Raw genomic sequence first — 144,179 nt, 5'->3', positions numbered from 1 at the left:
GGCAGATTTCGGCTCCTTAGAGTTCTTTCTCATTTGGGGATCTCATGTGCCCTCTGATGAGGTGGGCTCACTGACTGTCTGCGCTGGTGGCATCTGGCAGCACCTTGTCACGTGCACCTAGGTAAGAACCTGGCTGCACCTGATGCTTAGCCAAACGGGGAACCCACAGTTCTGTGTATCAGGTGATGTTTAATCTCTGGAGGTTAATGAACGTGAGGGAGCGATACTGTCTGGGACTCTCCACATATTGCGTCTGAGTCACTGAAGGAAAAGAATGTGGGGTCTGTTTGCTGGGACTGGACACCTCCATAATCACATGCTCCATGAAATGCAGGCAGGAGATCTCGCTTTCTACCTCTGGGATGGGAGTGTGCAGTTTCAGAATGAGACTAGCCCACACAACTGACTCTTTATTTGGGAAAGAGAAATGAAATCAGATGCAGCAATTTAATATCCACTAAGATGATATGTTAATCACAAACACTCTTCTGGTTTTTAGAAATGTGAATGTTATTTACACTAGGTTAAAAAACCTGAATATCCAACAGCATGACACCGACTAAAGAAATACTGGCGCACTCTGGAACCTTGCACACCACTTATTGGCATGGGAACAATGGGAACACGCCTATGCAAAGATGTGCATGGAAATTAGAAGAATGCAACACTGTAGAACAGATGTGACTAGGTGCATGATCAAGAGCACACTAGACCAAGCCTGCCTCTGCACACACAAGACTGCGCCTGAGTCTGCACCACGTGACGGGACCATTGTGGAGCAAGCCGGGGAGATTTTGATGTAGGCAGCAGAGGCGTCACTTAGGGACCAGACTTCCGTGGGAAACCACCATCTCCTTCCAACCCAGATGCACTTCGTGGGAAACGCGAGCAGATGAAGGTCATGTAGGAGACGAAAGAACTCGCTCCCCAAGCCCATAGGCCTTTGTCCTCCACCCATGGACCGAAGCATCCTGTTAGATGAGGGCGCCCGCAGCCAGGGCCGGCAGAGAACCTGCCACGGAGCAGGTGTCTGTAAAGAACTGCTGACTGTCACTGTCCCTACTTGGGGCCACTGGGGGATCTGATGCATCTCACTACCCTTTGTAAAGGAATTATTGAAAATGTCAGCCCTCTAACAAGGCATAGGTTGATTAGTTACAGGATTTAACATTTCTATTTTAAAAGGCAGCATTGAAGAATGTCTTTACAAAGGCTGTACAAAACCTGCCACTTTCTTTGTCACACAGATCGACTCATGTGCAATGCAGCCATTTGAAGAAACACTGGCATTTACCAGATGTAAACTTATTAGCAGACGACAACTAGAAATAATGTGCTGGATGTGCCCGTTTATTTATATGAATATAACCATCTCTCTAGATGCATCAAAAGATACACAACATGAGACAAAATTTATTTATACAAGCTTATGATCAGGTGGTCAGGACAGGGAAAGAAGAGGAAAAAACTTTAAATCATGGACCTTTATTCTTAGACACCTTTATCCTACATACACAAGGGACATGCATGGTTGAAATAACGGAAACAAGGTGGATAAAAGTGAAAGTAACTTAAACTGCTTTACCCAGGAATGTCCAATTCAGGTGCTGCAGAGAAGAGCATGAGAACCGGGTGTCTTCAGGACACATGTGCATCTGGGAGCAGACTGGGCGTTCATCAGCAGGGAGGAGCAAGGCCTGGGTCGGGCGACACTGGGGCTGCTGTCCCAGAGGCTGGCAGTGTAGCCCTGAACCCCCAAGACTTCACTGAGTCTCCCCTCAACCACCTAAACCAGAATAAACTGATGTAGCAGGACTCCTCAAACACTGTGCAGGGTCTCCATGTCCTCGATGGCCCCTGATGAGCCACAGTACCCTCAGGTCCTGGTGAAGGAGCTGGTGCTGCCTCCTGCCTTTCCCCACAGGGGGTCCTGCAGCTCATCCCACACAGCCTCAGATTCCCTCTACAGAACCTGCCCACAGATGTCTTCCGAGACCGGCAATACTGGGAGGCCTGTGGCCCAGACCCAGGAGGAACCAGCTGAGAGGCTCCGTGGAGGTATCGCTGATGGTGTAACCAGAATGAAAATGCCCACTTCTGTTCTGCTCCCTGAGAACAACTGTCAAGCCAGCATGAGTTTCCAGTTGGAGCTTTTCCTTTTCTCCCCATGTTTGTCGCTGTTTTAATGGACATTGCCTGGCTATTAAATCCCCGATGAACTCACTTTGAAAATTATCTATTGCACTGGGCACCCTTTCAGGAATCACTGAGTGTTAATTTTCTCAGTCTGAGTGATAATTTATGAGTCAAACAAGGACAGATCTGAAGCCAGAGGCTGCTCCTGTTGGGAAATCCCTGAGGATGGTGTTCCGGGGAAGCCTCCAGCCTTGGGAGTCCCGTGAAACTGAGCCAGCCCAGGTCATGAAGGGAGCTGGTGCCAGACACTGACTGGGGACCTGCTGGCCTCTGGGCAGATCGCTCTGTCCCTGCACTTGGCCTGCCAGGTATCCCTGTGCAGTCATACCAAGTCCTGTGCTCAGAAGGGCCTCAGAGCAGTTTAAGGTTCTGCTGCCGCCCCTGGAAGCTCATGATTTTGAACAACAACAAAAAAAAACCCACGTTTTCCACTCGGCCCCACACATTATGTGGCCTGCGCAGCTGTCAGGCTGTGGCCACAGTGCTGGCATCTCTCACACAATGAAGGCCGCTGGAGTCCTGGCTGACTTGTTTTGACTCTTTTGTGAGGCCCACACCTAAGCTAAACACTCACGTGCCCCCAAGCTGACTCCCCACACTCTAAAGCATGAATCTGCCCCTTCAGCTGGGAGAGGGTCCTCGTGTCATCTGGGTTTTTGGAGAGAAGGTCAAGGGAGCCTGGGTTCTAGTTCTTCAGTAATCAAGAGTAAGGGTCTTACCTGTTCACAGGTCCCTGTGGCTGCTTTACAGAAAGCAGGAAGTGGCCACTTCAGCCACACGGCTGCATTTCCAGCTCAGTCTAGGCAGAGATGCACCCTGCCTTGCACCTCTGCAGATCCTGAGGGGAGTCCTTAACTGAGCCAGGGCGAGTCCTGGGGGCACTCTGCCCCTGTGGACACTGCCCCTGGGCAGGCCCTGAATCTCCTCTGCTCCCACACTCTAGAGTTCAACAGGTCTCAGGGGCTCTGCCTGAGGACTGCCCTTCAACCAGGTATTCGTAATTGCCCCAAGACCCAGGCTTGCTGAGTCACTCAGTTACTTGAATGCCTTTTTCACAAAGGGATGACTGTGCTGCTCCTTCTTCCTTCCTTTTTGTTTGCGAGGCCACAGGGAAATCTGGATCCTCTGGTGAAAAAGCAAATCCAGTTTCTTCTTCTTCTTCTTCTTCTTCTTCTTCTTCTTCTTCTTCTTCTTCTTCTTCTTCTTCTTCTTCTTCTTCTTCTTCTTCTGCTGCTGCTGCTGCTGCTGCTGCTGCTGCTGCTGCTGCTGCTGCCGGTTCTTGTAAATGTCCTCACTTGGTTTCTGGGCAGCAACTTCCTTGACTTGCCTGGGGAGCGGATCTGAGCTGCATTTACCAGGCCATGCCCAGGGGAAGTGATCAGTGTGGGACCGTGAAGCTGGATTTCCCCAGGAGCTCCCTCCAAGCTTCTGGGATGATGATAAGACTCGGGATGAACCAAGGATCTCGAACCATGGGACAATGTGAAGTCTAGACCCAGTGGAGGAAGAGAAAGGCTACGGGAAGGGCAGGCTTCACGTTACTGAGCATCCGCTACCTGCCACACACTTTCACATGGCCTTATTCTGTGTGTTTCTCACAGCGCCCTTGAGAAATAGAGACTACGATCACATCTTTTACATAAAAGAAAACCACCATCCAGGGAGGCGAAGTCCCTTGCTCACAGACTGTCATGTGGGAAGCTCTCTGGATGCAATGATGTCCTCCAGTTGCAGTACCAGGCAAGCTGTCCCAGAGTTCATGGAGCGGAAAGGCTCGAGAAGCAACTGAGGATGCTCGAATCACAGGTTTATAAAATCCATTCGCAAAACACAGCAAGAAGCTGAGGGAAGGAGATGGGAGGGCCGTATGACCTGATTCCTGTGCTGTCAACATTCATCGGTTCTCTTCTTTCTCTGCTAGTCAACCTCACACACTCAGGTGTGGCCACGAGGACCAGAGCCGAGGTCTGGGCAAGAATGCTCACAGCTGAAGGGCTTATGACACACACCGGCTCAACGGGACAGACATGGGACAAGTGTGCCTGATCATGGTGGAGTTGCCAAGAAGCAGCTGTTGCACTGCCATGGGTTCTACGTGTTTCTTGGGCAGAGGACGCATGGGACCAGAATGGGCACCAGAAATGGTGGAGAACAAAGGCCCCATGGTTCTGCATGTTTAGGTGTCTCTTGTATAAAGGCACATTGTGAATTGAACATTTAGTGCCCAGGAGCCTCATGCATATTAAGTATCCTTGGCCCTTGTGTCTCTTCCTTCCCACATGTAACATACCTGTCCTCTGTAACTATCTATTCTGAACGTATCTAAAAACCATGTCTTGCCTGTGTTATACAAACCACATGCATACTCACGTTCTCTGATGTAGCTGAATGTTTCCTAAGGCCAGGGCACATTTCAGGGTCACACAGAGTGGAGAGAGGGACCAAAATAGCCTTGCTCTGTTTGACTCCCAGCCGAGATGTCTGCTGGGCAGCACTGCCTCTGTAGGCTCTAATGGGGGAAGGGAGCTCAGGGGAGCCTCTGGGGCTGGGCAGGCTACCAGAGGGTGTGGACATTTGGGTGGACCCTGATGGATGACTTGGGTTTCCTTGGGAGGAAGTGTCAGGAAGGGCATCTGGGGCTGAGAGCACTGTGTGAGCAACAGAAGGAAGGAAACTGTGGCTGGCTGGGAAGGGATGGTATGGGGGACAGGGTGAGACTTCTGGCCCTGGGTGCTCAGATGAAGACCTGGGGTTGCCTAGTGGCTGGAAACACACACCAGCTGTGGCAACTTGACCTCTGGGATGTGAGTGTGAAGGCAGCTGCTGAGAACGGCTGTGGATTTGGAGATGTGGCTACAGGGAATGGGCAATGGATTCATCTGGGAATTCTGCAGGCAGTGGCCCATAGAGGAAACAGCCTGGAAATGAGACTGCAGATACGTGCTAAAGAGGCTGGAGGAACAGTGACCCCAGTACAAGTTTATGGATCTTATCCACAATCTAAAGAAATGGAGGCCAAATGGCTTTTGAAATTCTAAGATACATGCAGAGGAAGAGTAATGCTTCATGGGAGAGCCAGACTCTTACTGGCAGTGACGCTACACGGTAGAGCTCTGTTCCTCCTGCCCATGTCTGTGGTTGGGGCTGGGGTAGTGCACAAACATGACGCTGATGAGGCCCAAGCATTGTTGGAAAAGAATTCAGCAGCTGCCACAAGAATCTTGAATCCGTGGGTGAAGACCTTGACTTTCTCTGGGACCAATGTGGTCAAGAACAAAGTAAAATCATGACAACAAACACCGTTCAGTTTTCCAAATATAAGCTATTTTAATACTCTACATTTACCCTCAAAGACTGACATAACTTAGAATAACTTTTATAACAGCAAGGATGAGAACTAAAGCTTAAATTGTAAATACAATTTTATTTATAAAAACAAAGTTAGCTTCAAATATTTTATGAACTAGTAGAATTTTAACCTTTTGTCACATTTCCCAGCAAAGTAAATAATTCTTTTTTTCACTTCTAGTCTGTCAGAAGAAAAGTCTTAGCTGAAATGGCCAGAAACTCTGAGGCACACTCTGGAGGCTGCTTCCGGGGCACCTCGGCACGGCCGCTTTTCCATCCCGGCCCTCACTTGATGCGGTCCAGCAGGGTTGAAATTGCTTGAAATGCTTGTTCCCAGTGCAGTAAAGAAATAGTACTTGAATGTAAATTTAATTTCCTCGGCAAGGTCATTTTTTTTTTTTTAATTTCTGCAGAAAGTGTACACTCGCCAGCAGTTTTGCCACAACAGTATACTGAGCAAAGGAGACAGGGTCATTTATAACCTGACGCATCCACCCTACTGCTGTGTCCAGTTTCCAGTGGCTGGAACGGGACCTCACATTCTGTATTTGTCCCGATTGGCTAGCAACTTAGAACTTTTTTAAAGAGGAAAAGGCAGAGGAGAACAAAGGAAGGAGGAAGTAACTTGTGAAATGCTGAAAAAAGTAAAAACACCTTCGAATAAAGAAGAGGAACAGGCAATGACCTAAAGCTTGCTTGGACTAGTATAAGCATGCCAGGGCAAATATTTAGGCTAAATTGTGGGAGCTAAGAACATAAAGTACATTGATTTCTTTATTAGGGCTAGCAGATATTTAAGAATGTTAGCACAGGTCTTTGAATAAATTTTGCTACTAAGAGAAGTTACTATTTATTTCTAATGAGATGGGAAGGAAAGTCTTTGAAGAGGAAACTCTACTTTTTACAGAAGTGGGAACTTAGACTTACAGTTTGCACATTGACAAACTTGTTTTCCTTCCATACACGAGGGGTTTATGATCCTCTGTTGCAACTGATTTGTCTTATGTAACTTCAAGAGTTACTCGTCAACCTACTTACTATTCTGGACTTTTCGGGAAATGGCAATTTGCCTTCCTATTTAGTGGAAGGGATACTGAGACTGCACTTTTTCTTACCCCAAGAAGTGCACAGTGTCATTGCAATGTCAACATCAGAGAGATCTCAGCCACTGTGAAATAATTAGATCGTCCACTCAAAATTCTTAGTTACATCTTTTTAATATTTTCTTCACACTTCTTAAAAGCAGCTTAACAAGAATTGCATTAGTCAGGGTTTTCCAGAGAAACAGAAAAGAGAGGAGGAGATGTCCAGAATTTTCTCATGTGATTACAGAGGCTAGAATCCAAGGAAGAGTGGCTTGAGTCCAGGGGCAGAATTCCTTCTTCCCCTGGGAGGTCAGTATTTCTTCCTTTAAGGCCTTCAACTGATTGGATGAGACCCACCCACATTATGGAGCATAATCTGCTTTACTAAAAGTATACTGGCTTAAATGCTAATTTCATCTGAAAAATACCACAGAATAATGTTGACCAAGTACTGGGAGAGGCCTTTTCCTTCATCTTTTGGTAAATTGCAATCCCTGGGTATATTCACATTTGAAACTCAAATGTGGGCATTGGCTACTGCAGGCCTTTCCCAGCTCAATGGAGTGCAGACAGGGGAGGCACAGGAGTGACTCCACAGTGTGAAGAGAAGACTGATGAGGACCCAAGTGGCACCTCAGGTAGGGTCTGCACTGTCTGGACTATGGTCAGGCCCCTGCCTAAGCCAGCCCTGCTCTCCAATGTCCCCAAGGAATCCCTGAAACTAGCATCTCATGGAGGAGATAGACGATGCAGGAGGTCCCCTGTGCCCAGAACAAATGGTACAACAAGGCCCCTCTGTTCCCCAAACTGGTCTCAGCAAACTTTCCCCACAGCTTGGATCTGGGCAGGTCACAGGGCCCAAACCTCACGACCAGCAGTGCTGGACCAGGGGGCTAGAAGGGCAGGTGGAGCTCTCTGATGACATTGTGGAGAGGAGGGGTGCCAGGCAAAGGGTGTCCAGGCAGGGGGTGTCCAGGATACTGTCCTGAGAGCCTCTCCAGGGACAGGTGCCCTTAGGGGCAGAGAAAAAGGCAACCGGGGAGACCAGAGGAGTCTGATGCAGATAAGGAGGGGCTCTGTCCAGTGATGTTTCTCCACAATGAGCTCTCCCGAGGACAAGCAGCCTGCTTTATAGGCGAACCCCATTGCACAGTGAGAAGACGAAGACTTCAGAACTCAGTTCCCTAGAACCTCTTCTCTCCCTGCATAGTCCGGCCCTATTGATCCCTTCTGGTCTTGAAGGTCTTTAATGGAAACAAACCGCAAGGCCAAGGCCAGACCTGCCTGCCCTTCATGCCCATCTCCAAGCAGCAGTTGAGTGTGGACTCTGCCTCCCCTGTCCCCCAAACAGTGAGTCCCCACCAGCTCCTCCAGGGACACAGTGCCAGCTCTGCAGCCCTCCCATCCCTCTGTCCATTCTTCTGCAGGCGGGATGGGCACTGTGGCTGGAGGAAGGCTCCTGATCCACTGCTTTGGGGGAATCTCTGATTTAGCACTCCACAGGGAACCCAACAGAGATCCAAAGCTGAGTACTGATTCAGAGAAAGAACATTTCTGCTAAGCTTAGGGCCTCAGGGAGGACAGATAATTATCTAAAGTTGACAGAACAATCAATTTTCTGGGTCTGAAGTTTACAAACAAAATCCCTCTCCTTTGAAGGCAGATTAGTCATGGAAACACCTTCTACATTGCCTGCCTAAATGGTTTGTCTCTGCAATCAATCTCTCTATTCTTTAAAACAGAATTAGGATAATTTGCATAATTGTTTCTTGTCTCAGAGAAATCTTACGGGGAGGCTGTCTCCAGATAACCAGCAGCCTGGGCTCCAGGCCGACGCCAAACCCACAGGCAGCCTTGCGGTAAGGCTCCAGGCTCTAGAGCCAAAGGCTCTAGGTCAGAGGCTCCACCTGGGACCCCTGCGCCCTCCCTGCCAGGGCGGCAGAGGGAGCCACATCCCTGAAAGCCTCTGGCTTAGGGACCTCAGAATTCCCACCTCTGATAAGGTAATGAAATGAGCCAAAGTTGGTAAAAATCTGTGAACAAACTGGCCTACAGTGGCTAAAACCAGAGGGACAAAAATAATGTGATAAACCCCCAAAACCAGCCATCCTGGGAAGTTTCAAGGGGCTGCTGCGCTCCTGACTCCTCCCCCACCTCCTGGAGCTGCCCAGGTGAGCAGACAGAGTTTTGAGAGCTGGTACTGAGACTCTGTGCCTGGAGACAGACACTGGGCAGGAACCCTCAACTTTCCTGTCCGTTTTGCGCAGTGAGTCAGAAACAGATGCTGGGGAGCAGCCAGCAAGCAGAGGGCTGCCTGTCTCAGAGGCAGGAGCATCCACCTCAGAGGATGCCAGGTGGGGAGATCCTGGACTGTGCCACCCCCAGGGAGGGCACAGGCACAGCAGGCCTCTCAGCAGGAGCTCGGGGGTGGAGTAGAGACCAAGGATTCCATAAGACTCCCCACTGCTCCCCATTCCCTAAGGCGCAGCAAAACATCTCTGCTTCCATGAGGACAGTCCAGACGTCCCCAGCTTCCCCTAGAGCAGACAGAAGGCCTGAGGCCCTGGGAAACCCATGTGCCCACTGGAAGTGGGGAGTAAAAAGACAGAAGGGACTCGTCTGGAAACAAAACCAGTCAAGAACCAGACTCACCACTGCTTCAGAAAATATGGGGAAATGTGAGCGTGAATTTCATAAAGCACAGTCAGCAAGCCACGAGGAGGGCCAGCGTCTGATGGACAGGGAGACTGCAGACCCCAGGAAGCAGCAGGAGAACAAGGATTCCCTCTATGATTTCCCACGGCTGATGCTCCTGACCTGGTTTCCCTTCACTGGTGCACCTCCTGTGTTCCACACTGGATACTATCCTGCCAATCCACGCCCCCCGCTGGCCTTCAGTGAGGTGGAACTCACCACAGTCTGGCCTCTTTCTCCACTTCTCTTGCTACTGTCCATTTGCAAAGATCTCAGATGGCTGCACCATGTGTTCTGACCAGAGAAAGACTGCAACCACCTTTGCAAAGCTTATGACAGCGAGGGAGGTCACACATGACTGACTCCACCTTACCTCTAGCCTCACAGGCGGGCTGTCCTGCTCATACTTGGGCACAGGCTAAACTAATCCAGGGAGAAATTAAGTTATAGAACAATACTAGTCCCTCTCTAAAACTAAAGCCCTCCTTCCTTGGGGATCAAAAACGAATGAAAGGCCACGTGATTAGGATTTCGGGAGGAGCCTGAACTCTGCTAAAATGTAGACATAGTTTCTGAAATTCCTTATTGTTCAGAAGTCATATGGCTAGAAGTCACACAATTTGTACCTTCTCCAATTGCTTCTGTAGATAACAACACTATTGTAGAGCCTGAGATTGGTTTTTTCAGCTGTTTTCCAGATTGCATTCTGCCAACCGACTGACCCTACCCAGACCCATGGCTCATGACTCAACTGGTCCTATGCACTCCCACCTCCCCATCCAGAGGCAGACTCCGTGAGAGGATCGTTTTGTACACCCTATGATTGCATCCCTAACCAATCAACTGCACCCACTCCCTGGTCCTCTGCCCACCAAACAATCCTTGAAAAACCCAAACCTCCCAGTCTTCTGGGAGACTGATTTGAGTAGCAGCTCCTTCTCCCACGTGGCTAGCTGCATCAATTAAACTGTTTCTTTAGTGCAGTACCACAGTCTCGGTGAATTGGTTTTGTCTGTACAGTGGGTGGGAAGAACCCATCGGGCAACTGCAAGACAGTTCAGCGTGCTTGCTCATCGTACTGGAAATAAAACCTATTTGTAGGGTCAAAGGGGCAAAGTTGTCCCATGTTATTCCCTTTTGGGGAGTTATCTGTTGGGTGTTTCTAGCCTGCTGCAAACTAGGATAAAGCAGAGGTCCTCGTGCCTCTCCTCCAGGACCCCATACAAACACCTTGTCCTCCATGAAGAACCTGGGACCTGCAGCCCTCCTCTCCTGTGACCTTCCCAGTCACTTCATCCTCATCTCGGGGTGCTGCCAGCTGAATGTGCTGTGTTCACTGGCTGCACCAATACCCCCATGCACACACACTCCTGCAGATGAGAGCTGCCAAGGCAGAGAGTGAACTTTTCTGATTTGATGTTCCCTGTAGATTTGTGCCTTGACATGCCACACAAATACAGTGTGCAGACACCAGTAAAAACAGAGAAAAGGTGGGGACATAAAGGCCCAGATGTAAGAGTGGGCGAGGGTGCCCTCTGGTTCATTTCACTCTGCAGTCGACTCCCAAGGTGAACCTAGTGAATTCTGCCTCAGAAGCCCTGGTTTCCTTGTCTCTGACACTGAATCCACAGTAGCCATGATCCACATTTAGTGGATCACCAGTATTTTGAGGAATGTTAGTATCACTCTACAAAAAATATTTTAAAAATTGTTTTCTATAATCAGGAAATTTCAGGAAACCCTGAGTAAAAGTGATTGATTATTGCAAAACTTCTCTGAAGCCTTCACAAACAAATGTGCGCTCATCTCCAAGGCGAAAGTAAAGTAGGGAACCTGCCCCAAATTTATGAGTCAGTTCAGCACTTTTCTGTGATCAAATCGGTGTTCTGTCAAGTGCAATGTGGAAAAGGTAATACCGAGGGTCATTTAACTGACATGTCCAGCGCAGTGCGGAAAAGGGAACATTCCAGGGTCATTTACTCGGCAGCCTCCAAAGGCTGGCACAGTGTATCTTACTTCTCTTCTGCGTTTCTAGCACTTTCATTAGGTCTGAGACCTGGAAAAGGCCTAGGAGATCTTATTAACAGTGACGTAGGAATAGGAGTAATTCATTATGTTACAGTAATAGTTGGGTTTTGCATGTTCTAAGCTGGGCTCAGGCAAAGGCCAATAGAAAGGGGCAAATAAGGAGTATTTCCTGGTCTTAAGATGCGGGCAGCATGGAGCAGCCAGCTGAGAGTCAAAGGTGGCCAGGGAGTATTTGCCCCCAGATGCCTGCACTGGGAATGGAGAGGTCAGTGTCCTGTCCATCGCATGCCCAAGCATGAGGAAATGGGGCATAAAGCTGGTCATCCCCACCAAAACCAGGGGAGACTTAATGGTCCTGAGGCTAAGTTTTGAGAAGGTCAGCAAATGGCAGACGTGGTAGGATTTCCCCCACAGGCTTCAGCTGGATGCACTCCTATATTCCTGAGGGCATTCCATAGTAAACTGTTGTAAAGGAGCAGACACGGAGATGCAGAGCCTAGTGTGGTGGGATGGGTGATGGGGCGAGGTGTCCCCAACCTGAAAAAGGAAGGCCAGACTGATTCCCCAGGTCTGCCGTGCTTGGGAGATGCGGCCCCTCAGCCCCTTGCTTGAGCTCCTTTTGATGAGGTCAGCTGCCTCTCAAGAACAGGCTTTGGCAGCCTGAAAAACAGCCCAGCACAGCCCTCAGACCACCCTCAGCCTTTCCCCAGACACTGGGCTGCAGTAGCTGAGAAAAATGCAGAAGACCGTTCATTAAACCTACAAAGTGAACTGTCTGACCCGGCTGCAAGAAGGCGATTTCACAGGGTGCTGTTTTGGGGAGGTAAGGGACTTACCTGAGCTGTCAGCGGGAAAAAAATGCATCTCACTGAAGTTGAAATGGCACAATCAGAAGCACTGAGGTCCAGTGCTGGCCAGCCCATGCCATGGACGACATAAGGACTGTTGGAGAAGAGGAGACATGAACAGTATGCAGCTTCCCGCCCATGCCATGGACGACATAAGGACAGTCGGAGAAGAGGAGACGTGAACAGTATGCAGCTTCCCGCCCATGCCATGGACGACATAAGGACTGTCGGAGAAGAGGAGACGTGAACAGTATGCAGCTTCCCGCCCATGCCATGGACGACATAAGGACTGTCGGAGAAGAGGAGACGTGAACAGTATGCAGCTTCCCGCCCATGCCTTGGACGACATAAGGACTGTTGGAGAAGAGGAGACGTGAACAGTATGCAGCTTCCCGCACACACTGCACCCAGGACTGTTAGAGAAGAGGAGGAGACGTGAGCAGTGTGCAGCTTCCTGCGCTGCCACGCACACTGCACGCATTGATTGGGTCCCTCGGTACTCAGGCAGCCTCCAAGGCAGGCTTTGCCATTCCTGTTCCCATTTCACAGTTGAAGAAGTGAGGTTCAGAGCTGTGAAGTAAAGGGGCTAGGGTTCAAGCTGGGCTGCCAAATGCTGAGATGCAGCCCCTGAGGACTTCATAAAAGTCACCCACTGTGGGAAGAGCTGCCACGGGGCATCATCTGTAGCATCTGGAAGGAACGCCAGTAATCCCACCGTCCCACAGTCATTTCCCCGAGATCTTAGGTCTCAAATGCCTTTGAAAATTCATTTTACATGGCTTTCTCCTCTGTTATATTTCGATCCCCAGGGCATGGTGTATGTGCTAGTTGCCATTTCTAGCCTCAGCCTACTTTATGTAGGCACTGAGCAAATGCTGAATGAATCATTACACATGTTCACTGAGCTTTTTGTGAGAACTCTGACTGTTTGAAGTATTTACTACTCACTCTGGGAACTTGAAACAAAAAGTGACTAAATGACAGAGGCTGGGCCTGAGAGCACAGGTTGCATCGTGCTGGGGGAGGTCCCCTGTGCAGGGCACCATCCCTCACCCACTCACTCACTCATTCTTCCATTCACTGGACTCTGTCAACCGGGGGTTCCCACATGCCAGGCCCCATGCAAGGTGCTGGGTACACAGCAGTGAATGCTGACAATGGTCATGATAATAGTGCTTACCATGTGCGATGCTCTAAGACTAACACACTTCACATCTAGGCACTCTCAAACACACAGCTGTGCTCATTCAATCCCCTTCACAGCCCCAAAGGCAGGCACCATGTTACCCATCTGACTGATGGCAGCAACTTGCTCAAGGTCACACACTAATGAATGCCTAATGAGCTGGGGTTTCCTTCCTCGCAGGGCTCACACTCCTACAGGGAAAAGAAACAAAAAGTATGAGAAATAAAAACTGGAAATGAAGAAAATAAAACCGGGTGGGAGGACAGGCAATTGCAGAAAGGGAGGTGGGGGGTGACAGGCAAACCAGGAACTGAGTCATGGAAATGACCCTGTAGTCCTGCGGGACAGTGCACCTGAGCCCAGGCTGGAGGGCAAGGAGCTGGGTGTATCAAAGCAGTGAGTGGTCAGGCCCACAGACATGAGAAGCAGGGATGGGAGAACTTGAGACAGGAGACCAGCAAGGGAAAGACAGGCCCACACAGGCAAGGCCCACACAGGAAGGCCCACATGTGGCTGGTGTCTCTGCCATGAACTACCTTCTGCCAGGCTTCCTTGACCACCCCACAAGGCTCCCTGAGGCCAGGGCCACATCCAGAAACTTCACAGAGAGCTACACCCTTCACACTGCTGTTTTAACTTAACAAGCTATAGTTTGAAAGGGAACTCAGCAAAGCACTCGTGTAATTTCATTAACTTTCTCATCTTCTCAGCTGGGCATCTGCAGTTAATAATGTGCATTTGAGGAAAGAAAAATAAAAGGCATCAAAGGCCAAGTTAGAGACAGGGCAGGGACGGGAGCTCTAGGCCAGTGGGTCGTGTTTTTCTGACGTGTGCTCCAGCTGCTGTCAGCTGACTCTAGCCAGTCCCCAGGCCCCGACTCAGGTGCCACCTGGTTGAGGACCTCCGGGGAGTCCTGCTGTGAATGAAAACCCACTGTGATAGGGGCATGCATCCCCTTTGCCACCCCCTCCTCACACACCTGCTTTGGGTTGGGGGTGTGACAGTCTCCTGCTGAGCCACAGCACTGCCCCATTTTGGGTGGGACAAGTTCCTTTCCATCTTGGAAGAATAGTCCACTCACCAAGGTGTTTGGCAGCTACATATAAACAGAACTTTCAATGAAAGGTTGGAATGCTCATCCTGTCCCACTCCATGTGTGATAGCGTCTGGAACCCTTTCCAGCAGGTCTATTCAACATCAATACAGCAATCTGGGCACAAGTCTCAGCCCTGCCCTCACCGGGGGCTGTGGGCACAACTGGGATGCTCAGAGGTGGGAAGGCAGGTGTCATCTCACAGGTGCAGATGTCGAGGCTCTGAGGACACTGTGACCACCCAGCCCACACACGATGGCTGAGGGAAGATGCTGGCCATTTGTGGCCCACCCAGTTTTCCACCGCTCTCTATTTTCCCTACATCTCCCCTTCCTCTGCTCCTCTGCAGAGCATGGAGCCCCTTCCACACGTACAAGAGGTGCTGAGTGGGACCGTGGCTGAGAGAAGGCTGCCAGGCTGTGCCCTGTGGTGTGGTGGGCCTGGAGTGCGGGGAGGACTGCAGCATCTGCAGGTAGGGCACCTGCCGTGAGCAGGTCCTCTCCCATCTGACCCTCCTGCCCCCACATCTAGTTCTTCTCTTGCTGCCAGGTTCTACTCATTGGTAAGGTCTGCCCCTTGCTGGAAGCCCTTCCTCCACTCCTGTCGTCCTCAGAAGGGTGACCCTAGAACTCCTGAGGGTGGCATTCAAGAACTTCCCAGCACCACAGATGCTCAAACTGTTTCTTCTCAGGGTCAAAACCACAATGCTGAAATATCATCTCACCCCAGTTGTGATGGCGTTCATCAAAAAGACAAAAAATAACCAAGGGAACTCTTGACACTGTTGGTGGGAATGTAAACCAGTACAGCTACTGTGGAAAGCAGTGTGGAGGTTCCTCACAGAACTACAAACAGACCTGAGGTAGGAGGTGGGACTCAACTCCAGAGGTGGGGCTCGAACACCGGACCAGATTGAGGACTAGCTAAAACAGGGCTGGGGCGGAAGCAGCTTTCAATCAGACACACCCACCAGTGCCATGGAAGTTTATCGTTGCCATGGCGACACCGGGAGTTACCGCTCCTTTCCATGGCAATGACTCAATGACCCAAAAGTTACTATGCCTTTCTTAGAAATTTCTGCATAAACCGTCTTTAATCCGTGTGAAATTAAAAGTGGATTAAACATGACTGCAAAACTGCCCCGAGCTGCTCTTCTCTTCTTACAGGGCAGAGAGGGTAGCCCTGCTCTGCAGGAACAGTCTCAGAGCTGTAACATTGCTTCTTTATTACTAAAGCTGTTTTTGGCTGGGCACAGTGGCTCACGCCTGTAATCCCAGCACTTTGGGAGGCTGAGGTGGGCGGATCACGAGGTCGGAAATTCAAAACCAGCCTGGCCAAAATGTTGAAACCCCGTCTCTACTAAAAATACAAAAATTAGGTGGGCATGGTGGTGCGTGCCTGTAATCCCAGCTACTTGGGAGGCTGAGGCAGGAGAATCACTTCAACCCAGGAGGCAGAGGTTGCAGTGAGCCGAGATCGCTCCACTGCACTCCAGCCTGGGTGACAGAGCAAGACTCCGTCTCTAAATAAATAAAGCTGTTTTCTTCTTCCTTTGGCTTGCCCATGAATTCTTTCCTGGGCAAAGGCAAGAACCCTTGCAGACTAAACTCCACCTTGGGGCTCACCTGCCCCACATCACAACTACCATAAGATCCAGCAATCCCACTCCTGGACATTTATCCAAGGGAAAGGAATCGGTATATCAAACCAATATCTGCAACCCCATGTTTATTGACAATAGTCAAGACATGGAATCAACCTAGGTGTCCAACAGCAGATGACTGGATAAAAAACGTGGTATATACACACAGTGGAATACTAGTCATCTGTAAAAAAAGTGAAGTCCTGTCATTCATGGCAAAACAGATGGAAGTGGAGGACATTATGGTAAGTGAAATAAGCCAGGAACAGAAAGTTAAATACTGAATGTTCTCACTCACATGTGGAAACTTTAAAAAATGTTGCTCTCATAGAAGTAAAAAGTAGAATAGAGGATATTAGAGGCTGGGAAGGGGAGGGAGAGGGGACGGATAGGGAGAGATTTTTTAAAGGATATGGAATTACAGCTGGATGGGAAAAATAAGTCCTATGTTTCTTTGGCACTGTAGGGTGACTATAGTTGACTATAATTCATAGTTTCAAATAGCTAGGAGGAGAAATTATCGTGTTTGAGACGATGGATGTGTTCGCCACCCTGATCTAATCCTTGATTCATTCTATGTACTGCAGCATCCCTGTGAACCCCACGAATATGTGCCATATTGTGTCAATTAAAAAAATAATAAAAAGTAATTGAGAACCCTAATAAGTATTGTTTATCTATTAACATTTACCATGTTAAAGATGAAAATGGAGAACAATTTAAAATCTTAAGTGTACTAGTCTCTACAGGGACAGGACTAATAGGATAGATGTGTATATGAAAGGGAGTTTATTAAGTAGTACTGACTCACATGATCACAAGGTGAAGTCCCACAGTAGGCTGCAAGCTGAGGAACAAGGAAGCCAGTCTGAGTCCCAAAACCTCAAAAGAAGGGAAGCCGACAGTGCAGCCTTCAGTCTGTGGCCGAAGGCCCCAGAGCCCTTGGCAAACCACTGGTGTAAATCCAAGAGTCCAAAAGCTGAAGAACTTGGAGTCCGGTATTCAAGGGCAGGAGGCATCCAGCATGGGAGAAAGATGAAGGCCGGAAGACTCAGCCAGTCTAGTCCTTCCGCATTTCTCTGCCTGCTTTTATCCCAGCCACACTGGCAACTGATGAGATGGTGCCCACCCAGAATGAGGGTGGGTCTGCCTCTCCCAGGTCCACTGACTCAAATGTGAATCTCCCTTGGCAACACTCTCACGGACACACCCAGGAACAATACTCTGCATCCTCCAATCCAATCAAGTTGACAATATTAACCATCACATTAAGTAACCAATTAGTGAAAACTCATAATGAATCCATTATGCTAATGAACATCAAGGATTATGTTATGTTCATAACATAACATGTTATGAAAATAACTATATTTTCTTTAGAAACTGGTGACAGGAGTAGCATTGTTCAGATGTGTGAATGCTCCTGCTGCCTGGCTCCTGGGAAACAAGTTTCCCATGTGGAATTCTGTACTCAGTCTGCAGTGACATCACACGTCAGTTGCCTCTGCACACTTGTGAGAGAATGGGAGTGGAAAAGGCACTCAACACTTCGGCCATGCGAGGAAACCTGTTTGAACTCAGAGTCCCCTAAGAGGGGAGCCAGCATCACTTAAAAATCTTTAAGTACTCTCAATAGAAATCTTTAGTTCACAAGATGTTTTACAAATACCTTATCCTAGTCTCCATATCATTTGTGGAAGGGAAAGTTTAGATTTTATTATTATTATTTAAAAATTTATTATAGATATATTTATTATTAAATTTTAGTCAATTTTATTAATCTTTTGATCATGTGATTTTTCTATGTATTTTGCAAAGTCCACGAAATGTATTCAAAATATATTTTCTTATATTTTCATCTAAAGAGTCTTGCTATATTTATAAAGTTTCTCAGTCCACCTGAAAATAACCTTTGTGTACGTCTTGAGGTATAGATCTAAAGGTATCTTTTTTCCAAATGAAGAGCCAATTGCCCAAACGATTGGGCACTTTATTTATTTTCTAATAGACTAAGTTTCGACACAGAAGAGGGTCTTCTTTGGTGCTCTGTACTCTTTTCCATTGGTCTATTTTTCTCTTCTACCAAGATATCATGTGGCTGTAATTGCAATGGATTTATGTGGTGTGCTTGTATCTGGTGTAATGTATCCTAGACTTACTTTTTCTCCTTTAAAATAATCTTGGTTATTATTGTCCCGAATTGTTTTTGGAGTCAGCCAGTCAAGTTTGAAAAAACATGTAAACAGATGCATGTGAACGTGTCCCCATGGGTGTGTGCTTGGTGGGAACTGCGTCAAATTCATCACCTCACTTGGGGAGACTTGATCGCTTTACCATGCAGGTCTCACCACACCTCCCTATTTATAGACATATTTAAAAATATTCTTCACTGATATCTTTATTTTTTCATAAAGTTATTACCCTTGTCTTAGTTGATGTATTCCTAGGTAACTGATAACTTTTGTTGATGTCAAATGAAATTGTTTGCTTTTTATAATTATGAATTGGGTACTGCTGATAGTTTTGTTTACTAGTCTTGTGTCCAGTTGAACTCTCTTATTTGTTATGACCTTTTAAAATGTAGATTTTTATAGGGTCAATAAAGAATGATGGTTTCCTTTTATTCCTGACCCATTTTTCCACATTTAGTTCATTTTCTTGCATTATTGCACAAGCCGGTAACTCTACCAGAGGTTGCATAGAAAGGGTAGAAGGGCATATCTTTGCCTTGCTCCTACCTCCCAAAGGGAGTTTCTGAAGCTTCACTGTCACATGTGATGGCTGCTTTTTCTAGTCTATGATTTAGATGCTGCTCTTGCATCAACTTAGCTGTGGATTTTTTTTTTAAATGAAGTCTCACTCTGTTGCCCAGCCTGGAGTGCAGTCGTGCAATCTTAGCTACTGCAGGCCTAAGTGCTCTCTATAAACCCCAAGTGCAGCAGGTGGGAGGAGACTCTGGCTATGCACAGAGTTTGCTGGTGGGAGGACAGAGCCAGGAACTCTGTGTGTGTCAGTAAAATGTTGGGGTGACAGTCACCTGGGGGGAAAGCCATCACAGAGGCACTGACATAAGCTGTGTGCATTGGGCAGTCTCTCCACCTCCATGGGCCTCAGTGTCCTCTCAGGTGTGAGGGTCAGTGGTCCCCGTGGCCTACTGCCACATTCATTGAAATGCTACATGTCCAGAATATGCTATTTATTGAGGGGATAAAGGGAAAGAAATATACTTTGCGCATATTTCATACGGAAGACAATAGTGATAATGCTTCAGTTAGTGTGTTGGAGATGCCAGGTTGATTGTAAATGAAATTGTGCTGGGATCTCAGCTCTGCACCATAATTGCACTAAGCTTTTTGAATAGAAATCACTTTATCAAAGTTGTGATTTAGTGAGGAGAGATTGCTAATGTTTTTTGCAATGGAGTCTGTTGCTTTATCACATCATAGATTTTGTTACAAATGCATGCCGGGTGACCTATCAAGTCATAAGGCTGCAGTAACTCACCTGGCTGGTGTAGAGGAGTGTAATTCTAACACGGCCATCCCTGTGGTAAGGGGAAAGGAAAACACTGAAAGGTTGCTTCTCTGTGAACAGAGTGGCTGTTTCCAGGTTGCTGACCCCAAGGACGTGGGTTCCAGCGGACACAGTGAGCCAGGCTGTGGGGTTACACAGCATGTACCATGATGATGGGGGTTTCTTCCTCTTAGGACTCAACGGGCCCAAGGCCCTCTGGAAGCACACTCTGGAAGCTGTCCTTCTGCTCTGTTGAGGGGTAAAGAGTTGGTGAATCACCCCCAACCCCTCTAGTCCTTACTCAATTTCCATCTAACACTGCAGATGGGGCCTCATTATACAGATGCAGAAACAGAGACCCTGAGAGAGGTCTGGCCAGGCTGAGGCCCACAGTGAGTTCGTGATAAGGTAGGACCACAGCCTGGGTCTCAGGCTCACGGTGCTCTCTGTGACCCCACTAGGTCAATCCTCTGTAACCTGCTTTAAGGGAAACAGGGTGGGGACACACTCCCCGCAGCTCAGTCTGACCCTGTGGATCTGTGGCCTGAGGGTAGGACACATGCACCAGAAGAGGTGATTCAGAGCCTGTGGTCCACTCTCAGCCTGTGTCCCCCACCCCACAGGCAGGGCCACTGCTTCCAGATTAAAGGAAAGGTGAGTTACTTAGCACTCATTAACTCACGAAGTCAAAGGTAATCAAGACCAGATTGAACTTCCATCCAATCGACTTAAACACTCTCATGTTTAAAAATCCATATAGGAAAAATAATGCAAGAACATAATTTTTTAAAAAGAATGTGGAAAAGTGGTGTAAAACTGCTAATTGCTCTTAATGTGAGCTGCAACTTTGGCCTCACTGTGGCTACTCCGTGACGGATGCTGAATGGTGATGGGGCTCCTTGGAGCTTGCTGAGGGTTCCCGCCTGTATCTACTTTCCCTCCAGTCACATCATTTTAAGAAGGGAAACTGCCCCCCCTTCCCTGCCTCCCTGCTTCCTTTGTGGTCCTTGGGAAAAAGAAATTCCATGAAGAAACTAGTCTGTGCTGCTGGGGTAAGGACAGTGTTTTCCCTGGAGGAGGCCACACTGGAGGGACCACAGAAGCACTGTGGGCAGCTCACACCCTGCTCCATTGTCCAGGTAATGGCCACAGGGTGAGCTTGGTTTTTCAAAATCTACTGAGCGCTTTTCTGTAAGTACATGATATTTCAATGAAGCATTATGAAATTATATTATCAGAAGCCAAATTTGGTTTGTTTCCATTGGGTTTTCAAGGTCTATTTTATTCCTATCCTTTCCTTTTTCTTTACATTTTCTCCTCTTCTTTAACTAAAAAAACCTCTATAAGTTTGAAAGACTCTCAGTTCCCAAGACACGTACGATCTCAGTGGCAGCAACTGTCAAAAGACAGCACTATAACAAGTTTAATTTAAAGAACTTCATTGGCTTTTGTTCATGATTCTAGAATCAAGCAGCCCTCAGAACCAGAACAGGTTCAAAGAACCCTGGCCAGCAGCGTGGTCAGGCAGCCTCCAGGGCAGAAACTGGAAGTGCTACGTGGAGCCTGATAGGCTTGTTAGAACCTGCTGGCCGCCGCCAATGCCTCAAGCTCAGCCATCCTGCACATGAGGACCCTGCCAGGTTTATCAGTTTCCCTTAGCATGAATGACTCCATATTGGTTTGGTCTGTTGGGCCCCAGTACAGGAGCTGAGTCCAACTCAGCAGCCTGATAAAAAGGCTATTTAACACAACACAGAAGAAATGGGGGGATGGAGTATTTATCTCAAAGGACATCTTATGCAACTCATCTGAGAAGTCCTGGACTTGCTTTATTGCATCTTAGTTAAAAAGACATCTGTAGAAAAAGACAGAGGACGAAAAAGGAAGATAAGATTGGTGATGTGGGCATGTTAAAGACCACAAGGGCATTTGAGGTCATGTAGTCCCAACAGGTCCCTCCCCAGTCTCCCTGCTCAGCTCACAAGAGCCCCATCCTCCTCTCAGCACCTCTGCTTCCCTCACTCCTTTTTGCTTCAACCCGAGGTCCAGGACTGTCCCACACTTGCATTGAGCTTCAAGCTGGCCTCAGGGAGGAGGGTGTTTGGGGTGTTCACACTGACCTCCCCCAGCCACGAACAGCTTCTTAAGCCACTCCCAGCATTAGGCACCCACTGTGTCCTGGGAGCTGGTCAAGCCAAACCTCAGTGGTCCCTTTGCCCCTCTCTTCAAATGTTCAGCCTTCCTGGGACAGTGGCCACAGGCAGACCCTGGTGCACTGCAGAGCCTAGTCTGCGCTTCCTGTTGCTCTGGGCAGTTTGATTTCTGCATCTCCCACTTTCCTAGACTGCAAAAGGGGTCTGAGCTTTGCCTGAAAACTTTCAGTTATTTCTTTTCTGAGTTTTATTTTTGGAGGCCTCTGTCCCTGGACAGTGCTGATATGAGACTGAGAAGCAGAAGGAAGAGAGCCTGTGAAGCAAGTCACCCACCTTGCACACACTCCTGCCCTAGCTCACTCCTGGCCCTGCTCCTTCTCCAGCTTGCTGCTGACTCCACTCCGTCAGATGCTCTGGCTTGCTGCTGACTCCACTCCATCAGGTTCCCCTCAGCTTCCCTGCATGGCCTTTGCCAGAACAGCTGCAGCTCAGCAACTTCTTGGGCATCAGTGCCCTCACTTATAATGCTGCTGACTCCTTATCCCAGTGTAGCCTCAGGGGAGCTGTGCTGTTCCTGGTTGCAGTCTTGCAGCAGTGTGCCATTCTCTCGAGTGACAGGCAGCTCTTGCTCTGTACTCAGCAACTGGAACTAAGTTCAGACCTAACTTCAGGCCCAAGTGCTGCTCCTTCTGAGTTCTGTGAATGTGTAACATGAAATGTCCCTCACCTTCGGGTTCTTCATTCTTTGAGTATGTATGAGATAAATGTGTGAAATATTTCCTGAGTCATGGTTACAATATGAACTTAATAAATGAATTTGTTTAGTCATTGAAATATGTGGGCCACTTGCTTTACTCCAGGGACAGTGTCAGCTGCCAGAGATGCAGCAGGAGTAGGGGAGGCACCGTTCCTGGTGTGGCTTCATTGTGGGAGAGGGGGCGGTGGCGACCACTAAGTGTGCAGGCAGGCAGAGCACAGTCCTCAAACCCAGGGGGTGAACCAGGGAGTTGTGGCCCTGAGAAATAAGGCCAAGGCAGACCTTGTTCAGAAGAAGCCCATTCAGAGGGTGTGTCATTCAAGATATGCCCCAAAGGCTGGGAAGGAAGTAACCCCCATAATGCAGGGAAAGAACATTGCAGGTGAGACCCCGGTGGGAGAGCTGTGGGTTGAGGAGGAGAAGGCGGGCAGGGCAGCCGCCGCAGAGAGGCACAGAGATGGGGAGATGCCAGGCTAGGCAGGTCCTTGTAGACCAGGAGAGTCCTAAGCATAAGGGAAGCAGAGAGTAGGGCAAGCTGGAAGCAGGCGCTTGGCAGGCTGGGCAGAGCTCCAGGACAGAAGGGAAGGCTGGCCTTGGGTCCTTCTGCCAGGGTGCACACAAGACATGAGGAGGCTTGTATCTGACCAGTGGTAAGATGAGCGAAGGCCCTGAATAGTTTCAGGACATATTTTACTTATAAATAACAGGACTTTATGATAGAGCTCAGGAGAGGGAAGAAGCAAGAGTGGCTTCCAGACTGCAAACTTGAGCAATTAGATTGTTATGGATATAATTTATCTTAAATGGGGAAGATTCGGGGGAGGGTGGAGTGTCGGGGGGAGGGTGCATTTTGACCTTATGGGGTGAAGTGGTCTGCCACGGCAAGGGGGGTGCATTGTGGTGGTGGAGGGTGCAGTGTGTTGCGGGGTGCATTGTGGCAGATGGGTGTGCTGTGGGAAGAGAGAGTGCATTTTGGTGGGAGGAGAGTGCAGTGTGTTCAGGAAAGGTGCATTGTGATGTGTGTGGGGTGCTTGGTGGGGATGTGGGGTGCATTGCTGAAGAAGGCACATTATGGGGAAAGGATGCAGTGTTGTGAGGGAAAAACAGGTTTTGGGGGTAGGGCATGGTGTGGTGTGGTGGCGATGTGTTTGGATCTGGGCTAGCTGAGTGTGGAGCCCAGCTGGAGGGAAGGGCTGGGGATACGAATGTAGGGGCCACAGCTGGGAGGGTCTTCAAAGCCTGGGGAGGCAGGAAGCAGGCAGCCATCCAGGGGGAAGGTGTGAGAAGGGAAAGCATGGCCAGGACTGCCTTGTGGGAACTCCGGCCTGCTGAGGTCTGCAGGGGAAGATGCGTCAACCACAGAGACTGAGAAGCAGCAAAGCAGCAGGAAGGCCAGTGGGGTCAGGGCGTGGGGCCCGCGAGCCTAGGATGGAAGCTTTTGGGAGGAGCTTTGGCTGTGGCTGAAACCCCTAGATCCAGGGGCGAAATGTGAGGAATTCCTTCGTTGGCACAGAGGAGGTGGTCACCTCCCCAGAGCAGCCTGGGCAGATGACTGAACCCAGTGGTGGGGGAAGGCAGCCCCAGGACTGCTTTGGAAAGCCTTTCTGTGAAGGGGAGAGGAAAACAGGACAATTGGAAAGAGATGCAGAATCCAGTGAAACTTTTGTTTTAGAGGGTGTGGCTGCAGCAAGTCTGCACAGGGGGCACAAAGCGAGAGGTCAGGTCGGCCTTAGATGGGGTGAGACCCCCACATCCCAACACCAGGCAAGCTTGTTGGGAGGCTGGGAAAGATGCAGGTGTGTCTGGATTTTGTGATGGGAGCTGGGGCTCCTCTGACAGTATGTGCATCTCCACAGGAATGCAGCCTGTCCACCGCACACACATCCAACACCACCTCCGCGGTCACCACTAGCTGGGTGCAGGACTGACTTAGGCCTCACTGATTCTGAAACTTCCATTGCAAAATTACCACGGAGACAGTCAAAGAAATCCAACCCAACCAACTTCATCTTACTTCTAACCTCCAAGCTGTCCTTGTTCATTCCTGGGTGTAGGCTGAATTACCTTTGGGGAGAACTTAGTTTATAGTTTATAGGACCCGAAGGGTAGAGGAGGTGAGGAAGTCAGGCTGCCCCAGAGCCTCCGCAGGAACCAGCCCTGCGTGCCTGGATTTTAGACCCTTCAGATGCTGGCCTCCAGGGCCGTAGGATAATACGTGTGTGCTGTTTCAGCCATTCAGTGTGTGGTCATTCTTACAGCAGCCAGAGGGAGCTGATATGGTGAGATGCGGTGGTATGGAGGGAGGAGCACTGCCATGTCAGATACATCTAGTTTCAATAATGGAGTGAAAGGAGCCTGGGAACACAGGGCCTGGTGAGCCGCTTTTCAGTGTTTCCATGTGTGTGAAATTGCCTAGACACAGATTAAAGCTTGCTCTCGTCTTCTTGCTCACAGGAACTGCGGAGCGCACATGGGAAACCACGTTGATGTGATACATGCTGTCACATCCACTCTGTGACTTCTTCCCCACCCGATTCACAGCAGCGGGACCTCAGGCGGTGCTCCAGCCACTGCTGCACCGGGGACACTCACTCTCCCAGGCTCTGGCTGTGCCGCTGCTCCTGGAACTCACCCGGCCACAGGTGAAGGCTCACCTCCAGGGAACCTTCCAGAGCTTGTGCTGGCCCTGGGCTCCTTCCCACAGCAGAGGAAGCTGGACTGGACCCATGTGGCTTATTCCATGAGATCGACAAGTGTGGCCTGTGGTGGGGAGGAGATCGGGAAGGTGGAGGACAGCAGAAAATACCAGAAGGGAGAGGCTGGAAGAGGAGGCATGGGGAGGAGGGCACCACTGTCCCCTCCAGGTCCTCTTCCTGAGAACAAGGTGGGCAGAAGGAGGGATGGGTAAGGGGAGAGGAGAAGGGAGAATGAGACATAGAAGGAGGAGCATGCCAGAAAGTGTTGGGAAAGACGGGAAGGGCTGGCAGTGACGCAAACCCTGCAGCCTCAGGCCAGGTGCCCAGGAGGATGCCACACACTACAGGCCCATGCGTCCTCTGAAGGGAGAGCTCACAGCAGCTTTGCTTCTAGAACTGGACTCCTCCTCTCAGCTGACACCAAGGGCTCTGCAGGCTTACCTGTGGCCAGCTGTGCCCTGCCTTCGGCCCTGCCTGAACCCAGATCCCCTCCTGAGCCCTGCTGACATCCCAGCGGGGACAGGGAGAGGTCTCCTCCTCAGAGTTGGGTGTTTGTGAAGGTGAAGGTAAACCTTATTTGAGAGTTATTAACCTTGGCTGAGCAACTTTTAAAGGCTTTGCTACAGGGACCTAGGCAAAGAGCAGGAGGAAATCCAGGATCCAAAGAGCCTTCTTGGGGAAACAGCCATCCAGTGGGAAGCCAGTGCCAGCCTGTCCTTTTCCCCTTAAGTTGCCTCTGGCCTCTGCAGGTCTGATGCAGAAACAGGAGGGAGCTGGCCCTGTGCTGGGGGGGTCTCTCTGGAAGTTTTTTTCCTTTCATTTTCCTAGAGGGGGTTTCTTACTGTTGAAAATCTAGAGAGCGAATAAGAAGTTTCCCACAGGCCTCTGAGGAAGGAGAGAGAGGAGATCATGGCTATGTAGCCTCAGGAAGGCCTGGTGGGGTATTTGGCTCTTCCCTGGGGCCACCAGAGATAGCAAGTGTTGGTCCTTGCAGCCAGGGCACCAGCACAAGATGGAGCAGGGCTGGGAACAGAGGTCAACAACCCTTGGGATGTGGGGCCTGCGGCAGGCTGAGGGGGATGCTGAGAGACCAGCCTTCCCGGCAGTGCAGGCCCCTTGGCCAGGAACAGCTCGTGTGTCCTGATGGACATGGCAGGCGGGGCCTGCCTGCCCTCCTGCACCTCTGCCCTCCCCCATCCCCTGTAACTGCCCAGCCCTGAGAGGAGACAGAGCTCCCTCTCCGAGGTCAAAGCCTCATGTGCACCCACCCCTGAAGGACAGGATGTCTTGAGGAGCAGAAACCCTCTCCAGGCCTAGCACAGTGAACACTGTGCTAGGTGTTCACGCCAGCCCCCCACCCACCAAGGTCTTCCTCACTAGGTGACAAGGGAGGGACGCAGGGTGTAGAAAACTCAAGACGTCAGCCTTTCCAGTTCCAGCCCGGCCCGGAAAGCGTCAAAGGCATTGAACATTCCACACCGAGCTGTTCAGGGGGCACCACAGGGCGCTTAGATGAGAGGGGTCCTTGAGCTTCTGACTCCCCCATGCCACCCTCCCTGCCCTGCACGGTCCCACTCCCCACGCAGGCCACACACTTCTGTCCTGTCTCAGCGGGAGCGGTAGCCTGTGTTCACCTTGTCCAGTGTGTCTTCATTCTTGACCCCCATGACCATTCCCGATGGCCTCACACTCCTTCCCTGCCCCTCACCAGCAGGAATGTGTGGGAACATCCATTCCCAGGACCCTGTCCCACCCAACAGCCCACTCCTGCGGCTGCCACGCTCATCCCAGGCCTGGAGAGGGTTTCTGCTCCTCAAGACATCCTGTCCTTCAGGGGTGGGTGCACACGAGGCTTTGACCTCGGAGAGGGAGCTCTGTCTCCTCTCAAGGCTGGGCAGTTACAGGGGATGGGGGAGGGCAGAGGTGCAGGAGGGCAGGCAGGCTGCTGGAGAAGCCCAGAGGGCAGCACCTTGGCTGCCCTTCAGAAACCTGTTTGCTAAGCCCCAGGCTCCTGCCCCAGACCTTTTAATGCAGATCTCCAGGGAACAGAGGAGAAAGGGTCAGAAGCTCTCATCTCAGTGCACACAACCTGGTGTTGCTTATCCTCAGAGGGCCCTGGAAGGGAGAAAGGGAGAATGGGCTGCTGAGTTGTCTGGGTGAAGGAGACTGGAGGGCAGGGGTTCCCCTAGAGAGGGACAGGTCGGGGCTCGGGGGAGGAGAAGCAGGTCGGCTGGAGCAAGAATTGGTGTCATCCATCTTCTCCCACAGGCTTGCTTGGGGACATGTGCTCCCCGAGCAGCACAGTCTGCAGTCACGCCCAGGAGGATCAGTTGGTGCCCGGCGGATGGCACATTGTCAGCAAACACTCGGAAGATGGCTGGGTGAGAAGTGAATGGATGAAGCCGTACCCCTGCTGCCCATCGAGGGTCCTGGGGTGCCCCGCCTGCCTGCTTTGCACTGTGCTAGGTGTTCACACCAGCCCCTCACCCACCAAGTCACTCCTGTCTCTTGCCGGTGTCTCAGAGGATGTGGGGTGAGATCCACCATCCACATGTGCCATGCACTGGCTCTGCTGGAATAAAGACTATCCGGCGGGGTTGAGGAGGGCAGGTAAGAGGCCCAGGTTCCGGCTCTGCCTGCCAGCTGTGTGTCATGGGCAGGTCGGATCATTCTTCTAAAGCTCAATTTCCACTTCTGTAGAATGTAGAGCAGCCCTTCCTGGGGCTCTTGTGAGGTCTGAGTTTTTCATCACTCATGGAGCATCTCCTAGAATTCTCTGGCACACAGTAGGAGCTTAATAACTGTTACTACCCTCATTCACAGATCTCAAAAGAAGCCTTGATTGCTTTTGCTCTTTTTTCCTGTTCCCAAATGTGCTACCTGCTTCTGTGCAGAGACCTTTGGGGATGGGAAAGGGGGTGAAGGGGGAGTACATGGTCTACTGCTCCACCAAGCTCTCAGACACACCTGTTCCCATGTTGGACTGCTGAGCCAGGGATGGCTGCCTGGCCAGGGAGGTGCCCATCAGCACATCAGGACGGACTGGAATGGAGCTGGGACAGCCCTATGGACACAACCTTCTACAGATGACAGCTGAGGCTCGGAGGAGTGAGGCGGCCTCAGTCACTTCAGCAAGGCCATCCCTCCCCACTCCAGCCCTGGATTCCATTGTTCCCTCTGTTTTCTGGATAAGAAAATAGACTCAGGGTCCCACACAAGTGAAGTCAAGCTCTTCCCACCTCCAAAGCCAGCCTGACCTCCTGTTGCCTGGGAGCCAAAGGCAGCCTGTGTGCTCGCCCCCCAGGCATCACTCATCCTTGCCTGTAAAAAATAAAATAGCGGCACAGAAGCACTCCTATAAACTCACTGCCAGTGGGAAAAAAAGCTTCAGAATGCAGTAAAGCTATCTGGCTTTCATGCCAGATGAATCTGAGAATCAGGAAAACTGGGGTCAAAAACCACTTAATGGGAGACCAAGTTCCATGGAGCTCTTAGGAGACAGGGAGGAGGCCAGCCCAGGATTCCAGGCATCATCTGATTGCTGCCAAGCACGACTCCCAGACCTCAGATACCAGGCCACCCACAGGCCCCACAGAGTCTTGACGTCCTCCTGCGGACACCCTCTGAAGGAGGCACCCCTCTTCCCCCAGGGTCCTGACGTCCTCCTGCGGACACCCTCTGAAGGAGGCACCCCTCTTCCCCCAGGGTCCTGACGTCCTCCTGCGGACACCCTCTGAATGAGGCACCCCTCTTCCCCCAGGGGTGGAGTTGCTTGGACAGCTCACATGCTGAGGCTGCATAGTGGTGCTGGAGACTGGATGGAATTACAAAACATCGAGTTGCCTTTGAGAAACTCTAGGATCTGCAGCCCCAGCACCCCCACCTAGATAGTATTTTTCACCCTGAGCTTTTGTCTGTTTTGCATCCTCGCCACTTTCCTGCCTGTCTTCTCCCTCTTGTTGGGGATCATGTTAGACCTGTCCACCCATCCACCTCACTGCACATGCCAGGCTCGGTTACTTGCCAACAGCATGCAAACTGCAGGGACACATTGAAGATGCACAACATTTGCTCACTGTCTTCAGGGAGATTGAAGTCTAGAGATGAAGCTAGACAAATGCCTCTGCTGCTTAAATCAGTCATGTCCAACTACAACTGAGGACAAAATCAGAGGGCTGCTCATCTAATAACACAGGAATTCAGAGGAGTGGGAACTCACCGAATGGTCAGGCCCATCCTCCTGTACTCAGGCTTGATGTGTGAGTAAGATTGTAATATGTGGAACGGAGGGGAAGGGTGTGCTCGACAAGAGGAAAAGCAGTGCAGAGGCTCAGAGGTTGGAGAGAGGAAACCAGAAAGAGGAGTGAGGGCCAGAATTGGGGCTGGGGAGAAATGCAGCTTGACTCTTATAGTAAGCGTGTGCTTAGCTGTGCTCTGTGCAGGATAGTGTCCGAACAGAGCAGGGAGGCATGAATGCCCTTAGATCAAGGGCAGAGGGAAAGGGCCTTGCAGGGAGCCTGGTGTCTGCAGGCAAGCAGGACAGGGATTGGGAGTGGCTGACGTCTGGAACCACTGAGCTGCATAGGATGGACTAAGTTCAGCACCTGGACACATGCCACTTCAGATCTGTAAACACTCAATTGTAATCCAGGCCTTTACCATTGTCCTCCATATTTCCACCCAGCTTTCTTTTCCAATTATTTGAGAGCCAGGCCACCTGGGTTCTGGTGCTGCTGGATTCAGGCCCTGCCCTCAGGCTCATGGCAAGCAGGAGGAGAAAGAGAAAAGTAGACAAAGAAGATGGAGAGAAACCACTAAGTCAACACCCACATACACTCCAAACTCACGTGTCTTTTAACGTGGCACTGGGTGTTCCTGCAGTGGAATTCCACATGTGTTGTGGCCACAGCATCTTGTCTCTGAAAAAACTTCACAACCACCATTGTGATTTACCCCACATGGCCCTGCTCAGGGGTAACTGTCCATCTTCCCTAAAGGAGGAGGGGCTTCCTGATGCTCACACATGGAGCATGTGTGGCTGAAGCCACAGCAATGCCTGTGAATATGGGCCCACACAGCAGCCCTGCTCGAGTTGGCCCCTGGCCCATCAGAATGCTGTGACCTGCAAGCCCTGCCATCCTACCACCCACCCCTCTGCTGGGCCTTGCTGGACTGCCGTGGGAGTGTGACTGTCCAGCCCTCACTACCGTGAAGCCCACGAGTTAGACCATGGGGCCAGCCAAGTTGTGCTGGGATCCTTCCTGGTGCATGCCAATATTTGGGGCCACTTGAGTCCCAAGGAGAATTGTGGAGTACTAGGGCAGGAAGCATACGGACCTACACCCTCCTTCCCAGACTCCATCACCCATCACTTCACCTGAGCCTGCATGAGCAACCCCGCCAGGCATGAGAAGCACACAGCATGTTCTGCCCATGGGGAGGCCCCCCAAGGGAAACAGGCCAGGCTGGGGGGCCTCGGGGCTTTACAAACATTTCAAAGGCAGAAAAGGAGGACTTTTCCTCAGCCAAGAGCACCCCAAGGCAGGATTTGAGCCGAAACGAGGATTCAAGACACATGACTCCTTGCTAGAGGGATGCAATTTTTAGGGTGAAAGCTCCCTCCAATGAAAAAACTATGCCCAGGAGGTCAGCTCAGGTCAACATCTCCAGTGCCAAACTCAAACGGATAGTTGATGTCTGGTGATAAAGAGTGAAAACTTAAAGGAAAGGAAAGGCTGGATCAGTGCCTTCAACATTTACATTCGCATGCCAGGAACTGTCTGCCAAGTGCAGAGTTCATCATTCAGAGATACAAAAAATTGACAAGAGCCACGGAAAAGAGGGGTATTCTATAATATTACATAATACACGGTGGACTTGTAAATTGCCGTATCACATAGGCCAGTGCTTCATGCATAGACTTGCTGCAATGCTCTCTTTCCATTTACCCCAGGGTTTATCTCTACACTGAGTCTCTCCTGGAAGTTTACATGCACAGAAATCCTCCCAGCATCCCAAAGCTGTTGTCTGCAGCTTCTGCCATTGGTGGAGTAATTTCAGATGGTGCCTTGGGTATCTAACGCCATGTGACACATTTCCACAGACTTCCCAGCTGTAAACTCCTTGTGATCATCATCTCGCAGTTTCTGGGAGGCAGAAATCCGGGCTCACCTGCGTTCTTTTCCTCAGGAGGTCTCATGAGCCTTCAGGTTGGACGTTTCACCTCAAAATTTGACTGAGAAAGAGATCCACTTCCAAGCTCATGTGGTCCTTGGAGGGTTGGCATTTCATGGGCTGTTGAATTGGCCACAGGTCCTGCCCACACTTAGGGGAGAAGGTGACATGAGAACGTGGATGCCAGAGGGTGGCATCACCAGGGGTTGGCGGGCAGGCTGCAGTAGGTGGTCTCTAGATGACCCCAGTGACCCCTGCTTGCTGGTATTCACAGCCCAGTGCAATTTCCTTTTCTTGAGTAACTTGCTGTGGCGTTAGGATCTCTCAGGGTTGACGGCATGCCGCTTCTGTGACAGATGTGATTGAATCACATGAGATTATAATATCCTTGTTAATAACAGACATTCGCCCTTGCCAGCTTGTATGATGCTAGCTGCCTCATCATGAGCAGCTGCCTGTGTGGCCAGGACCTGAGGGTGCCCTGCAGCCACAGCCAGCAGGAAGCCAACGGGCTCAGCACAATAACCCACAGAGAACTGAGTCCTGCCAACACCACGTAAGGGAGGAACAACCCCGCCCCAGCCAAGATCTCAGGTGTGGATTAGCCAGGGTTCTCCAGAGAAAGAGAATCACTAGGATATATATGTGGAGATAAGAAAGGAATTTATTATGGAAATTGTGATTACAGAGGCCAAGGAATCAGCCTCATGGCCGGTCCTCCACAAGCTGGAGCCCCAGGAAACCCCATGGTGTAGTTCGATCAGCATCCAGTGGCCTGAGAGCCAGGAGCCCCTGTGTTGGAGGGTGGGAGTAGATGCATGTCTCAACTCAGAGAGCAGATCCACCCTTCCCAGCCTTCTGTTCTGTTTTGTGGGTGATGCCAGCCCACATCGGCGAGGGCAATTCTTTTTACTCAGTGTGATTCTTAATTTTGGGTGTCACCTTGACTGGATTAGGATATACCTAGAGCACCGGGAAAGCATTATTCCTGGATGTGTGCAAGGCTGTTTCCAGAGGGGACCGGTGTGTGAGTCAGTAGACTGAGTGGGGAAGACACCCTGGCTGTGGGCAGGCACTGTCCAATCAGCTGGAGAGGATCCTAAAGAAGAAGGCAGAGGAAAGGTTATTATCCTACTCTCTCTCCTGGGGCTAGGACACCATTCTCCTGCCGTTGAACATTGGAACTCCAAGCTCTCTGGCCTGTGGATTCCAGGACTCCCACTAGAACCATGCCCAAAGTCCCCACCACCCTGTCAGGTTCCCAGACATTAAGCCTGGAACTGAGATTTACATATGGGCTTCCCTGGTTGTGAGGCCTGAAGACCTGGACTGAGACATGCTATGGGCTTCTCTAGGTCTCCAGATTGCACACAGATTATGGTGGGACATTGCAGCCTTCATAATCACGTGATCCATTTCCCCTAATAAATCTCTTTTCACATATCTCTGTCTGTATCTAGATATTGATATCCTATTGGTTCTGTCTTTCTGGAAAACCCTGGCGAATACAGTGTCTATTGATGCAACTGCTAATCTCTTCCAGAAACACTCTCACAGACTTACCCAGAAAAAATGCTTTACTAGCTATCTGGATGTCCCTTAATCCAGTCAAGTAGAGGGCCATAATCAGAGGACTCACCCCAGCTGTGCCCAGATTCCTGACCCACAGAAACTGAGATAAATGTGTGATGTTTTAAGATGCTAAATTTTGTGGTGATGCTCACAGCGGTAGAGGGATAATGCAGACTGCCTTCTCTAAGAACCTGCCCCTCAACTCTCTGTGAGTCTTCTTTCTTCAACATTTCTCCAAACTTTCCTTCTGTACAGGGTTGACTGAGAAGTCTTTCAAGGGATAACAGCGCCTTGGAAGGGGTAAAACTGCATAAATTCTACTTCACTAATACACCAACAGTCCACTGTATGCTTCACACAGAAGGAATGTGATGCCCTGGGCAGGAGGGCATTTGGTATTTAAGTGCAATGACCCCTAGCAATAGCCAGAGTTGTTACCAGTTGTCTCAACCTAAATAATTTCTAGTGCATATCCAAGCTTTTACAGAACTTTTGCATAACAAACAAGTATGGTTTCTGTCTGTAAATGTAAATTTTGCCCAGAATGTACTGCTGGAATCCTCATTGCCTTTACTTTTAGAAGCAAAGGACACACAAGGTCTTTCCTGTCTCACTCGCCCTCATTTAGATAAAATGACAGATATGACTTCTGGATCAGACCCTGGTATGACTTGCGACTTGTTCCTCACCTTTGAAGATTCTGACTCTTCTGCAGATTAGAGAGTTTCCCATCACTCTTTCTGGTGTGTCACTGTAAGATCCAAAGGAAGAAAGGACACCTCCCATGGGTCATCTCTAGTTTAGGGACAGGGTGTTTCTGAAGTATGTGTTAATAAACATATTTATAATAACACATATTGGCTGACTGTCTCAGGTATAAAATCCTGAGACCCAGGGTATCCACATGCCCAAATGTGGCTCCTGCAGTGTCCCCGCTGTAACTGGGCTCTCTAGGACCACACATCACTCTGAGAGCACCTGTGCCAGCCCTGCCTTCCCTGACCTTGTCCCCCAAAGCTCTACACCTGGGGAGCAGGATCTTTCATGTTATCCCTGAAGGGATATGAAACATCACTCCCACTCCCTCGTGTGGCTGTGGTGGTGGAAATGAATGATGCTTCGGAACTGTGCTCTGTCGTAAGCGTCACACTGCTCCCTTCAAAATGCACTTTTACAGGCATCGTTTTACTCAAACATCAGAACAATCTCATGGGAGACAGGCAAGAAATTATTTATTCCCATTGTAAAGATGATGAACGTGAGACTCAAAACAGATCGTGTGACTTGCCTTAGTCACACAACAGTTTGGGGCAGTTTTTCTTATGTCCGTTGAGTTCAGCACTTTCAGTTATCCCCTCACAGTTTTCCAGGGTCTAACGGGGATGATTCCTGCAGAGAGAGGTCAGTGTGGACCCACAGTGTGTGCTGTATGTCGCCCTCATCTGGCCTCTGCCATTGGATTCTGCATCCTGGAGTCCTGAGGCTGTGCCCAGCCTGCTGCAGAGACCAAGTCCCCAGATCCATGGTGCCACTGGTCTCAGCTTGCTGTAGACAGTTCTTGGCTATGTCTGAGGTCTAGGGTAGTTGTTAAATATGCAAACATTTGCTTCTGAAAGTTGCACAGATGAGATAATAAATGTATTGTCACTCTTCATGAGCATCAGTGAACATTGCTTACCTCACTTGGATCTGTGAGATTTCACAATCTGTTACTTTGCGGCAAAACTGGTATAAATTTAATCCTTGCATTTCTCTTCCTGCCTCAAACACGGGCCAGTAGACCTTCTTCCCGAAGTCATCCATGCCTGGAAATGAGCTTGCTCACATCCTGCAGAGCAAAAGTCACCTTGTGTCCAGCATCAGAATGCACCAGCCTTGCCTTCAGAGCCACTGATGTTTACTTCCTGAGCCCTGCCTGGCTAAGGGCTTGTTTCTGTGGGGCCAGTCTCTTCTCCCTGACTCAGGGAACACTTCTCACCATGGCTTGTTTCAAACTGCACAGTTCTAGGTGTCCAAGAGCTGAGGGACCTTTGAGGCTCAGCTTCTGGGCTCTACAATATAGATAAAAATACCCAGTTCATGAGATTGTCTTGAAGGTAAAATAGGTATGCAGTGTGACAAGGTGTCACAAAAAGGTGAGAGTTGTACGGATTTATTTTGTCTCCAATGTACCCAGGTCATCCTCCAAACTGAAAGCGTGTCATTGACCCACCAACAAACCCTGCCATGTGCCACAACCTCATGATTCTTTCCTCTCACTAGAGGAGTGCGTGGAGTGACTTTTTTTTCCAGCTGGTGATCCTTTTTGTATTAGTCATTCATTAATTCCGCAGAGTTTAATGAGTGGCTGCTTGTGCCCGCCTCTTACTATTCCAACTCCCTCTCTCATTAATTCACATGAATGAATTCTCTCATTCGACCAAAATATGCATTCAAGGAACATTCACAAACAGCACCCATTGGCTGTGAAATAATGCCAAGTGGCTCACGTGGACTGAAGCCCATGTGCTCGGTCCATGAATGACCTTCCAACCTGCCAGGCTCAGCCTAGTTTCCGGCCTCTACGTGCAGCCTCCTCAACACAGCAAAGCCCCTTGATCCCTATCTACAGAAAGTGTCAGCCCTTCTACCAGAAGTCCTGTAGTACTTCAACAGCTACAGCCACACACTCAGGGACTTGACGGTAAGGATCCTTATTACCGGCCCAACTCTGACCTGGTGCCCAGAATCTGATAGTGTGGTTTCTGAAGCCAAGCCCCACCCTGGGCTTTAATCCTTAGAACTATATTTATGTCCTGGGTCCTGCTTTAGTGAATGCCCTAGTACCCCGAGGCTCTCCTAAGTCCAAAGCACTGCCTAGGTATTACCAGCCCATCCTGAGAATGAGCCCTCAGTCCTAGGCTGAATGGGGCTCTGCTCCATGTGAAGATACTTCTGTGGGGCTCTGCTGCCTGGGCTCCCAAATTCCACCCACTCTGTGTGTCAGAGAAACTTTTGCTTCTTTACTTTGGACCCAGCCTTTCTTGACTCTCTACCTCGTCCACCATTGTCATGTGTATTTAGACGTCCTTCTTGGCCAACCAAATGGAGTTATCCACCAGTATCAACAGCGAGATCAATTAAGGTGCAATCCCACCTGTATGGGAGGGTCTAGGTGCAATCACTCACCTGGTCTCCTATGCAGTTGTGATGAATTCTGGAGATAAGACCTAGCAAATTGGATAAACAGAGTCTACCTTCCTCACCCAGTGTTGAGCAGATTCCTGGGGTCGCTGTCCACTCTCCCATGGTCCCAAGAGCTCTCACATGCCCCAGCTTTGTCTTGACCTTTGGGGCATTCTGTCCTTTCCTTCAGTAAGTAGTTGAGACAGAGAGGCTGTGGACAGGGCCGGCAGGGATCTGGACTGGGCTGTGTTGCCTCTGTCTGGCACTTGCTCCACTGAACTTCTTCACAGCCACACATGCGACCTTAGAGGGACCATCAGGGTCAGTGCTTATCCCTGCAGGAAAACCAGGCTTGGAAAATAAATAAAGGACCATGGGCTTGTTTGATGGACCAAGGCAATAAAGGGGCTGATGTTTGACAAAACAGTAAGGACACCATGCAGTTAGCATCCCAAACACTGCAAGTTATCCAGAAAGGGAAGAAAGCCTTGGCATAATTAATTAGTACCTAGAATACAATTTCACATGAGAATAAGCAGAAGACACATGAAGTAATAAAGGCATTGCAAAATCCAGATCTTAAGATGAGTCTTGATATTTTTTTGAAAGTCAAGCATTTTCAGCAATGCCTGAAAATCATGTTGTTTAACAAAGTGAGAAAAAGAGTTTTGGGGTAGGGAACTGTGGGGTGCACACACCCTGAGACGGTAAATATCTGGTGTCAAGCCCCGGGCTTCCAACAAGACAAGACACATGAGGCAGCTTGTTTACATCTCACTGAAGGAGGAGGGTACAGGAGAGAACATCTGAGGGAGAAAAGACGCAGAAGCTGCTGGGAGATCGGTGTACAGCCGACAAACCCTCGAAGGAGAGACAGGGAGAAGACAGCCAAAGCGCACTTTTCCCATCTCCTCACTCAACCATCAACATGCAATACTTCTGTGACCTCCCGTCACCAAGATTTGTGGGGAGTTTCCCCACCAAGCAATCCTACAGATTCCCCAGCAGATACAACAGAGTTTCTTCCCATTCAATTCAGTTCTGACACTATCTACCTGGAGACAGCAGCTGATTCCACAGGTTGGGGACTCAGTCACACAAGATCACCCTCCACTTCAGATGCCAATCACAAGACGCTGAGGAAGCAGCTAGATGCATCATTTCTGACATGCTAAAAGAATACAGTTAGAGGTCTCTTCTGAGAGGATCGAAGAAAATTGCTTATAAAAGAATTTCATACCAAAAGCGCTTCAGATTCCTCCACCCTTGGACTCTACATATGTTCCCGAGAGGTTTTTGCTGCCCAGATAACCTCCCAGGTTAATTTGCACTTTCCCTTGTTCCCTTACTCTGAAAACCAAATCCAAGTTCAAGATTGTTAGAAACCATTATACTGTAGTTCAGATTTTGTATTTATTTTCATCATGATCTAAGTTTCTTGAACAATTAGCAACTAGAGAAAAATTTCCAATTATTTTTTGAAAATTAGTGATCGGCCGGGCGCGGTGGCTCACGCCTGTAATCCCAGCACTTTGGGAGGCCGAGGCGGGCGGATCACGAGGTCAAGAGATTGAGACCATCCTGGCTAACACGGTGAAACCCCGTCTCTACTAAAAATACAAAAAATTAGCCGGGCGTGGTGGCGGGCACCTGTAGTCCCAGCTACTCGGGAGGCTGAGGCAGGAGAATGGTGTGAACCTGGGAGGCGGAGCTTGCAGTGAGCCGAGATTGCGCCACTGCACTCCAGCCTGGGTGACAAAGCGAGACTCCGTCTCAAAAAAAAAAAAAAAAAAGAAAAAAAAGAAAATTAGTGATCACTGCAGAGCCTCAGCTGTGTGCTCCTATTCTCTGTCTTCCACACCCAACAATAACTTGGCTTTAGAGACTGTACAGTTAACCACTCCTGTAGTTAACTTCACCTGGTGGCCTCCACACAGGCTGCAGGCTTGTCACCTGTGAGGAAGTCTTAGGTGCTGCTTCCCCATCCCCAGCCCAGGGGAGGACGGCAGACTCCAGTGTCCTGGTGCAGAAGTGTGCAGGTTTTCACTGCAGGGCCTCCCTGCACACTACGATGAGGCCACATCCCAGGGGCTGTGCCTGCACAACTCCACAGCTGTGGGCATGTGCAGGAGGGCTGGGACCTCCCAGGGGGTGGCAGGAAGCAGGGAGGACTGGGACCCACTCAGGAGACAGGGCATTGACTGAGAAGAGAGTTCCAAGGAGGCGGCTTTAGATCCTGGGGATCAGGGTGTCTGTAGAAGGAGGGATCTGGGAGCAGAAGTCCTGATAAAATCTCCCAGGGTGGGTCTCTGGCTTCAGAGAATAAAAGCTGCAGCGCTGGGCGGCCTCTTCTCCTCCCACTGTCCTCAACCAGGCCAGCAGCCAGGGTAGGTTTTGTCACCAAGGAGGTGGGCACAGGGAAGTCCTGGCTGTGGGACTGGATCCAGGTTCAGGGCAGCCTTCAAGCTGTCCCTACAGAGCCTGGGAGGGTAAAGAGGAGGGAGAGGAATAGGCCAGCAGTCCTAGACAAGGAGATGGGGTCAGGCCTCAGTGCAGATACTGCACAACCAAGGTACAGAGAGGCTGGGGCTCACAGAGGGACCTGGAACTCAGGTTTCTGACCCTCCCCATGACTCTTCCCTTTATTGCTTAATCCTAGGGAACTCTCACAGGCCATGGCCTGTGGCTTTTGCATGGCAGGCACCTTCTGGGGTAAGGGAAGGTGAGGTACCTGCCCTGCAATATATCCCTCTCTGATATGTTTTTCCTCATCTTCCCACCTGCACCTTCCAAGCCTCTGAAAGTGTGGGGCAGAGGCCAAAATGGCCATATGGAGGCAGATAAACTAATATGAGTTTTCCACTAATTTGTATGTGACTTTGGACAAATAGTCCAGTTTCTTCATCTAGCAAATGGGACAGTTCCCCTCTCTCCCAACTACCCTAAACAGGAACTCTAGATGCCTCACAAGAAAACAAAGCTAGTTTTTTTTTTTTTTTTAGACAGAGTCTTGCTCTGTCACCCAGACTGGAGTGCAGTGGCCTGACCTCGGCTCACTGCAAGCTCCACCTCCCAGGTTCATGCCATTCTTCTGTCTCAGCCTCCAGAGTAGCTGGGACTATAGGCACCCGCCACCACGCCCGGCTAATTTTTTTGTATTTTTAGTAGAGACGAGGTTTCACCATGTTAGCCAGGATGGTCTCAATCTCCTGACCTTGTGATCCGCCCATCTCGGCCTCCCAAAGTGCTGGGATTACAGGCATGAGCCACCATGCCCGGCGACAAAGCTAGTTTTTAAACTGCAGTGTGCCATTTGTATGCACATCGTTATTATCACTCTGATTATTAGAAGGACAGCTTGAGGTCAGCCGTGTAGAAGAAACACTAGTCTAAAGATTCACATTCACAGATTTTAGTCAAAGTGCTGTCACTTACCAGCTTTTCTGAGTCTTAGTTCCATAATTTTAAAAATGGGCTTGCCAGGAGTGATATCAGCAAGACAGTGGACTGGAAGCTTCAAACACTTGTTTCCCTATGGAAATATTAGGAAAGCAACTACAGATGGACTACAATAACTTTATAGGAGCTCTGAAAACAAATCCAGCATCTACAGCAACTAAGAAAACATCAAATTAAGAAAAAGTTACATTTAAGCCAGCAGGAAATGCTGTGAAATTGCTACCCATCCTTGGCATCTTGCAGCACAATTCCCAGTTCCCTCCCTCAGGCTGGAAGAAAAAGGACAGCATTTATCTGTAATATTCTACTCTGTATGTGGCTGCCCAAGAGACTTGTTTCTGTTTTGCCTGGCTGGGAGCTCAGGTGGAGAATGGTGCCATGGCTTGGCTCTCAGGCTGCTGGAAGCCTTGAAAAGCAATGGCAGACACCAAGGCATGGGAGAACTGGTGGGGAGGCTGCAGACTGTGGACACCTGGGGCAAAGGAACATGGGCAGAGAAATGCAATAGAACATCTCAGGCCTGAGCCTGAGAGAAGCTGAATGAGGCTCATTAAGACATGTAAAAGCGGCTGTTTATATGGGAGAAATTGGGGGAAGAAAACAAGACAATGCACACACACACACAAACACACACAGACACGCAACACACACACACACACACACACACGCCCAGGGAGGACACATGCCCAGAAAATACCTAAAATGACCATAAGGCTTTATCCCAGGCTGATCCAGACTTAGGACATCTTTCACCAATTAGCAAAAGTATGCCACATCAGTCTGTAAAGACTGAGAGAGGTACCTGTTTCTTCAAATGCCCAGTTTTTAACAAAAGATTACAAGGCGCACAAAGGTACAGAAAAACATCAACCATTTGCAAAACAAAATAAGTTTTCAGAAACTGTCTTTGCAGAAACACACACATCAGGCTTCCTAGATAAAAAAAAGTAAAACAACACTTCAATATGCTAAAAGAGTTAAAGAAAAACACAAATGAACAACTAAAGAAAATAAGAAAAGCAATATACAAATATACATTAAAATGATAAGAAAATAACCAAAATTATAAAAAAAGAAGCAAACAGAAATTCTAGAGCTGAAAAATATGGTAACCAAATTGGAAAATATACTAGAGCTGTTCGACAGCAGATTCAAAGAGTGAGAAGAAAGAACCGATAAACTTGAAGACAGGTCGTTTAAATTACGAGTCTGAGGAACAACAGAAACAATAAATAAAGTAAAAGGAGCTCAGGGACTTATAAGGCGCTGACAAGTGAAGCAACACATGCATTGTGGAAGTCTCAGAGAGGAGAGATACTGAGAGAGAAAGACAGAGATTATTTTTATAAAATAATAATGGTTGAAAACTTCCCAAGAAATCCTTGAATCTACAAATTCAGGAAGCTTGATGAGTCCACATAGAATCATCCTAAGAGACCTGTACTGAGTCGTATTATAGTTAAACTGCCTTAAACCAAGTAAAATAGACAGTCTTGAAAGGAGCAAGAGGAAAGTGACTTGCCATGTAAGAGGGATTCCCAAGTAGACTATTGGGGAATTTCTCAGTAGAAACTTTACAGGCCAGAAGACAGTCAGAGGACACACTTAGAATGCTGAGAAAACAAACAAGGAAACACTCAACTCTCAACTAAGGATTGTATATCTGAACAAACTGCCCTTCAAAAATGATGGCACAATAAAGACATTCCCAGAAACACAAATGGTGGAAGGTGCATCGCCACAAGACCTGCCCAAAAAAGAATGTTAAAGGGACTCCTTCAAATCTAAATAAAAGGACCCCAAAGAGTAACTGGAAGCCGTGGCATATAAAAATAACGGTTTCTGGTAAATCGAATCCATGAGTAAATATACACACATATACATATACCATATTTTGGTTTGTAATTCCACATTTATTTTGTGATAAATCAATCACAAAACGTCAAATAACGTATGAGTTTACATATGTGAGGTGCCTAGAGTAGTCCTGTTTATAGAGGCCAAAAGTAGAATGGTAGTTGCCAGGGTCTGGATTAGGGGAATAGTTAGTGTTTAATGAGTGCAGGGTTTCAGTTAATGGAAAAGTTTTGGGATGGAAGATGGTGATGTTTGGAAAAGAGTGTGGATGTACTTAATGCCACTGAACTGTGCACTTAAAAATGGTTAAAATAATAAATGTTAGTTATGCACATGTTACATATGCATACTATACACAAAGTATATACATGCAATGTATACAATAAATAATTTTATAATAATTTTCCAATACATGCAATATATACTTTTTGAGATGGGGCCTTGCTATATGGGTCAAGCTGATCTCAAACTCCTGGGCTTAAGTCATTCTCCCACCTCAATATCCTGAGTAGCTGGGGTTAGGCATACACACAATTTTTTAATGGGCATACTTCAGAGAACATGTTCCTATGGTTTACTGCCAGGGAGAAAGACAATAAATAAGTAAACAATGAAAACGTTGAGCCAATTTCAGGTAGTAATATGTGCTGTGAAAAAATCTAAATATTTGCCAGGCACCATGGCATGTGTCCGTGGGCTCAGGGGGCTGAGGCAGGAGGATTACTCGAGCACAGGAGTTCGAGGCTATAGTGAGCTATGCTTACGCCTGTAAGTAGTCACTGCACTCTAGCCTGTGCAACATAGCAAGACCCCATCTCAAAAAAAAAAAAGCAGAAAAGAAGGGAAAAAAAGAGAAAGATAATATAAATCTAAATAGAGTATAAAGAGAGAGAGACTGAGGTGGGAAGAAACATGAGGTTCTGACTGTAATGTCTTTGGAGGCCTTTCTGAGTGGGTAATTCTCCAGCCTGAGTGATGGGAGATGGGTGGCTATGTGTGCAGCCCTGCGGGGAGGACTCTAGGCAGAGAAACATCCCTGAGATGTTGAAAGAAGGCAAGGATGAGTGTGCTGGGACACAGTGAGGTGTGGAAGTGCGCTGGATAACTCGGGAGACTGGCTGTCATGTAGAACCATGTTCAGTGTGCACTGGAATCATGCAGTCTGATGCACATTTCAGAAAATTACTCTGCCTTCTGAGGGAATAATAAATTTTTATTTCAGAGGGAAGAAAGAAAGGCTAGATAAGAGGTTGTTGCATTGTCCAGGCAAGAAATGATGGCATGCTGAATGGCACTGGTCACAATGGAGACAGGGAAGATGACTGGATTAGGAAAAGACTTAGAAGGTAGAATTCAGGAGAATCTCTTATGGGCCAGACCAGTGTTTCCAGGGAAAGAGAAGAACCATGAATGACTCCTAGGGCATTAGTCTCAGGAATGAGCACATGATGATGCCATTTACAAAAACAAGGAAGATGGGCAAAACAGTTTTTGGATGTGTGAATTCAACAATTTTTGTGGATCTTCTCAATTTGAGATGCTTGCAGAGGAGGCAGAGGCAGATAGATAAATGAACCTAGAGTCCAGGAGTGAAGTCAGGGCTGAAGCTACAGATGTGGTCATTATTTTGCAAAAGGAACACTTCCTAGAGAGAAGGGGCAGAGAAGGGGAACCTGGTAAGAGACTGAGGTGGAGTGTGTGGGATCCTGGAATCCTGGAGAGGAAGGCATTTCAAGCAGGAAAGAGATGATCCATGCTGAAGGTGTGAAATAATGCTGACTCCTGCAAGGTAGTATTCAAATGTCAACCACAAGGGACTCCTTGAAATGGGAACTGAGTGGATGGCACAGCCAGGAAGGAGTTCCAGAAAGCAAGAAGCTACACAGAACTCCAGGAGAGGATGCTCAGCTGTAAGTTCAGGTATCATCAGGGGTGGAAGCCCAGGACAGTGTCTATAATCCAGTGGCTGAACCATAAGCCTGCCCTTCTCTTCTTACAAAATGCTGAGGCTCTTCCCCCTTCCTGCCAGGATTCAGAGACCTGGGGAGACAATTCTGGGGAGAGGGAGCTGCCTCTGTCCCCAGGGCTTTGAGAATGGGATGTCTTAGCTGAGCCTGGGCCTGCTGAGTGAGCCTCCCTGGGCCGCCAAGGCCTGGAAGTCCCTGGGAGACAGCTTCTTCTTCCTCCAGGATGGCCATTTCTCCATAATAGCCCGAAAGAGAAAACTCTGGACCTGTGTGTGATGCACCTCCAGGCTCAGGTTTCTCAGTGGCTTTGACTTCCAAGGCAAGCTCACACTGCCTTTCTCCTCAATCCCAGGTAAAGCAATTATTGTCCAATGGTGGGGAGGAGCTATCTCTTTTCAAACAAGTTAAAGTGGAGCAAGGGGAACAGAAAAGGTGATTTTGGCACTGGTAGGATCTAGAACATGAATTGATCAATACAGTGAGAGAACAGAGAGCAAGAGTGGAAGAGGAGTGAGTGATGTTTGCACATGTCAGCTTTCTCTACGTACCCAGCAGGGGCCATATGTCCTGGCAGGTGCAGCCTTGGAGCCATCTTGTAAATGGTGTTGAGGGCATAAGGGTCCTTGCTTCAGTAATCAGAGCAGGCCATGGGCTGGGAGAGACCCCTCCCCTCCACTACACTGACGAGACATTTACACTCCTGTGGCAAGAGTCACCCATTGTCTTCGTCTGCTCTGGATGCTATAACAAAATACCATAAGCTGGGAGGTTTATAAACAACAGAAATTTATTGCACACAGTTATGGAGGCATCAAATCTATGACCAAGTCACCAGCAAATTCGGTGTCTGGGGAGGATTCACTCCCTAGTTCATCGATGGTGGCTTCTTACTGTGTCCTCACATACTAGAAAGGATGAAGGGTCTCTCTTGGGCCTCTCTGAAGAGGTCACTCATCCCATCCATGAAATTTCCACCTCCATGACCTAGTCAATTCCAAAAAGCCACAACTCTTAAACTCATCACTTTGGAGGGCATTAGGTTTCAACATCAGTTTGGGGGAAACAGGACCATGGTACCCATCTTTCATAGCTACAGAAAACCTAGACTGAACTCCCCTACCACCTCAACCTCCACTGTTTCAGATCTCTGCCCTGAAGATGTGGAGAATCCATAACTATGAGGGGGGAGCTCTGAGGGGAAAAGGAAAAGGGGAAGGAAGTTCATGCTGTTGATCACTTCACTGTGGCATGTACTTTAAAAAAGTATTCAGCTTTAATCCTTCAAACTGTATTTTTTTACAGAGGAGGGTATCAAGGCTTAGAGATTCAAAGTAACTCTGCAAGATCACCCAGTTATTAGGAGAAGGCAGCGCTGGAGTGCACACTCCTGTCTTCACAGCTAAGCCAGTGCTCTGGGTGCCACCCCAATGTCCAGGTTGCAGGAGGTTCAGGGCAGCAGAGGGGTGAGGTTTAAGTGATTTCCTCCCAGACCTCATCCCTGAGTCGGCCTTCTGGGCCTTGATGCTGTCACTTTAGATGCTTTCATTCCCCCAGGCACTAGGATTCAAAGACTTTTCCCCAGGAGACTTCACGCAGGAAAAATAGCCACTTCCTCTAGGCGTTTGAACAGGCAGGGCTGAGGCAGTGGTCAGGAGACAGGAGGGAGAGGTCACCATGGACAAAGGAATCTGCTGGACATCAAGCCTCCAGTTGCTCTTGTGAAGGCTGCCTGGGGCCTCCTAGGGCTTCTCCTTCACCCCTGGGGTTCATTCCACGTTGCTCTTCGCTAAGCTTAGAAACACGCCATTCATGGTGTTTTCTCATCTGATCATGGAGAACAGACTACATAGAGTGTCTTTGAATCTGTGTACCCTCTTCACACTTTTCTTAGAGGAATGAATTTGAGTCCCTGAGCACCGGGTCCCCCCACTGCCTTGCTGGGCAGCAAGACAGGACAAGCCTTCCACTAAGCCTGTTTCCTCCTGTCATATCAATGAGGACATGACAACAGTCGCTCACGTAGTTACTCTGAGCCTTTGCTATGTCTCCTTTCCACATCAGCGCCTGACCCCCAAGAGAAAAGAGGAGTTTAGAGTTTCACTAATCTGCACAAAGAGACACCAGCTAAGGAGTGGAGGAGCTGGAACCAGCTCCAGGTCTGTCCGGTGCCTCCATGTGTGCTTTCTGAGGCCTCCTATTATCCCTGGGGACAGATGCTAACTCAGCCTCAAAGGGGTGTCCTGAGGGTCGATGGGGCAATGCATGTGAATGATACAGAGGTGGCTCAGATATTGATATGGTTTGGCTCTGTGTCCCCCCTCAAATCTCACCTTGAATTGTAATAATCCCAACATATCAAGGGCGGGACCAGGTGGAGATAATTGGATCACGGGTGCAGTTTCCCCCACGCTGTTCTCATGATAGTGGGTGAGTTCTCATGAGATCCGATGGTTTTATAAATGTCTGGCATTTCCCCTGCTGGCACTTCTCTCTCCTGCCACGATGAGAACAAGGACATATTTGCTTCCCCTTCCACCATGGTTGTAAGTTTTCTGAGGCCTCCCCAGTCATGGGGAACTGTGAGTCAATTAAAACTCTTTCCTTAATAAATTACCCAGTCTTGGGCAGTTTTTTATAGTGGTGTGAGAATGGACTACTACAAATATGATCCCTGCTTTCAGGAAGATTTACAGTCTAGAAAGGTTGGCAGTTGCTGAGGAGAGTAAAAGTCACCTGGTGACCACTGAACAGAGAATGGAGTAAAAAACTCCTAATTTGCGGAATTTGGAAGGGAGCAAAGACCCCCTGGTGACCATCAAACAGGCCATCCGGAGGCAAAACTCCTTCCCTGGGAATAATAATTAAACTTCTCTAGTATCTAAAGTCGGCATCTGGTTCCAGGCCTCGTTCAACTTTTATAAGTAACTAAAATGTCCATACATCTCTGAAATGCCATGTGGAAACTCATTTTGCAATGCTTGCTTACATTAAGGCACCAAAACGTCTACAAATGTAATCATTATTATAACCTACGTGGCTAATGTGTCCCAAATTACCCTCAAGCTCCCCTCTTAAGCTCCATAAATGCTCCTAAGGAAAATTCACTGCGGCATGCTCAATCCTCTCTCAATAAGGCACCCCACTGCACCCTTTTGCAGTGTGATTCCTTTCTAATAAACTTTCCTTTTTCAAACCTATACTATTGTTGGTAAATTATTTTTACCAACCCATGAGTTGACCACTTCCCAATGCCAGGGCTCTGACTCTTCGCCTGGCAGATGTAAGTTAAACAGTCAAGCAATAAAACGAGGGGCAGACTGTGAATAGAAGAAAGGTGGCCGGGCCCAGTCGCTCACGCCTGTAATCACAGCCCTTTGGGAGGCTGAGGCAGGTGAATCACCTGAGGTCAGGAGTTCAAGATCAGCCTGGCCAATATGGCGAAACCCTGTCTCTACTAAAAATACAAAAATTACCTGGATGTGGTGGTGCGTGCCTGTAACCTCAGCTACTTGGGAAGCTGAGGCAGGAGAATTGCTTGAACCCAGGAAGTGGAGGTTGCAGTGAGCCAAGATGGTGCCGCTACACTCCAGCCTCGGCAACAGAGCAACACTTTGTCTTAAATAAATAAATGAGTGAATGAAAGGTGACCAGTGCCTGGGACTCTGATTGCCAGGGCCACCAAGAACAGAGGGTGACCTCAGGCAGAACCGTGGGTGGTCCTACTGCTTCAACTCCTGCTGAGGGCAGCAGTCCAGAGTCCTGGCAGCTCAGGAGGCGGGAGTGCGGAATTCCAGATCTGGACTTCATCCACCTCCCTCCAGAGCCTCTCTCAGCCCCACAGGCACCCCCAGGGGGACTCTGGGCTCATTTTTTCCTATCACTGATGAGGCTAACTCTCACTGTCCATCAGCTTCCAGATGCAGAGTAGCTCTAGGCCAAAGCAGGAGGTGGGTTGCCACTGTGGAATGCATGTCGGCTTTGCAGCCTGAAGATTGGGGTGAAAATCCAGCCTCAATGCTGGTTACAGCACAGCTGGGTCTTCAACCAAGCTCTGGTCACCCAAGTGGGTGTGTTCCCTGATGCTCCCAAGTGGCTCTGAGTGTACTCTGGGGGACCCACACCCTCATGTGGGACTTGGTTCACAGGTTATGCCTCAGTGGACATAGGTGCAGGGCCCTTGTGGGTTTCACCTGCTTCGGTGCAGGCCCTTGGGATAATGGGAGCCACCAAGCTGGGAGTTCCTTTGGTCACCGTATGCGTGGGCTTGACCCCATGTTCGTGTCTCTCACTGTGTCTGTGCCATGCTGCCAGGGTTCATGTGTGGTCAGGCGTGTAGTTTAATCTTGCATGTCTCTTGATTCTGTGCTGCGGCCTCTCTGTGTGTTTTTTCCTTGCGGTAGTTAGGATTTTGGAGCAATGAAGGAGCCGGAAGTTGAAAAGTCAGTGGAAGGTAAACATACCTGACCACAAACCCTTTTGCCTGAGACGGTGGGGGTGGAGGGTAAACATACCCGACCCCAAACCCTTTCGCCTGAGACGGTGGGGAGTGGAGGGTAAACATACCTGACCCCAAACCCTTTCGCCTGAGACGGGGGGAGTGGAGGGTAAACATACCTGACCCCAAACCCTTTCGCCTGAGATGGTGGGGGTGGAGGATAAACATACCTGACCCCAAACCCTTTCGCCTGAGATGGTGAGGGTGGAGGGTAAACATATCTGACCCCAAACCCTTTCGCCTGAGACGGTGGGGAGTGGAGGGAAGTATCCTACATAGGTGTATCATTTTTCATCTTTTATACAGTATTTTCCCCTTTCTATGTTTAGATACAAAAAAGACTTACCAATATTAAGTCCAGTACCATGCTATACAGGTTTGTATCCTAGGAGCGATAGGCTATACCATATAGCCTGGATGTGTGGGAGCCTATACCATCTAGGTTTGTGTAAGCACACTCTATGGTGTTGGCACAATGATGAAATCACCCAATGACACTTTTCTCAGAATGTGTGCCCGTCAAGTGACTCATGACTGTAGTTGGATGCAAAGCTGGGAAGGAAAGGTATTCCACATAGCAACAACAGCATGAGCAGAGCCACAGAAGAGAGACATTGGGGGGGGTAATTATGAGGAACAGCTGAGAGTTATCTTTTAAAATTAACTTTATTGAAGCATAGCTTGCATACAATTAAATGCACCCATTTTAAGTTAATAGTTCGGTGAATTTTAAGCAATGTATATAAACCCATGTGACCACCATCTCAGAGAAAACTTCCTTTAAAAATTATCACTTCAAGCTGTTTTTGTGTTTAGTAAATGATAATTTTATTACAAGTTTTATAATTCAATATTAAAACCAAAACAATACAGAGGCAATAAAATAGACTATAGAAAGCATATGCCTTGGAAATAGCTCTAGGTTTCAAACCTTACTTCTCAAGCAAGTTGCTAAATTTTTCAAAGCCTCAGTTTCCTCATCCATAATATGGGGATAATAATAAAACCAGCCTCACAAGATTGCTGTGAAGATTAAAAGAAATAATGTGGGCTGGGCGTGGTGGCTCATGCCTATAATCCCAGCACTTTGGGAGGCTGAGGCGGGCAGATCGCTTGAGGTCAGGAGTTCGAGACCAGCCTGGCCAACATGGTGAAACACCATCTCTACCAAAAATACAAAAAATACAAAAAAAAAAAAAAAAAAAGCTGGTGTGGTGGCACCCACCTGTAGTCCCAGCTACTCAGAAGGCGGAGGCAGGAGAATGGCTTGAACCCACGAGGCGGAAGCTGCAGTAAGCCAAGATCGCACCACTGCACTCTGGCCTAGGCAACAGAGCAACACTCCATCTCAAAAACACAAAAATAAAAATAAATAAAAAATGTTAAACTTCTAGCACAAAGCCTGGAACATAGCAGGAACAGTAAATGGTGTTAGCCTTATCACAATTAGACAGGCATTGGTTGTATAGTTACCCCAGAGTTATGGGACAGACTGTGAAACTTGTACACAAAGGCTTTGAAGGGATCCTAAATGAAACTGTTAAAAGGCTAACAAAAATGGCAATTCTGAGTTCCACTTCACAATCAGTGGTGAGGGCTCCAGTGTATTACGTGCTCAAACCTGGTGCTTCGAGATGGAATGGGTCACTTGACAATTGATTCTGGAACAAGTTTAAAGCAAAACACTAAAAAGGTTCCCCATGAGTTTGTCAGACCTGCTCCCTGGCCTTTAAACAGAGCCTGACCTCCCACATCTCAGGCCACAGGAAGCCGGCGAGGCCACGGCTCCAGGATTCCCCCAGCGGCCCCATCCTACCTGGGGGCCCAACCACCTGCTCCGGCTCCGGCTCCCTGGCTCCCCAGCGTCCTGACTCCATGATCCAGCTCTGATATCCGCCTTAGGGCTGTCTCCTTGTGTCAAGACCTGTTTCTTCAGTTTACCTACCTGTCACCCTACTCGTTCAACTCTGCAAGCTGTTTTGATAGCCGCCAACACCTACTGTGTACTGCTAAGATGCTCCCTTAGTCGTAGCTCCCTGGGACCCCCTGTCCCAGCTCCCAGCACACAGGACCCAGGACACAGTTGCAACCATAATATAATTCAGGGGTCATGGGGACGGAGTGCCATCTACCTGAGCAACAAAGAGCTGGAACTCGTCAGGCAGAATCCATGAGCGAGGGTAGAAGTTGTACTCCTCAGGAAAGAGATTCTGCATGGTTCTCACTGCTCTGCTCAGAGTAATTTTACGCACCATCTCCGTCATGCCTGGGGAGAAGAGACGCTGTGAGGTTTTAACAACAGTGGGCTACTAGCTATAAAACAGCCATTATGTGGGACTTTTAAAACCACCCACCCGACATATTCTCTTTTTCAGGCAGGATTTTTAAAAAAGGTCTGAGTTGTTCCCCACAGCGGTGACTCATGGTTTGGAAAGAACTACTGAGTTAATGAAAAACTTGAGGTAACGGACGGGTGTTCTTTTCTCTTTATAAAAATGAAGCATCAGTTTGAAGGAATGAGTTTTCACCTAGTTTATTCTTTTATTCTTTGTCACCCCCTTAGGTAATGAATAGGGAAGCTTTATATCTTGCACTTAAAATTTAATACCTTCTTTAATTTGGGACCACCTTACGTGCTTCTGGGATTCCTTCCATTTTGTACCTTAGAGAATATCATCTAGTGGACTCTGGTTACATTATGAGAGGTTTAATTAAGTTTATTTCTTTTACTGTTTCATGAGTATTAAAGGCATGGAATAGGAAAATACACATCTTTCAGCATAAAATCTGTCTCCTTGAATGAAGGACAGGAAATAAAAAGAATACCATAATTTATACTTCAAGGGAAAAAATGCAATCTGTAGGAGTTCCTCAGTTATAAGGACTGACACTGACATTGATCCTATCTCATTAATTTGCCCAGAGGGAATTGAAATGTCTCACTGTTATAAAACATTAAAAGAATGGTGGGGGCGTGAACCTGGGAGGCAGAGCTTGCAATGAGCCAAGATCGAGCCACTGCACTCCAGCCTGGGCAACAGAGTAGGACTCCGTCTCAAAAAAAAAAAAAGATTGGTGGATTTTCTTTCTTGTAACATCATTAGTAACTCTGACAAGAGAAGAAACTGAGTACTATATATTGTAGCAAATTTTAAGCAAATAGGTAAAAATTATTATCAATTTTAGCATGTTTATTTCATTTTTTCTTTTTTTTTTTTTTTGAAACACAGCCTTGCTTTAATGCCCAGGCTGGAGTGCAGTGGCATGATCTCAGCTCATTGCAACCTCCACCTCCCAGGCTCAAGGGATCCTCCCACCTCAGCCTCTCGAGTAGCTGGGACTACAGGTGTGTGCCACCATGCCTGGCTAATTTTTGTATTGTTTTTGTTTTTGTAGAGATAGGGTCTCACTATTGCCCAGGCTAGTCTCGAACTTCTAGGCTCAAGCCATCCACCTGCCTTGGCCTCCCAAAGCCCTGGAATTACAGGTGTAAGCCACTATGCCTGGCATCATCCTTATTTCTTTTTCTTTTTCTTTTTAGGCAGAGTTTCGCTCTTGTTGCCTAGACTGGAGTGCAATGGCATGATCTTGGCTTACTGCAACTGCCGCCTTCTAGGTTCAAGCAATTCTCCTGCCTCAGCCTCCTGAGTAGCTGGGATTACAGGTGTGCACCACCATGCCCAGCAAATTTTTGTATTTTTAGTAGAGAAGGGGTTTCACCATGTTGGCCAGGCTGGTCTCGAACTCCTGACCTCAGGTGATCCACCCACCTCGGCCTCCCAAAGTGCTGGGATTACAGACGTGGCCACCGCACCCGGCTATCATGCTTGTTTCTTAAGACAAATATCATTGCCAAAAATGGCGGCTACAAATGGCCTTTACCCTGAAAGAGACCAAACAGTTCCATTACTGATACTAGAAATGTGCTTGGCAAAGCTATTTTTAATAGAAAATACAAAGTTCCATGTCAGCTTGGCATGCCCAAATTATCACACATTCCAAATGGGCAGTCAGAATGAATGAGTTTCCTCTAAATTCCCACGTTCAGGAAGAAAAGGGTAAACATCTGGGAAGGAAAGTTTTAAGAACCAACTTCTTGCTTCCATCAGCATATTAAAAAGTGCAATAAATCTAAAGATCCCAGCTTCAAGACATCAGTGCCCAGGTCTTAGTTGTTGTTTAGAAGGATGTAGGGAAGGATTAAGTAAGAAATAAAGGAGCTTAAAAAGCACTAATAAACTGTGCTCTAACACAGACTGTTCAATAGTCAAGAAAACTCACTGAGGACACTGTTCTGAGCTTCCCAAGAAGGGAGTCTGGAAAATCACAGCTATTTCCTTTTATTCTCCCTCGAAATTAGAATTGTTGCATTATAAACACTAGAGCTGACCATAAAGTAAACAAAGCAAAACTTCAACTTTTTTGGAATCCTTTTGCTTGAGGTTTACTAACATTTTAGTTACCGTATTGAACTTAAAGCCTTCATAACTAACTGTAATACAGCACCTTACTCCATGTAGAGGATGCCTCCTGACCAAATAGTGTTGTGGTATTTTCTGCACTTTAAAGTCGTTGTGCCGGGGGAATGTTCTCTTCCAAAATCCCTCAGCAGGTCAGAAGGGCTCACACAACACAGAGAGCTGTGGGTACTTGAGGGCAGTCTGGGTGCTCCAGAAAAGTTTTGTGAAAATCTATGTCCAGCAAATTCAGTCAATATTCATTTAATATTGGCAATGGCTCCTTCTGTAATGTGCATCATCAGGCCCCACACCAGCTAATAGATGTTTCCAAGTTTACCTTCATGTCTCCAGGCAGTTTTCTACTGAAAATGGCCAACTTAAGAAGCACCCCTGGAAGCCAGGCACTTCCTGCCTGCAGGCCGGAGGCAGCTCACTCCAAACCTGCCTGAATGCCTGTCTCCAGGAGGGATGCGTATAGACTTCTCTCAATCCACTTAGCACCAAACCTTTGCTCCTCCATATCTAAGCTGTACTCCTATCCAGTGCCACCGGGGAAAGAGTTTCTGGCCCCTCACTAGAACCCACATGGAAGCTTCTGGCATCTCCACCTCTGGAGGTGGCTCAGAGACAGGTGTGGGAGTGGCATCTTCTCCATTATGACCCTGACAAGCATAGCAGGGTTTCTAGCTGATCCAGGGCACGCGTTCCCAGAGTAAATCTGTGAGAAGGAAGGTCATGGCCAGCTCTGCTGACTTCAGGCCCTACTGGCTCCAGGCCCTGTCCCCTTTCCCTAAGCAGCTGCAGCACCTGACCCTTCATCATCTGTGTCCCCTCCCTGGGCTCTAGGACCAATTCTGAACTGAGATAGAAGCTCTAGGTCTAACCCCCAGCTCCCTTCTGCTAAAAGTCTGACCTAGACTTTGTATTCCAATCAGATAAGAAGGATTTTACCCATTTTTCCGGTGTTCTATTGCTTGTATCCAAATATTGGTGACCTTATCTTTTGCTCCTGGAGCCTGAGTGGCTGCCTTAGCAATGCAGAGCTGCGTCCTTTTCTCTGTTCTCTCCAATGCCCCTCCTCTCTCCAACCTCTGCTCTGTTCCCCTCAAGCCCACCCTGCAAGGGCTGGAATCCTCCTGTCTGTGACTTTCGCCCAGTGTCTGGGGTCCTGCTACCTAACAGCTCCTTTTGAGGTTGACTGCCCACCTAGGTTTCTCAATAAGGTCTATCCCTAGATGTCCCTATGAGGGCAGTTCCCCTATCGATTGGGAAAACCTCCTAATTCAGGTGGGAGTTTCTGACACCAAGGGCTTACCTCCCGTCCCTCCTTCTGAGGCCTGGGCTTTCCTGTCTGCTACGCTGGAGTCTCAAGGCCTGGTGGGTCTCATCCCATTCAAGTTAACTGACAGCATAACAGTTCAATCTCAGGTTTGCCCATGCAGCCCTACTTAACCCAGTTAATGTAAAACAAAACAAACTAAAACTGAGCTATACTTGGAGCGCTATTCAATCAAAATATTATTTATAACAATAATTCTTGGCAAAAACACATTAGAACCACCAAACAACAAATAAATCCTTTCAGATCCATCCTGTTCTCTCTATTCTGATTGCCACTAATTCATTCATCTCTTGGGTGGATGCTGCAGCAGACTCTGAGCTACATCTCTGTTTCTTCTCTGAGCCATCTCATTTCTAATGTGTCCCTCTGGCTGATCTTGCTAACATGCAAGCTGACCCGTGTCACTGTCTGGCTTAAAAATTCCTCAGTGGCTCCCCATGACCTTCAGGCTCTAACAATGCTGTAGTTGGGTTCCTACTCATCACCCCTCCCCTGCCCTGCTCACTCGATGCCCTCTAACCACGGTGGGCCACTTGCCCTTCGCTGAACGAGCAATATGCTGAAGGCATTCTGTCTTTGCACCAACTCTGCTCCCTTGTTTGGCATGGGGATCAGGCCCATCCATCCTGGAGGCTCAGTTTCCATGCCAGTCCTGTTCTCCAGGAGCTCTCACCCTGCTGCTCCCTGGGCAAATCTGGGTTAGGTTGCCTGCCCTTGCTCCAGACCCCCACAGCATTCCAGCTTCCTCCAGCATAGCCCCTAGGCTGTATTTGTCTTCTCTCTTTACATGCCTTTCTCTGTGTCTTTATAGCCCCAGAGCCCAGACCAATGCTTGACAGATGGCTGTCCCCACAGGTTCCTCACTGAAGCTCCCTCCCTCTCCAGCAGAAAGCCCCCTCCTCAGGTGGGCTCTCAGGTACCACCTGCCATGTGATGCCATACATCTCAGACCCTGAAACTCAGCAAAAGACCTGCTCAGAACCTGAGAATGGACAGTTTTGGACTTTCTTAAAGCTAAATCTGATATGTCTAATCTGACATGTCTGATTTAGATACATCTAAAGAAAGTAGACATATCTAATAATCTACTTTCTTTAGACGTATCTAAATCAGATTATTTTCATAGAAAGTCTTAATTCATCAGCCAAAATATAATAATGTAATTTGAACCAGGAAATTACCCATAGAAAAGTGACTAAAATCTAATGTGCTGACACAAACAAAATTAATCACTTCCATCTGTATATATCCATTCTCAGTTGACCCAGCACATGAAGCGTTTATACTTGCCTGGGATATCCACTAGAACTTACCCTAAGTAATATACAATGCATAGAAAGTGCATTTTAGAATAATGAGATATATGAGAGACAGAAGATAAGCTTGGACACAAACTGGTATCAGAGGACAGACTGTTCTGGAATTACCGCTCTGCTGGGGATTACTACCTTTCACAGGGTAGAGGGTGTGGCAGCACTGTTCCTCTGCCTAGAGGTTCAAGAGCCTGCTTTGTCATTAGAACTAATTAATTTCTGTTAGTAATGTGGAAAAGTCTATGTTCCAATCACCAGCATGTGGAATATGGGATGGGGCAAACTTGCTTCTTTGGAATGAATATCATTCTATCACCTTTATAAAACTAATCCTTTGTGGGTACTTCATTCTATATTTCTAATTTGTATTCCAAATGTAGATCTATAGCTACTTCTTTCCTACTCTGAGCCACTAGATGAGGCATGAGCAAATGGGGAAAATGTAAATGAAGCCTCATTTGATGATTCATGTCTTAGGAACTCTGTCCTCATTCAAAGCGTTTTCTCTTCCAAACTGTATTCTCCCAATATCCTAATAAGTCCTTTAAGTGGCATCACAAAGCATCCTTTTCTGAGCAGCAAGACACAAAAAATAATAGCTATCCCATTAAACTGTTGGGCAAGAACTCTGGCTGCAAGAATTACTCTTGTTCTGTAACAAAACCCTTTCTCCTTCTCTAAGGATAAATTTGACCTTGGGTTAACTTTCTATCTCAGTTCCCCTAGAAAACAATGAAGGTAGAATGTTAGCTGAATTCCTAGGCAACAAAGCATATGGTTAAAATGATCCCTGATTTGGTAAATTGCATAAATATCTAGTAGAAAGTCATAGCTCTAGGCTTTTCTGAGTGCAATGATTCTTGTAACTTAATATGACCCTTGCTGGGACCTTAGAAGGCATACTATGGAGCAGTTCTAAGAGATACTGGCTTCTTTGGGGCATCTAAGCCAAGAAAGACTCATATCCACCAATGTGGATCTTGTCCTTTTGCACCCGAGCTTTCACTTGAGGAGCCAGAGACTAGTCTCTGGAACTCTTGCAAATACTCCACTGAAGAGAAATGCTTGACACTGACTGTCCAGCAAGCCGTGTTTCCTGCCCTGTATCCTTCTAAGGGAATCTGAGCCAAGTGTGGCCTATGGTAGTGAACTTGTAAGACCGCATGCTTAGGTGAAAACCCCTAGTGGATGTGGCATAACTACCACCCCATGTATAACATATGGCTATTGTGTTTTCTGCAATGCGTTTTCTTAAAGACGTGGGATAGAATTTCAAGGAAAGAGTAAATTGATTCTCCCTTTAAAATAGGTAAAACTGATAAAATACTAAGAGAAAACACCCTATATTTAGGCAACTACACCAGGACTGCAACCATGCAAAAAGGATGAGTAAACTTGCTTAAGGTTTGGGAGGAAATATAGAAATATTCATACTGCTGTTTTGTTAAATGAGATATGGGATTCAGGGTGATGTTCTTTTTAGAAAGTATTTATTATGGCATTACAATATGGTCTGTGTAATATATTAACATTTTAAAAAATAAGTGGAAGGCCCTTTGACTGCATCATACCCAGCTTAATCCAGTGCTCCTTCTCCCTAAGCTGTCCTACCATCTTAAATATCCTCTTCATTCAGCCATCAAAAATAATGAAGAGACCCAGTACAGTGGCTCACGCTTGTAATCCCAGCACTTTGGGAGACTGAGGCAGGTGGGTCACTTGAGGTCAGGAGTTCAAGACCAGCCTGGCCAACGTGACATGGCAAAACTTTGTCTCTACTAAAAATACAAAATTAGCCAGGTATGGTGGTACAGGCCTGTAATCCCAGCTACTCGGAAGGCTGAGGCAGGAGAATTGCTTGAACCTGGGAGGCAGAGGTTGCAGTGAGCCAAGATCGTGCTGCTGCTCTCCAGTCTGAGTGACCAAGTGAGACTCCATCTCAGAAAAGTGGTAGAGATTAAAATGCAAAACAAAAAAGTTGTATTGGGAGGTTGGTAGTGGAGTGAGAGGGATATCTTAGTGCTGGCTATGATGCTTTTCTAGCACTAAGATTTCTCCTTGCAGGATAAGTCTTGCTGAGATAATGTCATTAGGTAAAAGGCAGAGGCTGTGTGCAGCCTGTAGTACTTAATATGGAGACCAGTATATTTGGTTTTAAAAATGGTACCTCCAAATATAATACTTAAAGAAAAGGGAAGCTGATACCCCATTTCTATGACATATGCCTAGAATTTTGGTGCTTTTGTTTCCCGCAAGAATGAAATGTTCTATTATTTTTTCATTTTCAGAATATATTCCTCTCATTAGAACCCCATATTATATGTATAACCCAAAAAGTGGAAACCATGTTCTTCCACCAGTGGCATTAGACCAAGAAAGCCTGCCTTTGAACCTTTAAAAGCCTGTCTCCAATCCTTAAACCCTTAATGGCTAGTGAACACAGCAATTCCCAATTAAGAGTCCTCAAATCTGATCTCAAAAATAACTGTCATGTTTTAGTAGAAGAGTGTACCTGAGACTTGGCCCTAGAAACATGTTTAAATGTCAACAATAACAGCAGATACCTGGAAACTTGTTCACTTGACCAGAGAATATGTCATTGTCGTGAAATGAAACTCCATGCCAGTAGATGTCACAAGGCAAGCGCCAGCCAAATGGGAACTAGAAGAGAAAAAATGTGACTCACAATAAGAATAAGAAGAGCAGCGACCACACTGAGTATCCATTATGTACAAATTCCTGGCACCCTGGTGTACTTACCATGGTTTAATCCTTATAATATGCATATGAGGTAAGTGATATTCTTTGCCATTTTACAGATGAGGAAACAGATTCAAACCGGTTTAATGACTTGTTCCAAGTGGTAGAGCTCTGATTACATGTGGCAGATACTACACTCCTGGCTTTGCAGGCACCATTTCACTTTAATCCTTATAACTACCCTATAAAGGATTACTCCCATTTTGCTGATTCAAAACTTGGGGCTGACAGAGGTAATTTAACATGCCCAAGGGTCACACAGAGCTGGTAAGGGGAGGAACCATGATTAGAGTCCGGGTCTATCCAAATTCCAAGCCCATACATCCCTTCCTCTGAAAATTACAACCCTCAACCGAGCCCGAAAGAATAAGCTTTCAGAGTCCCTCTTCCTTTATCTCTCTCTCTCTCTCTCTCTCTCTCACACACACACACACACACACACACATACACACACACATATTCTCCATGAGGGTAAGATGAATCCCAGTGCCTGAAACAGTTCCCAAAACTCGTAAAGTCTTCCTGAATTAATAAATGAACAAATCAGGAGTGGTCATCTGACTCAAGATGAGATAACCAGATTCTCTCTTCCAGGAATCTGGAAATCAGAGATGCCAGGCAGCCTCTTGCTGGCCCTTGAACTGGCAGGGATAAAAAGCCAGGGCAGGGCAGCTGTGCTTGGCTATGTGCACAGGAGCAGAGACAGCCAGTCTGCTGAGAGACAAGAAAGGAGCAGGTGTGGGAGGGAAAGCAGAGATGAGACAACATGGCCCTAGAAACTCAGACTGAGTGGCCTCAGACCCGCGTGAGCCTGTAAGATAGCCTTGTATCCTGAGAACACCTTTTTGGTCTTCTAAAATCTTGTTTGGCACAAGCTATAGAGTTTCAATTATTTGCAGCCAGAAAATTTCTCACCGAGACAAAAGGGCCTGTTCTTTCCACTACATCCTGCTGCTTCTCAAAGTTATCAACAAGCTCTGCATTTAATGAACATATTTTTTAAATCTGTAACTCAGATGACCTTGTTAAAGGAGAAAAGGGAGGCCATGTTAGTTCATATTCAGAATTTGCTTGTTAAAAGTGCACACGAATAGATATGCCAACATATTAAATAAAAATCTTTTGATTTTCCCATTCTAGGACTATAGGTAATCAGAATTTTTATCTACTTCAAGTTGAGGGGCCAAGGTCCAATGGAAGAACATAGCCTTACTAATGAAATGGTGGTGACTCAATGCTTTCCATCCATTCCACATTAAAATGAAGCCAGCCTCAAGTCATTTAAATCAGTCACATTATTTCAAAGCCGTGCACAGTGAGGCATATGTTGTACACTCTACTCACATTAACAACTTCTATCTATCATTTACAGCATTTTGCTCATTTTCTTTTTATGCAATGGGCTGTAAGTTATTAATTCAGTACTCATAAATACAATGAGATGCAACATATGTTATTTTCTTCTAGCTGTTAAGTGCTAATATAGAGAAGGAGAAAATAACCAGAATTAAGCAGGCTATCCAAGCAAAGGGTAAAGTGGCTTTGCTTTGTTGCCCACAATGAGGAAAAAACACCTTGTCAGCGGGCAAACCAATGACTCTTATCTCCTTTTTCATCACTCTTCAATGCTTACCACCCTCATGAATACCAAATTGCCCCTCCTTTTAGAGGCACCTGTAGCTCATTCAGTTTTGAGAAACTACCATTTTTAAAAATGTGTCCATTCACTCAGTAATTATTATATGCCAGACTAGGTGCTAGGAATATGGGGGATATAATTTTAATTAAGTCCCAGGATTTCACAATCCTACCTCTTTTTAAGCTCCTTTAAAAACTGTCCGCTTACACAGCTAACATCATACTCAACGGTAAAACACTAAAAGCTTTAAAGCTTTTCCTCCATGATCAGGAATAAGACAAAGATGCCCACTTTTATTTAACATCAACATAGTATTATAAATTCTAGCCAGAATAGGCAAGAGAAAGAAATAGAAGGTGTCCACATTAGAAAATAAGAAGCAAAATTATCTGTTTGTTGATGACATGATCCCATATGTAGAAAACTCTAATGATTCCACAGAAAAATATTAAAAGTAATAAACAAATTCAGCAAAGTTGCAGGATACAAAATCAACACATAAAAATCAACTGTGTTTCATACATGATAAGGAACAATCCAAAAAGGACATGTTTTTAAGAATTCCATTTATAATAGCATCAAAAAGAATAAAATACTTAGGAATTAACCAAAAAGGTGAAAGACTTGTACACTGAAAACTATAAAATATTTGTAAAAGAAATTAAAGAAGATATTAATACAAATAAACAGAAAGATATCATATGCTCATAGACCGGAAGAGTTAATATTGTTAGGATGTCAATACTACCCAAAATGGTCTACAGATGCAATGCAGTCTCTATCAAAATCCCAATAACTTTTTTTCAAAATAAAAAAATCCACCCTAAAATTCATATGGAATTACAAGGGACCCCAAATAGCAAAAACAATCTTGAAAAAAAAAAAAAAGAACCAAGTGGAGTTCTCATAATTCCTTTTTTTTTTTTTTTTTTTTGAAACAAGAGTCTTCCTCCGTCACCCAGGCTGGAGTGCAGTGGTACAATCTCAGCTCACTGCAACCTCTGCCTCCTGGATCAAGTGATTCTTTCTCTTCCGCCTCAGCCCCCAGAGTGGCTGGGATTACTGGCACATGCCAGCGGACCCAGCTAATTCTTGTATTTTTAGTAGAGGCTGGGTTTTGCCACGTTGGCCAGTCTGGTCTCAGGCCATCCACCTGCCTCGGCCTCCCCAAGTGCTGGGATTAAAGGCGTGAGTCACTGCGCCCAGGTTGGAGGTCTCACATTTCCTGATGCCAAAAACAAAGCTACAGTAATCAAATAGTGTATACAATAACAATGAGATACCACCAGACACCTATTACAATGGCCAAAGTCCAAAACACTGACACACCAAATGCTGGCAAGGATGTCGAGCAACAGGAACCCTCATTCCTTTCTGGTGGAAATGCAAAATGGTAAAGCCACTTTAGAAGGCAGTTTGGCAGTTTCTTACAAAACTAAACATACTCTTATTATATAATCCAGCAATTAGTTCTCCTTGGTATTTATCCAAATGGGTTGAAAAACTTATATCCACACAAAAATCTGCACATGAATGTTTATAGCAGCTGTATTCATAACTGCCAAAACTTGGAAGCAGCTGAGATGTCCTTCAGTAGGTGAGTCCTTCTGTAGGTGAGTAGATAAATAAACTACAGTATATCCAAACATTGAAATATTATTCAGTGCTAAAAAGAAATGAGCTGTCAAGCCACAAAAGACATGGAGGAATCTTAAATACATATTACTAAATGGAATAAGTCAATCTGAAAAAGCTACTTGCTGTATGATTCCAACTAAACTACATTCTGGAAAAGGCAAAACTACAGAGACACTAAAAAGATCAGTATTTGCCAGGGGCCAGAGGGGAGGAAGAGATGAACAGGTGAAGTACAGAGGATTTTAGAGCAGTGAAAATACTCTGTGTGATACTATAATGGTAGATACATGTCATTATACGTTTTTCAAAACCCATAGAATAGCACCAAGAGTGAAGAGTAATGTAAACTATGGACTTTGGGTGACGATGACATGTCAATGTAGTTTCATCAGTTGTAAAAAACACACCACTCTGATTCAGGATTTTGATGGTGGTGGAGGCCATCAATGCAGGTGGGGGAAAATCTCTGCACCATATGCTCAATTTTGCTGTGAACCAAAAATGCTTTAAAAATGAAAATAAAAACAAATGAAAGAAATCAGTGTGGTACTGGCATAAAGACAGATATAGAGGACAGTGGGATAGGATAGCTCAGAAATAAAGCCTCTCAGGTGTGATCCAATGATTCTCAACAAGGATGACAAGACTATTCAATAGAGAAAGGGCAGTCTTTTCAACAAGTGGTGCTGGGAAAACTGAATATCCACGTGCAAAAAGAATGAAGTTGGACCTTTACCTTATACCATATACAAAAATTAACCCAAAATAGATCAAAGGCCTAATCATATGAGCCAAAACTATTAAATCCCCTAGAAGAAAATATAGGAGAAAAGCTTCATAACACTAGAAATATAGAAAACATAGGAGAAAAGCTTCATAACACTGCATTTGGCAATGATTTCTTGGATATGACAACATAAGCACAGCCAACAAAAAACAAAATAGGTAAATCAAAGATAAAAATCAAAAACTTTTTTCATCAAAAGACACTATGAACAGAGTGAAAAGGTAACCCACAGAATGGCAGAAAATATGTGAAAATCATATGTTTGATAATAGATCAATAGTCAGAATATATTTTTTTCTTTTCTTTTTTTATTTTATTATTGTTATACTTTAAGTTTTAGGGTACATGTGCACAACGTGCAGGTTTGTTACATATGTATACATGTGCCATGTTGGTGTGCTGCACCCATTAACTCGTCATTTAGCATTAGGTATATCTCCTAATGCTATCCCTTCCCCCCTCCCCCCACCCCACAACAGTCCCCGACGTGTGATGTTCCCCTTCCTGTGTCCATGTGTTCTCATTGTTCAATTCCCACCTACGAGTGAGAACGTGCAGTGTTTGGTTTTTTGTCCTTGCGATAGTTTGCTGAGAATGATGGTTTCCAGCTTCATCCATGTCCCTACAAAGGACATGAACTCATTCTTTTTTGTGGCTGCATAGTATTCCATGGTGTATATGTGCCACATTTTCTTAATCCAGTCTATCATTGTTGGACATTTGGGTCGGTTCCAAGTCTTTGCTATTGTGATTAGTGCCACAATAAACATACATGTGCATGTGTCTTTATAGCAGCATGATTTATAATCCTTTGGGTATATACCCAGTAATGGGATGGCTGGGTCAAACGGTATTTCTAGTTCTAGATCCCTGAGGAATCGCCACACCGACTTCCACAATGGTTGAACTAGTTTACAGTCCCACCAACAGTGTAAAAGTGTTCCTATTTCTCCACATCCTCTCCAGCACCAGTTGTTTCCTGACTTTTTAATGATCGCCATTCCAACTGGTGTGAGATGGTATCTCATTGCGGTTTTGATTTGCATTTCTCTGATGGCCAGTGATGATGAGCAGAATATATTTTTAAACTCCTACAACTCAACAATGAAAAAACACTTACAAAATGGACAAAAGTCCTGAATAGACATTTCTCCTAAGATATACTAATGGCCAATGAGCATATGAAAAAGTATTTAACATCATTAATCATTTAAAAAATTGCAAATCAAAATCATAAGAAACTGCTTCATACCCATTAGGATAACTATTATCAAAAACAGGCTGGGCGAGGTGGCACACACCTGTAATCACAGCACTTTGGGAGGCTGACGCGGGAGGAGTTCAAGACCAGCCTGAGCAACGTAGCAGGGCCCCCATCTAACAAACAACAACAGCAAAATACCTGAAAAATTAGCTGGGCATGGTGGCATGCCTGTAGTCCCAACTACTCGGGAAGCTGAAGCAGGAGGATTGCTTGAACCCAGGTGTTTGAGGCTATAGTGAACTATGATTGCACCACTGCTCTCCAGCCTAGATGATAGAGACCCTATCTAAAAAAAAAGAAAAAAAAAATCACAGGACCTAAGTGTTGACAAGTATATAGAGAAATTGGAACCCTTGCACATTAAGAATATAGAAAGCTGTGTAGTTTAAAAAAAAATTACTGGCTGATCGATCTAGCAATTCCAGTTCTGGGTGTATCCCCAAAAAGAAATGAAAGCAGGCTGGGAGTGGTTCCTCACCCCTGTAATCCCAGCACTTTGGGAGGCCGAGGTGGGCAGATCACCTGAGGTCAGGAGTTCAAGATCAGCCTGGCCAACATGGCGAAACTCTGTCTCTACTACAAATACAAATATTAGCTGGGCGTCGTGGTGCGCCTGTAATCCCAGTTACTTGGGAGGCTGAGGCAGGAGAATCGCTTGAACCCAGGAAGCAGAGGTTGCAGTGAGCCAAGATCACGCCACTGCACTCCAGCCTGGGCGACAGAGTGAGACTCCATCTCAAAAAAAAGAAAAGAAATGAAAGCAGAAACTCAAACAGATATTTATATACCAAGATTCATAGGAGCATTATTCACAATAGCCAAAATGTAGAAAAAGCCCAGGTGTGCCCATTAGTGGATGAAGAAATAAACACAGTATGGTATATAAATACAATAGAAAATTATCCAGCCTTATAAAGGAAGGAAATTCTGCTACAACATGGATGTACCTTGAAGATGTGATGCTAAGTGAATGAGCCAGACACAAAAAGACAAATATCGTATGATTCTACTTATCTGAGGAACCTAGAGTAGTCAAATTCATAGAGGCAGAAAGTAGGATGGTGGTTGCCAGGGGCTGAAGGGAACAGAAATAGGGAGTCAGTGTTTAATGGGTACAGAGTGTCAGTTTGGGAAGATGAGAAAGTTCTGGAGATGCATGACAGTGATGGTCGGACAGCAGTGTGATTGTACTTAAAGCCACTGAACTGTACACCTAAAAATGGTTAAAATGGTAAATTTTATATCATGTATGTTTTACCACAATAAAAACAAAACGCCATCTACTTAAGCCCCCTGATAGAGTTTGGATTTGTGTCCCCGCCCAAGTTTCATGTCGACTTGCAATCCCCAGTGTTGGAGAAGAGGCCTGGTGGGAGGTGATTGGATCATGGGGACAGACTTCCCTCTTGCTGCTCTCGTGACAGTGAATTCTCACGAGATCTGGTTGTTTAAAAGTGTGTAGCACCTCCCCCTCTTCTCTCTCTTCCTCCTGCTCCAGCCATGTAAGACACCTCCTTCCTGTTTGCCTTCTTCCATGATTGTAAGTTTCCTGAGGCCTCCAGAGCCATTCTTCCTGTACAGCCTGTGAACCATGAGCCAATTAAACCTCTTTCCCTTATCAATTACCCAGTCTCAGGTAGTTCTTTATAGCAAGAACAGACTAATACGCCCCCTGCAGCTGAGGGGCCATTTGTGGCTCTACTCTGAGCTGTCTGCAGCATAGAATGCTGTTCAGATTGTCATGGAGCATTGAAAGCTGACAAATGGTTCTCAGATCCCCATTCTCCATCTTTTTCCTGTCCCGACCATCCTCCCAGTTTCCCGGGTTCTAAATCTGGTAGTCATCTTTCCTTTTCTCTTCTTCAGACACTTTTGGAAAAAGCACTGGATTTGGGATCAGCAGACCTGAGAGTCCTAGACTTGTCTCTGGCACTCACTGTGAGATTGTAATTAAGCCTCTATCCTCAGGAGATAGAGATGAGGAAACGTGGCAAGATAGCGAGGAGAACCAACCAAGATATGGAAATGGAAGGGCTTAGTACATGCCACAGAACAACAACACAATCTGAGTTCCATCATTGATTCAGGTACTCATTAGGTGTTGATTAAGTACCTCCTATGCACCAAAGGGTCTCAGGAGCCAACAACACAATGGGAAATGTCTGCCTTCGGAGTATACGGTCCACGGGGGAGAAGATGATAAGCCAGATGGTGCTCAAAGGTATCACTATAAACCATGGTAGGGGCTGTGGAAGGAATCCCAGAGAGCAACGAGGGCACAGGAAGACCCAGTCACATCTGGGGAGCCTGAGAAGGCCACCCCGTGTCAGGTGACCACCTGTCCATTTGTCCAGAAGGTTCCAGCGTATGCCTGTTGTCCTGGTGTTATTATTCATAACACCCATTGCACTTTCAAATGTATCCCAGTTTGGGTAATAAATAAAATGGTCAACCTTTCCTGAGGATGGGCAATTTGAGCTGAGATTGGAAGGAAGAATGGGAGTTGACTAGGAGATGAGGGAAGAAGGGTGTTCAGACAGAAAATAAATGTGTAAAAGCACAGAGGTAGGACTGTCATTGGCTCAAGGCAAAGCCTGATGGAGGGTCAGGGTGGCTGCAGCAGAGAGGACAAGAGGGAAGTGGTGGAGATGAGACTTCAGCAGGGGGCAGCTCAGGTAGGGCTGCACCCTGTGTGCTGGAGCATGCCCCCGACCCTCTCCCCGGAAGAGAATGAACCCAGTGAGCCAGCTGGGAAAGAGAGACCACAGAGAGAGAGAGAGTACATGTTGTAAAAGCAAGGGAAAAGTGTTTCAAGACTAAAGGAGTGGTGGGAAGCTGAGAGGTCAGACAAGATGAACATTAAAAACTGCTCATCTGATATAATGCCACAGAGAGCTTTGGAACCACTCCAGTTCACACCATCACCTTCCTGATTCCCTTACTATGCTTAGGATGTGCCTGTGCTGTTCTTTAGTTATTTCATGTGTAATCCTTATCTCCCTCATTAACACTATGCACTTCTAGGGCTAGGGACAATTTGATATGCATGTCTCAGGTCTCCAGTGGGGTGTAACCAGGTATCTGGCAGGTCCCAGGCCCACAGGAAAATTAGAAGCCATAATCCTGAGAATCACCCATGTCACCTTCTCCCTCCTCAACATCCACTGGGCAGCAAGCCCTCTGGCTGATCTCCTAGCTTATTTTTAATTTCCTCTCCTTCCTGAATCCCCACTGCCTCTGCCTTACTTCAGGGCCTCATCTCTCACCAGCCTCCTCCCCCATCTCCCTTCCTCCAGGGTCTCCTCTTTAGTCTACCTGACACACAGCAGGATGAGAGACTTTTATTTTCATTATTTTTATTTTTATTTTTTCAGAGATGGGGTCTCACTCTTTCAGCCAGCCTGGGTGCAGTGGTGTGATAATAGCTCACTGCAGCTTCAAACTCCTAGCCTCAAGTGATCCTCCTGCATCAGCCTCCCTAGTAGCTGGAACTATAAGTACATGGCACAGCACCTGACTATATCTTTTACTTTTTGTAGAGTCAGAGTTGCGCTATGTTGCCCAGGCTGGTCTCAAACTCCTGGCCTCAAGCAGTTTTACCATCTTGGCTTTCCAAAGTGCTGGGATTATAGATGTGAGGCACTGAACCCAGCCCAGATTTTTATTTTTAAACACAGCTCTGACCATATCGCTCCTTTGCTACAACTCTTCAATGCCTCCCTGTGGACCGACCACAGGATCAAGGCTAAGCTCCAAGCCTCATCTGAAAGACACTTCACAGACTCCCCTCTGCCAACCTGCCCACCTCAAGTTGGGCCACTTAACTCTTGGGCACTTGCACTGTCACTGTGACTACTTTCGATCCTTTAAGGATACAGCACTTTATTACTTGGTGGCCTGGGTTTCTTCATGTCCTTCTGCCTGGGATCTTCTGACTGGGCTTGCCCATCCACTCCCCCTCCATGATGATGATCTCTCAGCTCTCTTTGTCTGTGGCCTCTGTCGCTACACCCATCACAGGCCATTCTGCAACATCTTGTCTGTACATCTGTCCACCTGGCCACTTTGCAAACTCCTTAAGCACAAGGAAAGCCCATGATCATCAGTGTATCCCTAACACCAAGTCTTCAGCACCCTGTAGGCTTTGTTTTTAACCTTTCTGAGGTCATAAATTCCTTTGAGATTCTTGCCAGAAAAAAAAAAAATGCACGCACATGCACAAAATCTTCCACATGAGCTTAGGAGATTCAAAGACTCCCTACAGCCCCTAGTTGTTCTCAGATACCAGTGTTAGCAATGCCTGCAGTAATGTTTCATGAATAAATGAACTCACAAAGAGCAGCCACTCAAATACATGTCATCATCATCACCACTAACATTAGCATTTAGGTAATGCTTGTTCCTATGTCTATGTGTTAAACACTTTACATGTATTACCTTATTTAATCCACAAACATGATAAAAGTGCTATTAACCCTATAATAAAGATTATGATATAGGTGCTACTATTAACCCTATTTGCAAATGAGGGCACCAAGTGCTAGGAGAGTAAATAACTTTCCCAAGGTCACAGAGGTATTATATTAAGGGCAGAAGCAGGATCAAATCCAGGTCTGCGCAGTTTCCAGGCCCATGCACTTAAGCACTACAGATGTCTTTTTGGAGACTGCTATAGTCTTATTTACTAGTCACGCGTGAATAACTGTAACCCTCACCCTACATGCTACCATCTTTGTCACAAAGAAAGTTCCTCCCCCAGAGTATACACCTGGATGGACCCGAAATCTTTTCCCTCTTGACCAGAAGAACTAAAAACAAACTTGCAAAATAGTCACGTTCAAACGACAACTGAAGCTGTTAAATGTTCTTTGAGCAAATCTGTGTTTAAGGAATTGATGTTCGGGTCCCTCTTCTAATGGCCCAAAGAGAAAATTCAAGTCCCCCTGGGGACTTTGCAAAATGAAATTTCACAGTGAATGCTGATGAAAGCACAGTTCACATTTCTGTACTTTGTGAATTATTTTCTTCATAAAGCTTCTCTATGAACAGAAAGCATTTCAACTGACTGAGGATAAAGGTGGCAAATAAGCTTTGATATAAGCAAGTCTGTGTGCAATGCATCTGTAGGGGGGAAATGGTCCAAATGGCTGCTCTAAGATGAGGGGTCCAAAGTACTCAAAGGAAACACAGGGAAGGTGCTGTCATGGCTAAGGTACCAAGCGTGGACCAGCGAGACCCCAGCTCAAGCCCCAACCCACCACACCCCACTCAGAGACTCCAACAGTGACTTTGCTTCCGCAGCTCAGCTACAACTGAGAAAAACAATAGTAATAAAACCTGTCCACCTCCCAGGGCTGTTATGTGGACTGCGATAACACATGGGAAAGCATTTTGTAAACAGTACATTGCTGTAATATGAGACAAGTTATTATTTTTAATGTCCAAGGAAATCACCTCAACAAGTAACTTCAATTTAAAAAGACGCCAACCAAATATCGCGTGTCATTAGGACAGCTCTTGAGTAAGGACACTGCGGTGTGCGTGCACTTGGGAAACCTTCCATGATGCCTTCAGGCAGGTTAATAGAGTTCTCTCCAATGTTCCCCTGGCATTCTGTTGGTGCCAGTAATATAGCCACTGTCTTACGGGGCATTAATGTTTACATGACGGCCTCCCTCACCTGACAGGATGCTTCAGGGGAGAGACATTTTATTCTTCTTTCTATCCTCTCCCCTACCTGTGGTCTGCAGCCTCCAAGATGGTCCCCAGTGATCCCTGCCTCCTGGAATTCAATCCCTTGTGTGTCCTCTCCCACATTGTCACAGGCTTGGTCTAGATGACCAATGGCATACAGCAGAAGTGATAAGCCGTCACTTCTGATATTTAGGATATTTTTATAAAAAGATTACGGCGTCTGCCTTAGTCTCCTCACTCCCCCTTTGCTTTGGGAATGCCTAGGGAGACGCCCACGTGGTAAGCAACCGAAGTCACCTGCCATCAGCCATGTGAGTGAGCTTGGAAGTGGATCCGTCAGCCACAGTCAAGTACTCAGGGTCTGCGGCTCTGCCCAACAGCTTGACTGTAGCCTCATGAAAAAGCCTAAGCCAGAACCACCCAGCTAAGTCACACTCAGATTCCTAACCCTCAAAAATGGTGTAAGATCATGGATGTTTTTGTTTTAAGCTGCTTAGTTTTGGGGAAATTTGTTACACAGCAATAGATAATGAATGCACCATTTCAGTTTCAGAGCAAGGTCCCAGAGAAAGAACATGTCCTGAGAATGCAGGAATTTAAGATTAATATATCCTTATAATATAATGAATATAGTAATTACTATTGAGTACTTAACAATGTGCCAGGTATCTTACATAAATGCCTCCATTTTGCAGATAAAGAAATATAATCCCATTGCTAATAAGTGACAAACCCAGAATTTGAAGCCATGTTGGTTTATCTCCAAAGACTGCACTCCTTCAATTCGACTAAGGGGGATGGATGGATGGATGGATGAAATGAGCACATACAGCAGAGATTTGTGACAAACACTTCAAAGAAGATATCATAAATTTCTTTAACATACCCTGCAGTTTCTGCCTTGACATCCATTTTGTGGTCTAGCATAAGTTATTTGAAACCCAGTCATACCACATCGCCTTTGGCCTAGTTAAAACTTTTCCTCCCATGTGGTTGTTTGTGATACTGCCTGCTTGTTGCTCATCCCACGGACCCAAAACCCAACACACCCACAGCTGCTGACCACAACAAAACCTAATCACCAACACCAGAGTCTGTCTGTCTCTCTTCTCTCTCTCTTTCTCTCTCTCTGTGTCTCTCTCTTGCTCACTCACTCGCTCTCACTTCCCACTCGCTGGTTGAGCTCTCTGTCCCCTCCAGACTTCCAGAGAGTCCCCAGTCAATGCCCCTAAACTCTCTGGATCCTCTGAGTAATAAATTTCTTCTGTTTCACCTCCTCATTGTGTCTCATCTGACACACACCCAAACCTAACTTTCCCCTTGGTCAGGGCTCTCCTGGAGACTGGCTATCTTGGCCTGTGGCCATGCTCAACAGAGAGACCTCGAGACCAAATTAGAAAGAACCCATAACAATAAAAATCATAAAAGAAAAAACATAGCACAGAAAAGTCCAGAAGAGGCCAATTAAGACAAAGAAAGAACTAAGCAACTGCCCTTCAAGAGTGGACAAAAAAAAAACTATCACTCTTCCTCAATCGAGAAAAAAAGCAGACTAAGAAAATACTGGTGGAAATTGATGAAATCCTGGAGGGTGTGACCAGATGGAACACAGTTCTATCTGCCAAATGTGAGCACATCAAAAGAAGGCATGTCCCTTTCAGGCCTGAAAGAGGGAGGCCCGCTCACTTCTCTGCCTTGCTGCTCACATCTCAGTGAACAGCATTGCTCCCCAGACAGAGGAGAAATTCCACCCCAACTGAGGGGCTCAGGAAGATTCCAGGCTCACTCTTGCCTATGGAAAATGGAGCTGGTGAGAAAAGGTTTCCCCATGCCAGCGAGGGACCAGACAGCTTCCCGACTGCAGTGTCTTTGGATGGGGCTGGTGGGGAAGCCCACCTGTGGGAGCAACTCCAAGCCTGTTTCCTAGATGAGAACAATAATGTCGACTTGATTGGGTTATTACAAGGATTAATAGTATGTTTGGACCACCTAGCACGGGGCCTGGCACACAATGCTTGATGCATAGCAGGTGTTCAAAAAATGCTGGTTTCTTCTTCTCTTCCATTCTTTCCTATCATTCTTCACCTCATACTTATTGACTGATAAGATTTTTAAAAACTCTTCCTTCATCCATCTTTCTATTACCCAAAAGAGCTAGGAGATGGGGGTGTTTTGCAGGACTAGCCTAAGTTTAAATGTGCACATGGTACAATCAGGGTATTAAAGCCATGTGAGTCTTCATGGGTAGGCACGTAACCTCTGGAGAAAGCCCACAAGTGCAGAAAGGCTCCTTCCCTCGAGTTCAGGAACTTGGATTCAAATCTCAGCCCTGCCAACTATTAAGGGCCTGGGTTTCATCATCTGAGAAAGATGAGTAGCAGAGCCTCCCTCACAGGGGATGTTGTAAAGGTGAAAACAACCGCATAGGTGAAAGTCTGTTTGTGAATGGCCTGGCAGACAGTAGGAGTCAAATTAGTCCAATTAGAGAATATTGAGAGCAAGCCTCCTGGATTATTCACCTAATTAAGTCCCTTGGTGAGAAAGGCAGAGAGGAAGAGTCCCCAGACATGCCTGCTGGCAGAGAAAGCAGAAGCTGGCCCTCCACAAACCCACCTCAGGAAACACAGTCCATCAAGCATGGCTCTGGTCCACCAGGAATCCAGGAGCTGGGTCGGGGTAGAGGCAGATGTGTCGACAGATCTGCAAATGCACTCTGCGTGTCAAAGTGCTGTGTGAGAGCCCAGAGGGAGGAGCAGTGGTTTCTGGTCTAGATGAGAAAAGCTTAACCAAGGAGGGGCCACTGGAGCGGGGCGTGAAGTAGGCCTTCGCAAAGGAAGAGACAAAGGGAAATCAGGCAGAGGACTATAGGACAGCAGAGACGTCCCACGTGCCTGGAGCCTGGGGGGCAGGGGAACAGCCAAAGTTGGAGAGGTCCACGCAGCCCACACAGCCCACACAGATCACGGTAGGCTCACAGGGCAAGCTGCGGAGCTGGAGCTTGACTCTGCAGGTGGAGGAAGTGCCCAAGCAGGGCTGTGTCAGACCAGGGCAGAATGGAGAGTGGATGAGGAGTAGAGAGAGACTGAGAGCAGCCAGGACCATAAGGAAGCTGACCTAGGCTGGGAGAAAGGGGAGGGAGCATGGGTGGGGACTGGGCCCAGAAAAAAGTATGCGCAGGGAGCAGGGCTGGGGGAAGGCGTGGGAGAGTAAAGGCAGTCATGGCTCCGCGTGCAAGGACTGCTCTGACAGTTCACACACTTCACAGTGCCCTTCCCTACTGCCCGTGGGCTACCTTCCTGTCTCACCTCCGCCAGGTTCCTAGTCGTTTGGGAATCTGAAGGGAGAGGCTCCCACGGAGATAACTAGCGCTCTGAAGAGCCTTCCCATGTAATAAAGGCGCCGTCTGGCTCCAGTGGGTTTCCCGGGAACACAATAATTACTCATCCTCTAATAGAGCCAATAAATATAGCAAGAGGATAAGTAATTAACAACCTTTTGCTGGAAAGTAGCAATTCTTGTGATCTATGAAGTTTCCTTTTCCTGTTCACCTCTTCTTCATTATTGCAAATATGATACCCCGGGTAAGCGTGCCATTCATCCTTCACTGAGTTAATCACCAAAGCATGTTGTATTTTTTATTAAATCCATTCATTATAATTGACTCATATGAATGGAAGCTGGAAGAGCGGTGGTGAGGCCCATCGTCCGCCTTGCTTCCGCTTGTGATTGCAATACTTTTAAGGAGATCAAAATTGTTACCAAACAATTTAACAATGGGGAGGAAAAAAACCCATTAGTAGGAGGGGAAGATAACCTTGCCCCTTTCATAATTTCAGCGTACCATAGCAATCTCCTCCAGTTATTTATTCTGCTATCTAATTTCCCACCCATAAAGAATCTTTATTAGTAGTAATTATATTATTAGGCAACAGAAAAAGAAAAACTTCACAAACTTCTAAAGCGATTTACCTCTTGGCTTGCAGTTTTAATTAAAATTCCAGTTTATTTAGCAAATAGCTCTGAAAAGATTAGATACCAATTTAGCACTATGTTCTCTTTCCACTTTCCAATTCATTAGGGTGATACAAACAACAAAATAATCTCTTTAAATGACTCTTACTCCATTCCATCATAATTCAGCCCATGGAAAAGAGCTCCAATATCAATTATAAATTATAAATGAACTCCATTATACCCTGCAAATTATCAACAGTAATCTCCCAGTTCTCTACTTTCTCACAGTTGGTAAATTACATCAATTCACCACTAGGCCTCAAATTACCTAGACTCTTCCACATCAAAACTTTAAATGGTTTATTAACTGAAATGGAAACAACGCAAATCAGGTTTCCGTTTCAGCAACACTTACCTCCCACCCAGGATATCAGACAACTTTATCCAAAGTCGCACCTGACTTCTCTTAGGGTGGCTTTTCCCCAGTTATCCAGGAACCCAGTCCAATTCAGTACTTTCCCCAATAAAAAGTCCCACCAGAGCATTGGTCTAAAGGCACCACGGTGTTGCCAGTCCATAAATTCATTTATTCAACACATAAGCAAGTCATGCCTTTGAGCCAGGCAGTATGCTCGGGGAATGCTCAGACATTCCACACACAGGAGCAGAGGGTTAGTGGTGACAGGCAAAGCTGAAGGGGGGATGTATCAGTCTGGGTTCTCTAGAAAGACAGGACTAATAGGATAGATAGATAGATAGATAAAGGGGAGTTTATTAAGTATTAACTCACATGATCACAAGGTCCCACAATAGTCTATCTGCAAGCTGAGGAGCAAGGAAGCCAGACCGAATCCCAAAGCTGAAGAACTTGGAATCCAATGTTCAAAGGCAGGAAGCATCCAGCATGGGAGAAAGATGTGGGCTGGGAGGCTAAGCCATTCCAGGATTTTCACATCTTTCTGCCTGCTTTATATTCTAGATGCCCTGGCAGCTGATTAGATGGTGCCCACTCAGATTACGAGTGGGTCTGCCCTTCCCAGCCCGCTGACTCAAATGTTAATCTCCTTTGGCAACACGCTCACAGACACACCCAGAATCAATACTTTGCATCCTTCAGTGCAATCAAGTTGACACTCAGTATTAACCATCACAGGGGAACATAGGAAGATGAATGAACCAGTGGACCAGTCAGATAAATAAGGCCTGCAGTCACCATCTAAGCCAAGCTTTTTACCTATGCTGTCAAATTTCCAGTCAGAGCTCCACACCACCTTGTAAACAGCCATCATATCCTCATTTCACAGAAGGAGCAACCAAGGCTCGGAAAGGTTGAAGCCATTTGAACTGACTCCTGATGAAAAAAAGGGAAGTTACCAAAAGACTGGGAGGGAGGGTGTTCCCTCAGGAGGAAGCAAACCGCATGGGCAAAGACTGAGCAGCGAGAAGCCAGGAGCCCAAGCTGCTGGTCCTGTGTGTGGCCACTAACTTGCGGAGCTGCCTCGGGCATTCACAGACCTCTTCAAGCCTATTTCCCCATTTGCCATACGCAGGATATCCCCCATTCTGCAAATCTGCAAGGGGCTGCTCTTCTTTTCCAGCAATCGACAATGACTTGTGCTGAGCCTGATGTATCCACTGCTGCCAAAATAACGTACCCAAGGGAGAGAGAAGAGGTCTCCTAGAGGACTAACTAAAGGTGACTGGGCTCTGCCCCCTCCAAATTCATTTGCTCCTCCTGATCCCAAAACCCAGCCTGAAATTCCCAGAGATGTGCCACTGCCACAAGAGACTCCAGTCATACAATCACATATTAACAAAAATTAATATTGCACCAATAATTTCTGTAATAATGAAAATGGTAGCTAATATTTATGTGCTGTGTATATTACACGTGCTATCTCAATTCACTCTCACAACAACACTACGAAATAGGTAGATATATTATTTTCACTTTACCTAAGTGAAAAACCTAAACTCAGAGCAATTAAATAACTGGTTTATTTAACCCTCTGGTACTGCATCCAGTAAGTGGTAGAACAAGGACTAGAACCCAGCCTCATTAAATCCTTAGGCCCCATGGAACTGAGCCTAGGAGAAATGGATGAGATTCCTTTAACTGTCATAGAACTGCGGTGATGATGGGGTGTGTACTGAGTTCCTAGGCCCATTCTTGGGAGAAGAGTCAGGGGAGGGACCTGGCCCCACCTAGGAGCTCTCCAGAGTGCTGAACAGACTGCCACAGCATTCCCACTCAAAGCACTGCATCTTCCACCTGGGTGTCCATGCCTATGTCAAGCCTCACCTCCTGATATCAGTGACCAACAGAACCGCTAATGCAATAGTGTTGGGAATGGGAGTATAAACGGGAGAAAAAATTAACTTTTAGAAGAACTGAGCTAGAGGGGATAACAGGACATCAATCAGAGGTATCCCACAGGAACTGGAAATTCAGGAATGGGAGTAGAGAGAAGCCAAGGCAAGAAGGGCACGTGTCTGCTTCACAGAGGAATCATAGAGGAAAGAAGTGCTGAATGGGTGGATGTGTTCTTGGAGTGATTGCTGAGAAACAGCAAAGCCAGAGGTGGGAAGGGAAGGAGACTCCTTTCAGCTGCCCTAGACAGTGGGCACCAAGAACAAATATTGCATTAAACCCCACTATTGTATTAAAGGTGTTCAGGGAGGATGGCATTTTACTGCCTGTAGATTTAAATCGGTGAATAAATTCCCACTACCACTCCTAAACCTCCAGTAAGAAAGAACAAGAAATGACAAAGTGTTCCAGGGAAAAATAGAAAATAGAGAGTGATCTGCTGTAAGGTGACACGATTCAAGCTCAAATCCACATTTTTTTTTTTTAACTGAATCTCACTCTGTCACCCATGCTGGAGTGCACTGGAACAATCTCAGCTCACTGCAACCTCCAGCTCCCGGGTTCAAGCAATTCTCCTGCCTCAGCCTTCGGAGTCAGTAACTGGGATTACAGGCACCCACCACTACACCTGGCTAATTTTCATATTTTTGGTAGAGATGGGGTTTCGCCATGTTGGCCGGGGTGGTCTCGAACTCCTGGCCTCAAGTGATCCGCCTGCCTCAACCTCCCAAATTGCTGGGATTACAGGTGTAAGCCACTGCACCCCGCCAATCATATCCACTTTTAACTGAAGTAAAAACATCTTAAAATTTTGAGAAGTCACTTGGAAAGGCCCTGAGCTTCTCTTTGGCCTTGAGACCACAGAACCAAAAGGCTTACATAAAGGGATATTTATAAACACACCTCTCCCTCTGGTGGTAACAGAGGTATTTAAAAAGCACATTTATTCTCTGGCTCCATCCCCACCTCCACCCTCCTACAGACCTTACATAAAAATAGTTATGCCCTTTTATGAACTTAGTCTCTCATTCAAGCCTACTTTATTATGCATCAACTCAGTGTCAGGCACTGAGGGGTTCAGAAAAGAATAAGGCTCAGTCCCTGTCTTCAGGATGGACTTGTAAACAAATGATAATGCAAATTCACCCACGTCCTAGCAGGTCAGGGCCAAAGGGCTACAGGAGCATGAAGCAGAGCATGAGTTATTCTGCTGGAAGGAAAGGTGTGGTTTGGAAGAAATGTCAAAGGTGAGGTAGAATTTGCTAAGTCTAGAAGCCAGGAAAGTGGTGTGGGCACGGGACCATGAGGAGCATGACCATAGGTTTCCTCGAGGCAGGAACACCTTCACAATTTCCATACTGCTGGTGCCTAGCCCAGTGCCTGGGAGGGAGTAGGCGTGAAACAGATGCTAGAGGAATTAATGGCATGTAGCTCCATGTGGAGGGAGGAAAGCCTGCCCACGGGGCTTTGCAACAGACAGGGAACTCAGTGGAGACAGAATCCATAAGCCTCAAGACCAATTTTAATGTGAAACTGCTCAAGCCTACAGCTGTCATGTTCAGATTTGGTCCTTCATTTCTCCAGGCAAGGATTTAACAATAACATTCATGTCCACCTCACCACAGGGGAAAGGAAATATATGACTACAGTGGGGTCTAATTTCAAGAGGGATGGGCCAGCTCCCGGCTGCAAGAGGGAGAGTCCACTCTGCTGTTTAGAATTTTAAAAGGTATCATCAGCAATAACTGCTCAAATATGATGGGAGAGGGGACTAGCGCGTATGGGCATCTTTATCAAATTTTGGAGCCTCCTTTTGTTTCTGATGTTGAGCTATAAGTTCCAAATCTTCTCATTTTTCACAGCTCAACACAGCTAATAGCTGTGGCCAAATCCAGTGCTTTCACTAGCTCCTTGAGATGAGAGCTGTTACTCCTCTACTAAGTATTTAAGCAATACCTTTTAATTTACTTAATGAACTCAGAACAAACTGATTGATGGCCCAGCTCAGTGGGCAATGACAGCTGGCATTTCCCTGGTGACCAGATAATGAGGCAGTTGCATTAAGTGTGTGTCACCCTGATCAGCTGGCGTGGTCTACTAAGGCAGAGCTAGGCCACGTACGGCTTTCAGTCAGCATCCACAGCCTGCAGGTCCTTAAGCACTCTGGGACTGGCTCACACACCTCTGCATTTCCATGCTGTGATAAATCTGATGCTTTCTCGCTGCACCTTGAAGAAACCAAGCCAGTCAACTTAGCTTTGGAAAAGCCTGTGTCCTGCTGCAAATAATGATTAAAAGAAACATTGCGGGATCAAGGCTCAGGAAACTGAGATTCCAGTCCTAATTAATTCATTCATCCACTTGACAAACATTAATCGAATGCCCATCACATGCTAGCTACTGGGCTAAGTGCTGGGATATAAAATAAAATCACTATTGCCATGTTTGCTGAGCATTTACTATGTGCCAGGCATGGCTCTAAGCACTTTCAATGTACGAAGTTACTTAAAACTCCTAACAACCCTACAGGTAAGCGCTATTATCATACCCATTTAACAGATGAGGAAACTGAGGCACGGAGACATCAAGTAACTTGCCTCAGTTTTCAACCTCATAAGTGGCAGAGCCAGGAACAAACCCAGCCAAAATGACTCTAGAGATGAATGAGATGCAGCTCTAGCCCTAGAGAAGCTTGAAGTTTCTTGGAGGGATACACAGACATGTACACATGTGCACTTAATGCTCTATGATCCAGAAAAAAAATGTGTAACCTGTATTAGCTTTCTCTTGCTGCACAAAAAAATTAATACAAATGTGGTGCCTGAAGACAACACCTATTTATTAGTTCACAGTCCTTTAGGTCAGGAATCCACCATGGTGTAACTGGTTTCTCTGCTCCCTGCTCCGGTTATCACGAGGCTCAAATTAAGGTGTTGCCGGGTTTATGGCACTCATCTGGGCTCAGGGTCATCATCTGTGCTCACTGGTTGTTGGTAGAATTCATCTCCTTGCAGCCGCAGGACTGAGATCCTTATTTTCCTTCTAGCTGTCAGCCAGCGACCACACTCAGCAACTAGAGACTGCCCACAGCTGCTTGTCATAGTGACCCCCATAGGTAATTGATAACATGGGTATCTGCTTTCTTCCTGACTGGCTGGAATGCATCTTTCAGACTTCCTCTTCTGCAACCAGCCAGAGAAAACTCTTCCTTGAAAGGGCTGGCCTGATTAGATCAGCCCCAGGGATATCTCCCTTTTGCCCTACACTGTAATATGGTCACAGGGGCTATGTCTTATCAGAGACACAGGGTCCACCCACACTCAAAGGGAAGAGGATTATACAAGGCAGAGTATCATTCAAGGTCATCTTAGAATTCTTCCCACCACACTTGCTGAGTTTTCACTTTCCTGAGGCTAGACTAGATGACAATGACGATAGCTACTATTTGTATAGTGATTCACAATTTAATAAATACCTTTTCACATGTAGTCTGTTATATGAGCCTTACCATCCAGAAATCCCAGTGCTCTAGGAGAAAAGGTTAGCTTCACTGCTCAGAAGAGGAATATAAGGGTTAGAGAAGTTACATAGCCTGCTCCCTGCCATGCTGGTAGAGCACGGGAAAGCCAAGACGTTAACTTAAGCCTTCCAGTTCCAACATCTGAGCTCCTTCCTCTAGCCCGTGCTCCCATATAGATCCAAAAGGACCAGACACAAGCTAGTGCCAGTGCCTTGACTGAAGTGGGAAGAACACAGGAATCAGACCTTGGTTTGAATCCAAGTTTTGCCGCTTGGATTCAAACCCATTAGTTCCAGGTCTTGTGCAAACCACTTCCTCTTTCTGGGTATCCTCATCTGTAAAATGGGGGGAGAAGTTGGACTACATGGTCTCCAAGGGCTCTTTCAGCCTCAAATCAGGACAAGACTGTTTCAACTACACTGTGGGAGATTATTAGCTCCAACGGTCCATTTTCTTGTTGAAGAAGAACTGTATAACTATGCCCTCTTCCAGGTATTCCTGGGGTATGGGAGAAGATCAGTGTATTAGTTTCCTAAGGCTGCCATAACAAATTACCATGAACTTGGTGGCTTAAAACAGAAATTTATTCTCTCACAGCTCTGCAGACCCGACGTCCAGGATCAAGATGTCAGCAGGGTTGATTTCCTCTGAAGACTCCAAGGGAGAATCCATTCCATGCCTCTTCCTGGCTTCTGTTGGATGCCAGCAGCCCTTGGCATCACTTGCCTTGTTCACACATCACTCCAATCCCTGTCACCGTCTTCACACATGGCCCCCCTCTCCATATGTCTGTCTTCTCCTTTTCTGTCTCTTATAAATACACTTGTCATTGGATTTAGGACGCACCCTAAAACCAGGATCATCTCATCCCAAGATCTTTAATTACATCTGCAAAGACTATTTCCAAATAAGGTCATATTCACAGATACTGGTTAGGGCTTGGACATATCTTTTTGGGGGGGGCACAATTCAACCCCTATACATAAATTGATGTATGCATCCCACTAGTGATGGAATTTCAGTGCTTTCCAATTTTTCCATTACACAGAACACTGTAATAAGCATCTTTATTGTATCTCACTGAGCACATGGACAAGAATTTCTCTAGAAGTGGAATTTTTGGGGTTGAAGAGTAGATACATTTTTAACACCACTAAATATTGCTAAATATTTTTGCCAATTTGATGGATGTGAAATGGTAGCTCATTGTTATTTTAACTTGCATTTCATGATTAGACTAGTAAGACAAAATGTTTTTCTTCCTTTTTTTGTTTTCTTTTTTTGAGATGGAGTCTCACTCCGTCGCCCAGGCTGGAGTGCAGTGGTGCAATCTTGGCTCACTGCAACCTCTGCCTCCTGGGTTCAAGCGATTCTCTTGCCTCAGCCTCGTGAGTAGCTGGGACTATAGACACCCACCACCACGCCCTGCTAATTTTTGTATTTTTAGTAGAGATGGGGTTTCACCACATTGGCCAGGCTGATCTTGAACTCCTGACCTCGTGATCCACCCACCTCGGCCTCCCAAAGTGCTGGGATTACAGGTGTGAGCCACTGCGCCCAGCCGAATTATCTTTTTCAAGTGTCTATTAGACATTTGGGTTTCCTCTTTGAATTTCTTTTGAAAATTCTAAATAGGTGGTTCTCTGTCAGGTAATCCTGTCAGGGAACTAGGAATCTAAATGTTAAAATACTCACCAGGGGAGTCTGAGGCACAGCCCCATGGGGGCACACCCTGGGCACATCCCGCTGTATTAAATATAGTAGCCAATCTCATGGGCACTTTGTTATTATACCTCAGAGTGCACTGAGGGGCTCGATCTCTTACAAAACCGTGACACTGCACTGATCAGAGGAGGCTGTTGGAGGATGCTATTCACCACATCACACAGGGGCTCTTTTATGAAGCCCTCTGGGGGAGTTTCTCCCAGCCTCAGTGCTAGGAAAAGCCAAGCTTCTCTTCAACATCTTCTATTTGATCTGATAGATATGACTTACGACTTGGTACATTTCTGTTTTTCCTTGGTAACCAGAGAGCTCCAAACCAAATCTGTACCCCGTTATAAGAACTGTGCAAGATCTTTATATTATGCTTTTTTTTTTTTTTTTTTGAGATGGAGTCTTGCTCTGTTGCCCAGGCTGGAGTGCAATGGCATGATCCTGGCTCACTGCAAGCTCCATTTCCCGGGTTCAAGCAATTCTCCTGCCTCAGCCTCCCAAGTAGCTGGGTTTACAGGCACCCACCACCATGCCTGGCTAATTTTTGTATTTTTAGTAGAGATGGGGTTTCACCATCTTGGCCAGGCTGGTCTCAAACTCCTGACCACAGGTGATCCACCTTCCTCGGCCTCCCAAAGTGCTGGGATTACAGGCATGATATATTATGCATTTCTAGATATTAACTTTCCCCAGATTTTTTTAAGAGATGGAGTCTCACTCTATTAGCCATGCTGGAGTGCAGTGGCACAATTACTGTTCGCCGTAGCCTTGACCTCCCAGGCTCAAGCAATCCTCCCACCTCAGCCTCCGCCATAGCTGGGACTACAGGTGCATGCCACCACGCCTGGCTAATTTTGCTTATTTTTTGTAGAGACAGGACCCTGCTATCTTGCCCAGGCTGGTTTTGAACTCCTGGGCTCAAGAGATCCTCCCATCTTGACCTCCCAAAGTGCTGGGATTACAAGCTTGGGCCACCACACCTGGCCTGAGTTTATCTTATTATATCATCTTAATTGCTCCTTTGCCCGAATTTTTTTTACCTGAATGTCAAGAAACCAAAAACTTATAACAATGTGTGTCTTTTTGAAAGCCATTTTACATACTTTTGGGGAACAAAATAGGCATAAGTACATATTAAAATAATTTTACATTTTACCTTGTGAGATTTAAATAATATAAAATTTAGGTGAGTTAAGACCCTTACTTCAAAATCGACCTATTTGAAGATCCATATATGATAACATCAGATCTATTGTTGATTTTTAACTGGAAGAAAATACTTCAAACATGAACTATTCAAAACATATCAGTGAAAATTATATTAATGCTAGAAAACAGGTCACTAGCTGTAGCCATTCAGGTACAGAAAAAATAAGATTGCATTTTAAAATACAATACTATTTATTTTGAAATCACTATTATTGAGTTCAAAAATGGTGCAAAAACCATTACATTTATTTAAGATCACCTGTATTTCGTTTAGTGGCTTTAAAAGCAAAATTTATTTTCAAAAACTTTCACAGAATTTCTTAAAGGCAATTTTAACTTCTTATGGTTCCTGTTTTTTTCTTAAAACAACAGGAAAGCATGCTAATGCTTAATTCACTGTTGCTCCAATTCTTTCTCCAAGAACAGGATGGCCAACCAATTCATCCCAGTTTGCCCAGGACTGTCCAGGTTTTAAAACTGAAGTCCAGTGTCTTAGGAACCCCCTCAGTCCTGGGCAAACCAGGACAGCTGGTCACCCTAGCAATGGGGCGGCCTCCTTTTGCCAATGTGTGGAAGGAAGAGCCTATTAACAGCAAGTCTTTCTCATACCCTTTAAATTTCAAAGGCAGTCATATATCTGAAAGGTATTCCTAAGTGTTAGGAAACAATAAAATTCTGAACTTAGTTCACTTAATATCAGCCTGGATTTCATAATGGATTAGAGAGACTCTTCACACATCAATGTTCTTATTCTCTTCTAAAGAATTCCAGGAAAAGAGATTCCATAAAGCTATCTTTCAAATCCATTCTGCCATTCATAATCTTTTTAAAATATTAAGTTTAATCTACAATTATATCATTTTCCTTCTCAGCACCAAACTGAATAAAGAAATCTTAAAGATATGCTATCCACAGGAAATCAAGTAAAATTATTAAAGACCTCAAAATGGGTCACCAGAACAAAGTTAAAAGACAGTGAAAAACTTTCTTTTGACTTAGGGGGAGAGGAGGAAAAGAAGGCTAAATTCTAAAATGTTAAAAATACTGGAAACTTTTTAGGATAGCGGGTCAAGCAAAGACCCTCAAAGCCTTGGTTATAATCCATTCTATTCAGCACAATAATCATAAATGAGTTCCTCAAAAGAAGGCAAAAACTAACATTTATTAGATGCCTACAGTATATTGGTTGCTCTCATGCTCAGTATTTTAATCTCCCTATACGCCTGTTGATCAATAGCGTTTATCCATTTTACAGATGAAACAAATTAGACTCTGAGTCATTCACACTGCACTGTGCTAGGTGTTGGGTGTGCAATAATAAACATTAGAGCCATGGTTTCTGCTTTTGTTGAGCTTAGAATCTAGTGGGGGATGATAGACACAAGAACTCATGACAAAAATAATTACGAGTGACCCAGCTTGGGAGGAATCAAGGAATGCTTTCCTGAAAGCTGAAGAGTAAGAAGACAAAGGAGGAGGGAAGAGGTGGGGAGAGAAAGGAGAACAATTTTTTCTTTCTAGGCAGACGAAATGGCACACAGAGGTCTTCAGATTAGAACACTCAGTCATGTGTCCAAGATTAACCCAATTTATAAGAGGCAGGTTGGGGTTCTTAGACCTGTGCTTTCTGACTCCAAAATTCATGTTCCCTCCACTGTAAGACAATGTGAGCCTTGGTGCTTCAATTCTAAAGAGGATGGTCCACAAAGGGGACCAAATTCCCAGTGGTGACGCTCAGTGTCTCCCAAACTAGTTGATCAGAAGAATCACGTAAAGGGGCTTGTTAAAAAAAAAATAAATAGTCCCTAGGTCCCATCCCTACTGGGAAATCACATTTTAACAAATGCCCCAGGTGATTCTTAGGATCAGACAAGTTTGGGAGATGCCAAGTTATGGCTTCAGGAAACCTAAAACCCAAAACAATCGTTTACTTAACTACAATCTCCTGGCCAATTTTAAGAACTGGGTAGAGTTCCTCGAAGTAATTTAGCCTTGCAAGAAGAAAAGGAATGGGTAAAAAATAAAAACCTCTAGAGGTCCATCAGCCAGCCAGTCAAATAAAAATGCTGCCCCTCCTTTCTTCCAGGTTTCCTATGGGTTTTTACAGTCTCTCATTCTGGATTAAGTAATGTCTCCTTAGTATAGGTTATGTGACTTCTGTCAAAACAAAACTGATTCCCACACCAGGAGGCTCAGTAACACTACTAATTTCCAGTCATCACTAATTAAGGACTTGAGTAGACTCACGGAAGCAGCAAGATAATAAGAAACTACAAGCCTCGGCTTTCAGCTGGGAGAGGTTATGGATTTAGAATCCAAACAACCCGGGTTCAAATCCCAGACCTACCACTTACTAGACAAACATAGATAAATTAATGAACCTCTCTGAGCTGCATTTTCCCAAACTGCACATGGGGCTAATGATTACCTCCATCGTAGACTTATTCTGAGGAATAGGTGAGATAATGGAGGGGGTGGCCTGACACTATCAGGTCATTAACAAGTGTTTGTCAATGAATAATAAAACTAGAGTGAATTTATAGCCCAGCAAGAGAGGGACTGTACTAATATGCAATCAGCAGTTAATAAAGACATATTAAATCTTAAAAAGAGACATTCACAGCCACAAAGTACTGATTCTAAGCTATACTGCAGAAAAACAGGCCCTTCCCAGTGTAGAGTGGATTGAATTACAGTTTGGTTCTCTGGGTAGGACGTTCTTAAATGGGGGTGGAGTAGAAGGAGGGGGAGCGTTAATGTGCTAATTTTGTTCTTAGGTAATAGATTTCCTGGAAGCTGTAAGAACTGAATGCATGTTCCAAAAATGATAGCAGACTACAGACTGAAGTGACACCAGCTCAAAGGCTGGTGGACTGGGGAGCAGAGTGTTGTTGTTGTTGGTGGTGGTGGTGGTGGTAGGGTTGTAGGGTTTATAGGTCATCTTAGTAATAATAATGTCATCCAATTTAAAAAGTGCTTTAAATGATTTCCCTTTACTAAGAGAGAGAAGACACAAGAGAAGTTTAATCAAAGGTGCAGGGGGTGGAGTGGGAGACAACAGGGAAGGACAAAAAAAAAATCACTGAGCCAGAGTCCAGGGTCATGCAGACAGCAATCTTGCCTTAGAACTAAGGGGTGGAGACCATGGAAAGATGGAAACCAGCAGAGCTGACCATGAAGACAGGACTGGTCACCTGAGAATTGCTGGATCCATGACTTTAGGACTAAGCATGCTAAAAACCAAGTTTGGGGCCATAACAGATATGACTCCCTTTCTCCACTAAGCTTAGAGAGGCCACAGAATCTCTCAGAAGCACTGCAAATCAGCAAATGTCTACACAATCAGTAAAACTTATTTGATATCCGGGAATGTTCTGCTGAATCCCCTAATTAAGTCCAGAGTAGTATGGTCCGTTTTCCTACTGTTATCAAGAACTGCCCCAGACTGGGTAATTTACAAAGGAAGAAGGTTTGACTCCCAGTTCAGCATGGCTAGGGAGGCCTCAGGAAACTTAAAATCATGACAGAAGGGGAAGCAAGGCACCTTCTTCATAAGGCGGCAGGAAGGAGAAGTACCAAGCAAAAGGGGAAGAGACCCTTATAAAACCATCAGATCTCATGAGAACTCACTCACTATCATGAGAACAGCATGGGAGAAACTTCCCCCATGATTCAATTACCTTCACCTGGTCTCTCCCTTGACACATAGGGATTATGGGGATTACAATTCAAGATGAGATTTGGGTAGGGACACAAAGCCAGCCCATATCATAATGACATCAAGACTTGAGTTCAAATCCTAGTTCTGCATACCTTGGGCAAGTCACTCAACCTTTGTGAACCCATCCCCTTCTTTGTTTGGAAAACAGGAATAATAACTGCACCTCAAAGGATTTGCAAGAATTAATAAAATAACCTATAAAAACTCCCTAACACAGAAAAGTTCCCAAATGTGTTTGCTTCTCTACCACTCAAAACAAAAACAAAAGAGGCACTTTGTTTCTATTATGGTGAATCCGACTTCTTTGACAGGTATGGGCTTTGGAAAGCTGGTAGACAACTTATTCATGTGGGAAGATAAACTCACTAAGAGTAGGTTTGCATTGGTTTATAAATCTGCCAATATTACTGCTGCAGAATCTGAATCCAAGGCACCATGAGAAGAGGATACAAAACTCTATGTGAGCAAAAGATTTTTTATTTATTAATTTATTTGAGACAGAGTCTTGTTCTGTCACCCAGGCTGGAGTGCAATGGCGCGATCTCAGCTCACTACAGCCAAGATCTTCTGCCTCAGTCTCCCGGGTAGCTGGGACTACAGGCGCCCACTGCCACGCCCAGCTAATTTTTGTATTTTTAGTAGAGACAGGGTTTCACCATGTTGGTCAGGCTGGTCTTGAACTCCTGACCTCACGTGATCCACCCACCTCTGCCTCCCAAAGTGCCGGGATTGCAGGTGTGAGCCACCATGCCCAGCCTGAGCAAAAGGTTTTAAATGTAAACAATGTACTTAATTTCCCACTTCTTATGACAAGCCAAATCTCAAGTCCTAATTCTTTCACTCCACAATAGTTACCAGAGTGAAAACATTCCAAATTTTATACCTTAGTTTTGAAGAGAATTAAATGCATGATGTCATTCCTAGATTTTTATCCTACGATATTCTTACACAAGTACACAAAGACATATATACAAGGATATGGTCATTGCAGCTTTACATACGGTGGTAACACCCTGTAAGTAGCCAAGGGTGTGTCAATAGGGCATTAATTAAGTAAATGATGGTACATTTGTATTATGGAATGTGATGTAGCCACGAAAAATGATGCAGTAAATCAATATATAACGATACAAAACAATAGCTAAGTTATGTTACTAAATTATATAAAAGGTACAGAATAGAGTGGATTATATTAAAACATTAGGTACATAAAAAGGGCTATTTATACAATATATACCTAGATATGTATATCTCTGGAAACAGACCAAGAAAACTGCTCCAGGTGGTTTGCCTCTGAGGAAGGGAACTATAGGTGGGATGTACTGGTCTACTATGTAAATTCATTATCACGTGCATGTTATTAAATTGCTAATCAATAAAACTGGGATATACAGTAATAATAAAGATAAAAGTCCACATAGTATTAATAGTAATAGTTATACTGTTGGATACTTATTATGTACCATTGAGACTGTTCCAACATTATCTCTCAACCCTCCTCTAAGGTGGGGGATATTATACCCCATCACTCAGCTGAGGAAACTAAGGCTCAAAGAAGTTAAATCACTCACCCAAATGCACTCAGCTAGTAAGAAGCAGAGCCTGGGTTTGAAGGTGATTTTGGCCGACTCCAAATCCTGCGCTTTTTCTACACTGCATTGTGGCAGATACTGGGGGGTGTTCACCGAAATCCATTTCCTCTTATTCCTGGACAAAACACTGGGCTACATTCCCCAGTCTCCCTGGCACTTGGGTGTGACCAAGTGCCTGAGTTCCAGCCAGTGGGATGGGGACAGAAATGACATGCACCACTTCCTGGGCTCACTTATAAAAACCTCCTGTATGTGCTCCTTCATGCTCTGTCCCCTTTTGCTGCCTGGGTGTGGGTGACGCAGAGACCCCAGAGAATGACAGAGCCACAGATGGACGGATCTTGGGCCCCTGAATGATGAACCTGCCAAGGTGAAAGTGGCGCATATCACAAGAGTAAGAAATAGACTTCCAGATGTTGAGACCTTACACATTTGGGCCTACTCGTTACAACTGTTTATCCTACTCAAGTGAATACACACAGTGAACAAAGAAAACAAGAGACCAAGAAATGCAAAACCCCTTTGTGTTCAACAAATCATCACTGAGCAACTCCTGTGAGTCAGGCACTGTTCTAAGGGGCTGGGAATACAGAGATGAATAGCATGGTCCCTACCTGTGCAGTGGGAGACTCCCCAAGTACTTAAGCCCTACCTCCTCAGGCTAGGTCAGAGACATTTCAAAGCAAAGCTTGCGTGTCCAGTTTTCATTTGTTCACTGCTAGTCAGCCAGGGGTTCAGGACAGAAGACAAGAAAGGCTGGAAGGGGCCGGGCGTAGTGGCTCACGCCTGTAATCCTAACACTTTGGGAGGCTGAGGCAGGCAGATCACCTGAGGTCAGGAGTTTGAGGCCAACATGGCAAAACCTCATCTCTACTAAAAATACAAAAATTAGCCAGGCGGGGTGGAGCATGCCTGTAGTCCCACCTACTCAGGAAGCTGAGGCGGGAGAATCGCTTGAACCCAGGAGGTGGAGGTTGCAGTGAGTGGGATCGCGCCATTGCACTCCAGCCTGGGCGACAGAGTGAGACTCCGTCTCAAAAAAACAACAGCAACAACAAAAGAAGGGCCAGAAGGGATGGGACTCTGAGGTAGTGCAGTCTGGTCACTCTCCCAGGTGAGGGTAGATGAACACCCCTGCTGGACAGCCCCAGAGAAGACCCAGCAGTGTGACCCCACACAAAAACAGCCTTTCCTGGAAGGAGGCCAGAGGACAGAGAGAGGAGAATAATAGGACTGGACTTGCTCCTGCTCATCATGGCACCGCTGGCCCCACCTTATACATTCTCACATTCTCCTGGGTCACAATCCCTTCCTGAGCACCTACTCTAGGCCAGGCATAGAGAATCTCACACACACACACACACACACACACACACACACACACGTACAACAGAACACTATCTCTGTCCTCAAACTTCTTAGGGTTTAGTGAGAGACACGGCTCTTAAGCAAATCATTATCCCCCATGAAGAGCAACATATAGAGGGAGGGACACACCAAGGGCTCTGACAAGACAGGAAGAAGTGGCTCCTTCTGCAGGGCAGGTGAGGCTTCAAGATGGAGCTCATAACTGAGCTGGATATTGAAAGGGGCTCCAATTCAGCCAGCAGGGAGTCAGGGTAACAAAAGTTATTCCAGGCCAAGAGCTCTGTGTGAGCAAAGGTTGGTGGCACAACTACCTCAGGCTGTTAGGCCACAGCACAACAGGGGGTGGGGGCAGTGGCAAGCCTGGCAGGGGTGAGGCTGGCTAGAGAGGGCTTGAGGTGCTTTTCCAGGACACGAGCAAAAACTGAGTGTGAGAACATCAACTCCACAGCCCTCATCCCACCTGAGATACCTTGTCCCCTCGGCCCCTGCAGACAAAGTTGTCATCCAGAGTCTCCTTTTAAATGTGACACCCCGAGGAAGAATCACAACCTGATTCATCTACCTGCTCATTACTACCCAGCAAAGGTCTTGGGACGGACTCAAAATGATCTTCCAGTAGGGCTGGACGAGTGTCTCTGAGGGGACAGAGGAATGAAGGAGATGGAAGGACAGACAAAAGGAATGTGATGAGAGGGTAGCAAAGGCCAGCGCTCCCCTCCTCAGGGCAGGAAGAACCTACCAAACTTCATCCGGCTGTGTGTGCAGCATCGTGCCAGGGTGTGGAGGCAGACAGAGGGGTTCCTACCTTCGGGCAGTGTACGGTGTACACGGGCACAGGCTGCTGACCTCCCTGCCATTCAGCCTTGGCACGAAAAGCAATCACTGCTTGTCTTATGGAGAGGACAGGCTCCACAGGAGGGCAGCATGGTATCATGGAAGGAGCAGGCACCGTGTGATCAGAGACCAAGGGCTGAGAGGATAGTTCTACCTCTAACTGGCCGGTGTCTCGGGCACTCCATTTCCTCACCTACAAAACTGACAGCACAGTCTCTGCTTGTCAGTGTTGCTGGAACTTTTTAAGCAAGAAAACTAATGTGAAAGCATCTATCCAGTGCCTGGCTTAGAGTGGACCCCATGGCTTGTTCCCTTCCCCTTAGGAGAGGGCGTGCATGTGAATAGTCTCTTTAGGATTTTACTTCCACACGGTCTGAATTTGATTTAACTCTGAGTTTTCCTCCTCGGTGAGGTTGAAATATGTCATTGGTTACTTAATGGCCCTTCAAGCAATGAGGCCTTTATTAAATAGCAGCATGATACCCAGGCAATGAGAATGCGAGCCGCACACAAATCTCTCCCCGCTGCTTTGGTGAAGACAGCTTTCGGCTGCCCCCTGGGTCTCCGTCTCTCTCTGCCTGGAAGGAGATGCAAGAAAGGGGGCACCACTGCCTGGAGGGGACATGTGAGATGGCCCTCTGTGGCTGGAAACCTGGAGATGCCTCTTTGGGCCGCTCCCTCAGCAGAAAGGAGGAGGGTGGTCCCTAGAGAGGAGAGACACCAGCAAGCCTCGCTCTCCCCAGCACTGCTGCCGCCCCCCAGCCCAGCCCCTAGGTGCAGCACGGGATGAAGGAGAAGGTGCTTGACCTGCCACCCACAAAGATTGTGTGACCAGGGACATGTCCTCTGGTCAGGCCAGATCAGGTACCTGGCCTGAAAAGTGGAACTAATGCTATTCCCCTAATCACTCAGAGGGTTGCGGGAGACTCAGTAAAGTGACAGTGGTGATTCTGCTGCCATTCTGCAATAAAGGACTTTTGAATCCTACCTTGCTGTCTCTGCAGATTGACTCCATCATAAAGCATCACTTCAGTGCTTACTGGACACCAGCTGCTCGCCAGATGTTAGAGACTGAGGAGGAAGCAATGCTCTCTGCCCTCAAGGAGGGTGTCCCCACTTCCAGCTCACCACTGCAACCCCTAAATACACTCCACACCATAGCCCGATGGGTCTTTCTAATATACAAATCAGATTTTTCACACACACACACACGCGCGCGCACACACACACACACACACCCCTGTTTAAAACCTTCCAGTGTAGGCCTGCATGATGGTATGCACCTATAATCCCAGCTACTCAGAAAGCTGAAGCAGGAGGATCACTTGAGCCCAAGAGTTCGAGGCCAGCCTGGGCAATATAGCAAAACCCAGCCTCTAAAAGTTTAAAATAGATACCTTCCAATGGCTCCCTAGAGGTCTCTGCTTGCAGCTTAGTTCTGTATGACTTGGCTCCTGCATACCTCTCTGATCCCTTCCCTTCACTCTCCTCCCATATCCTGTGATCCAGCTGGAGTAAAATGTTAGCAGTCAGCCAGGCGCGGTGGCTCACACCTGTAATCCTAGCACTTTAGGAGGCTGAGGTGGGTGGATCACTTGAGGTCAGGAGTTCGAGACCAGCCTGGTCAACATGGTGAAACCTCGTCTCTACTAAAAATACAAAAATTAGCAGGGTGTGATGGCACACACCTGTAATCCCAGCTACTCGGGAGGCTGAGGCAGGTGAATTGCTTGAACCCGGGAAGTGGAGGTTTCAGTGAGCTGAGATCATGCCACTGCACTCCAGCCTGGACAACAGAGCAAGACTCTGTCTCAAAAAAATAAAAGTTTGCAGTCTCCTAAACACCCAGTGTTCTCGCTTGCCACCATGCCACAATCCATGCTGAGCCCCTGCCCCCTGCTCCCTGGCTCACCCCTCATCCTCCAGATCCAGCTCAGAGGTGCATCCTAGAGGAGAACCCCTCTGACCCTTAACCTAAGCCAGCCGTCCCTCCCCTCCTCCTTCCCTGTAACATCGCGCTTCCTACACCAGATAGTAATAAGCAGAGAGGGAGCTCTCTGGGGAAGGGACATGCAGGGTGTCATTTCTTTGTTTGCCCAGCGCTTGGCAGGGTCCATGGCACAAAGTAAGGGCTTAGAAAATGTTTGAGGAATGAATGAGAAAATTACTTCAGCCAATATTTATCAAAATCTGATTATATCATCTATCAGGCACTGTGCAGTATGAGGATCCAATAATAACAATAATGAACAAGACAGATGTGGCCCTTGCACTTGTTGAATTTAAAACCTGGTGGGTGGCCAGGGGTGGTGGCTCACACCTATAATCCCAGCACTTTGGGAAGCTGAGATAGGCGGATCACTTGAGATCAGGAATTTGAGACCACCCTGGGCAACATGGTGAAACCCCATCTCTACTAAAATACAAAAAGTTAGCCAGGCATGGTGGCATGCACCTGTAATCCCAGTTACTCGGGAGGCTGAGGCACAAGAATCGCTTGAACCTGGGAGCCAGTGGTTGCAGTGAGCCAAGATTGCACCACTGTACTCCAGCCTGGGCAACAAAGTGAGACTCCATCTCAGAAAATGAAATAAAATAAAATAAAATCTTGTGGGAAAGAAAGAAAATCCAACAAGCAATCACCACAATAAAGTTGATTCATGCTATGATGGGGTCTGAGGGAGCACAAAGCAGGAGCATCAACCCAAGGTGGGGAAGGAAGGAGCCGGGAAGGCTTCTTAAAGAAAGTGAGATTTAAGCTGAGACCTGAAGACAGGGGAAGCTGTAGGCAGGCAGAAAGAAGATCAGACAGTCTATCTAAAGATAGAAACACCTCACCAATCTGGAACACAGCTATCTCATGTATCCAGACAGTAGCCAGAACCAGGAAAGAAGGCTTAAAGGCTACTTACAGCCAAAATATGTTAAAAAGGCCATGGACCTTACTTGCCCAGAAGCATCTCATTCACACAAGCCTTTCTCTACCTCCAGGCTGACCTCATCTTGCCTTCCTCTGTCACCCACCATATTTGTACATACTTCCAATAGGGCTCTTAGCAGCCCACAGTGGACTCATCAGCTACGTCTGCTTCCCCCAGCACAGAGCATCCAAGGCCACCATGTGTGGCTTTTTAAGTCATGTACAAGAGTGCCATGATGCTGGCTGGGTGCAGTGGCTTACACCTGTAATCCCAGCACTTTGGGAGGCTGAGGCAGGTGGATCATTTGAGGTCAGGAGTTTGAGACTAGCTTGGCCAGCATGGTGAGACCCCATCTTTACCAAATATACAAAAAATTAGCCAGGTGTGGTGGTGTGCACCTATAATATCAGCAAGTTGGGAAGCTGAGGCAGGAGAATTGCTTGAACCTGGGAGGCGGAGATTGCAGTGAGCCGAGATCGTGCCACTGCACTCCAGCCTGGGCAACAGAGCAAGGCTCTGTCTCAATTTAAAAAAAAAAAAAAAAAAAAAAGAGTGCCATGATGCTGTTCACAGGTAAACATCTTTAACACTTTAACATATGGAATATTTTTATAATTATAAGCTGTATAACAAATGGATTATTCATGATAACAAATGTAAGTTATTGTATAACACATATTGTCATCATGAAGGTACTTGTTGATTTAAACTGGGAATTGAGAAATATTTTGGTTTTGTAAACTAACATCAGATGATTTTATATTTGGGTGGTTTTTTTATTTACAACAAGAATTTTCTGGCAATGGCAGTCATGTCTTATTTTAATAAGCCAGTATGTATTGTTCCCCTTTGACAAATTCAATAATCAAGAGACCATCTGCTGGGCATGGTGGCTCACACCTACAATCCCAGCACTTTGGGAGGCTGAGGCAGGAGGATTACTTGAGACCAGGAGTTTGAGCAACCTGGGCAATACAATAAGACTTTCGTCTCTACAAAAAAAAAAAAAAAAATAGCTGAGTGGGTTGGCATGCGCCTAGTCCCAGCTACTTGGAAGGCTGAGGTAGGAGGATGGTTTGAGCCCAAGAATTTGATATTGTGCCACTGCCCTCCAGCCTGGGCAAGACAGCAAGACACCCTGGTCTCTTAAAAAAAAAAAAAAAAAGACCTTGTTGATGTAACCATATCTAAAATAGTCTGTGTTTCTAAATAGGGATCTGCTTTGACATTTGATAGATGATTGATGAGTCCCTTTAAATTTTTTTAAAAATCCCTCATTGGTATCAGATTCACATTCATATTGTAATTCAATAATCTGCTGTTTGCTTACTGTGGCAGAATATTTTTGAATTTCAAGTTCAAATCAACAATGCTACATAAATATTAATAACCAACATTTATTTATCATTAATAATCCATTGTTGTAACAAATTTGCTATTGATATGTAAGTACTATATTGACGAATTTAATATTCTTTCCTTGAGGAATGGGTGCCTTTTTCTAATTCACACAAAAGAACACGATGGGCGAGTAGGGATCACAGGGATGGTGTCTGATAGTGATGACCCGTGCCTTGCACAAGCCTTGGGCCACAGCAGACATTCAACACATATTTGTTGAATGAATAATAAAGAACTTCCAGGCCTCAAAAGTTAAAAATCACATATATATGCTTTATTTTACGATACCTTCTAGAAATACTTCTGCACAGTTAATGGAAAAGTGTTGCATACATTCTTAGAATAACAGTTCTTAGTGACCAGCTAAAGCTTATTAAACTGTCACACAGCAGGAACCACTTGCCTCTCCCTTCATTCTCTAAACACAGAGCATTTTTCCAAAAAGAACGCCTTAGGAGGAAGAATTTTTCATAGCTGTAATATATCATTAGAGGAACATCTTTGCAACCTGCCTAGAGAGTCATAAAGTTTAGTAATTTCTAAGAAAATGCCATAAAAATCCAGTAAGATGGTAAGGTTTTGTGTAAGTAATCTCAAGCAGAGTCTGAGACTCCTTAAGTAAGGAACAAGTGCACAGGCTAAAGAAAGCTATGTTATCATGGAAAGTAAACCCTTCCAAAACCTAAGGCTTTTGGGCTTACAAACAGCTGGCTCTCTATTTCTGGACTGGGCTTCGCAATGCCAGAGACAGGCATGAGTTCACTGCCTGGAATCCCTTCATGTAATTTCCCTTTAAGGAAAACAGTCATTTAGAAGGTAGAAAAAAATCAGCTCTAGAACCATTATTGATTCCACAGTTCAATTCAATCAGCATCTGTGAATGCCTTCTCTGTGCCAGGCACTGGAAGGACTCAGAGATGAAAAACATCTTTGTGATGATACTCACCCTGAGGCTGGGTATCTTACAGTCTATGGGAAGAGACAGATCATCTTAATCAATAATCTTCCCCATCCACCACCATTCTGTCTGTCCCGGGGCCAACACCTCTCTCCTGAGGTTTATAATCGCATCCTAACTTGCCTCTCTGCCTCCACTCTTCAAGCCGTCTGTAAGCCATCCTCCATAAGGCAACCAGAGCGATCTTTTTAAAAGTGTAGTTATCTTGCTCCCTGTACATGTTGGCAGTGGTCTGGCCCCCGAGTGTCTGCTGGCAAGGCAAGAATTAGACTGGAAATTCCCATACCAAGCCAGGCCCTCTGAAATGCCACATCCTCAGTGGGTGAAACTGGAAGCAAACCTTCTGTGTTTTGGCCTTGCCTCAGGAAAGGGGAAATAAAAGGAATAAGTCTCTGCTCAGAATGTCTAACCATGATACCTTCCTATCCAAGTATGGAGTCAGAATTCATCCTACACCTATAACCAAAAGAAAAGTCTAACACCAAAAAATGTAGTTTTAAGTGTTCTGGGTAGTAAAGCCCCCTGAGACATCTGTATAAAAGGAAGATTCTAACTTGAAACCTAAGCCTCAAAGAATGATCAGCAAGTAAAGTTCCAAGGAACATAAGATCACCATCAAAAAAAAAAAAAAGGCCTAACATCTAAATCAGAATTCCAAAAAGACAGAAGAGAAAGAGTGGATGAGAGACAGTATTTCCATAATTGATAAGATACCAAACCTCAGAGACAAGAATCCCAACAAATCCCAAGAAGAATAAATCAGAAGAAATCCTCACCTAGAAATGTCTTACTGACAGTGAAGACATCTAAGACAAAGGGATTTTAAAAACAGCCAGAAGGAAAGACATTTTACTAGCAGAAGAAAAAGTTAGACTGACAACTGACTTCTCAACAGCAAAATGGAAATGAAAAAACAGTGGCATATCTTCAAAGCGCTGAGACCCTATAGCTATCAACTTAGAACAGTATGTACAGCAACACTATTTTTCAAGAACGAGGAGAAAATGAAGGTAATTTTGGACAAATAAAAACTGAGTTTATTAAAACATACTTCCAAGAGAAAGGAAATGACCCCAGAAGGTAGGTCTGAGTTGTAAAATAGAACAGCAAACAAAGAAAATGACAAATGTGGGTAACTCAAAAGGACACAGACTATATAAAATACCAATAACGCCTAATTTGTGAAGTTCAAAAAAGAATAAGATAGGACTAAAATATTGGACAACAAATGCATATATGTCAGAAGTGATGTGGCCAAAATGAAAAAGCATACTAAAGATCCTTGCATTGTTAAAAAGAGAATAAAGACAGTAACCTTAGGCTTTGTGAAATTATACACACATATTAAATTTTCTAGAGTAATCAATAGAAGAATAAAAATAGAATATGTAACTTCCAGACTAGTGCAGGGAGAAAACGAACAAGAAAAAAATCAATTAAAAAAGATATGAAATCACTATCACAGAAGAAATTTTTAACATAACTCTTAATAGATCAGACAAAAATCAGGGCCATAAAATTTATATAACACAATTCACAAGTTAATCTAACACACATATGTAAAATATTGGACAAAAATCAGGGCTACAAAACTTATATAATGCAATTCATAAGTTAATCTAACATACATATGTAAAATATTGCTTTCAATAACTAGAGAATGCATGTTGTTTTCAAGCATACATGGAACATTTACAAAAACTGACCATGTATTAGGCCATAAAGCAAAAACCTGCAAAAAAAAAAAAAAAAAAAAAAAGATGAAAGGAAGGAAAGAAAAAACATCCTCTAACCACAATGAAATTAAGTTAGAAATTAATAACAAAAAGATAAGTAGAAATAACCTTATTTGCTTAGAAATGTTCTTGAAACACAAATCTAAATAACCCATGGGTCAAGGAAGAAATCTTCATGAAAATGTAAAATACATAGAACTACAAGGTGATTTTTTAAATACTGCATAATAAAACTCATAGGTGTAGCTAAAGCAGTAGTTAGAGGCAAATTTGTAGTCTTGAGTGCTTTTATTAGCAAAGCAGCCAACTTAATATTGGAAAAAGAACAACAAAATAAACCTCAAAAAGTAGAAGAGAAGAAGTAATAAAGAGCAGCAAGCCATGAAATAGAAAAAAAGATACAATGGAGATGATGAATAAAGTCAAAAGTTGCTTCTTTGAAAAAACTAATCAAATTGAGATACATATAAAATACTCTAAAAGACCCAAGGAAGGGGACTTAGCCTAGCCTGGGGCATGTGTGTGGGAGTCAGGGAAGATATACGGAAAACATGAGGTAAAACTTAATTCTTGAAGGATACGTAAAAAGGTAGCCAAACAAAGGGAGGGAGCATTCAGAGGAGGAAAAACATGAACAAAGGTCAAGAGGAATAGCACAGCATGAAGGCTCAAGCAAACCACATGCAGTGTGGTGTCAGTAGTGCATAAAGTTCAAGGAATATGGGAAATAAGCCTAGAGAAGGTTAGGGCCAAGTGTTAATTTTTTTAAATATTCAACTGAGTCTTCATTATGTACCTGGCACTTTACATGATTATAGCTTTTTATGCTGGCAATACATAACTCCATGAAATATGGTTGTATTATGCCCATTTTACAGAAAAAGAAACTGAGTTTCAGAGCAAAATATGCCAAAAGTTACACATTGAGTTGTTTCAAACCCCTATCTGTGTAGGTCTAGAGCTCATGCTTACACCCACCAAGACATAATGCATCTTGGGTTGTGAAAAGCGTCATATGGAGCCTTCATAAGGAGTCTGAACTTTGTTCTTCAGGAAAATATTCAAAATTTCCCTGAAAAAAACAAAGGTCATTCTTACGAAGAAAGTTTAGAGTACTGTTACAGCTTCCATCAGGTTGCATACTACCTTATGGTGAACATTTGGATTGTTTCCACTTTCTGGCTATTGTGAATAATGCTACTATGAACATTAGTGTACAAGTTGTTTTGTGCACATATGTTTTCATTTCTCTTGGGTTTCTCTTGGCTATATATCAGGAGAGAACTGCTAGGATGTTTAACATTTGAGGAACTGCCAAATTGTTTTTCAAAATGGCTGCACCATTTTACAGCCCCACCAAGAGTGTATGAGGGTTCCAATTTCTCCACATCCCTGCCAACATGTACTATCTGTCTTATTTATTATAGATAACCCAATAGGTATGAAGTGGTATTTCACTGTGGTTTTGATTTTCATTTCCCTAATAGCTAATGATGGCATATGACATTTTAATGCAGCTCTTAATGTACCCCCCCCCTTTTTTTTAACTCCAGAAATATTTTGACAAAACCTAAGAAATCACCTATCAAAACTGGCTGGGTGCAGTGGCTCATGCCTGTAATCCCAACACTTTGGGAGGCTGAGGCGGGTGGAGCATGAGGTCAACAGATTGAGACCATTCTGGCTGACACGGTGAAACCCCATCTCTACTAAAAATACAAAAAATTAGCTGGGCATGGTGGCGGGCACCTGTGGTCCCAGCTACTCGGGAGGCTGAGGCAGGAGAATGGTGTGAACCCAGGAGGTGGAGGTTGCTGTGAACTGAGATCGCACCACTGCACTCCAGCCTGGGCGACAGAGCAAGACTCTGTCTCAAAAAAAAAAAAAGAAATCACCTATCAAAACTTTTGGCAATAAAACTGCCAAAGTATGTGAAATGCTTAAGCCCTACCTCTGGGTAGAAGATCAGGGATGACATAAGGAGTTAGAACTAATGAGAAGGTCAAGGATGAGCCAGGCACAGTGGCTCACACCTAGAATCCCAGCACTTTGGGAGGCCGAGGTGGAAGGATCACTTGAGGATAGGCGTTCATGACTAGCCTGGGCAACATAGTGAGACACCACCTCTTTTTATTTTAAAAATAAAAAAAAGAAGGTCAAGGATAAAGAGAAAGCCAAGCATGTCCACTGAATACATTATTTGAATGTTAAAAAGAGTGAGTTTACATTGTGATATGGCCGTTTCAAATTAGGCATAATGGCCACACCAAAATAGCCATATCAAAATGCCCCACTTTGAACTATGCACTGATGATTAGAATTAAGTATTTGGTGAAGACAGGGCCCACAGGTTGGAGAAGATTCATTTGTTTCACTCTCTTCTCCAGTATTTGTCATTATATTCTTCAAAAGTAAGTATTTATAGGAACCCTCAGAGCTGAGCATAAATTGCTAAAACTATTTTGGAAAGCAATTTGGCCATATATTCCAAAAGCCTTAAAATGTATATTCCGTGTGGTCTAATTATTTCATTTTTGGAAAGTTAGCTTAAGAAAGTAATATGAAATATGCTGGGTGCAGTGACACACACCTGTAATCCTAGCAATCTGGGAGGCTCAAGCCAGAGGATCATTGAGGCCAAGAGTTCAAGACCAGCCTGGGCAACATATGGAGACCCCATCTCTACAAAAAAAAATATATATATACAAACATTAGCTGGCATGGGGGCGCACACCTTTAGTCCTAGCTAGTTTGGAGGCTGGGGTGGGAGGATCACTTGAGGCCAGGAGTTCAAGGGTGCAGTGAGCTATGTTCACGCTGCTGCACTCCAACCTGGGCGACAGAGTGAAACCTTGTCTCTAAAGACAAAAAAAACAAAAAGAAAAGAACATGAAATATAGGAAGGAAGCACATTCCTGAATAATTTTTAATAGAGGGTTCAATCTAAACATTTAATACCAGGAAAATAAATAATGAAATACAACCCACTGAATGAAATATTTTGCAGCAATTAAAATGACATTAACAAAAAGTTGTATAGCAAGGAAAAATGTTTAAATTATAATGTGGGCATTAATGTTAATGATACAATAAAATCGTATCAGATTTGTAAAACAAAAAAAATATATGCCCAGAAGAAATACTGGAAAGAAATGCTCGAACGTGAAAGCAGTCATTCCATCTCAATGGTAGGACTATAAATGTTTTAAAAATATTTTTTCCAAATTTTTAAGCAATGTACAAGGATTATTTATATAAGTGAGAAATGTGCTTTTTAAATAAAACCAACATCCAGGCTCAAGGCCCAGTCCTGCACTGAAGGACTTATGTAAACACTAACTCTGATGTTCTTATTTCTAAAGGGGCCAGGAACTCACGCTCTCTTCAGAGGAGCAATACAGTCCACCAGAAAAAGACCTGGCCTACAAGCCAGGAAAGCCAGCCTCTACATCTAAGCTGTGTGTCTCTTAACACCTCTGAAGAGTGGAAGAGTTGAAAGAGAACAAACACTGATTGCGTACTGACTTTGCCATACATGTTACATGTATGATTAACATGGAATAACCTCCTAAGTACCATGACGCCCCATGTGACAGAACTAATACCTGGTGGGGATTCAAACCCAAATCTATAGATGCAGGGACATCTGTACAACAGAAATAATGAAATCTACCATACTTACTGCACAAAGTCAAAGTCATGTTAGATAAATCTATGTGAAAGTTTCATATAAAATATCCAGTTCCATGGATATGGAAAACTCTAAGCCTCTCCACACAATCTCTTAATTCACTAGGTATTTCATAGCACCTGAAGGCAGAATTATGTGTTTCTTCTGCCTTCTTGAGCTAACAAGTCAAAAGTAATTAAGGACTGTTTTTAGTGAATGAGAAGAAGAAATTTTTTAATTGTAATGTGGATCATGCAAGGCAAATGAATATTTGGTAGACATTTAAATAACCAACGGGGAAATATTTACAATGCATATGAGATAAAAAGTAACCATAATATTTACAAACCAATAAGAAAAAACATACACAAAACAACCCAAAAGATAAAATGAACAAAAAATAGATTCAGTCATTTCACAGATGAAGCAAGACAAATGACAAATTAACTTATGCAAAAAGTTTAACCTTGTTGACAATCAGAGAAATGTAAATTAAAAGAACACATTTTTACCTGTCAGTCTGGCAAAGATACACAAGATGAATAGTATATAGTATTGGAGCAGATATGCAAAAACAGGCAGTCTCAAACCCTGCTGAGGGCAATTTGATAGTAACAATCAAAATATAAAGCACATATGCCCTTTCATCCAACAATTCCTAGGAATTTATTCTACAGAAGTATTTGCACAAATACACACTTAAAATGTCTGAAAAGGCCAGGTGCAGTGGCTCATGCCTGTAATCCCAAAACTTCGGGAGGCCAAGAGGGGGCAGATCACTTGAGGTCAGGAGTTCAAGACCAGCTTAGCCAACATGGTGAAACCCCATCTCTACTGAAAATACAAAACTTAGCTAGACATAGTGGCACACACCTGTAATCCCAGCTACTCTGGAAGCTGAGGCACGAGAATTGCTTGAACCTGGGAGGTGGAGGATGCAGTGAGCCAACATAGTGCCATTGCACTCCAGCCTGGGTGACAGAGTGAGACTCTGTCTCAAAAAAAAAAAAAAAAAGAGTCTGAAGGGTGATGTTAATTGCACCACTCTTTGTAATAGCAAAGAAAACACGTAGAAACAACAACTGTCAATAAATTGTGGTATATAAAATGGACTATTAGGTTGTTAAAATGAAATGAATCTATATATACTAACAGAGAAAGATGTATATGAGGTACTGCTAAAACAGCAGTTGCCAAACACTATCTATATGGTATAACTGCAGCATTTTAAAAAATGAAATATCTGCTGGGTACAGTGGCTCACATCTGTAATCTCAGCACTTTGGGAGGCCGATGCAGGAGAATCACTTGAGCCCAGGAGACTAGCTTGGGCAACATAGCACAATGCTGTCTCTACAAAAAAATATTAAAAATTAGCTGGGCATGGTGTGCACCTGTAGTCCCAGCTCCTGGGGGGCAAGGGTTGCTGAGGTGGGAGGATGGTTTGAGCCCAGGAGGTGGAGGTTGCAGTGAGCCGAGATTGCGCCACTACACTCCAGCCTGGGTGACAGAGCAAGACCCTCTCTAGAAAGAAAAAATAAAATATGTGTATATTTATATTTATATACAGCATATATTTGTATCTCTACATGTGATATCATGGTGGTAATTAGCACAGTTTACCAAATAGCCTGATTCTCCTCTTTACACCCTCACGGTGGGATTGCACATCCCCCATCCCTCTGAGGTTAGCCATGGCCCTGTAACTTGCTTCAGCGAATCAAATGTGAGCCGAAGGGATGCATCACTTCTGGGTAGACGTTTTAAAAACCAGTGCAAATTCACCACCACATGCTCTTTCCCTCCCTCAGTGACTCATGAAAGCAGGTGTCACAATGGGAGACCACGATCTCAATAACCAAGATGATGAGAGACCCCTGCTCCCCAACCCCACCAGCGCCCATTGAACCCATGCGCAAGAAATAAACTTTGGTTGTATTAAGCCACTGCTCTGAACTCTTAAGTCACCTCATGTAAAATGACCAGATTCATCTTCCTAGATGTATAAATTCATAAACCTTTTATTGGGAACAGAGCTTTTGTGTATACAATCACACAATTATTATTATAACCACCTTATGAGGCATTATTATCTCTAGTGCACAGATGAAGACCAGGGAGGCTGGCATGCCTAAGATAAGATACACACTAATGTCAGAGCTAAAGCTGGAACCTAAGTCTTCAAGTCTACTAGTTTTGTTTGTTTGCTTTTGAAAGTTATCCCACCGCCCTGTCATAAGTACAGATGGTTCCTAATGATCCACTAGTGGTTCCCTGGTATTTGCAGCTCCTTTAAGGAATTAAAGACATTTATGAAATTGGCTGGGCACAGTGGCTCATGCCTGTAATCCCCGCACTCTGGGAGGCTGAGGCAGGTGGATCACTTGAGGTCAGAGTTCAAGACCAGCCCAGGCAACATGGTGAAACCCCATCTCTACTAAAAATACAAAATTTAGCTGGCCATGGTGGCGGGTGCCTGTAATCCCAGCTACTCAAGAGGCTGAGGCAGAATTGCTTGAACCCGGAAGGCAGAGGTTGCAGTGAGCAGAGATCGTGGCACTATACTCCAGCCTGTGTGACAGAGTGAGACTCCACTTCAAAAAGAAAAACAAAAAAAATGTTGCCCAGGCTAGTCCTGAACTCATGAGCTCAAGCGATCCTCCTGCCTCAGCCTCCCAAAGTGCTAGAATTGCAGGTGTGAGCCATGGCACCTGATCGAGAAATACACTTTTGAAAAGAGTTAAGAGAATTTTTTTTTTATCTCACAGAGTTTTAAAAAATGTTAATACAAAGATTCAAGAATAAATATGCTTTCTTACTAGCATGACTTGTTATTTCTTCTTTCATAAGTCAGAAATGAGAAAAGGTAGTTTTATTTGTTACATGTATAAGTTCTACCACTTTCCAACCTAGAATTATCAACTATTTAAAATAATATGTTCAGTACATCAGAAAGTATCTGAAAATAATCAAGCCAGATATAAAAGACAAAAAAATTGCTAAGTTATTACTTATGACACCAAGCTTATAATCCAACCATTCACAGATGCTATACACAAAGAGAAGGGAACTAGACCAGGTATGGTGACCTGTAATCCCATCACACTGGGAGGCTAAGGTGGGAGGACTGCTTGAGCTCAGGATCTCAAGACCAGACTGGGTAATACAGCAAAATCCTGTCTCTACTAAAATACAAAAATTAGTTGGGCATGGTGGCCTGCGCCTGTAGTCCCAGCTACTTGGGAGGCTGAGGTGGGAGAATCACCTGTGCCCAGGAAGTCAAGGCTGCAGTGAGCTGTGATTGCACCACTGCATTCCAGCCTAGGAGAGAGAGTGAGACCTGAGTTTTTTCCTCCATGCCTTGCTACCTGTGCTGCCCCACAGGGAACGGAGGGAGCTGAGGCTGAAGAAGCAGGGATGGGTCAGATCATAAAGGGCCTGCATGCCATATTATGGAGAAGATGCTTTATCTCACCAGCAATGCAGAGTCCCCGTACAGTTTTTAAAAACACAGTGACGTAAGATTTGTTTTCCACACAGATCACTCTTCTTGTGGAGGTGTAATTTAATCCTCAATTCTTCAATTTCATCTAAAGCCCACATTGATCCACCCTCCTCTCCCAGAAATTCATGTACCCCAGGTTAAGAACTCCTGTCCAAGAATAAGATAACAGCAGCAGGAACAATGAGAGGATTAAAAAAAAAAAATTCCAGAAGATGCTAATCTAAAGGAAGTGATGACTGCATGGAATCAGTAGGGAATGAAGAATTCAGGTTTCTAGCTCTGATGTTTCAACAGACGGTGGTGTCACAACTAAGATAGGAAATATAGGAGAAAGAGAAACACTTTTAAAACTACAAGAATGTAGTTTTAAAAAAAAAAATCTTAGATATGTTCTGAAAAATATGGCATAAGCCTGATCCTATTTCCCCAGTGAATTCCACAATAACCTCCACAATGTTTTCAACTGACAGTGTTTCACTAATACTTTATCTTTCTCTACTCCCTTCTGTTCTTTAATTAGCTAATTAACTAAAAACAAATCTGCACATGCTAGAAGGCCTAAAGAAATTTTTTTTTTTTTTTTTGAGACGGAGTCTTGCTCTGTTGCCCAGGTTGGAGTGGAGGTAGTGGCACAATCTCCATTCACTGCAAGCTCCACCTCCCGGGTTCACACCATTCTCCTGCCTCAGCCTCCCAAGTAGCTGGGACTACAGGCGCCCACCACCATGCCCGGCTAATTTTTTGTATTTTTAGTAGGGACGGGGTTTTACCATGTTAGCTAGGATGGTCTCAATTTCCTGACCTCATGATTTGCCCACCTCAGCCTCCCAAAGTGATGGGATTACAGGCATGAGCCACCGCGCCCAGCCAGAAATATTTCTATTTTTAAAAATTCCTTTCTGGATTGTGTATAATCACTGCCTAATTAATATGCTTGGTAAATCTGGTAAGTTCTTACATCATATCTGTATTTACAGAGACCCTTTGCTGACCACCTCCTGCCTTTATCCCACCCGAGTCAGAAAGTGAGACCTCCAGCAGAAGCCTTTTTACCTTTGACAGTTCTCCCAGGTCAGGCCACACCCAGCCCAGTTTGTCCAGCACACACTCATCAAACTTTGCCTGCTGTTTGCGTCAGTGATGAAATAACTGCTGGCCAGTACAATCAATGCAAGTCCAATATTCTGTAAAAGGCTCTGCACAGTGACGTTTTATCTGCCTGGAAAAGAAAGCTGGGTTAGGGGCATCTCTTTGCAAAACAATGAAAAACAGAAAAGTGAGAAAAAAATAGGTACAGATCTCAAATACATAGCCTTGCTTTTTGAAAGGTATGTGAGTACATATTCTTACCTCACTTACAAGACAACTTTAGGATCCTCAATTTGAGAACAAGTTAGTAAACAAAAAAGATTTCTGAGGTAGAAAACCTAATTTCTTTATATAGTAAGAAGAAAAGAGCGTAGCCTAATGCACGCCTATTTTACTCAGAGGGGAACTCCTTACTTGGGGCCTATTTATTCTTTTCTTCAGATCCAATTCCTCTAAGGGTATCAGCTTAGCAAATTTAGAAGAGAAGGAGGCATAATTAAATCATGGACATGCTGATAGAAGTCAAACGCGACAGACAACGGCAAAGGAAGAGACAGAATTATAAAAAGCAAATACACAAACTAACAAGCAGAAGATCCTGGGATCATTCAGTATAAAGACAAACTGTACTCCACTCCTCAAAAGCTCAAGGTCCTCATTTTATTTACGCATTGAACAAAAATAGATATTAATCCTTGCTATCAAGAACAAAGTTATATTATATTTGGTATTCTCTGTTAAGAAGCAGGCTAGCATATAATTCATTCTGTGGCCATCAAAAATGGCTAGAGAAAATTTAACTTCTGTGTATAAAAAGAATAAGTTTCAGTTTTTTGCAAAATCCTCCTTATCTTATCATTCAACCCTGCTAGTATGCATGTTCAAGCAAGAATAAAATACCATCATTTTATGTAAAAGCCATACTTGAGGCAGTGAAATTCAGAACACCTCTTTCTCCCAATGAAATAATAATTTTATTATTTAAGTGCTTACCTGTCATACTCCAGAAATCTAGCTACACTCTCACATGAATCTTGTTTAACATAGATCAGGAAGGAAGGATCTCAGAGATGGCTTAAGGAAGTATACAGTGAAAAATCTGCTTTCCACCCTGCCCAATAAGCCACTCAGTTGCTCTCCTAGAGGTCCACCAATGTCACCAGCTTCTTAGGTTTCCCTTCCGGGTATACTAAGCATAACCTGCACCCACATAACTTCTACTCAAGAATCACTTTGGTAGAAAGCAACCATTTCCAATGGGAGTTTTATATTCCTCCAAAACGCAGCAGCAGCAGACGGGCTGCAAGCCACTACTCTAGTAGCACGGATCCCTGTTCTGGACCCTGTTACCCATACCTAACAATTATCTACTAATGCCTAAAACCAGCAACTTCAGCAGTGAGAAATTCCTCTATGGAGGCAGTTAGGCACCTTGGGAATTTGTGAAATCCAAACATTCCTTAAAATGTACTACCACTGGGCCATGGAAAAAATGCTTTGCAAAAGTTCTCTTAGAAAATAAAAATTGTTTAGGCTGGATGCTGTGGCTCATGCCTGTAATCCCAGCACCTTGGGAGGCCAAGGTGGGTGGATCACTTGAGGCCAGGAGTTCAAGACCAGCCTGGCCAACATGGCGAAACCCCATCTCTACTAAAAATACAAAAATTAGCCAGGCAGGTGGCACACACCCGTAATCCCAGCTACTCAGGTGGCTGAGGCACGAGAATCGCTTGAACCCAGGAGGCAGAGGTTGCAGCGAACAAAGATCACGCCACAGCACTACAGCCTGGGTGACAGAGTGAGACTCTGTCTCAAAAAAAAAAAAGAAAAATTGTTTAAATAAACACACACACACACTCAATCTCGCTGGCAATCAAATCAATGCAAATTGAAACATTTGCACCTCCCAAATACTGCAAATTAAATATTTGCACCTCCCAAATATTTAAATACTATGCATACCAGAATCCAGCGCTGAGGACAGCATAAATTGATCCAACATTTAAAAAACAAAAGCATTTGCTGGGCACGGTGGCTCACGCTTGTAATCCCAGCACTTTGGGAGGCCAAGGCAGATGGATCACAAGATCAGGAGATTGAGACCATCGTGAAACCCCGTCTCTACTAAAAATACAAAAAATTAGCTAGGTGTGGTACTGGGTGCCTATAGTCCCAGCTACTCGGGAGGCTGAGGCAGGAGAATGGTGTGAAGCCGGGAGGCGGAGCTTGCAGTAAGCCAAGATCGTGCTACTGCACTCCAGCCTGGGCAACAGAGTGACACCCCACCTCAAAAAAAAAAAAAAAAAGCGATACAGTTCAAGAGCCATAATGATGTTCAAAGCCCTTTATAGAGTAAACTCACTGTTAGGAAATTTATGCCAAGGAATTATTAACTGATGAAAATGATCTATACGCAAAGGTAATCACTGCAGATTTATCCAAAATAATCAAAAACTGAAATCAACAATGATGTTCAATAACAGGAATTGGTCAGGTACGTTATGGTTGGTTTATCCACTGATGGAATAATATATAACCATTAAGAATGATGATCATGGCCAGGTGCGGTGGCTCACACCTGCAATCCCAGCACTTTGGGAGGCCAAGGAGAGCTGATCACTTGAGGTCAGGAGTTCAAGACCAGCCTGGCCAACATGCTGAAACCCCATCTCTACCAAAAATACAAAAAAATTAGCCAGGCGTAGTGGCGCAGGCCTGTAGACCCAGCTATTCAGGAGGCTGAGACATGTGACTCACTTGAAGCCAGGAGGCAGAGGTTGCAGTGAGCCAAGATCACACCATTGCACTCCAGCCTGGGCAACAGAGTGAGACTCCGTCTCAAAAAAAAAAAAAAAAAAAAAAAAAAAAAAGATGATCATGAAGACTATATAGCAACTTCGAAGAATGTTTCCAATAATATCAAGTGAAAAATGAATTTCTCAATGTATACATACTATGATTATAACCACAAAAATATCTTTGCATAGGGACAGAGACAGCAGATGCAAGAAAGGAGGAAAGCAGCTACTGTGCTAAGGTATCTATTTTTTTTCTCTAACTTCATTGTAGTGGACATCGGTGGTTTCTGCCTAGCCAGCAGTCATTCCCCATTCTTCTGTAACATCCTTCTAATTTTCCTTTGGGAACAACCCCTCCCTGTCTCTCAGCAATGTGGTTTGGATGAAGCTAAGTCCACTCCCCATCTCAGGCCTGACCAATTAGAGCTTTTTATCTCCTGAAGCACAAGTGATGCAATGATACGTATACGAAGTCTGCCAGCCAGGACAATTAGACTCAGTTCAGGAGCTTCTGCTCACTTCTGGATAAAGGGCACACTTTGTCTAGGTTTGCTAAGCAAGTATCAACAGAACAGCAACTCGAGTGGCTGGTGGCCATTTTTGGTACAGCAAGGTGAGAGTCTTTCTGAAATGAGGTCAACAGAGAAAACCAGGACTAAGAGATTGTGAAAAGAGGAGAGGCAAAAAGACATCAAGTAGTTGTGAAATTATTTAAGCCCTTGAATCCAGCCCTGCCTGATGCCAGGCCTATTTCTGGACTTCAGAGTTACAAGAGCCAATTTCCTTTGAGTTCACTCTCTCTCCTTTTAAATAGTGCTAATATGCTTGTTAAAACATTTTCCTACAATTACACTGTTTAGTTTTTTTTTACTTAAGTATCAAGCACAATGACCTACCTAAAACCTAACTCCGAATACAGTTTTCTTTCCATCATACCTGTGTTCTGTAGTAATGACAAAACCTAGTGAATGCCTGCTTAAAAAGGACTGTGATAGGTTGTTTTACGTGCCTTTTCAAATTTTTCACAGCAAAAAGGCTTTCCCCTTGCTGTAGCAAAAATGGTCACCAGTCACTTGCTTAGCAAACCTAGATAGGTATTATTTTACAATTTGGAAACTGAGATTCATGGAGATAAAAGAACTTGCCAGATAATAAAAACAAAACCAAAAATAATTATCATCCTTTGAATGTTTTACCTTGGTCTGATTTCAAAGCCTATGTACTTCCTAATAAAATCCAGATTATTAGCTGGCTGTTCACTTATTCATTTAAACCTTTATGCTTCAACCAAGTAGGCACTGATACCAAAGATTTTTACCTAAAGAAGTCCAAAGCACACTTGTTGACCAGTTTGCCTTCCTCTAAACACCGCCTCGGATCTTTCTCTTCCCAGCGGCAGAGCATAAACTCCTTGTTGGGCTTATCACATTGAGCTCCATAGTGATGGGCCGCAGCTTTAAGCACAGCAGAACTAATTTTCACCTAGGAAAGGAAAGATGGGACAAAGGCCACAGACTGTGAACCAGAATACCACTTTCTCAGCTTTACCTCATGCGGGTCAGAATAGAGAACACAAAAGTAGCACTGTTCTGACTTACCAAGAAAATTAAACACTGTCATAATAATAATTTTTTTTTTTTTTTTTTTTGAGGCAGGGTTTCACTCCCATCCCCCAGGCTGGAGTGCAGTGGCGCGATCTCGGCTTACTGCAACTTCGGCCTCCCAGGCTCAAGCGATTCTGCTGCCTCAGCCTCCCAAGTAGCTGGGATTACAGGCATAAGCCACCTCGCCCAGCGATTCTTTAAAATCTATGGTGATTTAGAGAACACGAAGCTCTTTCACATATATTATTTTCTTCACTTTTACAATAGTCTCATGAAGAGATTAATATTCCCATTTTAGAGCAGAAGAAATGGCACCCCTAATAGAATCTTTATTTATGGTAGAGAGAAAAGGGGTGTAGAGAAGGATGAAGTCTTCTGGGATGCAGGGAGAGGAACCAACTCTGGAGAGCTTTGCTGAGTTTCTGCTGCTGGAATAAAATTAATAGATATATAAGGCTGGGCACAGTGGCTCATACAGGTAATCCCAGCACTTTGGGAGGCCAAAGCAGGCAGATCACTTGAGGCCAGGAGCTCAAGAACAGCCTGGCCAACATGGTGAAAGCTTGTCTCTAGTAAAGATACTAGAGATGTATCTGGGCGTGGTGGTGCACACCTGTAATCCCAGCTACTAGGGAGGTTGAGGCATGAGAACTGCTTGAACCCAGGAGGCAGAGGTTGCAGTGAGCCAAGATCACGCTACTGCACTCCAGCCGGGGTGACAGAGCAAGACTCTGTCTCAAAAAAAAAAAAAATTAAATTAAATTAAATTAAATTAAAGGATAAATAAAACTCCCAGAGGACTACGGAGTCACAGAAGATGAGGCTGGAAGAGATCACAAAGAGCATCTAGTCCATCTAGTAATAGTCCATCTAGTCCATCTAGTAATAACTAATAATAAAGTACTAAAATCTACAAATTTTTTAAAAATCAGAGCATATCCAAGGTTGCCATCCCTTTAACTATGCCCACCAGTTTCGCTCAATAGTATTTTAGTGATATTTTCTTGAGAAGATACACAGTGTAGATATAGCCAGCTCAGAGAGAACTGCAAACTGTCCAGGGCCTACAAACAGCTGCTTAAGCAAGAGACCTGTAGTCCCTTTTCTGTACTACCTTTTCTTATACCAATACCACAATGTTTTAATTACTGTCACTGAAGATAACATTTTGTTATCTGGGAGAACCATCCTCCTCATTCTTCCTTTTCAAAACTTTTTTGGCTATTCTTTCAGATGAACACCTTCCCCCAATAATTTGCATTCAAATAGTATTAAATTTAGTTATATGTTAAATTAGGGAACAATAGGCACTTTTTATAATACTAGGTGCCTGCTCAAACTTCACATCCTCAGAGAGCCTCTCTCTAATCATCTTATATAAGCTATCATCAGTGGTCACTCATGTGGTCTGGTCTTAGCATTCATGTGCTAAGTCTGATCAATTCTAGACATACTTGTTCTTTCCTCTCTGTAAGCACAGTTTCTGTATTAAGCACCAATTACACTGGGGTCATTAACATCTTTCTCAATAATTTTAAGAGCCCCTGAGTGGTCTGTGTGTGACTAGAACATAAGCTCCCAGAGGGAAGGGATTTTGTTTTCAACAGAGATCCACTACTGTAAAGATATCAATTCTCCCTATATTAAGCTATGGTAATTAAATATAATGTTGAATACGGTACACACCAAGCACCCAAAATAGTGTCTAGCACAAGTAGCTGTTGAGCACCCACTCTTTGCTAGAAAATGGGGATACAATAATTAGAAAACAGATATGAATACATCAATCACACCTTCTCATCCACAACACAGTATTTCTCTCCATTTATTCATAGTCAAGTCATTCTTGTCCTTTGGTTAAAACTAGTTTCCTTCATTATAGGGACCTTGAACATTTCTTGTTTATTCCTCAGTATTTTAGCACTTTTGATACTATCTAAATAGGATAGTTTTTCTATTAGACTTTCAAACTGTTTACTGCTTGCTTGTATACTGTATTTTCTCTCCAGCCATCTTACTGAACTCTTGTTAGTTCTGACACAAAACTCAAGAAGATTAACAGAAAAACTGCCATTTACAAATAAAAACTGTCTCTTTCCCTTCTGCTACTTTATTTTTTTCTTCTTATTCTCATTTCCTATTTTATTGCTTTAACCAACCCCTTCAGGACAATACAGATGAAGAGCAATGACAGCAGACAACCTTCCCTTTTTCTAAAATTAAAAGCAAGTTTGGTATAATATTTGCTGTTGGTATCTGGAATATAGTTGTTTGGATATTCCTTGTTAAGAAAGCTTCTTTCTAATTCTAATTAGTTTTGCTTTACTGTTGTTTTCTATACCAGAAAAGACTAAAATTTTTAGGCTTTGTTTTCATTAATTTATAAATGTAACATAGAGCATTAACAGATTTTGTAAAACTGATCCAATGTATTTCTAGAATAAAATCTAGTCTGTCACAGTGTATTATGCTTTAATACACTACTGAATTTGATTTGTAAAATTAAAAATTGTTGTGTGAGAACAGTCTGTAATTTTATTTTATTATTTTTTTGAGACCAAGTTTCGCTCTTGTCCAGGCTGGAGGGCAGTGGCGCAATCTCGGCTCACCGCAACCTCCACCTCCCGGGTTCAAGTGATTCTCCTGCCTCAGCCTTCCTGAGTAGCTGGGATTACAGGCATGCACCACCACACCCGGCAAATTTTGTATTTTTGGTAGAGACGGGGTTCCTCCATGTTGGTCAGGCTGGTCTCAAACTCCCGACCTCAGATGATCCTCCCACCTCAGCCTCCCAAAGTGCTGGGATTATAGGCGTGGGCCACCACGCCCAGCTGTAATTTTATTTTTTATGCACTTTATGCAGCTAGGTTATTAATAAAAGGCAAGGAAAGATGACAAGAGTAATTAATCTATACACTACAGAAAGGAGAATAAAGTTATGACTATGTCTATTAATAGTGCAACTGTTATAATTATCAAAGATAAAGTTATGACATAAGTGAAATCTGCCATGATGACTCTAATAAATTTATGTTTAAAATCTGTAAAGTTTTTGTATTAAAGTTTTTGAAAATAAAAGAATTTATTTAGGTAAACTGGCACACATTTGCTTGTTTTATTACCTATAAACAGCTAGGGGAATAAAAACTAACACTCAAACTTTTCTAAAAGCTTAATATATTTTAATAATTAAGTTAGTTATATTTACTTGTCATATGCCTTAAAAGAGCTTTAACTGGCTGATTCAATTATTCAAAGGCCCAAAACTATACGGCCCAAAAAGCCTGACACATTATTTATTTCCCTACAAATGTGGAAATCTTATCAAAATGAAGGTATACACATGTTGCTGAGCATATAAAACACCATCCCTGTCACAGGAAAATAAAGGAAGACATTGAGTCTGTTTCATAATTAATGAAAAAGAGGGATGTGCTAGAGACAACACAGTGAGTCAGTGGCAACCCCAGAACTAGAACACAGTGATTGTGACCTCCAACCAGGCTTCTTCCCATTATATCACCATCACTGAGGTGGATGAGCCTGAGATGTCACCATATCCCCTCACCAGCTTCTTCACTGAGACTGATGAATTCCAACAGAAACAACATCCTTTCACAGCTGTTTACCATGAATATCGTCTCAAATTCATTCAGATCTCTTTGTCTCAAACAACACAGAATTTCAACATCCTTCTCATTTATTCTCACAACAGCCTCACTGCACAGCAGGGCTACACAGTCTGCAGGTGTGGAAACTGAGACAAAGTCACCATCTAGAGCCAATCAACCTTCTAGTCCTGTCCTTGTCTCCTTAAACTACGTCTGTACCTCTTTTTATAGTACTTTATTTATACCATGCCTTGAGTTTTCCTAAATTTATGTAAAACAGAGAATAGTACTTAATAGAACTGTTATGAAGATTAAATGAGTTAATATATATAAAAATAATAAGAACAGTGCCTATCACATCGAAAGCACACCATAAATATTAGCTATTTTTGTTTTTACTCAAAATTATCAAATGTGTCCAAGGACTTTCCAGTCCAAAGCTTCTGACTGCTTTTTCAATGGGGATGTGTCATAACTCCTAAGCCAATGAGGCCCAAAATGTATTTAACTCGCTCTCCAAACGGGCTTCTTTTTCTGGCTTCACCAGTACTATTGCCACGCTGCAAATCTGACTTTGATTCTTCAACCTTCCCTACCTCCAATATCTAATCCATTGCTAAGTCTGATCAATTCTAGATATACTTGTTCTTTGCTCTCTGTAAGCACAGTCTCTGTAAGCACCAATTACACTGGGATCATTAACATCTTTCTCAATAATTTTCAGAGCCACTGAGACCAGTCTCCCTGCTTTTCTTTTTCTTTCTTCAATCCATTCTTCACACAGCTGCTACCGTGATCTCCCTAAATGACAATTCTTATTTTACTCTGCTGTTATATTAGCAACCAAACTCTCATTCAGCCTTAACAGCAGAATAAAGCCTAAACTTCTTAACGGGTACCGAAAGGCTTCTGGACCCAAACTATCTTTCCACCCTTCTCACCCGCAACATTTCAAAAAGGGACTGACTATTTACTGTTCTCTCAAAACACTGAACTCCTTTTTGACTCTCTGCATTTTCCTATCTCCTTACTTTTGCTCGGACCCTACCCTCACTTAGAGGGAGGGGTCTTCTCTTCATCTCCGCCCATAAATGCCATTCTTCATATGCCATTTAGTCATGTCTTACATTATGCCCAAAAAGTGCTTTCTCTATTCCCTTTTTAGTTTCAGAGAATTTTATAGCTGGGATCACCTCATCTTACAAATAACCGTGTCTGCAAATGCTAAAATCAAGTAATCAAGGTGACCGGCAGGTAGGCCTAGAATTTAGATACAACTTCAAATCTTTTCCTAAACCACATCTTCCCCCTTTCATAGTATTTAATCACACCTTGTCTTGTATTTTAATTATTTATGTAATTATTCGTATGTTCATTCAATTGTGTGAAGAGTAAAGGCAAATGTATTTCAGATACATCAGTTGTATGAAGTAGAACTTCAGATGTTTGTTGAACCTAATAAAAATTGCAACAAGAAATACAGCAACTCAAGATTAACCCAGCTACATGGGGTGGGGGCAGGGGGGTGGTTCACCGGGGGGAACCAAAGAGTGGGGGCCACATGGCAGCTCCCCTCTGCCACCTCAGAGTAAATGTCACTTTAATATAATAAAGTCCCTGAACATAGCTAATAATTTCTTCCTCTGAGGAAAATAACAGTTGCCACTCTCACAGGCATCTAAGATTAAATGAAGCATTGCAGGTAGAAGACTTAACATATGGCCAGGCGCGGGGGCTCACGCCTGTAATCCCAGCACTTTGGGAGGCCGAGGCAGGCAGATTACGAGGTCAGGAGATCGAAACCATCCTGGCTAACACGGTGAAACCCCGTCTCTACTAAAAATACAAAATATTAGCCGGGTGTGGTGATGAGCGCCTGTAGTCGCAGCTACTCGGGAGGCTGAGGCAGCAGAATCGCTTGAACCCGGGAGGTGGAGGTTGCAGTGGGCCAATATCGCGCCACTGCACTCCAGCCTGGACGACAGAGCGAGACTCTCAAAAACAACAAAACAAACAAACAAAATACTTAACATGGTGCCTGGTATATCATTGCTGGTACATCATTTCTAGTCTTGGCCTTCCTCTCCTTTAATACAGCCTGTTCTACTATCCAGCCCGGCCATGACACTCCTCTGCCTTAAAACCTTCCACCTCTTCCCACCACCTCCCTTACTGGATCAAGTCCAAACTGTTTGGTCTGGCCTTGTAGAAGCTGCTTCCAAGTCCTATCTCAGCCCGAGTTGCCTCTCCAGGCTCAGCACCTGCTGCTTCCCACCACCACCACTAGGGTCACATCAAACTGTACTTGGCTCCCTAAACACACAAGTTCTGCTAGGCCGTCTCATTCTTGTGAGTTCTCACCCATAATATAGTGGAAAAGCACTGGTTTTAAAATCAGACCTGGGTTCACTTCCAGCTCTATTACTTAAGAGCTCCGTGACCTTGGGCAAATCATTTCTACTCTCGGGGACTAATTCCTTATTTATAACGTTACGACCAATTGTGTGTGTGTGTGTGTGTATATATATATATATGACCAATTGTGTGTGTGTATATATATATATATGGTGTATATATATATATATATATGGTGTATATATATATATGGTGTATATATATATATGGTGTATATATATATATATGGTGTATATATATATATATGGTGTATATATATATATGGTGTATATATATATATATGGTGTGTATATATATATGGTGTATATATATATATGGTGTGTATATATATATATGGTGTATATATATATATATATATATCCTACCTTATAGTGTTGCTGGGAGGATTCAATGAATTAATGCATGGAAAGTAATTAGCATCCTGCCTGGTATCTAGAAAGGACTTGATCATGTTAGCTATAATTAGTAGGGTATGTTTCTACTTCACTTCTCACAGCACTAACTACATTGTACTGTGACTGCCTCTTTATGTGTCTGTCTCCCTACTGGATTGTAAAGTCCATGAAAGCACGAAGTACATCTCTTCCAGCGTTACGTGTACACGTTAATTACTCAAATGATATCTCTTGAATAAACGAATGCTTTAAATGGGTCCTGTTACCAAACACCTTCCCAAGGCTGTGAGTAGATGCACGCTCCAATATTGTCTCATTTTCCCGCGGCTTCGTCACCCCACTCTATGCACTCGGCACCGGTGATACCACTTCAAGGTAGGTGACCGTCCCCCTCGACTGTGAGCCCCTAGGGTTGTATACTCACCTCGCATGCAAGTTTGAGGATTAAGCGACATAAGCTAAGGAAAATGACTGGTTGGTGCTTAATAAAATGTATCACTATTATTCACGGAAGGAGAAACAGGTCGCTGTGGAGGGCGAAAGGGGGAGGATTCTAGAGCCACTGCAGGATGCGACAGGGTGGGGTAGAGAGGGGAGGCGACTCCCAAAGCTGCGGAGGGGACCTCCGGGGGTCGACCTGTATATGCGTTGGAGGACTGGGGAGGGGGGCCCGGGTCCCAGGATCCGCGGAGCCCAAGCGGGGCTAGGCCCAGGCCCGAGAAGCCGCAGCCCCATGTCTCCCTTGCCTGTCCTCCGGATAGCCTCACCTCATCTACTTTCAGCTCCTCTAGAGCGGGCAGCTCCACTATCCCCGGCATGACGGCTGCAGCCCCGACCCCGACGAGAAGCCCTCAGCCGCGTCGCCCCCGTCTCCTCGAACTCCCCTTTCGACCGCCGAGTGCCACACGGCGCCTGCGCATGCGCATCCGGCAACACGCAGGCGTATCGCCCTGCCCAACCACGAGCGAGGGAGCGTGCGCAATACCGAGAACTCTTCGGCCTCCGGCGGGGTGGGGCTTCGATTCGGCTCCGCCCACCCCTCCAGGTTGTCATAGTGATGCCGTATCCACTGAGACTCCGGATCCTAACAGCTGGAAGCTAAAAACAGGCGCCATGGAGTACACAGGGAGCAAATATATCGGGGAATATGTAGATGGGAGGTAAGGGGCTCATTTGATTCACTTACTATACCTTGAATAGCTGTGACTGGAAAAAGACGGCTTTTTGCTTCTGCGAAACACCTTGTGCCAGGCACTTTCACAAACTTGCCCGAGTGATTTTTTCAAGGACCGTATCTAACAAGCAGCAAAGCTGAGATGCATTCATTCCATATATACTTATATGTGTGTGTGCACTGACTGTGTGTGTGTGCTATCTGCCAGTTTTAAACATAGGAATATTTAAAATGTCAAGATCCTTGCTCTTAGGGAGTTTATAATCCAGTTGGAGATGTATTGCCAATAAACAAATAAGTAATAAAATAATTACAGATAATGGTAAATGCTACAAAAACAAACACGAAGATTAGGGAAGAGAGACTGGCTAATCTGAATCTACACGGTCGCTTCCTTCCAGGAGGAGTTCACGATCTAGGGATTATTATAGAGGATTTTATACACAAATCACTGTAGTGGACTAGTAGTAAAAAACAATTCAACAGTTTTTTTTTCTTTTCTTTTCCTCCTTCCTTCCTTTCTTCCTTCCTTCCTTCCTACCTTCCTCTCTTTCTTTCTCTCTCTCTCGTTTTTGTTTTATTTTCAGACAAGATCTCGCTCTGTTGCCCTGGCTGGAGTGCAGTGGCCTGTTCACTGCTTACTGCAGCCTCGACCCCCTACGCTCAAACAATCTTGCCGCCTCAGCCTCCCAAGTAGCTGAGACTACCGGTGTGCACCACTACCCCCAGCAAATTTTTCAACGCCTTTTGTAGAGACGGCATCTTGCTATGTTGTCCAAGCTGGTCTCATACTCCTGGGCTCAAGTGATCCTCTTGCATGAGCCACCGTGCCCAGCAATTCAACAATGTTGAGTGGCTACCAAGTACCAGGCCCTGGAATTGACTCTGGGCACAATCCCTGTCTTCAGAAAGTTCATTCAAACATGATGCGACTAGTAGACATAACAGATAACTGCGATTCAGTGTGATAAGAGCTGTAGTAGAGAGAAGCAGAGGAAACACAGAGGTGGCCACTCTTTTTTGCCAACCACCCTGGATGAAGAAAGTGGAATCTCTGTTTTTATAGCTGAGGAAACCAAGGCTGGACGATATGAAGTGGTTTGCTGAACCAGTGCTAGTTGTCGGGACTGTGAAGCACTCCCACCTTGGGGCTCTGTATTCACAAGTTGGTGGAATTCCAGGGCATTTTGAGTTAATAGGAAAGAGGGATCTGTGGTCTGGACAGGGATAGGAGATAGATTCCTAGAGAGGGTGGTAGGAATGCTATGGGATGCTATCTCTCTAATCATTACATCAATTTTGCAAGGAAGATGTTATTATCTTTCCAGGTAACAAAGGTGACCCTTACAGGGCTTGAGACACTTATCCTACTCAGCAGGTAAGTGGCAGAGGTGCTTGGTGTGTACTCCCTCTCACTACTCAGTGAGATAGTTCAGGCTAACCTTGCAAATAAAGGAACAGAAGTTAAGAGAAGCAAAATGACTGGCCCACCATTATGGATACACAGCTAGGAAGTAACAGAGTCAGGATTTGAACCCAATCCTCTGTCCAAACCACATTCTTACTTTTCACAAGGCCCTGCTACAGTGAAGGTGGTAGAATTTTGGCAGATAGAGATGGGGTATTGGGCATTTCAGGCACAAAAAGTTGAGAAACTACATTAATTTTTGACGGGCTGTATATGGGTGAGAGAGAAACACACAGACAAGGTAAAAGAGGGAAGGCTTTCAACCATTTGCCTTTGGCCTTCTGTGTATTTTCATTGGGTTTTTGTGCCAAATCAGCCATTTCCATGCTTTGGCCCTAGGAATTTGGGCTTTGCTTGAGGTTGTCTGGTACCTCTGTAACCACAATAGGGATTTCCAGACCTGAACAGGGCTTCCCAATTTCCCATAACTAGCAAGAAGTCAGCAGTTTTTCACTTGTTATACTTCTTTTCATAAGTTGGACATGTGTTATTCTGTATTGATTTTGTGTTTTTAACAACAGTTAACTAGAATTCTATTTGGGGCATCTCAAATTTCAGCATGTAATGAGAGCATGAGACAGGTCTGGGCTCAAGTCTGCCATTTGCTTGTTGTACACTTAATCAACCATCCATATCTCAGTTTCCTCATCTGTAAAATGGGAAAGCAATGCACATTCAGCAGCAGTGTTTCAAGGAATATGTAATGATCATATATGGGTGTTATTTACAAATGGTAGATACTCAATCGATTTTTTTTAATTTAGGGAGGGGATATTTTCCTCTTGGAGTTTAAATGAATAGAGTAACCTCTCTATACAGTAGGAAGTTGATATTTAACGTTTGGTTTAAAAAGTTTATGTAGACTCTCCATGGCTGATAGGAACATCAAATGGTACGACTGCTTTGGAAAAGTTTGGCAGTTTCTTGAAAAGTTAAACAGCCATTCCACTTATAGGTATTTACCCCAGAAACGAAAGTGTATATCTACACAAAGACATGTATACAAGTACTCATAGCAGCCTTATTTATAATAACCAAAACTAGAAACAAACCCAAATGTCATCAACAGGGGAATGAAGAAACTAATTGTGGTATATCCATTCATTGGAATACTACTCAGCAATAAAAAGGAGTGAACTATTGGTACACAGAACAACATGAATGAATCTCAAAAAATTATGTTAACTGAAAGAGGCCAGACAAAAAGAGTAGATACTGTATGATTCCATTTATGTAAAATTCTAGAAAATGCAAATCTATGGTGACAGAAAGTAGATCAGTAGTCACCTAGAGATGAGGATTGTGGTCAGGGGCAAGGAGGAAGTATTACAGAAAGGCATGCAGAAACTTTTGTGGGGAGTAGATATTTTGTCTTGATTGTAATAATGTTTTCCCAGGTGATGTCAAAACATGTCAAATTGTACACTTTAAACACGTGGCCTATTGTATGTCAATTACACTTCAATAAATCTACTTTAAAAAAAACCTTTAAAGAGACATGATTTCCCTGTACCACGTGTGAATATTAAAAAAAAAAAAAAGGTTAATGTAGTATCTGTCTGACCTCAATATTATGGTTTCTTTGGAGTAGTCGCACAATGGAGTTCTAGATAACTCCACTCCAAAGCACCACAAGGTAAGTGCCAGAAGAGACCTACAGACACAGGGGAGGAAGGGACGCCCATAGCATTTATGTAGTAACTACTGTGCTCTGGGTGGCTTTGCCTGCATCTTCTCTTCACAGGGACTCTTTGAGATAGATATCGTTATCCTGTTTTACAGATGGGAAAAGTAAGGCTCGGAGTAAACTTGCCCAAAGTCACCCAGTTAGCATTTGGCAGAGCAGGTATTAAAACCCAGGTCGATCAGACTGTAAAGCCCACGTGCTTCCTACAATAGAGCCCTGCTGCTGGGGCCCTTCAGAGGCCACATACAGTCGGAGCCGTCCTTAAAGGCTTCGTGGAAGAGATAGTATTTGAAATGGGCCTTGAAGGTTGGGTAGGATTTAGGTGGTTGGAGATGCAAGGTGAAGAATTCTTTTTCTAGAAGTTTCTAGGCAGAGGGAACAGCATGAGCAATAGCCCAGAGGGCACGTATGGAGTAGAGCTGGCAGTTCAGTTTGGCAGGAGAGTGGGTTGTGCCCAGAGGAGTTATGCAAAGGGAAGCTGGACAGGCGGTCTGTGCTCTGGCAAAGAAATTTCAATACCGTGCACAATTCTGGTGGTGGAGGAACCACTGATAGATCCTGGTAGGGCCAAGCATCAGGAAATAAAACTTATTTCATCTCTGTAACTCTCCTCATAATGCATATGTGTGGTAGAGACTCAGTAAATGTTGGCTGAATGAATGAATGAATGAATCATAGGTTTTGAGGGGTTTGTTTGAGACAGGGTCTCACTCTGGAGGGCTCTGGCTGGAGTGCAGTGGTGCAGTCTTGGCTCACAGCAATGTCCACCCCACCAGACTCAAGCGATCCTCCCACCTCAGCCTCCCCAGTAGCTGGGACCACAGATATGCGCCACCATGCCCAGCTAATTGATAGGTATTTGAGATCTGGAAATCATATCCTTATTATGGATTGAAGCCTTCACTATAAAGTGGTTTTTTTCTTCTTTTTAACTTACTTTGAATTTAGAAGGCAGGCTTTTCGCCTTGAATGAATTTTTTAAAATGGAAGAGAAGGAGGGAGAAAGGAAGGGAAAGAGAGAGAGAGTGAAGGAGAAAAAGAAGAAGGGAGGAGAAGGAGAGAAGGAGGGACAGAGAGGAGGGAAGCAGGAAAAGTGAAGATGGGGAGATCAGCTCAGAGCTCACTGCAGTTGTCCCAGTAGGAGGCAGCAGAACCCTGGGCCAAGGCAGAAGCAGTGAAGCCGCAGGAAAGAGAAAAATGTAGGAGAGGTTTGGGGATTTTACTGCCAGGAGTTGGCAGCTGATTGGCTCCAGTCCCGTCCAGAGATGGCTTACAGCCCCAGCCCTGGGCCCAGCTCCTGGCCTTGAACCAGAGGATTCTGATACCATTCATGGAAATAGAGAACTCTAAGGAGGTGCTGCTTAGGGGAGGAGGAGATGAGTTCTGTTTTAGGCGAGTTGGGGATGTCTGTGAGAGGTCTGAACAGTGATGTCCAGTTCGAGGTAAGAAAAGGGGTGGGGTCTAACCTCAGAGAAGGGTGTAGAACTTGAATATGGAGATGGTGCTTAGAAATGATAGATGTGAGCTCAAGCAAAGAGTACAGGAGGGAAGGAGAAGAGGAATTCTCCCTTCCCCCCATGTCTTGCACTAGAATAAAAGTGAAATAGTTTTCAATTTCTTGTTCTATGCCGGGCATTCTGCTATAGTTTCACAACCATCGTCTCACTCAGTTATCTCAACAACTTTGTCATCCACTCTGTTCACTGACTACTCTTTCTGTTTCCTTCATTCTTTACTCAGGAGACGTTTATGAAGCCCCTGCTTGGTGGTTCTAGGAGCTGAGGATACCAAAGTCTTCCTTTAAAGAAGCTTTTCTTAAATACCGGAGATAAGATATCTAATTACAAAACAAGATAGAAAGTGTTACGCATCCCGACAGAGGTACTAGCAAAAGCCTTAAAAAGGTCAGAGTTAGGAGAGGAGCCTTCAGCTTGTTAGGAGGAATGGAGAAGGAATGAATGAAAGCATATTTATTAAGCACTCACTATATGTCAGGCCCTTTACTAGGAAAATAGTTATATGTTACCTGTATTAATTGCAGCCATTTCACCCATAAAGAAACTGGTCAGCCCGGTGCAGTGGCTTACACCTATAATCCCAACATTTTGGGAGGCTGAGGCAGGAGGATCATTTGAGCCCAGGAGTTCTAGATCACCCTGGGCAACATAGGGAAACCCCATCTCTACAAAAAAAAAAAAAAAATTAAATAAGCCAGGCGTGGTGGGGCACACCTGTGGTTCCAACTACTTGGGAGGCTGAGGTGGGAGGATCACTTGAGTTCAGGAGATTGAGGCTGCATTGAGCCATGATCACACCGCTGTACTCCAGCCTGGGAGACAGAACAAGATCTGGTCTTGGGAAAAAAACAAAAAACAAAACAAAGAAGCTAGTCAACTGGTCAAGCTGGTGTCCCTGCCTTGTTCTCCTGTATGAGCCTGTCTTCCTCCTGCATAGCACTTATCACACATTGTATAATTACTCAATTTTGTCGCCCACTAGACTGTGAGCCCCCGAGGACAGGGACTGCATCTGCCTTGATCACTGTTGAATCTGTGTTGTATTCAGCAAGTTGGACCATCAGCATAGTCCCTGACAAAATATAGGTGCTCTGTAAATATCTGTTTGGAAGGAAAGAAGGAAGGGAAGGAAGGGAGGGAGGCACAAGCAAAGAGGTTTGGGAAAGTATCTGTATTAGTCTGTTCTCATGCTGCTGTAAGGACATAACCAAAGACTGGGTAATCTATAAAGGAAAGAGGCTTAATGGACTCACAGTTCCACATGGCTGGGAAGGCCTCATGATCATGGTGGAGGCAAAGGGGGAGCAAAGGCACATCTTACATGGCAGCAGGCAAGAGAGCATGTTCAGGGGAATTGCCCTTTATAAAACCATCAGATCTCATGAGACTTATTCACTATCATGAGAACAGCATGGGAAAAACCCACCCCCATGATTCAGTTACCTCCCACTGAGTCCCTCCCATGACATGTGGGGATTATGGGAGCTACAATTCCAGATGAGATTTGGGTGGGGACACAGCCAAACAATATCAATATCCACGATTTTATATATATATATATAATGGTGGTAAGCTTCAAACCCTTACTCCTGTCTCTAAATTTCATGTTTTCCCTAATATTCCACTAGTGGCATAATAGGCAAGGATGGATTGGTCATGGGGGACAGAGAAATCACAGAACCAGCTGCCAGAAAACCTGGGCTCTAGTGTCCACAGTTTTTACTGTGTGTGGTTTTGGGCACATCTCTACACTCTCTGGGCCTACTAAGGGGGTTTATTTCAGGGAGCAGTGTGAACTCCAAGGTGAGAGTGAGCCTCTAGGTGAAGGGGAGAATGAACAGAGCAAACTCTATTCCCCTCTTTTCGTTTTTGAGCTTTTGAGGGAAACAAAACAAAAATTTTGTTTTCAGCAGAGTACTGCTGGGATGAGAAGGATGAGAATGTTGAGAACGGGGTTCCTGCTCACTCTGTTGCCTGCCAGCTCTGATCCTCCAGCTGTCACACAGGGCTCAGTGATTTCCCTGTGTCTTTACAGGATGGAGGGCAAAGCCAAGTACATCCTCCCTACCGAAACAATATATGTTGGGGAAATGAAGGATGGCATGTTTCACGGCGAAGGAACCCTGTACCTCCCCAGTGGAAGCCAATACGACGCCATTTGGGAAAACGGATTGGCCATAAAGGTGATCAGCTGGGGGGGCGGGTGCTGTGGAGGAGAGATCCTCGGGCAAGAAGAGCCTCACCCTCTGGCGCCCCATCGTCCCTGTCTGGTGCCCACCTCGTTCCATTCACTCTTCTCTTTGCTTCTCCCCCACTCCCCCAACTTTTTTTTTTTTTTTTTAGTCTCACTCTGTCACCAGGCTGGAGTGCAGTGGCACAATCTCGGCTCACTGCAACCTCCACCTCCTGGGTTCAAGCGAGTCTCCTGCCTCAGCCTCCCGAGTAGCTGGGACTACGGGCATGCGCCACCATGCCCAGCTAATTTTTGCATTTTTAGTAGAGATTGGGTTTCACCATGTTTGCCAGGATGGTCTCAATCTCTTGACCTTGTGATCCACCCGCCTTGGCCTCCCAAAGTGCTGGGATTACAGGTGCACAGGTGCGAGCCACCACACCTGACCTTTTTTTTTTTTTTTTGAAAACGAGTCTCTGTCGCCCAGGCTGGAGCATAGTGGTGTGATCTCAGCTCACCACAACCTCTGCCTCCTGGGTTCAAGCTATTCTCTTGCCTAGGCCTCCTGAGTAGCTGGGATTACAGGTATGTGCCACCATGCCCGGCTAATTTCTCCCTGCTTCTGGATCTCCCAGGGCTCTAGAATCCTCTCCCTCTAGATCTGGAAGGATCTGTGGAGAGGCCATGATGAGTTTGCATCTGTTACACCACTTACTGCCTGGTCTTAGGCCCACGACTTCACCTCCCTGAGAGTTCTTCACCTATCAACTCAGGACAGTTAGTTGCATTAGTTATGTGTTGGTACTATAACAGGTTACCACAGATTTAGTCTGAAATCAGCACAAATGTATTATCTTACAGTTCTAGAGCTCAAAAGTCTGAAATAGGTCAGCAAGCCTGCATTCCGTCCAGAGGCTCTATGGGAAAACCTGTTTCCTTGCCTTTTCCAGCTTCTAGAGGCTGCCTGCATTCCTTGGCTCATGGCCACGCATCACTCCGACCTCTGCTTTCATCATCACGCCACCCTTCATCCCTCTGCTTTCATCATCATCTCATCTTCTCTCACCCTGACCTTACTATTTCCCTCTCATAGGAACCTTGCAATCATATTTGGCACACCCAGATAATCCAAATAATCTTCCCACTTCAGGATCCTTCATTTAATTGCATCTGCAAAATCCCTCTTGCCATGTAAAGTAGCATACTCACAGGTTGCAGCAGACAGGGACATCTTTGGGGGACCATTATTCAGCCTACCACAATAGTACAAGGCACCTCAATATATATATATGTGAACACTTTGCTAAGTTCCCAGCACACAAGAGGCACTCAATAAGTGTTAGCTCTTATTACCACCATCACTGCTACTATCATTATAACTTACCTAATCCAAGGATTCTTACCCCCTGGTATTTGTGAGTCATGAATAGAATTCAGGGAGTCACTGAAACCTCTTGATTTATATACAGAAATTTCTGTGTAAAGGGGACTAAGTTTTTCTCCAGGAAAAGCATCTATAGCTTTCATCAGTTTCACTAAGAGCATCTTGGGGCCTGACTCATGACCTAAAAAAGGTTAAGAAATGCTCCTTGTTTTATAGCTTGGAGAGTCTAAGCCCCAGGAAGGGGATGTGACTTTCCCGAGGTCACACAGTGAATTAATAGTATCATTGGAATTTCCACCCATGTTTCCTGATGCCCAGGCCAATGCAATTTCTACATCCTGAGGCTTCCTTTAGCAGTAAGGCAGCAAAGGCAGAATGTATGCGTTTGGACAAAGGGCCGTGGCTGATGGCTCTGACCTTTCCAGCTATAATAATAATAAAAGAATAATAACATTTATTGAGGGCTTACTTTGTGTCAGTGTGTCAGTCAGGGTTCTTCAGAGACACAAAACCAATAGGATATACAGAGATGTATGGAAAGAGATTTATATTAGGGATTGGCTCACAAGATTATGGAGGCTAAGAAGCTTCCCAATCTTCCCTCTGCAACCTGGAGGCCCAGGAAAGCTGTTAGTGTAGTTCCAGTCCAAACCCAAGGGCCTCAACCAGGGGGATCAATGGTGTAAGTCCCAGTCAGAGTTCAAAGGCCTGAGAACCAGGAATGCTGATGTCCAAGGGCAAGGAAGATGGATGTCCCAGCACAAGCAGAGACAGGGGATTGGCGCTTCCTCTGCCTTTTTGTTCTATCCAGGCCCTCAACGGATTGTATGGTGCCCACCCACTTTGGTGAGGGTGGAACTTCTTTGCTCAGTCCACCGATTAAAATGTGAATCCCTTCTAGAAACGCCCTCATGAACACACCCAGAAATGTTTTACCAGCTATCTGGGCATCCCTTTCACTTAACCCAGTCAAGTTGCCTCACAAAATCAACCATCACAGCCAGGCACTGTGCTAAATGCTTCACGTGTGCTATCTCATTGAATTTTCAATCAACCCTATTTTATGTACAGTATCATTAACTTAATTTTACAAATGAGGAAATGAAGGACCAGAGAGAGTGGGTCATCTGCCCAAGTTCATCTGCCAAAGTGAGTTCACCCACTTTGAGCGGCAGGGACAGGGCTCGGCACTTATACCCATTCCCTCTTGTCGTCACAACCATAGTAATTGTGATAGTTACCACTTCTTTACTGCAGCCATCAGAAAGGCCCCCACTTCCCTTGATATCTGAACCTCCTGGCCAAAAGCCTTCAGCTTCCTCAGATGCACATGTGTGCTCCTTGTCTTCCAGGGCACATATACCTTCGTAGATGGGCTGCACTATGATGAGAAGAACTGGCATTACTGCGACGGCTATGATCGGAGGTTTTACACAGAGATCCTCAATGGCTTGAAGCCTGCAGGTACCCAGGCACCCACCCTTTCCTTCATACCCAAACTGAGAGGGAAACTAAGACAGTTTCGGATAAGTGGACTGTGTCCTACTGAAGTAACTTAAAGGGGAAGAGGAACTGAGCAGGCGTAGAAGAATACAAAAGAGCCAGGTCCTGGAGCCAGGAAGGCCAGTCCTCATATCTCAGCTCCACTGTGCTAGCCAGAGGACCATGGGCAAGGGACTTTACCCACTGTGCCTCGGTTTCTCCCCTTCAAAATGGAGTCAATCAGCTGGGCGTGGTGACTCATGCCTGTAATCCCAGCACTTTGGGAGGCCAAGGCGGGTGGATCACTTGACGTCAGGACTTCCAGACCATCCTGGCCAACATAGTGAAACCTGTCTCTACTAAAAATACAAAAATTAGCCGGGTATGGTGGCATGCCTGTAATCCCAGCTACTCAGGAGGCTGAGGCATGAGAATCGTTTGAACTCACTAGGTGGAGTTTGCAGTGAGCTGACATCACGCCACTGCACTCCAGCCTGGGCGACAGAGCGACACTCTGGTCTCAGGAAAAAAAAAAAATCAAAATGGGGTCAACAGCATCATCTACCTCCCAAGATTGTTGTAAATAAGATAATTCATGTCAGGTGTTTAGAACAATGCCTTGAATGCATGTGGGTGCACGGTACATGTCAGCTGTTCTTATTCGTGGTACCTACTATAACACTAAAATTATGTAAATATTTTAAAAAGAAAGAGTTAAGGACGAAAGCAGTACTGACAGAGCATGTGCTTTGTGTATCAGGTGCTGGGGGAGGCTCTCTGTAATCCCTGTCTCCCTAATGTCCAGATGACCCTGCCCAGTCAGCCTTCCTAGTCCCATGTCACTCCAGGTTGAGGCTGTGGAGTTCAGACATGGTTCCCTGTGGCAGAGCTCACACTGGCAGCCCAGTCTTCCTCTCTGAGGTCCTCTGTATCATGCTACCTCCCTGCAAAAACCGTGTTTCATCACGGAGGGCTACATTTGGACTATAAGTCTGGATTCAGAGAGTGGCACCTTAAAATTTTGAGACGTGTTCCAGGTCAGGTGAGCCTCAAGACGAAGGGAGGGGAGGGATAGCATTAGGACAAATACCTAATGTAGATGACAGGTTGATGGGTGCAGCAAACCACCATGGCATGTGTATACCTATGTAACAAACCTGCACATTCTGCACATGTACCCCAGAACTTAAAGTATAATAAAAAATAAATAAATAATAAAAAAATAAAAAAAGAAGAGTGTAGTTTTTGGCACAGCAGAGATAATATATCCAAAATGACAGATGGGGAAACAACTCTGTATACTATAAAAACAATCCCAACTTAGCTTGTGAGAGACCATGAGCTGTGGTTGACAGAGCATGGAGCCAGAAATTGTGGGTTTGAGTCCTAGCATTCTCTGTCTATAGCTGGATGAGCCTGCACAAGTCAACCTCCGTCAGGGCAGAAGCCTCCAGGAAGCACCCAGGCACTGGAGTCAGGCAGACCTGAGCTCAAACCCCCATCTCCTTCCCTTCCCAGCTTCATGACCTTGGGTCAGTTAGTTGACCGGGTGAGCCGCCTTCTCTCCCTTTGCCCTCCTGACACTTACTCTGCTATTTTCCTCCTATCCCCAGGCTTCTTTGCCACTGCCTCCTCAACATCCCCCCACCCCCAGTTATTCACGTTGAGGTTCCCGGGGCTCTCTGGCTTAGGCATTTTCTGTTTTCATTCTATATGCTCTTCCTGAACAAGTTGATACACTTCTAAGCCTTCAACTACCATCGGCTTCTAAACTGAAATCAGAATCCCTGAGCCTAAGATCCCTGCATCAAGCTTCCCTGACACCTGTATTGGTCGTTCTCAACTTGTTTGCACTGAATTCATTGTCACCCCCACCATGATGGCTGCCTCACTGAATGTCATGCCCATCCACCTAGGTAAGCCTAATCCTCCGTTCCCCTGCCCCCTAAGTGCAATGGTCCTATGGATTTTACCTCTGAAATATAGACCTTATTTGTTTATTCAACAAATATTTATTGAGCACTTCCATGTGCCAGGCAGCATTCTCTTCATACTCTTTGCCACTGCCCTGTTCCAGCCCTCCATCATCTTTCCCCTTGATGACCTGAGTCCAGAGATCCCCACTTGGCCCCCTTGAGGTCATTCTCCATTCTGCAGTCACTTCCATCTTTTTTTTTTTGAGACAGAGTCTTGCTCTGTTGCCCAGGCTGGAGTGCAGTGGTATGATCATAGCTCACTGTAACTTTGAACTCCTGGGCTCAAGCGATCCTCCTGCCAAGTGATCTGGCCTCCTAAGTAGCTGGAACTACAGGAATGTGCCACCATTCCTGGTTAATTTTTTTTTTTTTAAGTTTCTTGTAGAGATGGGTCTTGCCATGGTGCCCAGGCTCATCTAGAACTCCTGGCCTTAAGCAACCTTCCCTCCTTAACTTGGGATTACAGGCGTGAGCCACCATGCCCGGCCGCTTACATCTTTTAAAGTGTGAATCTGATTGCCTCCCTCCCGCCCCGCCCCTTGAGTGCTCCCTATACCCTCAAGATAAGGTTTCAAATTCTCAGAAACAGTGACATTCTCTGGCTCCTGCTCATGTCCCAGCCTCATCCTAGGCTACCCACCCTTCTCGGTTTTTCTCTCTCCCTTCTTGCCATGCTTGCTTTCTCTCTATTTCTCAAAGAGACCACACTTTTTCCTGCCATTCTCTCTGCCTGGAATACTTTAACCCTCTTACTTCACCCAAATAACTCCTTCCCGTCCTTCAGGTCTCAGCTCAACGTCCTGAAGCTGGGAGCCCCTTCCCTGAATTCCCACACTAGGTAAGGTCTCCCTGTGGCATATCACAGCAGCCATGACCTCCTCCCAGGGCTTGGATCGTGAGTGTTCATCTCGTCTTCCCAAGCTGTGAGCAACATGAGGGCAGGGCCCTAGCACATTGTCTGGCATACAGTGGGTACTCGTTAAAGAGTTATTGTCAAACAGGGATAATGATATTGACATCACAGTGCAGGGTGAAGTATGTGCTTAGGGGAGTTAAGGCAATGACATTAAGAAATATTTCCTAAGCTCCTACTGTATGTCAGACACTGGCTGGACCCAGGGAGACCAGAGTTAAGAGGACATCATCTCTCCCTTCAAAGAGCTGCCAGTCTAGCTGCAGCTTGAGAACCTTGCAAATCACTCTTCCCGGATTAGTTATGATGGGAGGCCTGGACTTTGCCATGGGCTCTTCACCCCAATTAAGGCTGTAGGCAAAAAGCCCTCAGCCTTAAGCCTTAGCTCTCACACAATGGCTGGTTTTGCTAAAGCTAAGCCTCTGCCAGTCTCGTGGTGGCTTTTCCCGAACCTGCCTGGCTCTCCCCGAACCTGCCTGGCTCTCCCCTACTTCTCCTGTGACCCTCAGAAGAGCAGCTTGATTCTAAGTAGCTACTTCCTTCCCTTGTCACTCCACACTTTGCCTCTCGGGGCTGGCATTGTTAGGGCAACTCGCCCTGCCTGTAAGGCAGGGTGAGGGTTAAAAGTGCCCCGTGACCTCTTGGAGCATCTGTGAGATGGGCATTGGCATGAGGCTTTGGTGAGAGAATGGCTGTAAAGTGCTTGACATGGAGTAAGTTCTCGGTAGTCATTAGCCAGTACATATGGGGTTAGGTTTAGGATCAGGGTCAGTGTCAGGGTTACGGTTAGGCATGTCATTAAGCAACACAAGAGTTCCTACTGTGTGCAAGACTCTGGGTTGTGGGCGTGGTGCTGTGTGCTCAGTGGGCATCCAGCTTTCAGTCTAGAGAACAAGGAACTATAGCAACTATAGTTAGAAGGAACCTGAGAAGTTATTTATTCCAACCTCTCCCTTTACTTGAGCCATGGCGTTTCAAGATACACATACCTAGCGTGCATGACCTAAAAGGTGCACTCAATCTTCTTTCTCTCCCAGAGATCTCAGTGTCCCTGGTCCTGTGGCTGCACCTAGGCTGTCTCCTCTCCTGATGTTGGCACCTGAACATACAGGTTCCAGAGCTGGACTGCCTCCTAGCTGGATAACCTTGGGAAAGTTACTTTAACTTCTCTGAGCCTCAGTTTTCTTATCTGTAAAATGGAGCCACAGAGTTGCTCTCAGGATTAAATAAAAGAGGAGCACAATGCCTGGCACATAATAAACATTCAATGAGTGGCAGCCACCGTGGTAATTTTGGCAAGAGTCAAAGTTCTCCACCACCTGCCCCTTGTCCACCTGATCCATTTCTTTTCTGCTGTTCTCCTTCATACGTGCTCTGCTCTACAAGGTTTCCAGAGTGGGGCTTAAGGATCCATGCCTCTGGCCTCTGCCCACGCTTTGAATGCCACCCCTCTTCTGGATCTGATGCTCTCCTATCCATTTGCCAACTCTGACTTACCCTCAGCATCTGTCTAACTTCAGAACCTGTGCCCTTTGTCATGGTATCCGAAGAAATGGAGGACGATGGGGTCAAAGGAAGAAGAAGACAGAGGGTCTCGTTCCCAAGACCCTGTTCCCAAGAGCCATGTTCAGAAAGTTCCTTTGGGGCACTGTTTCTGCTGGGTTTGCTTCTTGCCCTGAGTAGGGGGTATTTAGTTCAACAGGGGAGCCAGATAGTCACATGAGCCACCAGCCACAAGTGGACCTTATGGGAACACTGGGTTTGGATTTGGCCTTGATGGTGAACTAATTGCCCATTATGTTCTTTCAAGGTATGGCTCAACTCACCAATATGGACCCACCTAGAAAAATCCCCAGGGGCTATTACGATTGTGGAGATGGCTTCTATAACCCAGTCACAAGGGTAGTCAAGGGCTATAGGAACCGCTTTCTAAGAAACACAGGTAGGTTTCTTCCGACACTGCAGCACGTTTTCTCTTCACCCACATATAAGTATGTGCATCTGTATGTACAAATGTATGCACACACTTGACGAGAAAGAAGCTTTTGCTGATAGAAGATGAAAGTTGATTACCTGGATGTTTTATTTTTTGGACTTCTCGTGGCTGGCAAATCTGTACATAGTCCTAGAGTGAGGTAAAAGGACATTCGTGGTCTAGCTGTGACGGCACATAAATGTCGCACTGAAAGGATTAAGGTACTTATTTTTGTATGCATTCCGTCGATTTTAATGGGCACTTAATATATGCTAGACACTGTGCTTGGTGTTGGGGGAAAAGCAGAGCAAAGCTGGACACAGCCCCCCTTCCTTGTGGAGCTTGCATTCTAAAAGTGGCAGAGAAGTACTATAAACAGTTAATTGTATCATGGAACAGACACAATGAAGGGAAAAACATGGTCCTGTGGGAAGGGAAAGTAGGGGCCCCAGAGAGGTGGGACGGATGCTGTGGGAGCACAAATAAGGGCCATCAAATCCCGAAGCGGTTAGTCAGAGAAGGTTTCAAGGAGGAAATGACTTCTAAGCTGAGACCTGAAGAATAACTGGGAGTTGACCACAAGGCCTGGGGAGAGGGTTTCCCAGCGAGAGGAAATGGCACAGGCAATGGCCTAGAGGGGAGTGATCCCTTGAGGTCCAAGAAGGTTGGTTCATCCTTTAGCCAGGGGAGTAGGTACCTTGGAGGATCCAAAACCTCAGTTTGGTGAGTCAACACAAGGCTGATCAGACGAAGAAGAACCCATTTACAGTGACCACACTCACAGGAGATCAATACACAAATAATAGAACATTTTCCTTTAATGCAGTGATTCCTAAACTTATCCTTTTCTGAAGTCACACTCCCACTAGGAATATCAAAAGATATGGACCCTCTTGCCGGAAAAATGTCCATGCATGCACACACACACACGCGTGCGCCCACACGCGCACATGCATACACACACACACACATTTTGCAGATAGTCTTAAGGGGTGGATGGTCCCTCTAAAGACCTAGGTCAAGAAACCTTGCTCTATAATGAGAAAGAAACTGCCAGGTAGACCAGAACATCTCTGCTGGTGAATGAGAGCATCCTCTCCCTATAGGGAAATTTACTCAGTAAGTCGGTGATGACCAGAAAGGTGCCTCATGGGGCTAGAGTAAGAGCAAGGAGAGGCCGGGCGCGGTGGCTCACACCTGTAATCCCAGCACTTTGGGAGGCCGAGGCGGGCGGATCATGAGGTCAGGAGATCGAGACCATCCTGGCTAACACGGTGAAACCCCGTCTCTACTAAAAATACAAAAAATTAGCCAGGTGTGGTGGCGGGCGCCTGTAGTCCCACCTACTGGGGAGGCTGAGACAGGAGAATGGCGTGAACCCGGGAGGCGGAGCTTGCAGTGAGCCGAGATCGTGCCACTGCACTCCAGCCTGGGCGACAGAGCGAGACTCTGTCTCAAAAAAAAAAGGAAAGAAAAGAAAAGAAAAGAGCAAGGAGAATTGTCAGTTGATCCTATGACTGGAATCCTGCAGCTAAGATGCCCCTAACCCACTGGATGCTACTGGAGGAACATGGCAAATGCTCACACTCCAAGTCCCCCAGCTCACATTTCTTCAATGACTTCCCTTTTCCATTTGCACAATGCACTACTATGTAGCACGCTAACTCTGCTGGGTGCTAATAGGTTTACCATGAAGTTTCTTGGTCAAATAAAATGAGATGTTGCCCTAAACAATGCTAACCAGGCTTATTTACTGCAGAACTTCTCAGGGCCTTTAATATGCTAATAAACTTTGTACTTTTCCTTCATGGCACTTATTTCAACATAATTAAATGTAATTATTTGCTTAATATCTGTCTCTCCCACTGGACTGTAGGATCCGTGTGAGAAGGAACTCTGCATTATCTTGTATCACTAAGAGTTCAGTTAGAAAAATGGAAAGAGGCAGGACGCCGTGGCTCATGCCTGTAATCCCAGCACTTTGGGATGCCAAGACAGGCAGATCACAAGGTCAGGAGTTCGAGACTGCCTGGCCAACATAGTGAAACCCCGTCTCTACTAAAAATACAAAAAATTAGCTGGGCGTGGTGGTGGGTGCCTGTAATCCCAGCTACTCAGGAGGCTGAGGCAGGAGAATCACTTGAACCTGGGAGGCGGAGGTTGTAGTGAGCCAAGATAGCGCCACTCCACTCCAGCCCGGGTGATAGTGTGATTCTCCATCTCAAAAAAGAAAAAGAAAAATGGAAAGAATTTAATATCAGGAAATTGGTGGCTACCAGGGAACTAGAAAAGCAAAGGAAGACATTGAGGTAACAGAGAAAGTAACTGCAGGATGCAGGCACCCCCTCAAGGACTGGGGACAATAGTAAGAGATTAGGTTGTGAGAACCTAGAAGGTCAACAGAGGGACCCCCCAGGACCTGCAACCCAGACACCTGAGCAGAGACCAGCTGGGGCTGGCTCCTGGGAGCTCAGATCAGGGCTTCTGCAGAGCTGGGACCCAGACCTCTGGCGGGGGAGCACTGCCCAGTGGAGCCTCTGAAGAGAGAGATGAAGCTGATTCTAGGAGTGTGGAAAAAACTGGAAACTGGAAGTGAAATGACACTGCTGAGATGACATTGGCATGAACAACAAAGACAACAGAAAAGAGTGTATCTTTGTCTGCCTGACAGCCCCTAACAAGGAGCCGGCTGGCAAAACTAATGTAATTCAGACAGTTCCAGTCCCACCATTGCCAAGTTAAGTATGGAAGGCTCAGTTTGGAGCTGAGAGTCAGTAGCTTCTCTTTTTTCATTTTGAGATGGAGTTTCACTCTTGTTGCCCAGTCGGGAGTACAATGACACGATCTTGGCTCCCTGCAACCTCTGCCTCCCAGGTTCAAGTGATTCTCCTGCCTCAGCCTCCCAAGTAGCTGGGATTACAGGCACCCGCCACCATGCCCAGCTAATTTTTGTATTTTTAGCAGAGGCAGTGTTTTGCCATGTTGGCCAGGCTGGTCTTGAACTACTGACCTCAGGTGATCCATCCACCTCGGCCTCCGAAAGTGCTGGAATTACCTGACACTGCACCTAACCAGGTGTCAATAGCTTCTCACTGGCCCAGCCACCCCTTTTGTTGCTCAGCATCCACACACATTCTTCTACAGATATTAAGTCTTCTGTACTACATTAATAAATGTATATTTTTTGTATAACAAGTTTCAATGCATCCTTCATATTAACACAAGGCCCTCTCCCCTTCTCCCACAGAGGGGAGATAGGAAGCCCCAACAGACACTGCACCCATCTTTTGAGTGAGGTTATTCCTTGGCAGTTCTGCCTGAAGAGTTTATAACCTACAAGCTCCTGCCAATAATCCTTCTATAAAATAACAAGGATAAAAGAGGAAACAAAAGAAAAAATTAGTTAATAAAAACAAATATGCTAGCCAGGCATGGTGGCTTGTGCCTGTAACCTCAGCTACTTGGGAAGCTGAGGCAGGAGGATCTCTTGAGCCCAGGAGTTTGAGGGCAACCTGGGCAACACAGCAAGACCTTATCTCTTAAAACAAAACAGACCGAGTGCAGTTGCTAACACCTGTAAACCTAGCACTTTAGGAGGCTAAGGCAGGCAGATCACCTGAGGTCAGGATTTCAAGACCAGCCTAGCCAACATGGTGAAACCCCATCTCTACTAAAAATACAAAAATTAGCTGGGCATGGTGATGCATGCCTGTAATCCCAGCTACTCAGGAGGGTGAGGCAGGAGAATTGCTTGAACCCAGGAGGCAGAGGTTGTGGTGAGCCGAGATCCGCCACTGCACTCCAGCCTGGGTGATACAGCGAGACCCCCTCTCAAAACAAAACAAAACAAAATGTGCATATAGATTAATAAATAGAAAGATAGATGACATAGATACAGATAGACATACACATACAAACAAGGAGAAAAAACTGTATCACTACTATAGTTCTCTTTCTGTAACTGGTCACAATGCTGTAGTTAATATTCATAAATTCCTTCTTACATTATTCATCCCAGGTTCCATTTGCCTTGAGCCCACCCTTCCATTGTTCTGGCTTTTTACCAGTAGGGTGATCAAAACCTTCATTCCTGAAGGGTCCAAACCCTTAGTGGTCCTGCCTTTGTTGGTTATTTAGTTGGTTGGGTTAGTTTTTTATGAACGTTTACTGTGGTCAGTGGAAGTACCAAGAGGTGTCCTGGAGAACTGCTGGGTTCCATACAGCATTCCCTTTCTCCTAATGGATGGCAGGATTATCTTCTATATCCAGCCTTCTCTCAGGAGCCAGGAGAAACTGGTGGTAACACAGATCATAACAGCATAGAGTTGCTCCCAGAGAACTCAGTAGGGATTACTTTACCCTGGAGGCCAGCAAGCCAGGGAGGTTACCTGGAAAAAGAAAGATCTACTCGGTAACCTAAAAAAGAACAGACAAATGCAGCAGGGTTGGTAAGAGTGTTAAAGGCAGAGGGGACAGCATGTGCAAAAGGATTACAGTTGGGAGAAGACACGTCATAAATAGGGAGTTCCAATTAATTCAGGAGCATGAGCTAACAGTATGAAAGGAGACAAAGGGGAAGAGATGAAGCCCAAGAGGTGGGGGGGTGAGGACAAAGGTTATGGTTGTCTTTCACCCTAAGGCAGTGGGGAGCAAGGGAAGGCTTTAGGCAGGTAACATAGTAACTCATTTGTTCTTTAAAAAGACTTCTTTGATTAAATATAGAGAAGAGGCCAAAGGAGGTCAGATTAGGTAGGAGATACTTCTGGAAAGATGATGCAAGAGAGAAGCATGTGAAGGACATGGGCTCAGGGTGATGGGATAGGTGATCTGGGATCCTGGTCCTGGCCTAACCCTAACCCGAACCCTAACCCCTAACCCTAACCCTAACCCTAACCCTAACCCTATTGCCTTGGTTTTCTTCTAGGGTTTTTATGGTTTTGGGTTTTACATTTAAGTCTTTAACCCATCTTGACATAATTTTTGCATAAGGTGTGAGAAAGAGGTCTAGTTTCTGTTTTCTGCATATGGCTAGCCAGTTTTCCCAGCACCATTTATTAAATAGGGAATCCTTTCCCCATTGCTTGTTTTTGTCAGGTTTGTCAAAGATCAGATGGTTGTAGATGTGTGGTGTTATTCCTGAGGCCTCTGTTCTGTTCCATTGTTCTATATTTCTGTTTTGGTACCAGTACCATGCTGTTTTGGTTACTGTAGCCTTGTAGTATAGTCTGAAGTCAGGTAGCATGATGCCTCCAGCTTTGTTCTTTTGGCCTAGGGTACTCTTGGCTATACAGGCTCTTTTTTTGGTTCTATATGAAATTTAAAGTAGTTTTTTCTAATTCTTTGAAGACAGTCACTGGAAGTTTGATGTGAATAGCATTTAATCTATAAATTAGTTTGGGCAGTATAGCCATTTTCACTATATTGATTCTTCCTATCCATGAGTATGAAATGGTTTTCCATTGTTTTGTGTCCTCTCTTATTTCCTTGAGCAGTGGTTTGTAGTTCTCCTTGAAGACGTCCTTCACACCCCTTGTAAGTTGTATTCCTAGGTACTTCATTTTCTTTGTAGCAATTGTGAATGGGAGTTCACTCATGACTTTGCTCTCTGTCTATTGTTGCTGTATATTAATGCTTGTGATTTTTGCATATCGATTTTGTATCCTGAGACTTTGCTGAAGTTGCTTATCAGCTTAAGGAGTTTTTGGGCTGAGACGATGGGGTTTTCTAAATATAAAATCATGTCATCTGCAAACAGAGATAATTTGACTTCCTCTCTTCCTATTTGAATATGTTTTATTTCTTTCTCTGATTGCCCTTGCCAGAACTTCCAGTACTATGTTAAATAGGAGTGGTGAGAGAAGGCATCCTCGTCTTGTGTCAGTTTTTAAAGGGAATGCTTCCAGCTTTTGTCCATTCAGTATGATATTGGCTGTGGATTTGTCATAGATAGCTCTTATTATTTTGAGATACGTTCCATCAATACCTAGTTTATGGAGAGTTTTTAGCATGAAGGGATGTTGAATAATGTTGAGTAACTGAACACCAACATGGCTTCATCTCCAACAGTGAAATTGCTCATATGAAGGTCACCAGTAAGCTCAAAAGGTCCCATCTGCCTTCATTATTTGACCTCTCGGCAACTTTTAAAGTATCAGATCATGCTCTATGATCAAGACATTTTCCTTTCTCACTTCTTGATGACACCACATAAAACTAGTTTTCCTCCTTCTTCACAAACAAACTTTTTGGGTTTCTTTTTTTGTTTGAGACAGGGTCTCACCCTGTCACCCAGAAAATACATCCAAAATGATAGACTTGAATAGGAATAGTAATTAAAAGTCCAAGACTTCAGATCTGTCCGTAGACTCAAGCCTGGCATAGGTCACTTGCTAGCTGGGAGTCTAGGCAAGATGTTTCATCTTCCTAATTCTGTTTCCTCATGAGCAAAATGTGGGCACTATAGTTATCAGTTGGTAAGGATTAAATGAGCTGGTACGGTCATAGCTTAGTCACATCACACAGTTCTCAGAATATTTTATTTTAGTTTAATGAATACGGGTCCTTAGTGTACAAAGATAAATTTATAGAATAAATAAATTTTCTAACTACAACTTCTCACCATCATATAGAGTTTTTAACCTCCATGAGGAATATGAGTTCAACATCTCTGTAACTCTTAATATAAAATATTGAACTGATGATACGGTTTGACTCTGTTTCCCAACCCAAATCTCATATAGAATTTTAATCCCCACCCTAACCCTAACAGTCATAACCCTATGCTATGTCTAACCTAACTGAAAATGATTAGAGCCTAACAGTTGACTGAATAAATGATGATTGATCCTAAAGGAATTAAGTAAATAATTCATTAGAGAATTATTAAAGAATTAAGAATTAATATTCCACAAATACTCACTGTGTCTCAATGGTGCTCCTTGATGCTCCTAGGCTTTGGCTAACCACCCCCGCTTAACCTTCGCAACCACCCCATGGAAGGTCCTAGTACCATCTCCATTTTACAGGTGAGACGTTTGAGAACCTGCCTAGGGTCACACACCTGGGCAGTATCAGGCCTAAATATGAGCAGGCACAGGTGGTCTCAGAAGAGACGCTGATGTCATAACAGTACAAGGAAAAGAAGGAGCAGAAGTGAGCATGGTGTGATGGCCAAACATGCCATGGGCTGACCCCGCGTGGATCCAGCCCCACAGCTGGCCAGGATACACTTTTCCTGTCCTTACATGAAGTTTTCACTTCATCATAGGAAGAGCACAGAGCGCAGGGAGAGTGTTCAAACAGCACTGGTACGTACTAGGAACTAAAGACGTTGGCTATCACTGACTCACTGAAAAGCAATCAGACAAAATACTAGAAATAAACCACAGGGACAGCTGGCTTTCTCTTTAGGTGTCAGGCCTGCATGTGTTTCCTTCGAAGTCTGTCCCCTCATTCTGCAAAACAGACATGAACTCAGGTGATGAGTCAGGGTGCAGGAGCAGTGTGGGGTCAGAGGAAGCCCCCAACCCCAGTCCCTGACGTGGGCTCCTTGCTGGTGGCTTCCCCATCCCTGGGGTCTGACCTTGTCCCCGTGTCGGGGCCCTGGCACCGACACACCCACTCCACGCTCCAGTCTCCATCTGAGGAGGGAAAGGAACTGATCACGAGCTGGTCCCATGGCCATGGGATGATAGTACCTGGCAGCCAGTGGCTCTGAAACTGTCTCTGCTCCAGGAAAGTCCGAGGCTAAGGCCAGCGGCTCCCACGGTCCTTGGATTGTCTCTGGGGATTGTGGAGGCCCCTTTTCCTCACGTCCCTCTGCAAGCGATGAGATGGGAGGGGAGGCTTAGTGAGACTCCGTCTGGGTGCCAGTCTCCTTCCCAGCAAGCAAGAGCAGCCCTGCTGGCTGCAAAAGGCTGTTGCCACGGGGCCATCCAAATATTCTTGCTTTCTTCGCAGGTCTTTGGTCTGAACCAACAATCCATTACTACTAATCCAAGACACCCCAAATCCTGGTGCTTGGTTCACCTCTCAAATATACTCACTGATCCCTCCTCTTGCCACACGATGCCCTCGTCTCCAGCTCAGCTCCTGGCCCTGCCACACAGTGACCTCGGATTGCAAATGAGCAGCCACAGCTCTGCCTTCCAGCCGGGCTGGAGGTTTTGTTGTTTGGGGGTCGGGGGACTTGTCCTTCAGATGAGCTTGACAGCTGAGCAGGTGTGCAACCGGTTTGCCAGTCGCTGGTGGCGCCAAACACCCTTTTCCCGGGGCATGGAGCCCAGCTTCCATTCCTTTAGCACGGGAGAGCGCAGAGGCGGCTCTGACAGCTCATTCCACCGGGAGAGGGAGCGGGAGCCCAGCCGAGCCCCTGTGCGCACAGCAGGGATGGCACTCGGTGCACGGTGCCCTGGAGTCCGCAGCGAGTGCTCGGGGAGGCAGAGAGCGCTCGGCGTGGGCGGCACCCGCAGGCGCTGCCTCCCCAGGCTGCCCCCATACCCGGGCCCGCGCGGTGCCGGCGGGGCCATTTGCGCAGCCGCCCGCACACGACCCCTTGCTCCACCCGGACAAAGCGCCCAGGGCCATCCTGAGTCCCTGCAGGGTCAGGGCCTGCGGAATCGCGCGGCCTTTGCCCCACAAAACCACTGTGTGCTGGAAGAGCGCTTTGTCCGCTTTGCCTCGAAACTGGACCCGCACATCTGAGCCTGCGTTTCCGTTTCCCCGAGAGACCCCGGACTCCCTCCCCAAAGGACAGGAACGCAACGCACTGGCAGAGCTCGCTGATTGGATGGGGCAGAGAAGTGGGCGGAGTGAGCACTAGGAGATCCTGTCATTGGATAAGAAAGAGAAGTGGGCAGGGTGGGCACTGGTAGAGTCTCTACTGGTTGGATAGGAGCGAGAAGCGGGCGGGGCTAGCACTGAGATCCTGCAATTGGACGGGCATGAAGTAGGTGGGGCGAGCACTGAGGAGACCCTGCCAATTGGACAAGAGAGAGAAGTGGGCTGAGTAAGCATTGGTAAAGCCTGCTGATTGGACAAGAGACAGGAGTGGTAGGAGCAAGGACTGCGGAGAAGGCTGCTATTGGATGTTAGGGAAAAGAGGGCGGAACAAGAAGGTGGCGAGCTCTGCAGATTGGACAGGAGAGATAAGCAGGAGGAGCGAGCAATGAGTGGAGCCAGCGGTGAAAAGAGCCCTGATAATTAGACAGGGGAGAGCAGTGGAACCAGAGTACAGGTTACGGTCACGGTGACAGCCAGAAAGGAAATTCCAGCACGGATGCCGACCGCACCAACCCAAAACTATGACCCGAGTCCTAACCCACCCTAACCTGGCCAAAACCGAACACCAAACCCTGACTAAATGCGAAACGCTGACCCGGACCTGGACCCGGACCTAGTACGAACCCAAGCCTGAACCCTAACCCCTAACCCCTAACCCCTAATCCTGATCCTAGACCCTAACCCCGACCCTAAACCCTGACCCTGACCCTGAAGGGGGACATAGAGGAAAGAGATTGAGAGGTTTGCATATTCAATGACATACATTTTCTTCGTTAGTCGATGTTAGAAAGCAAAGGCTTTTATCTTGAGAAATTTCTGACCTAAAGAATGATGTACAATAAACTGTATTCAACAATTGATCGACATTTTCTAACAAGGTGGAATGAAAATATAAAGTGTGGGGATTGCTACTAGTCCTAATACACTAATCTGTGGTTAGGAAGGTTTATTTTTTTCCGTCCAAACCTAAGCAGTACATGTCTTAAATTACCTTCCAAAATGTACGACTCTTGGAGCCTCAGATGGGCTGGCGTTAGTCAATACTCCACGGCTGTTTGTTGGATGAGTGGACAACAGCATGGTCGACAGGTCCTGGTGCAAAATGTCTTGGGCTGCCTCAGTTTGAATCCTGCTTCTGCCATCGACCAGCCGTGTGATTCTGTAAAAGTATTTTAACCTCTCTGGGCCTTAGTTTCCCCATCTGTAACTTGAGGGCCTACCTCAAATGGGTTCCTGGTGAAGAGTAACAAGACTATATCCGGAGTAGGTTTCAGTTGCCTTTTCCTCCGTCTTTCCACCCTCCCCTCCTACCCTTCCAAATCTTTTTTTTTTTTCTTTTTTTCTTTTTTTTTTTTTGACAAGGTCTCCCTCTGTTGCCCAGGCTGGAGTGCAATGGCGTGATCTCGGCTCACTGCAATCCCCACTTTCCAGGCTCAAGCGATCCTCCTCCTCCTACCTCAGCCTCCTGAATAGCTGGGGCTACAGGTGTGTGCCACCACGCTAGGCTAATTGTCATTGTGTGTGTGTGTCTGTGTGTGTAGAGGCGTGGTTTCTCCATGTTGACCAGGCTGGTCTCGAACTCCAGGCCTCAAGCAATTCTCCCACCTCGACCTCCAAAAGTGCTAGGACTTACAGGCGTGAGCCACCGCCCCCACCCCCTTCAAATCTATTAAAAGGTGAGAGTCTCGCCAAGGCAATGAGATCGCAATATGAAGTTTCCATTTACTTTGGATTATATGTCATTATAAATATTAACAAATAAGACTTAAAAAGGACACCTTCGGGTAGGTCAGACCAAAATACAAAACTTGTCTGTGGGACTGCAGTTTGAGGACAGTGTCTGCAGCCGTCACATGGCAGCAAAACGGGGTTAAGCAGTGCACGAGAGTCTGCGTCGACGACAGCCAGAGTCCATGCATCCGGAGGTTCACTCGGCTTGCGAAGGAACAACGGGCAGGGCATGCACGGCCCGGGCTCGGCGGGCGGACGGGCCGGGGCGCAGTTCCCCGCGCTCGCCACTAGAGGTCAGGAGGTGACCGCTTCGGGGCTGGAAGAGCCCGTCCGGGATTGGGGCAGGCGGCGGGCGGGGCGGCGGGCGGGGCGGCGGGCGGGGCGGCGGGCGGGGCGGCGGGCGGGGCGGCGGGCGGGGCGGCGGGCGGGGCGGGGCTGGAGGCAGCGAATGGTTACTGACACCTGGAATGACTTTTTTTTTTTTTTGGCATCAGATTTCCTGTCTTTGTGGGGATGATGGACCCGAGTAAAGATGCCCATTCGGGGTCAAAGGCAGAGCCGCTTCTGCAGCTTCTCAAAACGTTTTTTGTTTTTTTTTTTTCTGAGACGGAGTCTTGCTCTGTCGCCCAGGCTGGAGTGCCGTGGCGCGATCTTGGCTCACTGCAGCCTTCACCTCCCGGGTTCAAGCGATTCTCGTGCCTCGGCCTCCCTGAGTAGCTGGGACTACAGGCGTGCGCCACCACACCCGGCTAATTTTTGTATTTTTAGTAGAGATGGGGTTTCGCCCTGTTGGCCAGGCGGGTTTCAAACTCCTGACCTCAGGTGATCCGCCAGCCTCGGCCTCCCAAAGTGCTGCAATTACAGGCGTGAGCCATCGTGCCTCAAAACGCTTTAACAGAAAGACAATCTGCACGGGATCTAAAAGGGTGCTGAGATCCTAGGGAAAGAAGGTTTCCAAACTTCCTGGGGAGTTCCTGCCCGAGTGCCTGTGCTGCCCCTGGGCTGGCTGGCCAGCAAGCCCGCCTCCCAGCCTGAATGTCCCCATCTTTCGGTCCCAGCCCCATTTGCACAGCCTGGGCAGTAGAGGGCCCCCTGGACTGGGGGGCTGGAGTTCTGGGTTCTTGTCCCAGCTGTGCCCCTTCAGGCCCCTCTCACCCACTGGGCCTCACATTCCCCATGTGCCTAATAAGGAAGTCATGGTAGGTGGGGGGTACAGCCTCTTCTCGCTCTGCCATTCACTTCTGTGTCTTCAGAGAGGCTGTCAAATCTCCTCTCTGAATGAGACCCCCAAAAAAGCAAAGCTAAGAAGATACCCAGAGCTTAACTAGACACCAGGCCTTTTAGAAAGAGACCACCTCTTACCTTAGGCCCTCAGAGGGTGCCCATTCTGTGTGGAGAAAAGAGGAGCCCTTGCCTCAGCCCCCAGAGGCTAGGGTGGGGTGGCTGAGTTTTGGGGCCAGGTTAGACACCTCTGGGGAAGCCTGAAGTAACACGGATGGTTTCAAAGCCAGCGGATGAGGTGGCAGGACAGTGACAAGACCCCAGGTCTCCATCACGCACCTGAGCTTACTGAGCCTTCACCTGGTGTCTCTGCTGAGTCTCCGACAGACCAAGAGGGAAGGGACTGGGGGTACCAACCCCCAGAGAGAGAAAGTGGCAGTCAGAGGACCTGGGTTTGAGTCCTGGTTCACCCCTTCCTGGCTGTGTGGCCTTGGCAAACTACTCAGACTCTGGGAACCTGTTTCACCTGCAAGATGGGGATGAGAATCAAACCCACCTTGCAGGGCTGTGAACATGCGTTCAGACCAGTGCATGCAAAAACCTTCACATAGAAACCCTTCCTAAAGGTGGGGAGACAAGTCTCCATGAGCAGCAGGTGGCCAGGGACTGTGTGGGGGCTGGGGTCCTGTTTTCCCTGCAACCTGGGAAAGGCCTGATGGGCACTTGGTAGGATTCAAATCACAACCCTGGACCTCAGGTGGTGGTGTGCTTTGTGTCTGCAGTTGGAAGGTCCCACCGTCGTGCCTGTGAGTCCCTCTATCGGTGTTGAAGGGGTGAGCAGCAGGCGGGGGAGCCCCAGGCTGGCAGCTAGCAGGACCTCTCTGGTGTGAGGTCAGCACGCCAATTCCCCTGAAGTGTGGTGTCCAGCACTCTGGGCTGGGGGCTGTGGATCCTGGTCCCAGCTGTGTGGGGGCTGGAAGGCCCTGGGCAGGTCACCTGACCTCTCTGGGCCTCTGTTTCCATCACACACTGATGGGCTGAGCACACTGGGACTCTGGCTGTGCAACTCCTTGGCTCTGTATTTGTTCACCCAGCGTTCCTGAGGGGCCCTTGGTAGGCAGAGAAAGTTTGTGGGCTTCAGGCATGGGCCCCAAGATTCAGATAATCTCAAGCCTCCTGGGGAGTCTCACTCAGGGGAGCAGACAGGCCCACCAGCCAGGGTGATTCTTGCTCAGCTCCTGGAGGGTGGACAAGGCCCTGGACTGCCACTGATTACTCCCAAAAGGGACATCTGTGGCGGTAGTGGGACCAAGATGCCACGAGCAAGCACCCGGAGGCCCCCAGTGTGAGCCAGGGAGTGGAGGGGAGGGGAGAGGGCAGAGTCAGGACGTGTAGGAATGCTTGCTTTTTTTCCAAGCCCAAGGGACCCTTTTCTCCACCGCAGCTGACCTGATGCTTATGCCGGGAAGGAGGAGGGGCGGGCT

At 45.7% G+C, this 144,179-nt stretch overlaps 1 protein-coding gene and 1 pseudogene across 2 annotated transcripts; one reads left to right on the top strand and one right to left on the bottom strand.

The window, feature by feature from the left end:
- Nucleotides 1-32,132: 32,132 nt before the first annotated feature.
- On the bottom strand, nt 32,133-116,114 carry LOC129523980 (NADH dehydrogenase [ubiquinone] 1 alpha subcomplex subunit 8-like; annotated as a pseudogene).
- On the top strand, nt 116,030-139,017 carry LOC129523993 (MORN repeat-containing protein 5-like). Of its 2 annotated transcripts, XM_063703601.1 has the most exons (5): nt 116,030-116,373; nt 123,095-123,242; nt 125,969-126,080; nt 130,798-130,929; nt 138,922-139,017. In XM_063703601.1, the coding sequence occupies exons 1-5, from the start codon at nt 116,030-116,032 to the stop codon at nt 138,954-138,956; spliced, it is 771 nt and encodes a 256-aa protein (XP_063559671.1). In that variant the 3' UTR covers nt 138,957-139,017. The 2 variants fall into 2 exon arrangements, with proteins under 2 accessions (XP_063559671.1, XP_055204150.2); XM_055348175.2 differs by lacking the exon at nt 138,922-139,017 and having other exon boundaries at nt 130,798-131,186.
- Nucleotides 139,018-144,179: the final 5,162 nt, after the last annotated feature.

Source organism: Gorilla gorilla, chromosome 1 (genome assembly GCF_029281585.2).
Source record: "Gorilla gorilla gorilla isolate KB3781 chromosome 1, NHGRI_mGorGor1-v2.1_pri, whole genome shotgun sequence".
NCBI lineage: Eukaryota > Metazoa > Chordata > Mammalia > Primates > Hominidae > Gorilla > Gorilla gorilla.
This window is presented reverse-complemented; position numbering and strand designations above follow the sequence as displayed.

Excerpts from the sequence above, each read along its gene's own strand:
- LOC129523993 (XM_055348175.2), top strand. The coding sequence starts at position 116,030 with ATGACGGCTGCAGCCCCGACCCCGACGAGAAGCCCTCAGCCGCGTCGC. Across the intron at positions 123,243-125,968 it reads AAAACGGATTGGCCATAAAG|GGCACATATACCTTCGTAGA; the intron begins GTGATCAGCTGG and ends CTTGTCTTCCAG. Across the intron at positions 126,081-130,797 it reads CAATGGCTTGAAGCCTGCAG|GTATGGCTCAACTCACCAAT; the intron begins GTACCCAGGCAC and ends TGTTCTTTCAAG.